General features: G+C 40.2%; 5 protein-coding genes across 7 annotated transcripts in view; 2 read left to right on the top strand and 3 right to left on the bottom strand.

Moving 5' to 3' along the window:
• Positions 1–15,859, bottom strand: part of LOC120807583 (metabotropic glutamate receptor 4-like) — a 137,053-nt gene extending 121,194 nt beyond the window's left edge. The window contains exons 1-2 of one of the 2 annotated variants that reach the window (XM_040159799.1): positions 15,493–15,859; positions 5,482–6,540 (exon numbers count right to left, since the gene is read on the bottom strand). In XM_040159799.1, the coding sequence (XP_040015733.1) occupies positions 5,482–6,051 (570 nt within the window). In that variant the 5' untranslated portion in view covers positions 6,052–6,540; positions 15,493–15,859. The remainder of the gene's footprint in view (positions 1–5,481; positions 6,541–15,492) is intronic. The other variant, XM_040159801.1, reaches the window with a different exon arrangement.
• A 31,687-nt stretch (positions 15,860–47,546) lies between these two features.
• nudt3b (nudix (nucleoside diphosphate linked moiety X)-type motif 3b) lies at positions 47,547–57,016 on the top strand. The gene is made up of 5 exons (XM_040115765.1): positions 47,547–47,906; positions 49,437–49,547; positions 52,273–52,317; positions 52,434–52,518; positions 52,848–57,016. Exons 1-5 carry the CDS (start codon positions 47,808–47,810, stop codon positions 53,042–53,044), a joined length of 537 nt encoding a protein of 178 aa, XP_039971699.1. The 5' UTR covers positions 47,547–47,807; the 3' UTR covers positions 53,045–57,016.
• Positions 57,017–59,865: 2,849 nt separating this feature from the next.
• Positions 59,866–63,776, bottom strand: rps10 (ribosomal protein S10). Its single transcript, XM_040158531.1, has 6 exons — positions 63,644–63,776; positions 63,053–63,202; positions 61,799–61,973; positions 61,015–61,092; positions 60,274–60,329; positions 59,866–59,953 (listed from the first exon to the last, which is right to left on the bottom strand). Exons 2-6 carry the CDS (start codon positions 63,200–63,202, stop codon positions 59,912–59,914), a joined length of 501 nt encoding a protein of 166 aa, XP_040014465.1. The 5' UTR covers positions 63,644–63,776; the 3' UTR covers positions 59,866–59,911.
• Positions 63,777–67,524: 3,748 nt separating this feature from the next.
• Positions 67,525–97,904, top strand: pacsin1b (protein kinase C and casein kinase substrate in neurons 1b). The gene is made up of 10 exons (XM_040115566.1): positions 67,525–67,623; positions 87,664–87,789; positions 91,892–92,048; positions 92,132–92,367; positions 94,259–94,414; positions 94,890–95,065; positions 95,151–95,271; positions 95,811–95,935; positions 96,345–96,541; positions 96,729–97,904. Exons 2-10 carry the CDS (start codon positions 87,730–87,732, stop codon positions 96,836–96,838), a joined length of 1,338 nt encoding a protein of 445 aa, XP_039971500.1. The 5' UTR covers positions 67,525–67,623; positions 87,664–87,729; the 3' UTR covers positions 96,839–97,904.
• A 5,555-nt stretch (positions 97,905–103,459) lies between these two features.
• On the bottom strand, positions 103,460–113,614 carry LOC120783072 (SAM pointed domain-containing Ets transcription factor). Of its 2 annotated transcripts, none has more exons than XM_040115773.1 (6): positions 113,249–113,614; positions 107,569–108,022; positions 106,670–106,867; positions 106,411–106,458; positions 105,998–106,132; positions 103,460–104,486 (listed from the first exon to the last, which is right to left on the bottom strand). In XM_040115773.1, the coding sequence occupies exons 2-6, from the start codon at positions 108,011–108,013 to the stop codon at positions 104,308–104,310; spliced, it is 1,005 nt and encodes a 334-aa protein (XP_039971707.1). In that variant the 5' UTR covers positions 108,014–108,022; positions 113,249–113,614; the 3' UTR covers positions 103,460–104,307. The 2 variants fall into 2 exon arrangements, with proteins under 2 accessions (XP_039971707.1, XP_039971709.1); XM_040115775.1 differs by lacking the exon at positions 113,249–113,614 and adding an exon at positions 108,323–108,412.
• Positions 113,615–114,973: the final 1,359 nt, after the last annotated feature.

The following is a 114,973-nucleotide window of genomic DNA, read 5'->3' as shown; positions in this document are numbered from 1 at the left end:
AAATCATTTTCTTCTACTTTTCTTCCTCTAAACGGATTTTTTTTTTTTACTCTTTTGTGGTCCCCGTATTACTGAAACTAGCCACTTCAGTGAATGCGAGATGGTCTGTCCAACCAGCAGTAAACTGTAATATCAGAACAAGGAGCCGGCAAAATGCTTTCCAATGAGCATTAAAGGCTAGAACACTTTGAGCTTCTTATTCCTGGGTCGCTGCCTCTCTATTGTGCTACTTATGCGCACCGCGGGATGAAACAAATGAATGAAACGAATTTGTAACAATACTTTTTCTGAACAAGAGCTAAACTTTTGCTACAGTTGAGGTGAAAAGGAAATCCCTGTGAGGACCTCCTGTTGAGATAAACACAAAATCGAGAGGGACAGACCTGATAGGAGACACTGTGTTGTGGGTGATGCGTGTCAACTTTTTGAGCGCATCTGCTACGCAAATGAATAATGTAATTGTCTGACATAATTTGTCTATGATCATGAATTACCTTTTCCCCAAATGCTTGTCACAGCAGCCCCCACTTCATGGTGAACTATACTAAAATGTTCTTGAGCTGCAGCTCCTGGTCCCTGTGTAACCGTTACATAAGGAGTAAAATATTCATCAAGCTGCTCCGGACCACATCTGTATGCAGCTGAGTGCTGAGGAAACACTTTTCTGTAAACCTGCTAACTGCAACGGGGAGGCTGTTGCTGCTGGGTTCGAAGCGGTTTGCGTGCAAATGTGCATGATTGCTTTTGTGTATGCTTATGTCAAATGTTTATATACATGTTATGTGTTTGAGTGGTGCGATTGTGTATATGGTGTGAGTGCATGTTTGTGGCCGTACAAGCATACAGTAATGTACACGTCTACCTGCCTAAGAATCTGCCCATCTTCATCAGTATGCTGAGTTGGTACGCGTGCGCATGCATTGCCTCCATTTAAAGCAAACATTTATGTCTAGCCACAGTGCTAGTACACCTGGTTATCCCCTCTGCTCTCTGCATGCCAGACCATGCAGCAAATGTCTTGCTGGTGCAGGGCTGTAAAGTTAAAACCCCTCTGGGCCATCAGCAGGTCCATCTGGACCAGGAGGACCAGCTGGAATCTGGCTGACCTGCGGATCCCTGGGAAGCCATAACTCAAATCCCCACCTAAATGACCACACACCTCTCTCCATTAAAGGTTTACTGTTTAATCTATCTAAATGACCAGACTGCTTTACATCATGTCAGGAGCTTACACTCTTTTTTGATTGTTGTAATGACTGTTTTTCAATTAGAGTGGATGTTGATTGATTGGTGACTGCCTTGGGAAGTGTTTGATTTTCAATAGTGCGACCCACAAGCTCAAGTGATAGTAGCTGAAGATAAACTGGCAAAATCTCCCTATGTTGATCTGCACACCTGCCGTCTGACTGGAGCTGCTTTCTCAACCACTGGCTGTCTGAATGTAAGAAGGCGGGGGGGCGCGCACTAATGTATACATTGAGGATAAAGAGGAAGGAGATCAGAGAAATCCAAATTAAATATGCAAGGACAAAGTTTACGTGCATTAATGAAGAAAGAATGAGCACTGTACTAATGACGAAAGATTTGAGGCTTCCATGTGAGAGTGGGATCAAGAACGTACTACTTGAGCTGCTCATTACTGTGGCCCACACCAACTCTTACCTGTGTGAGCATTCATATACACATATTTTATATGCGTTACACAGAAAGAAATATGGAGATCGTGCACAGGGCTTTGCATGCTCGATTATGTGTTTATCAGCGGGTATATGCAACGCACACCCATTCATAGACGCAAGCATTAACTAAAGAAAAGACTCACATACATACAGTATGTTAGACCACATCAATGATGCACAAAACTTAAGCATTTGTGTGCTCTGTCACACTGGGTTCACTCAGAATAACGCTGGGGGCCTCAACAAGCAGCATACATCCCATGTGGTTTGTAAGACTCTGGAATCAGGGAGATTATCAAATCACACATAGACTGCAGGCTGTTGTGGAATATTAAATTAACTAATGCACTAAAAAAAGAATGAAAAACCAAATAAAATCTCAGTAAAATCTAGGGTTGTATCCAAATCAAACTTTTCCCAATCGACTCACCAATTTGGGCTGACATTTTACTCTATTTAGTGAGATGTTTCCTGCTTTTTGTTATCTAATATTCAACAATCAGTATACCTTACCTAAAATTATGACTAATGCTATAATGGTCATGCCTCCACCCAATTACACTACAGTGCAGCACACGTACAGACCAGCCACCCCACACTAAACTCCTACAGTACAACAGCCTACATGTGAGGTGTCGCATTTTGCCTTGAGACTCACATTTTATTGGCTTTACCTACATCTAACACAAACATCATCTGTGATGTGAAAACACCAGAATTCCACAATGAAATAAAAAGTGCGTCCTAATCATGGCTCGGTAATAAAATCCTATTGCACTGGAGAGCGTCTCTCCTGCATGGCGCTGGCATAGGTGGCAAAGCGTTGATCACACTAAATGGCAATAGAGGAAGCAGTGCCAGAGGCCGGTCTGGTTCAGTAGCAGTTTAGCATTTGGCACCAGAGCTGAAAGCATCGGAGAGGGTGAGCAAAAACAAGGGTGAAAAATGCAGGGCATGCACGGCGCTGCTCTGCCTTCAATTTCCATGTCCTGTTTCTACAATTAACCATTATTTACATTAATTACTCAGCCATTCATTTTTTCAATTAATTTATAGTCTATAAAGTGTCAAAAATTGTAGTGGACTGATTAATCGTAATGATGTTAGTGCTCCCCCTTGTGTCAATTTCGCTTTTCTAAAATAAAGATGCTTAGAACTTGCCAGCAATAGAGTGACGTTAATAGCCAGCTAGCAGAACTATTCTCAAGTGGGCAAAGCTAACAGCACATGCTCTCAGCTGAGGCAGATCTGCTATCGTAAACGATTATTGGATAGTTAACAGATACCCAACGATAGTTACAGTCGGTTGCTAACGGGCTAGAGATCGCCTCGATTCAACAAATGGGCTTATGTTAACAGGAGTCCGAAAGCTAGTGTTAAGGTTATCAACTTGCCAGCAACGTTTTGGGAAACGAACGTTATGGGCTTCTAGTTAACATAACGTTTCGGCACTTGTGTATTGTGTGTGTGTGTGTGTGTGTGTGTGTATGTTACAGTTTTGGGAAGGCAGTGAGTTGGTTTCGAGCCCTGTACTATAACTCTCATGCACCCTCCTTTATTACCATCCGCGATGGTGTGGCTGGCCTTGTTTTCTCGTTGTAAGTGTGTGTGTGTGTGTGTGTGTGTGTGTGTGTGTGTGTGTGTGTGTGTGTGTCATCATGGCATAATGTGGAGACACTTACTGTAACAGGAACTACCACAGAGGCGGTACTGAGTGCTTTAGTAGGTATGTGTCTGTAGACAAATTTTGTCACTATAACAAGATCCCAACCATGCATGATTACAGTCACAAAACTTTACAGATCAAAATGAAGGCCGAGTTCGAAGATTGGTGTGGTCCAACCCATGAGAACTGAGTACTCATGTTTAAATTTTAATAAGAACTACAGCGTACTCGTGCAACTAGAGACCACCTTACGTTCTCACCAGCCGCGACGCCCGTCAACATGTTGGCGTTCTGACCCATGAATGCTCAGTACTGCCATCTTCAAAATGGGTGTAATCTTGCACAGTTGTGACGCTATCAAGGTGACAGAAATCTGTCCCCACACACACACACACACACACATACACACACACACACACAAAATGGATAGTTGGTGTGTCCAGGACCACATTTTGCTATGATGACACGCACAAATTCATGTCCAAATGCTGGAAGGCATCGCGGCTGCTGTGATCCCAAAATTTTGTTTTTTGATCACCTGAGAGAGAACGTCTCTCTCTCTGTGTTTATTTGCAGACTATGTGCAATTGTCAGTAGATCCTTCTCGCGATAGCAAATATGAACAGGTATGGGAGAGGTAGAGAGTGGGGAGATTGTCCACTAGTTAACCAACAGCGGATGGCGTCATTCTCTCGGACGGATAAAAAAATAAAAATAAAAAATGCTAAAAAATGGGTCATCAAATATAATTTAGCGGCCGTGATTGTCTATGTGCAGAAAACACTGGATAAGCTGTAATGTTTGGAAATTTTTTCTTGAAAAATGACTCTTAATTGAATATTTAAGTAGTCGGAGATTATATTTCTGTTGATCAAGTAAACGATTAATCAACCAACTCGTCTGTATTGCCATTATGTTTATGTTTACAGAATTTTGAGAACTTTGTAGCCTGCTACACCGTTTACCTGTGTTGCTCTGTGTATAATGATGTAGTGACAAAAATAAATAAATAAGGCAGAGGCTTTTACAAGATGAAGTTCTTATCTGCGGCTCCTCAGCTGAGGATTCGAATCATCAACGTTTAGTGGGCAGCCCTATCCAAATTCAGCCAGTAGTCTTTAAGCCCAGGATAATGACAGTAAACACCTGCCTTGGTGAGGAGAGACTGAACCAGCTGCAGGGATAGTTTTGTGACCCAGCCACAATCTCACCTCGCAGTACTTTTAAGCAAGCAGGAGGGAATATTGTTTGAATCAGACATGAATTTTCATGCGAGATCAAGGTGAAGGAAAACTTTGGAGTCCGGATTATAAACAGCTTTTTAACACAGAGGATTTGAAATACATTTTGAAGCTGGTTTTGAAGTCTGAGTGTTATCTGAGGAAGGCTCCGTCATTCTAATTACCAAAGTACTTGAAAAAAAAAAAAAAGCCACTACCTCACCAGGTCCCGCTGAAAGTGATTTGAGTTATATCTATGTTAAAATATGTAATTGCCCATGAAACAATTTCAAAAGTCAAAGAAAGGTGTATTATTTAGCAGTGAACCAAGCAGTAAATAGCAATCAAACTTCAATAATGTAGAAAGAGCTATTATGCGTGCCATGGGTAGAAAATAAAATGTGTGTTAAATAATTCATCAAATGTCTAAATATCCATGAACAGAACATATTTTTCCATAGTGTAAGCAGATGTAAACAGCACAGTGATTGGAAAAAAGGCTATGGGGTAAAAATGAAATCAAGCAGTATCCTATTAATCACATCTGTACTGTGACAGGCAATACCTCTCACTGCTTAGCAACCAACTCCTCCTGGGCAATAGTCAGAGTGATGAGATTTACCAAGGGATCTCCTTTCATAAAGTTATGAAAGTGTCCATAGTGTGGCAGCAGATATTTTACACATACCGTTCTCTCACACTGTTCAGCAGCTCATGTTGTGTATCAGCCGGTGTTATTAATTATTCAAACAAATGTATAAGAGGATCAATAAAGCAAAAATCCCAGCAAATCTTAGTTTTCATTTTCATACAGTATTCAAAAGCAAGCAAAGCTCCTGTTGTTTGTTCTGTGCATTTCGTATATTCTAAGAAGTGGAAAATCAAACCAAACAAGGTAACTGTGCCAATGCCTTACCTTAAACAGGCGTAGTATGTTGGCCACCATGATGGACACGGAGCTGGAGGATGCTCCAATGACCCCCACCACCCTTTCAGGTTTGGTGATGATAGGCGCTCCCCCGCCCAGACACTTGACATCTGTCCCATCCTTCTCGATCAGGGCCTGCACGAAGGTGAGTGACTGCTCCAAGGCGTGAGTGTCCCTGGAACAGGTGTCCAGGATACGTGCTCCCAGTGTGATGTTTGGGAGCAGATTATTGTCATTATTGATGCGGTCAAGGGCGAAGAGCATGGCCTCCAGTCTGTGTATGCCCTTCTCCTTCTTCAGCTCCCCACACGGCTTGCCATCGTGGCCCCTGGCATGTACTGGGAAGAGCCCACCTAAGGAGATATCCCCGTCTATGCGGATGGAGTTCAAATGTGTGTGTCCTGGCCCTTTGGGTTTGGCCGCCTGAGCGGCCTGGAGGGAGCTGTAGAGAAGCAGCAGCAGCAACAGCAGCAGCAGAAACAGGCTGTTTTGTTGACAGCCGGTCCGATCTGGTCTAAATGCCGGGGGTTGAAGCATGACCACGGCCTGAGCACACATGCAACACCGTACAACCAAACCCAGCGATCAGAAAACAGCAGGAGCCAGGTATTATTTTATGATGGCCAGAGGGTTAATTGCAATACCTCTTGAAGCAGTTGGCACAGAAAAGGCTTCCTCTCATGTCTCTCCTCTCTCCCAGGCATTCAAATAATGCAGAATATGAGCTTGGCTCTTTCACAGGATGTAATCCTGTTCTCTTCTCCTCTTTCACTCCCTCACTCCATCATCTGACTACAGTGGTGGGCAGATGCTCTTGTGTCTACTGTTATTTAGTGACTTGCCTATGGAGATTCTTCACTTGGGGCATTAGGAAGAACAAAGGTGAACGATAAGCTTTTTCTCTCTGTCTCTCCCTCCCTCTCTCTGTGTGTCTTCCCTCTCCACCTCAATCAGAAGTTTTTAATCTCCCCTGTTCCCCTGGGCAGGGATTTAGTGTATGTCAGAGTCCTCAGGCCTGCTTTGGTCCACAGGCTTCAGAGAGAATTCCTGAAAGATGAAAAAGAGAGGAGAAGTGAGACAGTGGACAGAAAACAGAAAAAAGGCAAATGGATTTGTATTGGTATGAGTATTGCAATAGCTCTTTTTTTTTTTTTTTTGCTTAACCTTTTTACTGCAGCATTATGTGGAATGAAGAGACAGTTCTGCTTCCAAACTAATTTCTCTCTCTTTCTATGTCTACCACTTTGAATTCAAAAGGTTTCTGTGGACTCTCAAGGCACAGTTACATCCCACGTGCTTCATTTTCACCTACCATCCTTGTCGGCGGACGCGCTAAGCCTCCATCACAATATTTCGACTATTACACATCCTATTTTTGCTGTTGATTTTTCGTCAAAACTGACCACTTGAAAAAATGCTGGCTGTTCCAGCAACAATACTGTGCTGGCGGCAATGGAGGTGGTAGTAGTTTGCTCTTCTGTCTGGTACTTTGCTACAAAATTATTATTTTCCAGAAAATGTATCACTGTTGGTGCCACATTACATACTTCTTCAAAGCCTGTCAAATCATTCGAAACATTAAGGGGTTTAAAGGGAAGTTCAAAAGGACTGAATGAGCTACTGATAAAGCTGATATCCATTTGTGCCACCTGGACCACTCCAACATTACCTGGGTATTTCTTCTTACTACAGGCAAAATCAATTACATGTATTATAATGGAATTCATATGTGGGTCTCAGTATCTTAGGCATGTCTAAGTCTGTGACTTGCAGCGTATAAAAGTACCACAAACCTTTGGGGGTAAGGTCTGAGAAATGAGTTTCGAAATTGTAATTATGCTATTACAGATGAAGAGCAGCTTTTATATCCAAAGTAGGCAAGAAGAAAAGTATCCACCTTAAGAAATCACTGCATTAAGCAAGCCGAAGCCTGATTCTAAGCAGCCATTAACACAGCAGGGGATACTGTACATTTTCGTACGTTTCATTTTTCAAACACGACTGAAATATCATCCAATCCCTGCTGCCTGTGATTTCACCCATGAAGGGACAGAAATATTTTATACATACTGAGCACGTATAGAAACAGAGCTTCAATACTTTGATAACCTAAAGTCTAAAACCTCATTTTCAGCTCCCTGATAGAAGTTGTACATAGGTTAATCTGTTTTGATGCGGTTCGGTTTATTGTTTCACTGTTGTGAGGGTTATTAGATGCAGGTTCTGTACAGATTGAAGTGTTGTAAACAAGCTCGCCAGGTACATAACGCAGATTTAAAGATGGATTTTGAGATTCTTAGCTCCATACTATGAAGCACATCAAAAACTCATCATTCCCACCATTCTCTTTTTTTTCCTTCCTCTGACGCACACGCAAGCACACGCACGCACACCTGCCAGATAGACTCACAAAATATGCCACTACAAACTATCTTGTATGTACATATCTACAACCTGATCATTCCTGAAGCTGTAATAGGCTCTGAAGGAACAATCTACCAGCACAGAGCCACAGAATAGGGCTGTAGACATTGGTTTTCCGGCGAACTGGGTTGAAGCCTTGGATCGGCAACAGCTGAGATTCATTGAGAGCATATTGAAAGTGACAAGGTCCTTTGAATACACCCAAGTATCTCCTACTCAGTGAGAAGTAATTTTTCAGAGTTGATTCACTGCAGGTCCGCTTTAACTGCTGCAGAGCAGATGACAACTGGAGAGCCAGCCAACTCACCTTACCCCCTGTAACCAAATACAGACCATGCGCGAGCATATCTAACATCAGGGCAAACGCTGAGGCGAAGGCGGTGGAGCTGCTGCTGCTAACATATCGTGGTATAGATAGGCAAAAGGAAAAAGGAAAAAAAAAAATAATACAGCTGTAAGCACTGAAGAGTTCAAATAAGAAACAGTTCTGAAAGACTGGAGATTTCAAGACAGATATTATCAAACTTTATGTTTGTACGAAGTAGAGCTTTTGGGGAGTGAAAAACAGCAAGCCAATCTGAATGAGTATCTTGCGTGCAACTGACAGAAAAACGATCTTACACCTCTCAAGATTACATCAAGCACTATCAAATTAATCATCTTGTTTTGTCTTGTTCCAGATGAATATCTTAAAGTGTTTTCTTCTTTGACCAGGATGTAGATAATTCCTTCTGTAATTTGAAAGATCTCAGTGCATTCAGGGTGGGCTGCCTATATCCTGTGAATAAATCATTTCAGAAACTACCATTACTCTGTTGAAACCTATGAATCCACTTTTAATCAAGCACCGGGGTTAGGGCACGCCACCTTTCAGAGTTCCATTCAACATGACATAATGATGTAGTAACTGAATCCAAAGTGCAGTATTAGCATACTCAGTGAAATCAGATTTTCACATTATCACTGTTTTCGGTGTATAGGTTATTTCCAGAACTCTGCTGTAAAATACTGTATGTAACAGATTCAATGCTGAGTCTCATTAAACAATTTTCAAGCCTGACACAATGTAGGTCTACAGCAGTTTTGGTTTGCTTTTGAATCACTGCGATGAACACAGTGCTCACAAAGAAAACAAGGGCACCAAATGAGAAGACAAAATGTTTGTGTATTTACAAATCAGCCTATGATGGCGTACCTCAATAAACATGTACAACAGAAACTTGAGAAAAGCAAAATGTCAGACAGCTGCAGTGATTACTGGAGATTTGTATCAGGAGAACAACCTTTACTCAGGTGCAAAGGCATATTTCAGAATACACTATGTGTTCATTTCTAAAGGCCACACAATAAACTTCAGGCAAATAAGTGGGTAGTTACATGGCCTTGCAAGCAACAGCAGCACTTGGATCTACAGGAAATCCTTAATTCACCAAAACCTGTTTACAATAATGTTTTTTAAACAATCTAAAGACATCCTGTGTTTACTTTCTGCACATTAAAGTTGTCTGTTTTGGTAACGTTATTAGATAAGAGTCAACTTAATGAGGGTTCTTGACTGAAATTCTATCAAATAAAATTATGATTATGAATGTGCACAGGAAGACCTAGCGTGGGTGTTGTTTTACATTGTACCCAGTTTCGCTTCGCCTACACATCTGTCACCATGACTTGTTTTCAAAATGCACAGACAATTTTGATATTTAGGAAGTATTGCAACAGTCTGTGGATAACTGAAGGGGGTCTACAGACGGTTTGTGCTTTAACAGAACATGAAGAGCAAAGTCATTGGGGAAGATGTGAACCAGAAAGATCTGCAAACAAAAATACTGCAGACTCAGGTTGCTTAGAGTAACAATGCTACAAACAGAAACTCTTTTCACTGAGAAATCTGCATCCCTTCCAATCACCTTAACTCGCCTGTCCTTACTAATGTACTTTCCTTGAAAAAAAACTTTAAATGTGTTTTCTTTGAAGCTGATGAATGCGTTCAGCAGACCGGCCGCTCCACCTTTAGACCTCCTCGTATGTTTTTAATCACTACAAATTAGAAATTTCACGGCTGTAGCCCAAGTATCAGTACTGCAATAGGAACATTATAATTACAAACAAGGATAAATCTGAAATATATGTATATTTATTTTCAGCAAATTATTCCCCTCTTCATGTTCTAAGACTTGAGCAGCTGCTGGATGGCGAAGCCAGCCAGGGAAACTTTTAGAGATGCTGTAGGTCTCCTCTCATAGATGGGCAGGACGAGCTCTCTAATTGACACTCCAGCATGTTGGTGCTGCACAGCAGATCAATAGGAAGGTAGAGGAAGACTGCCCTGAGGAACGTGAATTGAGAGAGCAGGGCTAAGCAGCATACGAGGACTGGAAAGCTTAGGAGGCCACCACTATGTTTCTACTGAAAGAATAAAATTAAGGAAATGAGCCCTAAAAAGGATGCATCAGTAAGGTCAATCAAACTTGCAATAATGCTCTCTGTTCACATTAGTGAGTGATCTGGCAGTAATACCTTACTTTTTGAGCAAAAAACCAGAACACTGGAATAAAACTTGCAATGCAAAAAAAACGTGCAATACACTAAACCGAGCTTGCCATCTGTCACTGATCTGCTTTTCATCCCCTCAACCCAACTCCCCCGATCCTGAACAAATCTGTCTCTGTTCTCATGGAGAACATTGGATGTTTAGTTTTACAAGCAGTTCTATTATATTGTTTCTGCTCTGCAATTTCAGTATCATATTGTGCAGCATTATGCTGCATTCCTGTACCAATCTCTAACCAGCCTCTACAGTTATAAACTACAGTTATAGTCTGGTATAAATAGTAAATTCTTAAGGGGTGAATGTTTATTTTCATTATCGATTAATCTGCTTTTTATTTCCTCTTTAATTAAATTAATGGTCTTGTGTATAAAATGTTAGAAAATAGGTCCAAAATAATGTCTTCAAATGTTTTGTTTTGCCTGCCGAACAGTCCAAAACCAATGGATGTTCAGTTTATCAGTGCAAGGACCATTATAATCATATCATATGCAAATTTCCACCACTGCACAGTTGCTACTCAAGTATGTGCATAACTTTGACAGAGTGAATCTTGAGGCCTTCATACGCCTCCATGCATCACTACAGAAAAGGTCTTGATGAATGGAGCCTTTTTTTTTGCCAACTGTCACACTACACATTTAAGACAAAGAGCTATCTTGATACCAGTCTGTGTTATATTTCACAACAGAAAGAAGCCTCCACTCACTGCGATCTGCGCAGCCTGAATGTGGGGTTTCTTCTCTCTTTATGCTCCAACGTTTTTTTAAAGCTGCAGCACCTCAGCCAACCCTTGCAGCCGCTGAGCGTAGTTTCTCTCCATTTTTGAATGCCCACAATAATAACTGACCACAGTTGTCAGAGTAAACAGCTGGGAAAGAGGAAACCACCTCTCAAAGCAGAGCTGGCTGAAGTGCACACTGTAATAAAGTGAACCAAATTATAGAAAATAACAGCTAAAGCTTTCAGGACAGTTATCGTATTAGCTGACCACATACTTTAGTTTGCTCCAATTATGACACTTGTTTGGTTCATTGCGCTTACATACTACAACCTTCAGCATTTTGCTAACTGGGAGGGGGTGTAAATGCTGTTCTGCGGTACAATTAATCACTATCAATTTCCACAGGACCTCTTCATACATCTTTTACTCAGTATGATCATCTGAGGGAAATCTGCAGGAATGAACATTTCTCCTGTTAATATTATTATAAATTCAATACAGATGAAAATTAATTATTTTTAGATTCTGAAATGAATTTACTAGTTAAGCTAGTAAACTGCAAGTGGTAATTGTGGTAAAGGTGTAACTTGTTACTTGTTTCTTTCCTAGTTCTATGTGTCTCGACATTCTGTACAACATATTTAAGGGGTGGAGAGTTGCCATTAATGATCATTTTCATTATTGATTCATCTGCTGCTGCTATTTTTCAAGTAATCGATGATTGTTTAGTCTATCAAATATCAGAAAACTGTGATGAACAATGTCAGAATTTTCCAGAAACCCCCGGTGACTCTTCAGATTGGTGGGTTTTTCCGACCAGCAGTCCAAACCCAAAGGTCTTCAATTTACAATGATTTAAAAACTGACAAAAAAAAGAAAATCTACATATTGGTGAAGCTGAAACCACAGAACGGTTGGAGTTTTTAACTGATAGGTGATACAAATCCATGCTGGCTAATTTTCTGTTGATCAACTAATCCATTAATCAACTAATCATTTCGGAGTGTGAAAAAGTAATTTAAGAAATAACTAAGTGATCATATGTGAATACTTCAAAAATATATTGATAAACAGTTTAATAACCGCGTTCATTCAAACTGACGGGATCATGTCCAGTATGATGTATGGATTTTGCACATCACTGCCAGAGGACTGAGATGGGAAAAACATTTTTACACAAAATAAATTGATTGAAATGATCCTAATCTCTTTCCCTTGACATCTAACTATTTTTATCACTGTTAGATACAAAGAGAGAGGGGAGCGAGGAGCTTGATTGTTGTTACTCTGGGGCACATTAATTACAGAAACAGCAAAAATGCAGTTGACAGTTGTGATTTATTCAGAACCCTGAGATATGTGGTAAATCTTGCTAAGACATGATATTATGCAATAGCTGACTGTGCCAGTTTGATTTCCCTGCCCTGAGAACCCTGAGGAAACACGGGTGCAATTTATCTCTTGACAACCACGGCAGAGAGCCGCTCCATTACTGTGCTAGCTAGGGAAATTTTAGGACATGCAAACAAGACTTATTAACACGCGGCCAGAGCTGTGCTTGTACAACACAGTGAATGGAATGTGTTGTTTTGAAGATACCGTAAGTGGTTTTGTTTACTTGCACTGGGGGCTTTGATTTGCTGGCTAATGGAGGGCTAAGATCACTGAGCGGCAGCTAGCAGGAGATAGATGGACTGAAATGTGAGAACGAGCCCTGATTCTTCTGCCCTGGGAGAGTGGAGAGAGGAATCTCATGCTGCTTAAAAAGGACGAGGAGGCTATGAGGGGAAACCAACGGGGAGTCAGAAGAGTATATTAAAAATTGTTGACTTCCCGTTCACTGACTGACTGATTCAATGACTATGATCTTGCTGTAACGATGAAAAACACACCCCCACATTCCTCAGTTCCTACCCTTCTTCTTTACAGAGTCAACCTACACTCTTGTTTAGGCTTTCCTTTTGGGGAAAAAAAAAAAGCACCAATACTACTTGGTATTCATCACTGCTACTAGGCTTCCTCCCTACAAAGCTTTCAATTTCTACCTATCATCACATGCACACCTTGGGGCCTGGACTGAATGTGACTCTGAGGGGAATCTTGAATCTACAGGTTAAAATGTATCCAAACGTCCCGGTCTCTCAAAGCCTCTGGCACTTAAGGCTGCGCTCTCTCTCCCTCTCTCACTCACTCTCGCCTGGTTAATGGTCCAGTGAAAAGATGGCATGAGGTGAACCATCTCCAGCCTCCTGTTGACTCTAAGTGGTGCCTTGTAATGATGCCTAGGATACTTCATCTTGTGAGTCAAATACACTTTTTTTTTTTTCTAAAACTCTTCTTTTTAGAATACAAACTTAAAACAGCTCAATATGTACATAGATGTAACGTGAAGACAGACTACATCACAGGCCATCACTGTGTAGCGTGTCCCAGAAAGTGTCTGTGTATAAGGGGGGGGGGTCCCACCGTTGCGCAGAAGGCTGCCACTTCTCAGACAGATTGATTGATTTACTGTGTCTGTTGAGCGAGACCTGCCTGCCTGTCAGGATTAAGGAATTTATGTCTTATCAAACCTGCGCCCCTGAGAGACCTATTTCCAACAAAATCACTTGGAGCTGCAACATATGGAAAACTAGGGCAGATCAGCAAGAACAAGTGGTTTTAGAAGTATAGTCTGTGTTTGTTAGATTGTTCAAGATAACGGGAACAACACCGTGTACAGTTGCGCAAACATCAAGTGCCTGAGTGAAAGCTGCGGTCCGAGGTCAAGTCTCTATCTTGCCTCAGATGTGCTTACTTAAGCTGAATCCTATCAAATCTCTTATCAAAACACTTCACATAAATTGTTGGAGGAAGAGAAAAGTGCAGGTCTTCTAAGACCGGAGACATCGCCTGCATCACCTTCACGAAACTGCACATACACTTTTAATTTCCTGCAACTAATACAAACAGGCATAAGACCCCCAAACTCTGGGAAGTAAATCCAGAACCAGAAGGCCTCCCTTCTGACTGAGTACAACTTTGTCAAAATCTTCATCCACAGGAAGGAACTTTTTTACTGCAGTGTATCTGAGAGAAGATACAGAATGTCCTGATTGTGTGAAAATTCAAGTGTCTGCACCTAACACTTTGAGAGACAACAGGGGACAAGCCAAAAAAAAAAAAACATCTCCTCATATTCCCACACACTTCTTTTAGAAAAAAATAAAATAAAGTAAAAACCAAAACAACAAGACAACAGACTTTCACTAGACTGTCATTCGGTAACACAGCAAAAAAAATTGGTATGTTGGAAAAAATAAAAAAAACTAAAATGTGTTAAAATCTAGCTTTAGTCCAACTTCAAGAGTGTACCTCCTTGGAAACCTCCTGGTTTTTAACCCAGGAGGACATTTAAATTTAGATTTAGATTTATGTTCAAGTCTGAGACCAACCTCCCCTTCACTTCAATGGGAAAGTGGTCTCAGACTTTTTGGACCCCACTGTGTACAGATACAAGACTTACTAGCTTCTCAAAACACAAAGCTATACAGCAGCCTGCCGTATATATCATCAGAATATAGGTCAAGAATAGAGCTGTGCAAACTAGTCAATTAATCAAGTAGGCAATTGATATGCAGCTATTTTGATAATTAGTAATTTAAGTCATTTTTAAGAAAATAAATGTCAAAAATACATCTGTCCAACCTTCTAAAATGTGAACATTTGTTAGTTCTTACAGAACTCTCTGTGATATTTAAATATCTGAGCATTGCACAAATGGCAGTTTTAATGTGTAAACTAAAATGTGAACATTTGTTAGTTCTTACAGAACTCTCTGTGATATTTAAATATCTGAGCATTGCACAAATGGCAGTTTTAATGTGTAAACTTGAAAATTAATCGGCAAATATTCTGATTATTGATGAATTGTTTCAGTCATTTTTTTAAGAAAAAAAAAGGTAAAACATTTGCTGGTTTAAGGTTCTTAAGTATGAAGATTTTATGCTTCTCTTTGTCATATATGATAGTAAACTGAATGTATTTGGGTTTTGGAAATTTGAAGATTTCCACCTGGGATGTGATAAATTATATACAATTTTACGTGTCTTAGACAAAACGATTGATGGACTAATCAAGAAAATAATCAACAGATTAATCAGTGATGAAAAATAATCGTTAATTCCAGCCCTGGTAAAATACAACAAACCACGCACAACATTCATTCACGGGTTTCATTTAGACGACGGTGCCATGGCGGGTTGTCCTGCTATCGATAAAGCCGACGAGCAAACGGAGAAGACAGATGAGCGGTTTCACTCACCTACTGTTTGAAGATGGAGACCGTTGTTCTTTGTAGCGGCAAAGTGTTTTGAATAGTCTCATACTTTCCCACTCACTGCACTTCAGTTCTTCTGAAACAGGGGACTCCATTAATACTTTAACTGATTTTGAGTGGCCAGGACCCTACTGTTCACCTGTTTGCTCCTCTTCTGCTGTTACCCCGTCGTCCCAGGTCCAGTTCCGGAGAGGAGATACGTCTCCCTTCAGGTGTAATTTTTTTGGTGAGTAGTAATTTTGGAAAGTATAATTTGATAAAAAAATAAAAATAACTAAATAAAAGTCTCCAGCTCTCTACCTACAGCTGCTGCCAGCTAACACACGGTGGCTAATAACCGATTTTAGCTAAAACTTCGGTTCGCTGTTGCCAGATTTGAGTGACAACACGTTGCCCAATCACAGCCTAGAACCCGCCCATTCTCCGCCATAGCAACAGATTTTTTTATTTATTTTTATTATTTTAAACGTACAAAAGTTTTTCGGACATTTAAACATTAAATGTCTTCACCGACACGAACGGTTTTAGCTCAACTTTTAGAAGAAATGTGGCGCATAATGTTGCCATGTATTCCTCGAGTTACATTGTATGACTTCAACTAACCTTAGCCTATAATTCACTGTGTTTAGGAAAATAAAAGTACGCCAATTAACGGTTCCTGATTGCTTTCTGACATTGGATGTACTGACAAACTACCAGTGAATTACTTTGAAACTGTAGAAAACGTAAAAACGTGATGATTCTCAGGCAGGTTCTGCAGTAAGACTTGTCTCTTTTTTTCTGGTTTCTGAGTGGGTTTCTGGCCTTTTATTCACAATAGACCTCATGGATAATGATACCCCTCGGAGAGTGTAAGTCACACTGAATCTAAAAATCTGTGTATAATGTCCGTGTGTTCAGATTTGACTAAGTTACGACACGATTTTTGTCACAAATTGCGGCAGTAGGGCGCTAAAGGTTTTAAGCGGCCTGCCTTAATTGCCTGCACGAGCTGTGTGTTTTCCACTGCCTTGCCAATTTTCCATTTGTTGGTTCAGATGACAATGAGGCTGGTTTAACTGTTTTTTGGCTTCCTTTCCCTCTGAATATAAAATTGACAGGCAATGAACACACTTTTCGTCTAGAAATCGCCGTTTCACCAGAAAGCAAAATTCAATGAAATTGGAGAAAGAGGATTACAATTTAATATATTTTAATGAAAATAATAGCTTGAATAACATCGCTTACAAAGTAGTTATATGCCTCTAGATAAATTCTGATTGTGATGCCCTTGATAATAGACAGTTAACTGGCGATTTAGCCAGCACTGGGAAAACACATCTTACACTTTATAAAACAGTCTTTTTGGAAAGTCAGTTTAATTGCAGTCAGGTTTTTTTTTAAAACCCACCATTTGACTTATCGTGCTTTCGGTTGGCTAGAACTGCTACTCCAAATGAATGCTAATGTTGATTTGTCCTATGTCTAGAGCTGAAGCAATTTGTCTGTGTATCGATTTGTTGACTGACGATTACCTCGTTTGATAATCGTTTCAGTCCCTTTTGCAGCAGAAAATGCTAAACATTCTCAGATTACATGTTTTCCCAATTTGAGGATTTACTGCTTGCATTAATTTACATCATTGTAGACTGAATGAATTTGGGTTTTAAAGTTTTAGTTGGATAAAACAAGGAATGTGAAAACATCACCTTGAATTCTAAGAAAGTACTAATGGTCATCGCTTACCATTTTCTGACATTTTATAGACATATAGACCATATCAGTTTATAAACTGATTAATCGACTCGTTGAAAAAATAATCAGCAGATTAATCACTAATGAAAATAATCGTTAGTTGCAGCCCTACTCATGATTGCTGGAAGTTGGAGTAACAATAACAACTTTATAAGCTTTTGAATGTGGTGGTGGCTGTGTATCTGTCAGCTTGTTTCGATGTATTTCATGTAAACGTTCTCTAGATGTAATGACTTTAGTGGTGAAATCACCCTGAAAAGACGATCCTGAATGTGCTGTTGCCACTGAACTGAAAACAAGTACTGATCAAGTCTGTAATGACGGTCTGTAATCCCACCAGAGAAATTTGGACAAACTTCAAAAAAGGATTTTAAAATTTCAACTATGACAGAAAAGAAATGAGGATAGTTCAATTTTTTTTTTTTTTTTTTTACACATGCTCCGACTAGAATTCATCACCACAGTCCCATTCATGCGAGGCGGCACCATCATCTGTATCAGACCATCTATTGACCAATACTTCATCCCTTTGCATTGCTGTATTTTTGAAATCAGATGCTCATTTTTAACCTGTAGTGACAGTGGAAATGTTTATATCTTTGTGTGTAGGACGGAGCATTTTCTTGCAACAGCCGGAGCTGGATCTATAGGCATGGATCTACAGAGGGACTTAATTTAATCATGCATGCGGGGAATCTTTATGAATAATTGACTAAATTATACTGCCCGCTCATGAGTGTGACCACCTGTTCCTCAACCTCTGCTCCAGTAAAAATTGTTTTTCATTGAGAAAATCGATGGGGATTTCATTTTTGTGTTTTTCAAGAACACAGGTCTCACTCTTCAAACTCTTGTGTGGATCAAAGACAAACACGGTCAGACGTCCAAGCTAGCGCTCTGTGACCCCAAGGTCCTTTGAGAGCTGCAGCAGATGTTGACAGCAGAAGGACTTTTTCCAAAGCTGCAGGTGGGCACGGGCACTCACCATGTAATGCAGGGCCAGCATGTAGCCTGGATAGCCGTCTGTTTACCAGCTTTGTCTCTCCACATGTGTAGCTAAATGGTTACTGGCAACAGAGTCTAAGTCACTGATGATGTCTTTGTTACAGGGAAACAGCGATGGGAGTCTCAGGCAGGGCTTGTCAATAAGGTCTTAGAAATTTTCTGATGAAATGTGACAGGAACTCACCCTGAGCTCAATTCTAGCGTAGTAAAAAATGGATTGTGAGAGTTGGGGGTTGCAGCAGAAAATCCTGCTTGAAAAAAAGACCCACAAAGGCCTCTAGTGCAGACCACTGATGTCAGACTATGACATAATGGGTTTTGCAAGGACAGGTGACTGGATAAGAGGATTGTTTTGGTTGAATGGGGCTTAACAAATCTTTGCCAGAGGGCCCTGGTACATTGTGCGATAACAGCAATCTTACAGGTTATTTGCATGTTGCACTGTTCGAGATGGATCTAATAGAACCTAGGTTGCAATTTCTGTCAGATTGTACAATATCAGTGCCTCTAACAGTTAATATATATATACATAAATACACGCCTGCGTGGTATCTACAGATACTTTATCTATGACCGCAGTCAGCAAATGTATTCAGTTTGATTTCATGCCCTATTCCAATCTGTTTTGTTAGTAGATTTGGGCCTTAGCAGCAGTCATGTTGTGAGACTTTGGTCCTAAGTTTCCAACACTGTCAGGATTTTTAGTCGCCAAAGCTCCAAAGTCGCCGACCCCACATGTCTCACAGTGTGATCCACGACCCCCACTTTGGATTGGCAACCACAGATTTCAACCCATTTCTCTTATAACAGTCAGTTTTCCTCTGTGACCATCCAAAAATTACACAGTACATATGGGTCTTAAGTTAGAATCTGTTCAAAAATGTAACCGGTTATCAGAACTCAACCCTGGTAAAACTGTACATAAGGGATAGAGTAATACTGTTGTGAGTATCGATGGAGATTATCCTGACAAACAGGACATTAGGAGGCCAACCTAACCTAACATTTGCATCTTCTGGGAGAAGAGACGGGGCCAAGAAAAAAACAAAAAAAAAACAAATACCAGAAATCCCCAACATATCAGCCTACAAGTGAGCATAACTCACATGTCTTTACTCCACAGCCCATCGCAGGTCTTCACAAGTGTGTAATTTCTATGTGACACTTTGGAAGACAGCACAACAATGCAATCTCAAATGAGATTATCTGAATGAAAAAGAAAGGGACATTGTTAGAGGAGAAAGATGTCTCTTCCAGAGAATAATACTGCCTCTCTGTCTGCATTCATGTCGCAATTCAAACATCATGCCATGCCTTCACAAGTTTCCCTGAACACTGTAACAAGTCTTCAGGGGCAGTAGACAAGGATGTCACTGACATTTTTATAGAGTTGGAACCTTGACTGCTAATGAGATTTTTTTTTTCTACCAGTAGCAAATGTAACAAGTCATTTCCTGTACAAAAATCACTTCTTCAAAAAAAAAAAAAAACAGCATGGTAGTATTTCTGATTAAGACTTGCTTTGTGTTCTTATTGTGCACAACTAAATGGACTGCCATTAATTCTCCATTTAGTCCTTTTTTTTTTTTATTATTATTATTTTTGTTTCTTGCAGTATTGTGGAACGTAGCTCATTTGTGACATTGTTTTGCTTTACATTGTGCAGCCTTTAGACTGCCCGTGTGAAACATTTCAAATCATGTCTCTTTTTACTTAAAACATCTTCGGTTAATGGGCATTCTTTTGATGGTGCTCACAGCCTCACACCACAGCAGTGTGTGGACACTGACCGCTTAATCAGGTACTAATTAACTGACACAACCTTAGAAACTAACTCATGATTACTTTTCTTTCCAAATTCATAGCCCATTATGTCTAACAGATATACATTCGGAAATCCATTTGGAAGATGGTACTATTTTTTCAGTAGCTGAGGTAATAACTAAGCAAAGAAATGACTGTCAAGAAATCAATTTAATTTTAAAAAGTTAATGGCACTTATTAAACTGCCATCCAATTTGCTGTGATGAGTGTAGGCGTTTAGCTATACAAGCACATCTACTCCAACCCCGCATCCACATGCAAAACAGTAATGCTCATTGTCATGACCAGCTCGTTCAGGCCACAACAACTAAAGGTGCTCCACACGGTGAGCCTTAATTAAGTAAAAATTTTAATTCAGTAAATTATAAGAAACTCAACTTTATAGGGTGTGAAGTTAGTTGTCAGTGTGTGGTGGCGGTGAGGGATGCATTGAGAGCCATGTGTGTGTGAAACTCGTGTTGTACGGTGCGAAAACAAAGGAAAAACAACTCAACCAAAACCACAGGGTGCCAGGTGACTGGCTGCAGAGGGAGAGAGAGAGAAACCCTGAGAAAATCTGGGGGCACATTCAATGACAAAACGGTGTGCACCGTTTTGCTATGGTTTCCAGGTTGAACAACGTTTCCTCGAAATGGTGTGAAACGGTGTGCAACGAGCTTTGTGGTGCGTTTTGTCTCGCTTGGTGGGTGTGTCATAGGCATTACCCAATCACCAGTGTACACAAACCCTACCTTATTTAAAAGGCCGCCATTAGTTCCAGGGCTTGCGTAACACAACAGGGTGTTCAACGCACCACCATTTCCGTTTGAATAAATGTCTTCCTACATTTTGTCATGTGTATACATATACACATACATATAAAATAGATAGATAGAGTATATACACCATTCAGACAAAAAATTAAAACCGGTCACTGGTTTTAATTGTTGTGACTCATCGATGTAAATAACAGTCTGGGCAGTGAGGTGGCTGACTCATTATATTTAGTCCACAGCAGGCCCGAGCCTATAGACAAAACATAAAACTTACCCCCAAGCTTCTTTGGTGGCTTTTTTTTTTTTTTTTTTTTTTTGGTCAACATCTTCTCCTTTTTAACTGATATTTATAAGCTGCTTGGCTCTTTCAACAGTCCCTGTAAATACACTTTACAATCAACTGAACACATCTGCCATCGTCTAAACTAGAGAAGGGCATATTTGATCCAAAATACAATGTAACCTTAAGTTGTTAACGTCTGTATGACAATATTAAATCTTAGTTTGAGCTGTACGAGTAAAGGTTTGTACGGGTAGTCGCATGGAACTTACATTGGAATGGAACATCTTCCATGATGAAAACAACACAGGTGGTACATGTAGTCAGTAAGTCCGCATGAATATAGACTCACTGTTAGAGGGTTTTATAACCCACTTCCACTCCCCACTAATTGGTTTGGGATGGCACTTAATGCGGTGGGCCCTCCACGTAAGCGCGCAAACGGAGTGGAAGTGGGTAGGGAGAGGTTGTAGGGGTTGGTTTTAAAAAAAAAAAAAAAGGGCCCCTATCATCACAGCAAATGGATGGGCACAGCATGTACAGAAAACAGAAGCCAAGTAGCCTCGGAAGAGCAGACGGCCACGGCAGTCACATCGTGAGTACGAGGTGCTTCTTATGCAATAAAGTGTAGCTGATGAGAAATGCATAAATTCATGAACAGGTGTAATGTGTTCTGTAAAAACTTGAAATGGCCTTTCAGCACAAAGTAAGAGTGACTGCAAATTATTTATGTGAATTTTTAAATACATGCAAACACAGTCACACTCAGAATAACACCTGTAATTATGGATTTCTGAAACCAGGGATGTTTTGTTTTTGTTTTTTAAATAAAAAATGAAAGTTAAGTTTGAATGACTTCATTAAGCCAGATATAATTTTGAGTGACTGTTTGGGAATCTAGGCTGATCACATTAACTTATAGAGAAACTTTAACCAAAGTAGGACAACACTTACAGCTCTCTAGTTCTCGCTATACCACCATAATAGAAAGTTCTGCTTCCCTAGAGCCCAGGCTGACTTAATAATGCGGCAGAACTGTGCAGTTGACACTATTGCTGTAGAATGCTGTATAATATATAAGGTAATTTATCTTATGCTATATACAGTAAATAAAAGAAGACTAAGAGTCTCCAGCCATACTTATGGCTCTATGAGGTTGTACTTGAACTAAATTCTAACTCCAACATGCCAACGTACCCACAGAGACAATGCTGAGATGCTGATGTTTAGCATGTACAATGTTTGCCATGTTCACCATTCTAGCACATTTAGCACTAAACACAGAGAACAGACGAGGCCGATGGGAATGTCATTAGTTTAGCACGTATTTGGGCATAAAACTAAAGCATTGGACAAATTAAATTTGACCTTGATGTGGTGCTACAGGAGACGTCAGGAGATGACCAAAGTGATTACAATTCATCCTGTGGGGGACAGGACTGTGTGTTCCAAATGTCATGCCAATCCATCGAACAGTTGTTCACATGTTTCAATCAAAACAAAACATTTCAGCCTCATGGTGCTTGTGAGGGGATCACCAAAGTCATGGACTCATACACAGGTCACCATGGATATTTGTAAAACATTTCATGGCAATCCATCCAGTAGTTGTTGACCTATTCCAGTCTGGACCAAAGTGGTGGGACCGACTAAAAGACATTGCCATCCATAGAGGTACACCGCTAGTGTGGTGAGAAATACTATCAAACTGTTTACATGAATACAATAACAATGATGAAAAATCTTGCTAATAGTCCAAGTAAAAGAACAGTTCAATTTAACTATTTATAATTATGATTGTGAGGCACAAATTAATAAATCTTCCCATTAAGACGTTATCATGTCTTGAATGGTCTGTTTTAATGCCAGAAAGAGCTGAAGGCTGCACATATGTTACTGAAACTATGCTTTCTCTACTGCTGAGAGTCTCATCATACTAACAAACACAGCACAATGTACATGAGTCGCACCTTACTCACATTACTGTCTAAATCACATTGCAACTGCCTTATCCATGTGCTGTTGGGCAACTCAGAGTTATATCTTCGAGGGATTACCAGGGTGCCATGAAAAGGGAAACAAAGATGTCATGTTTTTAATTTGACAACCATGTATTTTTGAATTTATTTTTAAAGTGTACAATTTTCTGAAACCACAGAAAAAATAAAGTTTTCCTTCCACTTAGGTTATAACATTAACATTTGGGATTTTAGGCTGTCACTAAACACCACTAAAATGTTAATTTGGTCATTTAAAATTCCTCCTATCCTGTTTTGTTATGTTTTTTAAATGATCTGATAATAAAACGATATAATAAAATGGAACAACAATCGTGCTCTTCCTCTTGCCTTCTCTTACACAGTGCACCTTCCAACCTTGAAACAAAGAAAGAAGAAAAAAAAATCAATGTAATTGAACACTGTGTGGTCACTGTGATAGTGAGTGTAGATACAATTCTCTAATGTTAAAAAAGGGGATCATGTGCAGCAGCAGCAGCGGCGTGCAGCACTTACACGTGCCAGTGACGGCACAGCTGAAACTGAACAAATTTCAAAGTCTGAAGTGCCAAAATATGATTATATAAAGTTTCAGGGAATTAAACAAATTTAAACAAAAAGGAAGTGCCAGTGGCAGATCACTCTTTTTCTGCAATTCCAGTTGTCATGAAGATGGTAGTAACTCATAGTAATGTCAGGGTTTGATGTTGCTCATTAGGGCCAGTAATGATTTGTGGAGAGATTGTAGGTGTGGGGGCTGTGTCTCATTTAAAGCCATAAGCCAGCAAACAGAGTACTTCAGACGCTAGTGTTTACTGAGAGATCTGAGCTATTTCATTGCTCTTAATGTCATAATTTACGTTCTGCTAGTGGACCTTAATGGATCCAGCGCTCCATATCTACTCTTTTTGTTCCGCTGAATCATCAATGGAAATGTACATTTCAATCTTTATGATTCTACAGCACACTGTAAATGTAATTATGATGCTATTACTCTCAGTAGAAATACCGGTATTAGTATTATTGCTATTATCATAAATATTATGTTAGTTTTGGATGTTTTGGACTCATGATGGAACATTTGTTGCAGGATGTTCATCATTTTTTGCCTGCGATGAACTGTGTTCTGCAAAATTCAGGAGGGGGATTTACTTTTGTGCCACACAGTATGACTCTTTAATTCCCTACCAGGTACTGAACATCTGTCAAAAATTCTCTGCAGTATGACAGTGAGATGGCAAAAGCAGTCAATATTTCAGCAACAGTATGCCGTATTTATTCACAATCTAATCTAACATTACATTTTGAAGCTGCAACAGGTAAGAATTTTATTTTAAAACACATTTATTTGTTTTATCAGTCAAAATCAGGCTGCAAACCATCAACCCATCCAATGTAACTTAGACTACACTGATTAACTGTGTTGTACCCAGATTAAATATGGTGTTGGGTACCCATAGAAGTGATAAATCAAAAGTGTGAGATAAAAACTTCCTCCTAATCAGCATCAAGCGAGTGCTCTGACTATCGACATCTGAACTCACCAATGTTTCTTTTGCCAGCCATGAGCTTTTGCCTCTCCTGTCCCTTTAAAGCAATCACAGACTGGCCAGTATTGCTGTTTGCAGTTTATTGACTTCTCATGCCATGATTTCTGGGTGCCAAACATTAAATTGTCAAAATAGTAACCTGTCACTGCCATTTGGAGCTGTCATCGCTGCCAGCTTTAAATGATATGATTCCACATATTTTATGTTTACTGCAGCATCTCAGATGTTGACAGCTTGTGACAAGACTCAAACAATTTTCACGGGAGTGCTCCAATCCAAGCAGGAGCGATCCCCTTCCTCTGCCTCTGAATGTAGGTCCTATGAATTTTTGAGTGTGCATCATGGTGACATACAGGAGATCTTTGCATATAAAATCATATAGAGTTTTATCCCTAAGGCGTCCTGTCCAAACCCCGGTCCTTTCCCTTTGACATTAAGACCAGAGCATGCTCTCTCTGAGAAACAGCCCAGCTTCTGCCTTTTAATGAAAGGTGTTCATCATCACCTTGTCAGCAACAGTGTGTGACTACGACAGGTTGACGCCACTTAGTCTCCCTAAGGGGAGCTTCTGCTGTCAAGCAGAATTTGCAGTCCTGCCATTTTACCTTGACAGATGAACCAACCTGGACAGGACAGGAGAGCGGGGCCACATAATGGGCCCTCCAGTTGTCTTCCCCTTCAAAAAAGGGGACCGGATGACATTTGTGTCTTATTTGAGTCTCAGCTGCATCTTGTTCTGCTGTGCTAGTCGTTCTGTGTTTACACCAACAAATGAATCAGAGCATTACTTTCACCATCATTCATCGCCCACACCATCACATCACGATCCTCGAAAGGCCCTCAAAGGTCAGTGTGGCGGAGATGACCGGTCTCCTCCTTGGCTGCTACAAGCGAGTGCCTTCGCTTTGCCACAGTTCCCCTGCATGGCTGAGCCCTGATCGCAGGCGTAAGGGGGGTTACTATAATGCTAGCTGACAACCTGAGAAGCTGTGATTGCTTAGAGGGCTTTGTGGGCAGGCTGGGTGGAGGGCGTGGGTGGCTGCGGAGGGATAGGGGCCGTGTCTCACAAGGACCTTTAACAGCCTTTTAAAAGCTCTGAGAGGGCCGGCCTGACGCCAGCCACTCACAGGAGAGAAATCGCTGACAGAGCTAAAGAGAGGAACGGCGACGGGGAAGAGGCGAGCAGGAGTGCGCGGCAGTTCCTGGAATGCCTTTAAGGTCATCACATAGTCCTGTTATCCCTGCGATGATCCAGACATGCCACAACCTAATCGCCCACTGTAGTCACTGTGTAATTACAACCATCTGGACTAAATAATTCACCAGAAGCAACCGCTGAAATAACATCCAGCACTCCAGGAACACACTTGTTCAAGCTTTTCCACTGCAGCCTATTACACCACTTTAGTCTCTGCTGGATCAGCCTGGCCACTGAGATAGAAACATCCTGCATTACAATCCTATGACCTGGTACCACTCAAAGCAAACTCACAGCGGCTGTGTTTGACCTATAAAGGTTTGACCAAATTGGCTAATACCATGCTCTGTGCTGCTGAATCCTCAGTTTCTGAGGACAATCACCCATCCCTGGAGAGAAAAAAAGACATTATCCAAAAAGAACACTAAGGTCCTGGGAAGCTTTATTACTCTCATTTCTTCAATATCTCCCTCAGACTTCCAGTTGAGCTCCATATTTCATCTCGGCACTGAAGAATGAGTTTTCTGACAGTGAACATGAGAAATGTAAGGGACTCAATGGGCACGGCTGGAGGGGGGCAGCCTACCCACAGAAGATCACAGCAGTGGCAATGAATGCATCAGAAAACACTGCTGTAGGCGAGCATAAGTCAACAGTGCCTAATGTGAGCCTTTGGTATGCATGATGTTAAATAGATTGTGAAAATGCTCTTTTCATGACTAAGATGGAGCTTTTCATTAATCCTGGAGCTGAACCTGCCTCCGCAAAACAACGAGCATCCCTCGCGGGAAAGACAAAACACCCACGGTGGGCTACAGGGATCTCAGAAGAGCTCTCATACAGCCCATGGACTCACTCTCTCTGCATCCGCCCCCTTAGCTGTGCGTGCGTTTGTCATTTGCATGTTTGTAGATATATGTAATACGTCATGTGTGTAGCGAGCTGTAATAAGTGTCTATCTCCCTGAACATGTATCATTTTCGGTGTGCGTCGGTGCCTTTCAACACCATGTACATATGCTTTTGTGCTCTGTGTGCAAAGTGTAGGTGGATGTGGTTGAGACAGATATTCACAGAACTTAAATCATATTCTGCCTTTTATGTGTGCATGCGCAGCAGTTGGTCAGGGGAGATAAAGGTTTTTTGATTTTATTTTCGGAAGCCCCTGTTAATGATACACATATGTAGAGGATTAAATCAATAGCACAGAGATTCAAAAAATATTCACATGTGTGAAAGCTGATAAGTCTACCCAAGCTACTTTTTTATTTGCTACGATATTAAAAAATGCTACAGGAATAACTAGCAGACCTCAATTTAGCACAATTCCCTCTCTACTTTTTCCCCTCTCTACCTTCCTTCCTTCCTTACTTGTGTCTTCCATAAATTAAGAAGAGTGTGTGTGCAAAGACATTTGTACACATACACCTCAATTTGAAACCTAAATAGTAGCGTTGGAGGTGCAATTGAGGACGATTATCACAGAAGTTTGTCTTTGTGTGCCTGCATGTACTTGTGCACCAGTGATTGCAAGTTTCACTTCAATATTCCAATGCCACTAGTAGCTGTAAACGGTGCAACGCAGATTCAAAATGAAACAGGTTTCACTGCCAAACTCTCATCCTGTCATGCTTCGTTAAAAAGAAGTTAGAGACAGTTTAATCAGCTGTTGCAAAGTTAAATTAATCAACACAGGACACCAAATTTCACTTTGGTGCCCATAGACGCTAATTCGAGGGCACATCAGCCATGTAGCGGTAACAAAGCCCTCTTCGTGTTCTGTCATTTCTCCAGAACCTGCACCACACTAATCTCATCATACCAAGCCTAGCAATCTATTTCTGAGCAGAGCCATTTTTTGAATCAAGCACCTTCCTGCCAGCCAGCGAGCGTGACTGCGAGAACCGGAGCAGTCCCCAGGTAACGGCCCAGGCATCCATTTGTAATGCTGATGTCTGGGCTGATGTCTAAGCAGCCCCTTTATCAGCATCTGTGTTGATAGGTGATGGCTGCGCAGAATTTTTGTGTGCTACAGAGAGAACCATTGTAGAAACCAGGATAAAACCGGGATCTACTGCCATTAAAACTGCAAATTTTCTCATGCTGTCCCAGTTGGTAATGAAGCAACGGAGCAGCAGGACAGCTAAAACTAGTGCACCTGCAAGGCTTCATTATAAATTGCTGTAACCATCTGACCTTAAATCCACTTAACAAGCATGTCAGCCTAAGTGTGTTGAATGGATAGTTTCAAGCAAGGTTCAAAAAGACGAATATATAATTCAGACTTGGCCCATTAGACAGGAAAACATTTGAGGAGATATTTTATTGCACCATACAGCAGGGCATCCTGACATCTGTGTGTGCACCAATCTTTGGGGGTGTTATTCTCACTAGAATGGATCCTATTGTGCCCCCGACTGCAATAACTAGAACAAAAGCAGCATTTTAGAGTAAAAAAGAAGCATTTAAATCATATGGATTTGCAAAAAGTGCTAATCTGGTGGTACAGTTTGAAATACATTTGGGTGACAAATTAAAGGAAAAAGAGAAGGGAAAAATGTTTTAGTGAAGTTCAGTTAGCCACCAGTGTATTTTCGATTCTCCTTGACGTACAAATTCTCCAATTCTCTGAAAGTCTATTGCATGGGTGAATTCTTCCACAAGATATTCCCTCGCGGTGTTTAAACGATGACGCTGAAAAAGGGGCGTCTCACATCCAAAATCTCCTGTTGCAACCCTGTCTTGTAGAAATTATGTTTCTGTTCTACAAGTGTAATTTGCAGACACATTTTGAGAGAAATGTATTAATTTTTTCTATCAACATAATGAGGAAACATCAATTAACAATATTTGCCATGTTGCAAAACGTTCATATTGAACCAAACAGCAAAATATATTGAATTTGTTTTCTCCACCATATCTGCTCGTAGCAACTAAAGCATTAAACTTTTTTTGGCTGAACCACAACAGCAGGGCCAGCCCTATAGATGCGAATGTCCTTGATTGACTGACTGACATTCAGTGACAAGTCATTTTTTTGATGCCAAAAGTCACCACAGCCGAGACTGAGATTACAAACCCAGGGCACTGGTGTCAAAGTCCTGCACTCATACGCTCCCCATCCGACCCGACCACAACAGCAGTGCATAATCCTTCACTCGGAGAATGTTGCAACAGGAGGCGATCACGTTTCCTAAAACAGCATAACTGGCGAAGCAAATTAGTTTCTAGGAGACGGCCCACAGGTGTCTTACTGGGTTAAGATCTAAGAAGGTCATGATCCACAGCTCTTTCATATTCATCAAGCCATTCAGTGAAAAGACTTTTGGGAGTATCAGCTTTTGAGCAGCCGCTTTTGTCCCTCATTTGCTTGTTTGTAAATCCATTCGTTATCTTCTAATAGCAGATATTGGGATTTTAGTTAAGCACCGAGGCATGTAGTGTAGTTGGTGACTTCAGCCATACCCCAGTGGTTGGGAGCCATGCATCCCCTTTGTAGGCTGTGGTGGTTGATCTCAACAGGAGACAAACCAGTTTGTTGTTTTCAGTTCAGTGTGTTGGAGAATGAAGTCTTGAGAGCATTTCTTTGATTCCTGGAGAGTGGCCAGTTTTCTGCTTAGTTCATAAGTACCTTCACATCAATGTTTGTACAAAGAAGACTAGGGTTGAGTCTAGAGTTGATGCAATTGTCTCCTGCTGTGATTGTCTCCTGCTATCTTTGATCTCACCATTGTACATGTTGTGCATCAGATGTCAAAGTCTTCGTGTCTTTAGTGATATTGTCACCTCTGCAGGGGCCCTCTGCATTTCTTAAGCCTTTTATATGTTACTCCACACATTCATTCATGCTTTTTCTTTAATTTGTCATTCAAACGGCTATATTTCAATTATTTTATATTAACAATGGAATCAAATGACTTTCTGCAATATGAAATAAGTCGATCACGAGGACGAACCCACAGAGAATTGTCACCTGTCTCTGCAGTTCTTCTCGGCTCTACAGAGCTCTATATCATCTTTCAGCACAGAACCAAACAGCAGACAGACAAATTTAGCGACAAGCATTTAGCAACTAAAGAGCTGGCAATTTCCCTCAGGAATTGGTGGAGTGCAAAACAGCTAAAAGGAGACTGAATAATGGACACAAACAAGACTCCAATTTAATGCTCATAATGCTCCATGTCTGCTGGAGGTTTAAATAAGGCAGTGTTTGCTACCATGTGCAGCTTAAAATCTTGTTTTTGCTCACCTCATGTGGTTTAACTTCTCACCCTGCTGCAGTGATGTAGAAGCGTACTCCAGGGTGTGTCAGTACACTGTGACAGCACTGTTGGGCGTGGTTACAGGTGCAAGAGTGCACACAGAGCAGGAAAACACTGCTTTTCAGCCTGATGTAAATTACTCTTTAACTTGCTACTTGCAAGTACTTGCTACTTTGGCAGGAAACAGTGGAATAATATTGCCTTTTAAGTGGATATGTTGAACGTGTTAGCAAACACTTGCTTATTTACACATACATTAATTCATTTGGATTCATGTTTCTAGTAACCTGCCTGTCCAAAAGTCCAATATCTATAATTTATATATATATATATATATATATATATGATATTAGCTCGTTTTTGATCTCTACCAACTCCTGAAGGAAATATCTGACTCTTTAGCTGCTAATTGCTCCAGTACGTTCACCAGTCGCTAAGTGTGTATGTCTGCTGTTTGGTGCTGAGCGGGTAATTTACAATGGGCTTTTAGAGCTTTTTAACTGAAAGCAGCTGCCTGCTGTGACTGAAAACGATGAAGATGCAGGCCAGACGGCTAAACAATGGGTTGAAACCCACTATCAAGCTTTGTGAAGTCGAGGGGAGCTGCGGATTCAGGTGATAATTCTCTGTGGGGTCATAATGATGAGTGACCCCTTTCACATTGTTTTCACATTGTCAATTGAGAGGAGGTTTCAGGGAAAAGTGAGCACAAATGGAATATATAGAGTGCAGTGCAGCGTGATCACAGTGGACTCTTGCCTCTGTCCGGTTACACCCACATTCAGAGGTGGAAAGAATATCCAGGCAGGAGCGTTGCTATATTAAATTTTACTCAAGGCTCAACTAAAACAGCTCAGAAAGTATTGAGCTACATGACAAGTTTATTGAATCCTATCTATCTATCTATCTATCTATCTATCTATCTATCTATCTATCTATCTATCTATCTATCTGTTTCGTTATATGGTGTTATGAAGGTGGGAGGAGAGATAAAGTACGGGTGGTTATGGTTTCTTAATAGCTAGTACGTGACAGCAGCTTCTTTTATCTATTGTTTCATTATGCAGGTGCAGGACAGTAAGAGCCCTGATATCAGCAAACATTATACAACTGTCCGTAAATGACAGGAAAAAGAAATCAAAGGCAGGATTTTGGAAAATGGGGGGCAACATCTTACTGGTAACATTAGTGCTGTCACAGTTCTCATTCTCAGCCCAGGCTCTCAAATCTGGCATCACTGCAACTGTCACTCTTTGGGTTGAAATGAAGGGTGAAATCAGCTCAACGCAAGAGCCTGCAACTCTCCTTTATGGCAGCCATGATTTAATGTCAAGAAAAGAATGCATTCAGGTGCTGTCTGCCTAATATATAATGTCTTGGAACTGCTCTGTCTATATGTTAATGCAGTTCCTTAATGGTGGTGGTTTGGAGGCTGGCATGGTGGGAGCTTGAGTGGAGCCGAGGGCTACGGGACGTAGGGAAGGGCACACCAGCAGTGAATTTACTTGGTGTGTTGTACGTTGAAGGGCTCACTCCTGACATGTTTGTTTTCCCACATGTTGGTTTAGTGAACTCGTTTTTAGCAGCTAAAGAGTCCCTCAGGAGTAGGTAGAGACCCAAAACAGAGCCAGAGGAGAGTGACTATTGAACTTACATTCACCGGGTGGCCAGAAGCACGACTCCAAATCAATGCTCTTGTTACTCTCTATCTCCTAGATTATAAAATGAGCAACTGTTCGTTTTAAAACCCCTGAAAACCTTGTTTCACATCTGCTAAACGTTGACAGATTCATGGGAGTGCGTGACATCACCTTTTCCCAACCGAGCCTTGTCCACTTCAAACGGGTGATAAGAGCGCAAACAAAACCAAAAAATACAGAAAACCTCTCGTCTGAAATAACCAAAGTTGTTTGAGCTCTGGCAGAAAATCTTTTTGACCAAGAAGGCCCCCTTCCCTCATAGTGAGAACCCGGGTGAGAAAATATGTTTTCAGAACGTTCAGATGGATTTAATTAACAAATGGTGCTATTTACTTTGGAGCACCCACCACCTGCCTCATCTACCTCTGCCACGGTTAGTGTTTCCCTGCGGTTGTGGTTTCCCAGAAGGCCTTTTGACAAACTCCAGAGAGGAAGGGTGACTATGCTACAGTAATTTCCAGCAATTATGGACCTGTGGGCACATTAATAGAACTGGCCCTCCAACTAGTTTTGTGTGGCCGTATCTGTGATCTTGGCTGTCCCTTTTAACTCAAAACGCAGTATTTTTCCCCGCTGCATTTTGGCGTGTTGAGGCCACTTGTGGTGTAGAAAGTAAAATTGAAAGGTAAAGACTGATACCTCTTTTCTCCTATGATGTAGGCCCAGTGCTCCCTGTTCAGTTGTTGAACACTGGTGCATTAAGAACTGCTCGCCTGTTATACTGAAGGACACAGAAACTCAGAGGGTTTTCCCATATTTTGTATAGCTCAACTTTTTAGCTTTTCTTTTAATTTTTTTTATTACAATACATTATTTTTTTTATCTTTACACAAAAAAAGTCTTTATTAAGTATCATTACATTGTTGTACAGCAGTGATAGGCAAATAGCAACTCCTCCCGGGTGTGCAGTATACTGTTTTGTTACATTAAGATGATGAACAAAAAAAAAAAAAAACCTGATAATTGATATTAGGATCCTAAGATGTTCAATTGTAGTTGTGCTGCAAATCTTGATTGTCATTATGTCTTCTGTGTTTGACCAGTTATCCAAATCAATATGAAAAATACACCACAACCAACTAAATTGAAGAGCAAAATAAAGAGCAGAGGCAAAATTAAGAAGCTTGAAAGTGAGTTTAGGTGCTGTGCGGGGCTCCAAGTAAGTTAAGGTAAACCCTAAGAGTTATTGATGGTATTATTTCCTACAGGTCTGGAACTGCAGGCATGGATTGATTGAACAAACGGACTAGAGCATGTGGGGAACATTAAATGGACTTGCGTTAAGGTGAATGTAACTTGATGACAGATTCACAGGCGAGAGGCAAGATGCTCTCGAACCCTGGTGTAAGATAATATGTATAATCCACTGCAGGGATGTTAAGTGCACTCATTTCACACTCCATTTCACACAGTGCTGCCCTAGGAAGAATCTGTGTGTGTGATGATTCAGAAAATGCACAGTATCACTCTTCTGGATCTTCCTGTTGTTGTTGTGTCCCTACATTGTTAATAATTTGGAATCCAGTTGTTTTTCCACGCTATTTCCCCTCCAATGATATGTCAGGAATATAATAAGGGCCGAATCCATGTTATGTGTGAAATTCATACTAGTCAGAATTTGGTTGCAAATTACTTTAAAAGCTGTATTACCAACATTAAAATGCAATTTGAAAGTCTAATTTCTACGTGTTGCTTTATTCTCAATTTACAACCTAATGCACAAAATTTAAATAGTATAACCTCAAAGGATAATAGTGTCTGTTTTCATGTGATATCCTCTTACAAGGACAAACATTTGATTCCCAACTATCAGCCTAAGAATAGAAAATCTTCTCAGTGAGTGTCAATGGTCCATTATAGGCTAGTACAGAATAAATGGTCATTCTGAACTCCTCCTGATGTAATTTATCCATACCGCGCATCCATTAGCTTAAATATCATGGACTCCAATCTATTCAAAAACATCTTTATACAACATAAACACTTATAGCACGAGGCTTTTCTCCTCAGAGGGGAGACAAATGCAGTCCCCTAATTGTGGGATGATTTCCTGACAATCTGACAAATTATCAACGTAAGAGAGTCATGAATGTTTCTGAATGCAGTGAAAGGGAATATTGTCTACATCCATGTGTGTGCATATGCATGTGTGTGTACATGCTTAAATACATAAATGCATGAACTACAGGGATTTTTATTTAGTCGCGTATTTATTTAGGTATTTTCCCGTTTTTCAGATTAAGAGAACCGTTTTTTTCATTTTACAGAAAAAAATAACTGAGCATGCTGTGTTTGTAATTTGGCCATGTTTCTCATTTCCCCCATCTTTAATATGGAATTGTTTGGAAAACCTCCCCAGTGACCAGATGGCGTCTGCCGGGAGGAGAATGAAGCTGGAACCTGGGCTCTACACGCCGTGCATACACTTCCCCATTTCCAACACGAGCCTTTGTAAAAGGGAACAACAGAGGTCTGTCGGGAATTTGAGCATGGGTCTGTTCTGGGAAACAGTGCACACGTTTGTTCATTGCAGTCTTGCTCTTGGATCCATGCAGCGGCTACACCAAAAGATGTGGATGAGAGTCTCTCTGCACGCTAGGAGAACAGGATCAAGCCCCCCACCCCTCCCGAAATGATTTCAATCGCTTTGATCACTGTGTTCATTATATGACCCCTTCGCCGACGGACTGAAATGTGAAGACGCATTTGTATTCTCTTGGCAAGCTAATAAAGTAATCTACAGTATGCTGGTGTGTCCTTGTGTATTATTAAGCAGAGAATGAGGCAGTGCTACAGTATGTCCTCATCGCCGCTTACACTCTGGCCCATGACATATTAAAGAGAACTTAGCAGCAGGCAAACCAGGGGTCTGGTGCTGAGTCTGCACTTAATAAACTAACTCGGAGGACAAGATAAGCCAGCAAAAGCTTGGGAAAGTAAATCTAAGGCTGTTTGAATAAGCCCTGCACCTCTCTGCCAGCCACAATCTACACAGAGTATTTCTCCCGATCTCTCTGTGGGGGACATTTTCCTAAGCCTGCTTTGTAGCTAGATCCAGGTAGGCTATCAGTCACTGCAGTTGCGAAGAACATGCCAACAAGAAGAACCCAACGTAAGACATCAAATCTATCTTGTGGGAGCTCAGAGGCTGATTGAAACTGAATTAAAATCTCTCTTTTGCTGAGACAGACTCTTTAGATAATTACCCACCGATATGAGGAACATTACCCCTCATGGCTGTAAGTTCAGAGGGAATGCATACAATGGCCTATGTGGCTGTAATCATAGCAGCCCTCCCCCCCCTCCATGAATTGAAGCTATGAGAGTCAGATAGCACAGAGCTAATCTCTGGCCCCACAAGGAGGCCTGAGGGAGCAGCCCGAATTGGAAGCAGTATTAATAGTCTGCTATGGTTTCTCTGTGAGTCAGGTATCTTTGCTTGTCTTATGAGCCTTGACCACCACCTCCAACCTTGTTTTATATGCCAACAGACAGTGCGCATACAGTACATGTTAAGCAAACCATACATCCCCGCCAGCAAAAATAATGGCCTTGAGGTAACAACCATGCATGCCTAAGTAGCCTGTGAAAGTTTGCCCTCGGGTCCACAGCAGCAGTCCCGCGTCAGCAGTTCTTACACCGCCTCCGAGCTGGCCGCCACTGCCAGGAGGCTGCACATCTGCACAGCACGGTGCCTGACAATCGATGGTTCTCATAATGTTTACCCCCCCTCTCTTTTTTTACCCATCCACCACCGACACACACACACTCGCAAAACACCACCCAGCCAGGGTGCTCCCCGACGTGACTCAACTTGTTTCGGGGCTGAGAGGGAGACACGAAGGCAGACGTGGGGATGAGTTAAATCTGGGGGAGCTGGGACCGGAGAAGTGGCTGCTTGCATCCTGTTGTTGCTATTCAGAACTGGCTGGGCTGGTGCCGAAGAAAAGATTTTTTTTTTTTTTTTTCCCTCCCCTTGGCTTTGTCCAGCGTGTTCCTTCAAAGCAGTGGCTATAATTACATTTGAACCCTGTAGCTCCAGAGTCATTCTCTTACCATATTTCGTGAGACTTCAGGGGTTCTCTGCAGCCCGCCAAGGCACAGAGCTCCGCACAATACGCTGCGCCGTAACGCGTAAAAAACAAAATCAATGCAACCACAGTTCTGGGCGTTGCGCTCCTTCCTACAGGCAACATACATATCTACTTTTAGAAACTGTCATAAAATTGTGAATCATTGGCTGATTGAAGTATTAAGAGCATGGGAACATGCAAGTTGCGAGAAAAAAATGTTTTTTGTGCACCCTCAGATTTGTATCATGGATCCTAGTTGTCAGTATCTTTTCAGTATTCCGTCTTAAGAATTAAATACATTTATGTCACGACGAGGGTTGTTTTTTTTTAACATCTGATCGCCGTGGATGACCCATTTTTGCAGCTTGGGTGGCTCTACTTACCCCTTTCTCCTGCCCACGAAGAATCCTTTTATAAGAAGTGACCCATATCCAAACCAAAATCGTATCTTGCTGGGTGCTTCGAAAGGGGGGGGGGGTGAGGGTTGGGGGGTGGTGGTGGTGGTGGGGGGGGGGGTTTCCTCAGCAAATTCTGGCGCTTTTTTAAATCGACATGTGAACAGTGTTTCTGAATAGTATCCGGCAGGAATCCACACGCGTTTCGAGGCTGCGTCGGTCCCCCGGAATCATTGCGAGCGCTGTCCACGGGAGAGAAGAAAAAAAAAAAAAAAGAAAAAAAAGAAAAGAAAAGAAAAAAAAAAAAAAGTGGCACTGAAAGTCTCAAGTCCCAACTTTAGGCTGTGTGTGCGAGCGGATGGGGAGCAAATGGCACGTCCAGCGGAGCCGGTCACTAGCACAGCTCCCGCGGAGAGAGGCTCAGATTTCTACGGGATCATACGGCGGGCAGGCACGCATCCCACACCCGAGGCGAGAGCGCTTTCCGGCTGGTAGGACGGAGGACCGGTGTGTGCGCCCCGTGCGCTGGGTGTGATTGATGTGAAATGCATCGCAGCACACCGCCTCTGTCAGGGAAGAAATGCACCATCAATGAATGGGGTTGGGTGTGTGTGTCTGGGGGGGGGGGGGGGGGTAAGGGGTGTGAATGCCAGATTACAGCATGTAATACCACCAGCGCTATGCCAGTGGTTGCATACAGTCAAAGTGTGACACGCAGCCTTCGCTTCCGTTTGTTCCATCTTAACGTCGGCTCGGCCGCACGCCGACTCGCCTCTCCGCTCAGACTTCAGCCTCGCGCTTTTCTACGTTGATTTTGCATCTGTGAAGTGACACATAATCACAGGAATCAACCCTGCCCGTCTTCACTGTCTGATTCAACTCATGTTTTCCTTTCCTTTTTAATCTCTCCCCATTTAGGGCAGTTGAGGACTCTTATTCCCCAGGACACATTTTCTGTCCACCAGATCCTTCAGGTTGACAAGACGCCACCATTTGTTTTTTATTTTGTACCCGTTTTAACACTGTGATATTCTGTGACTGCGAAATCGTCTGCAATCTGATGGCGCGCAATCAATTCAATTTCCACGGTGACAACGGGAAGATTATTTCCAATACGACGCTTCTGGCGGCGGCACACACGTTACAGGTGCTGCAGCCTATGCAGCATGTGGAGTCTCACGGCGCTTTGCCGCGCTCTGCCTAGACCATGACGAATAGCCTTCACTGAGTGCGAAAAACTCAATCTAGATCCTGGGTTTATTTGGTGGGTGTGTGTGTGTGTGTGTGCGTGTGTTTCACTGACTGACAGCAGCCACACTCTGCAGCAGAGTTATATGAGATCATGTGTCATGGGGCATTCCTATAGACGTCCAACATTATCCATCAGAAAGGGGAGAAATTAGTTTTAAACCAAGCATAGAATGTTATTATTGGAGACTGCAATGCGAATGATGGACCCATCTTTCGGCTGTTAACCTTCCAAAAGTTGTAAGTGGGTTGTAGAGAGACAAAGAACCCCGTCATCGATCAGTTCAACTGTGGCATAGGTGCAACCTGCAGTCCCGGGAGAAGGGGGTTGATTAATTTTCCATGATGTCTCCTGGAAGGCTCGTGGCGATAATTCAGCCTTTGCTTCCTGCATCGGCGCAGCTGCTCTTTCTGCCTTCCTGATCACAGGGCCGAGTGGTGTGTGGAGGCTTTCACAGGTCTGAGTGGGTCACACCTGTGGAGTGCTGGACCGACTCCACCACATCAAGGGAAGGTGGAGGGGTGTGTGTGTGTGTGTGTGTGTGGAGAGATGAGGAATGTAGGGCGGCGGTGGGTGTGTGTGTGTGTGTGTGTGTGTGTGTGGGGGGGGGGTCCTTGGAGGGGTGTGCGTCAGGTCTCTGTGGGCCTTGGAGGCAGCTGAGCCTCTGAATATTCATCCCCACCTCTGCTGGAGCAAATTCCAGCTACACAACTAGACTGACTGACAGTCTTGTGGGCTGTCAGGGGACCGCATAAGTCATGCAAAAAAAAAAAAAAAATTTTAGAAATCTGAGCTAACTTGTGCACATTATGAACAGAGTGTTTTACATCTCTTTATTACCCAACAAAGCATCAGCGTTCTCCCATCTGTCAGCTCCTCAGATCAGTGTTCTATTTCTGTTTAGCATAGTTAGCATAATAAGTGAACTGAGAATGGATGCAAAAGTTATTTCCTCCAGGAGACCCAGTCCTGCTTAGCTTTCTGCTGCAGTGCACTGGGAGACAGTGTTGTTGAACGTGTCTGCTCGGAGGATAACACGTTACGCCGCTGAGTCCTCCCCGTCCCCCTGTGCAAGGCAAACTCTGGAGATTACTTGTTTCAATTAGCTATGGGGCGGAGAGAATTTAAGCCATGTTAATTCCAGCCACTAAGGAAAATCCCGAAAAAACTAGGCGCTGAAGCATAATCACCTGCCCCCAGACGTCTCTCATTTCATGGATACATTATGGGCATTATTCAAAATGTAAATTCTGAGGTCACAAGATTGACTGTTTATTGATGGGATTCACTTAAAAGGCCAAAACTGCTGCAGCATTTATGCGATTTAGAGTGACCTCTGCTCGTGACAACCCTGCACTGGCCTCTTTTTCCCGAGACGTTACTGTAAAAGATAATCTGGTCTTAAATAACTTGAATCCGTAGGTGTCGAATTAAACTGACTGAGGAGGAGCTGCTTTAAAAGTTCTCACACAAAGAATAACAACGATGATCAGAAGAAGAAGAAGAAGAAGAAGAAGAATGAGGAGGAGGAGGAGGAGGAGGAGGAGGAGGACTACAAGACATGCAAGTCCCTCAGTATCACATAAATGATCTAATAGTTGGAACTAAATATGATGTTTGTGTCTCGCATCTTTTCATCAGCGTCTGTGTCATCTAATATTGAACTCTGGGCGCATAAGGACTATCTGTTGACATTTGATTACATGAAATTGAGTTTCTGACTGGCTAACACACCCACAGGTTGGAAATGAGTCAGTTTGTCACTGTCTGTTTGAAGCAATATTTCACAAAGATGAAACGGGCCAGCCAGGGCGGACAGATTGACCATATGCTCCATGTGTGAGTGATATAAATTTTTGAGATGCTGACTGGCTGACAGTTGTCACAGGTGCATCCTTTAAACGCTGAAAGCTTTTTTTAAAAATATATATATATATAAAAGAACTGGCTACAGCGTAAATTACATCTATGCTACAGAGTGTGAACAAGGAAAAACAGTAGGCTTTATTTCATCTAAAGAATAACCCCAAATGCTGAGACAAACTGTATTACATTGCTGTCTGCTCCTGAGATAGGAAGTCGCCGTGCAAACAGCAGAAAAATGCTAGTTCACTAATAAGAGCGATGTCATTACCTCTACAAAGCTGTAGGATCATGTGACCGAGTGAGGTTCAGGGTAGAAAATGAGGAACAAGGATGCACTCACACAAACCATTCAAAAAAACCTTGAGAAATCTCTAAATTTTAGATCAATAGTGTACTGAGGTTTTCTGACGTTACTGTCTCCCTAACGTGAAAATGGTTCTTTATTTCTTTGTAGAACAAGCTGCCTAATTTTGTATTCGTATCAAAGTTCATCTTATTTTAAATGCCATTAGGTCTAGAGCTCCAACAGCTGACTAACTGATTAGGGTAATTGACCGCAAATTAACTATTTTGGTAATCAATTATTACTTGTTTAAGTCATTTACCCCACGAAAAACGCCAAAAATGTTATAGTTCTTGGTTCTCGGTTTTGAGAATTTGCACCGTTTCTTGGTCTTAAATTGAAGTAATTTGAATATTTTTTGGTTTTGGACTGTTGGTCGGACAAAACAAGACATCAATAAAATCAATTTGGGCTGTAGGATTTTGCGATATTGCTTTTTTTCCCCTAATGTTTTACCCCCAACATAGGCATTACAATTGCTGCTGATATTGAGGACCAATTACAAAATACAGCACTAAGAGTGGGTTATTTATGACAGATATCAACCACACAAGTCTTTGTAAATAAACTGTGTACTATAACTGTGAAGGATAGTATTATGTCGCAGTTGGCATTCAGATGTGTGCTTCTACTGGCATGCAAAAAATCACAAAAATGAACAATAAAGTACAGTATATGGATGTTATATGTACCTTTGATCTAAAATTATCCATTTTCTGTGGGTGTCTCCTTGGCAGAGTGGAAGCATACTCATTCCACTTTTTCCCACTAAAACCTTATGTGTGCCTTTTGAGTTTCTGGTCAATGTTGCAGGACGTTTTGCCATCATATTTTAAAATGACCCTTAAATGAAAGCACGAAAAATGTAATTGTCCAAGGTGCAGTTACCTGCTTTATGCCTGTACAGTTACAAGCCTGATACTGGTGTTGTCCATGAGGCACAGGCGTTGTAAGAACACAAAATATACGGTCTTTTGCTCCTGTTAACAACTTTATCACCATATATCACTAACTATGGCATCATTTGTTTTCATATTTCACTCATTTCATAATCCATGATTATACTGTATAGCCTACGCGAGCTCTTATTTAATTAATCAATTGTTGTAGGATTTTTGAATGTCATTAGAAATAGGAGTTTGGGCCAGTTGTAACTGGCATGACAGCAGCCCCTGGTGGTTATGACGTTTAATATCCTTAAATACCTTGAATGGTTTACCATGTGAGAACTGCAACATACATAAATAGATAAATGTATTCAGTGTCTATTATTAAATATAACATAGCATATAAAAATGATGAGGCATAAATTGATTGATAAAATATTGATATCCTAAATTAAAGTACAAAAAGGGTGACGTGTGTTTGATAATTATACATCTAAGTAGATTTTCCAATTGACAAGAAGATCGCTATTACTCATTCAGGCATTAAATGCTTTTTATCACAACATTCAATAAAATTTATATTTGAACAATATTTGATATTAGAAACTAAAGATTTTGGATTATGTCAGATTGCTGGTACCTTTTAGGAAAGAATATCATGTAGAGAAAGGGCAATGTCACTTTAAGACCAGAAAATCACAACACAGTAAATTGCTTCTCGTATGCGTGAAGCCAGGCACAATCTGGCCTTGGGCAGAACAACACAATCTCCTGCTTATTTAGTCATTAACGTGCATATTTACCTGGAGAAAAAAGGTGCCTGAAAGGTTAATGTTGCCAATATCTTTGCAGTCTTCGATTAAACAAACCTCAACTGCTGCATAGCCTTTGGTTTTGTGTCATACATCTTTACAGGGATTGCCATATTAAGAGATATAGCACTTAAGCTGAGATTTCCCTGCTCTTTACTTTTGCCACAGTCGAACTATAGTTGTGACTGCTCGGTTTATCTGCTTCTGACATGTAACACGACTGCAAGCAAGATAGTGTGTTACAATCACACTGTTGATTTGAACTAAGAACAGAATATACCTGACCAACACACACTCACACACACACATATATATACATATACATATATATATACATATGTGCATATGTATATGTATATATACATATACATATACATATACACACATATACATACACACATATATATACATATACATATATATATATATACATATACATATATATACATACACATATACATATATATACATACACATATACACATATATATACATACACATATATATATATATATATATATACATATATATATACATATATACACATATATATACATATATATATACATACATATATATACATATACATATATATATACATATATATATACATATATATATATATATATATATATATATATATATATATATATATATATATATATATATATATATATATATATATACACACATACATATACATACATATACATATATACATATACATATATACATATACACATATACACATATACACATATACATATATATGTGTATATGTAACATTTAATAATGTTTTGTACTGGGAGATATGTAGGATAACTGAAATGCATTTTATCACGCAACAGTAAATGACAATGGATGCAAAAACGATTTCTTATGTAGAGATTAGTTGTTTCTCTGTATTTACACCTAGTTACCAGCCAGGTGCAGTTGTTGTGCAACCAAATTGACAAAGCTAACGTTATCTTGAAAAATTTGATAAATTCTGTTTAATAATGATGGAAGTCTTGAAGATTTTAAACGAAACCTATATGTCAACCATATTCCATACTACTGATTTTACTCCTACCGCTGAACTTTTCATCTATTAGGAAGATAACGTAATTTCTGTCCGTTAATTACGTTAGAGTAGTTACAACATTAGTGATTACTAACTGGAGGTTTGCACCAGGTGGAACTGTTTCTAAGTTTGAACTTAAAAAGACCTGGCGGACCTCACTCATGCTCACCAAATCCAGCTAGCAGTGGCATCAAATAATTAGTAGGACAGAAAGATAACAAATATATAACTTAAACATAACAGTGCTCTTGTAGACCCCTGTGTTCCGTGCCACTCAATGCGATACAGAGATTTTCTGGTTCAGGACTAATAAGGCTATTTTAAAGTGATTTGGATTTCATGTTGTATAACTTGAGCCCCAGCTCAAGCGGCTAAGACGGTAAATTGTTGCTTACACATTGATGCATCAATAGCCTATTGATAATGTAATTTATTATATCAGTAAGACTTTGAATGCAGGATTTTTAATTCTAACTGAGTGTTGAGTGGTACTTTCACACAAGTAAAGGATCTGAGTACTTCTGCCACTACTGCCACTAAGTCGCAACATCTCTGGTGTCGGAAACCTTTCAATGCATGAATCATGTCCTTTGACTTGTCTTACCAAAGAAGAGAACATGGTTTTGATATGAAGTGGAGTTGAGGCTAGTCTGCCATGACCCTTTTTACCTGCACACACACACACACACACACACACACACACACACACACACACACACACACACACACACACACACACACACACACACACACACACAAACACTGCTGTCTGAAGCAAGCAAACATTGTTTTTACATTTGAGATAGCCAACATCACCAAGCACGTTTGCCGGTGATCAGGTTTCATACGGCAATCAGTGAGATCACTGAAGATTTTGGATGTCATGGCAAGTCAAGTTAGTTTTATTTGTATACCCCAAAAAAAAAAAAAAATCACTAATTTTCTTCACAAACCTGAATTATATCCTACCTCCAGAAACAGGGATGTTTGAATTGAGAAAAAAAAAGGAGAATCTCAGGAAGACAACCTCTTCCCAGACGGACAGACATACAATGGGTGTTGTGTATACAGAGAAGACAGTCTGTCTAAATGAAATAGGGAGTTCCTTATGACCAAATAATCACTGGGTCAATGTTGTTGTTTTTTTTAAATAATTCACAGTTGCACTCTTTTTCAAAAACTGGTGTGTGTTTATTGAAAGAAGTGAGCGCCCTCTTTTGGACATGACAGGAACTGTATCTCTGCTCCTGTGTTCACCAGAGACTTGCAAAGAGAACAAGTTGCCGTAGCAACTGCAGATAGCATAAGTGCAACCTCTCGAGTATGTACCGTGTACAGATATGTTTAATTGTGTAGAGCCTGCTCTGCTCTTCCTTATAGAGGAAAGATTGTGGAAGCACTGGAGGAGACAGAAGAGGGGATTTGTTCTTCTGGCTGTGTTAACATTTAGATGATGAATTTTAGAGTTTGCCTTTGCAACGCGTGTCTTGGAAATAAAACACGAAAACTTACAAATACATTTAATAAGGTTTATTTTTGATTGGGTTGATACTTGGGATGGATTAAATGTTTCTTTATTTAGAAAATCTTGAAGTTATCCATATTGGCTAAGCATCAATAATCCTTCGCCCACAAACATTTGGAGAAAGTGAAATTATTAGAGTTGAAACAATTAGTTGAATAATTAATTAGCTCACTGACAGATAATTAAACTGCAACTATTTTGACAATTGACTAATTGTTGTAGTTATTTTAAGTAATGTGAGGATTCTGTTTTATATCATTGTAAACTGAATGTCATTGGGGTTTGGGCTGTTGGCATTTTACACTATTTTCTGACATTTTATGGACCAAATAAATAATCCATTAATCAAGAAAACAACTGACAAGAAGTGAGGTTGATAAATAATAAAAATAATCGTTAGTTGCAGCCAAATAAATCATTTACTTTCATGACCTTGCTTTTGGAAAGTAGTTTTATATGAGACCAACTTTAGGAGTTGGGGTTTGATATGTACAGTTCATACTTCTGCAGAACAAAAAGTTTGTGTGCGTGTTTTGTATGGTTATCATCATATTGCACCTCTGTATTACTTTTTCACTGGTTGTACTCCATCAGTGGTCAACATTATGACTGTGGTAGTGCTGCATGTGTGTAATTACAGAAAATTAAACCGTTTCTCTTTCTTCAACTGAGAATATGTTGATTTGACCCCTGGATCCTGCTTGAAAATCATTACCGTTGTTACTCAGGTTTATATTTTACAGCTGCATATTTACTGACTACAGGCCTACAGCTGACATTTTTCTTTACTGCATCTTGTAAAGTTTGTAATAAATAATCAGTCAACTAAACAACACACACGGGGAGGTGGACACAATGTCATGGGCACCTGCTGGTTGTAATGCTGTCCAGTACAACAGCTGTGCAATTAGTTATTCAATTTCTCGGGACTTGCTCAATCTAATCTAAAACTATGTTAGCAGGGACCAAACGTCAGCTACATTTTGCTGATATTATCCAAAAATGCAGTCAAATGCAACACCACAAACTCCAAACGAAGACATTACAGCCCTTTACAGTGTTAACTAAAATCATACATTATAAACTTTACAAAGAGTAGGATTTAGTGCAGAGTTACTGTATTAGATTGCAGTTATATTGCATGTGCTTGTAATATTATGCTAACCTCCTGCATAGCCATGTTTATACCTGTAAAGGGCATCTTTGTCAAATGTTACATATTTATAAAAAGAATAATAAAAAACATTAATTGAAGTAAAAAATAAACCTGACTATTTTTTAAATAAATATTTAAAGATTTGTGGACACCATATTGCCTGTGCAATACCATTTTGTTTTATGTTTTTTTTTAAAATTTTGTGGTATGAAACAGTAAGTAAAAAAATTTTGGATAGAAAAAGCAGAGATTTTTATTTAGTGGAGAGTCGTTTCCGTCTTCAAATGTCAACATCTAAGGGGAGAAACTTGAGAGAGAATATAAGGAAATGAGATAAGATGAAATTCTATTGATCCCTGGTGGGAAATTGGATTCTTGCAGCAGTAAAAGCATTGGGAATTAAACAGAAAAACTACAAAACAAGATATAAAGATAAAAATTGAATATGAACAAAGTAATAAGATTAAACGAATAATATGAACAAGCAGTTGAATAGGATAAACAGTTATTGTATCATGTAAGAAATTATTAAGCTGACAATTTGTAGTAAGTGTAAATTGGCCTGTAAGCTTGAGAAATAAGTGAAGAGGTAATCGTAGAATAAATTAAACTTTTCTAAGTATTTTTAATTTGTTTAATTTTATTGCATCACCACTTTGCAGCAGTAGCTTTTCCTGTTATGCCATTCAGCTTAAATTGTATAATGTGAAATATTCTTGCTGGTCATTAAAAAAAAAAAAAATAGATCTCTAATGATAGTCCCACAAAAAAAAAAAAAAAAAACATTTTGATCAACACTAAACGGTTTTGATCCACATCTACATGTCTGCTCTGTCATTACTAAGTAGTGGGTCGAGGGGAAGTTCTGTGTGAATCAACAGACTTGTGTCTGAGCTCTCTTTAGTGGCTGAGTAAAGTCTGAGTAAAGTCAAATTGTTTTTGTCAGTGGTGTATCGTCATATTGCACTTCTGTACAGTTGTGTATTTGTGTGTTAGCCACGATTTCCAGAGCATCAAAACATCAAAACACTATTTTTTATATATATATTTTTTATATATATATATATATATATATATATATTATTTTTTTTTTTAAATATTTGTGTTTGTGAGTGGCAGCAGCTCCAGACTCTCCCTCTATCTCTCTGTAGTCACTTCTACTACTAAAACTACGTGCTATTAGTCAGTGCATATTGTTTGTAGTTTGTGAGCGAGTAGACGTTTTGATTTAGTTCAAAATGAGTTTTACAATTAAGGCCCACCACTACTGAGGCAGACACAAGTTATTTTGGGAATGATGTGAAGTTAGCGTAGGTGTGGCAGAGACACTGCTTATCCATCTATCATTATGCAAATACGTCTTCAAACTTTGAAGACATTAAAATAATTGAAAAAATTTTAAAATGTTTGAAAAAAAAACAATCTCTTGTTTTTTTCTGTTGGCAGAGGTCACAATTTCTGAATCAATCAAATCTTCAGCGTAGCCCATATGGCAGCTGTTAGTATAATCAAATATTATATAACAATGTTATTTAATAACCTAATTCACTAAAAAAATAACCAGCTGAACTTGATAAGGAACAATTGTACCATTTCCTGGTATAATCTTGGGAGAAGGGGTGACACGACGGGGCAGTGCAGTTGCCACCGTCGCCTCAGCAAGAAGGTCCTGCCTGTGATGGACCGGTGACCTGTTCAGGGTGTACCCACATCATCATGGCGGATTTTGGCCCTGGTATTATTTAGTGTCGGATCTAGAGATGAAACTATTAGTCAATTAATCCATTGCTTGAAGGATGGTAAATTAATTGGCAATAATTTTGATTATCAATTAATCCTTTTGTGAATTGTTTAGTCTATAAAATGTCAGAAAAACAGTAAAAAAAAAATGTCTTGCGTTGAAATCGCTTGTTTTATCTTACTAAGATTACAAGACGTTAAGTTACTCTCGTAGCCTAGATGTCAAAGAAAACTATCGAATTGTCACATTTAAGAAACTGAAACCAGCAGATGATTGGCACTCCCATGATTGGCACATATGGCACCGGTGAACTCCTACGTGAGACCGGCCTACCATTTTATTTCACGTTTTTTGGATCGGTTTTGAGGATCATGCCGGCGCTGTCCATTACCTGCGGTGCTGAACCTGACGAACCCACCCCGCCACCCATTCCGCAATTTTTGACAGCACGCTGCGGGGGTTTACGCCACGTTTTAATTCTCCGTAAGTAAGGTGGTGCAAGTTATAATTATCCCAGCCTCAAACAAGTGGCCGAGGCAAGCTAGTTGGAGCCAAGAGTGCCAGTTTCCTTCGCCGGCTCGCTCCAGTCGCAGCGTGGTGTTGCGTTTTCCCCCACCGATCCGTTGTCCCAATTCTTCAACGCCCGATAGGTAGTTTTCTTACGCTCCCCGAGCTGTTAAAGGTTAAATTACGTCGTGGGCGTAACGGCTCCTTGTAATGGCGACCGTGCCGTAGATGTGCCTAGGTTTGTGAAAATGAAGCGAAGAAGAAGTTATTTCTTTTAAGTAAAACGCCGAGGTTCCCCGGTGGAGGACTTTGCGTCTATAGCCAGCGTCTTTATAAGCGGTATACTTAGCTGTACTTTTGAACTTTTTGTGCCCCCGAAATGATGAAGCTCAAGTCAAACCAAACCCGGACGTACGACGGGGACGGCTACAAGAAGCGGGCCGCCTGTCTGTGCTTCAGGAGCGAGACCGAGGAGGAGGTGAGGCCGGTGATGTTGCTGTCCGGTGGGCCAAGCTAACATTAGCTGCCGTAGCTGCTTTGAGTGTTTTGTCTGTCTTTAAATCGATATATTTATCAACACAGCTGTGGTTTTGTCCCAGCTGGAAACGATGACTCACCCTTTTCTTAGCATCCCTTGTTGTCCTCTGAGGCTGTGAATTAGACGTTAGTTTTCAGCTTGAACTCAGTGTTATGTAAGCTTCTTTTAGCTGTGCAGGTAGTAGCCTCTGGTTTTTATACCCAGCGTTATACATGGAGCCAACCTGCTAACTGCATGCTAACGCCAACGTTAGCTTGCTAACTAGCCATGTAGTTGCTGTGGGCAGCCGGCTCTCGGCCAGCGACCACAGCCCATAGATCAGACTGTGGCGTGTGGTGACTTCATCATTAGCAGCGGTCGGAGGGATAAAAAGCATTGTTTAGTTTTTTTTAAAGTGGCAGGCTATGACATGTATCTGCTCGTAAGATTGATAATTTGGCGAGCTAAGTTACCTTTAGTGTTAACTGTGTTAGCGTTAATGCAACTGGTACTGCTAGCCAAACACTGGGCTGATATAAAGTGATTAGCAATGTTAGCTTTACCCAGAAGATAACCGTGGTAATGATACCCGGTTAGCTTACAACACTATGTATTTTGCATTGTTTACTTTATGACTTGAAATTCGCGATACTAAGATTTAGAGCTTTAACGCGGATTAATGTCGAGCTCTAAACTTTCTCTCGTTGTGTGCACATTTTCACCACGTAACATATCTGTTAATGAGCCATAGTGGCTACCTTCGTGCGCTCTTCTATGAAAGCCGCTCAAACTAGCCTGCAAAGGGTTATTTGAAATCAGAAGCGATTTGGAAAGCTGATGTCCAGTCAACAACACAACACAAAGATGTCTTTGTAGTGGAAACATTTTACCAGGGGAGGAGACGAATTGAGACTAAACTAATTCCTCATTCTGGTGAAAGTAGAGGCCAGATTGTGAACAACATGGGCTGTTGATTACAGGAAACACATCAGTATGACCGGCACGTAGCTAGAAACTTTTACCAGAGATTTTAGTCTACCAGATCGGCACTCTGGCGAGCTTCAGCCTTTCCCCAACAGATTGTTGACATCGTGAACTCACCATAGTTGTTTGGAAAGAAGGTGACTCATACCCTAGCTATTGGAAAGAAATGCATGATCTGCCTGCAACTTTACAGCGAGTTAACTGCATTAACACAATATCCAGCTCGATATCTTAGCTCCAGGGCACATAGGTGATAGCTAGACGGGAAATTAATCTGAATCTTAGTCTTCATTGTTTTCAGTGTGGTAGTTTTCAGGTAGCTGTTGTGTCACATTTTGGGGTTTGGCTGTTCTTGCATTTATTACTAACACAGAGAACTGAACTTTGATTACAGATCAGTGAATAACTTGCACATGGGGCAACACTTGTCCAATGTGAACACATACAAATAACAGACATTGAGTAAGACTTCAGTGCTTAACCAGTCTTTCATGGGATGTGTTGCAGGTGCTGCTGGTGAGCAGTAGTAGACATCCTGACAAATGGATAGTTCCTGGAGGGGGAATGGAGCCGGAGGAAGAACCCAATGTTGCTGCAGCTCGGGAAGTGTGTGAAGAGGTTGGTTCTTTAACAGTTTTTCATAATTATTATAATCCAATTCAAGTCTATATTGTGGGTCCTTTCTTCTTTTTTTGTTTGTACCTGACGTTTTCAGATAAGCATTCCTATGTATCCTTTATCCTGTGTACTGGCAAACTACTTGACCCTTGTATTCGAAACATGAATGTGAAACATGCCTCTCTAGACTTAGTTCATAGCCAAGAACATTGTTCAGAGAAAGGATTTCCATTTACAGCATGACAAATTAGTTTGAGTATAGCCTCATAAGATGTGTTGTATTTCATTTCTATTAAATCATGTCTGTATTTATCACTGGGCCTAATACCTTGCTCTCAAAGCCCATTTTGTCAGTGCAGTCATCCTGTTTGCATGGACAGAAAGAGAGAGAGCCTAGCAACATGTAAGCTGTATCATAGCATCATGTTACAGAGCAGTGTTTAAGTGTCAAATGAGGTCACACTGAGATTGAACACTGGCTACCCAGCGGTTCCACTGCAGTACTATCCAATCCCACAAGTATGGCAAATGTAGGAAAACAATCGACTTTCATTGTTAATACATTTCAGACGGATAATTTTTTACAACAGCAGCCTTGTTACAGAGGCATTTTGAACGACAAACATGGCTTTTTTTGTTTATCTGTGTTGGAGAGGATATGTAGCAAGGAGTAAACAGTTTTGAGCTCATGGGAAATCAATATCCTGCTTATACTGCCTACGTCCGTGCCTTAAATCAGGTATCCCTTCAGTGTACACGTTGTTCATTGCTTGGGCATTTTGATCAAAATGGCGACAGGGCACTGAAGACACCGAATCTCACCCGGCTGTCAGTTCTTGGTGGGTCACTGACCATATAAAGCCTATTCTCTGTGTGTGATCCATCACAATGATGTATGCTGATATCATCTCTTATCCTGGCTCCTGCTGTTTGGTGGCTTTTGCGGTTCCAGGATGCCGGGGCTTGCCAACACATTTCAACAGGGTCAAAAGCAATGTCGCATCACTGCCGTAGTTTGTTAAAAGTACTAAAAGGCCGCATTCAGAAACTTTGTGATGACTTCGAGAGGTGCTCAATGCATCACCATGTACTGTCGCTTTCTGAGCCTCTTAATGTACGGTGGTGTAACAGGACATATCCTAATCCTCTCAAGCTTATTCTGATGACCATATGAGCGGTGAGCGATTGCTTATGCTTATTGGTTTGGGGTCTGGCCAGGGCTCCCGGTGGAAACACAGAACTCAGGAGCAGGCGAAACGTTATAGAGGGTTCTTTTGTCTGACTTTTCACAACCTCTGTTTATCCTTGATGATAAAACACCCCTGCCTTGCATTGTGAAGACACAGGACAGCATTGCATAATTTGTAATGCAGCCCCAATGTTGCACATCCTCTTCCAAGAAGATGATGCTCAGTGGTCTTCAGTTACACCAATGCCTGAGCTGGGAGACATTTGCTATCTCAAAAAAACATACAGGTTGACTTTTGGCCTATTACTTAATCCCTGGCACGTCTTTGGGGTTTCTAGGGGTGGGCATGTTCTTTTCCATATGATCTAGCTGAAGGCCTAAAGATTACAACACTGCGTCCATGGTACAGTGTGTGTGGAGTCAACAGTTATTTATAGACTGAAACTGGAACCTGAAGAAGAAGCTGCAAAGATGTCAGCAAGTGGCCTGGCTCTGTATCTAAATCTGATCTACTATTCACCTCTGGGAGTTAATATCTACCGTGGAGATTATTTTTGTTATTAAGATATGTTTAAAGGTAACAGGCAGTGAGAAGTCTTCAAGGTGTCCTCTCTGAAAAAAATCGTTGTGACATTTGGATTGTGTGGCTTAGGCTTTATGATCATGGAAAGCATAATGGCAACTGACAGCAAAGGGCATATTCTGTTTTTTGTTTCTGACCTTTTTATGTGATCTTTCTTGATACTCAAAGCATCTTGTAGAGAAGTCATCAGTATGTGACAGTAAGTGATATCCTAACAGCTGTGTTTACATGTGTTTTGCAGCTGTATAATTTAGAACTGCAAGGATGTAATTGACTGGTTAATTGACATAAAATGCTTCTGCATCTATGTTGATAATCAGTTAATTGTTCCCTACCAACATTTGCTGGTTTCAGCTTGTCAAATGCAAGGATTTACTTCTTTTCGTTATTTAATATACAATTATATAGAACATCTAAAAGTTTCAAGATGTTACCATGGCCTCTGGAAAATTGTGATGGGCACGATACTGTAATTATACCTGTAGTTTGAGTTGTGATTGGTCATGAAAATTTAAAACCTGTTTTTCAGGTAACTTTGTGAATGTAAATGTCTGCATTTAGATTTTCAAACAAATATCATCTTGCTTTTGGCTAAATTAGACCTCATTGCCCTAAAATGAGACAAGAATGAAGAAAGAATCAGTAAATGCAGCATATGACTGTTATTTTGAGGATTCAGCAGATGCCCAGGAATAGGATGGAATGAATTGCAGGGGATAAAAACAATTTTATGATGTAATGTAACCCATAGCAACACAAATTACAGCCTTAAGAAATACCTTTTTGAATAAAGTTCAATCGACAACTCTGACACCATCTCAACTGGGCTATCAGATTGCAATAATATTCTGTGGGTCATATGATTATTTTGGATTAAATCCCAATATTTAATATTTAGAAGCATAAATCTTCTTACCATTTTTACCATTTGCTTATCTTTTTTTATTTCACAGGCCGGTGTGAAGGGGACTTTAGGCCGCTTAATCGGAGTATTTGAGGTGAGCTGTTTGCTGTAGACTTTTTGTTTTTGTTTTTGTTTTTTTCTTCAAATGTTAACTTCCTGTGCAGAATGTTTGTGAACTAGAAGTGAAAATATAAAATTTTTTTCCCACAGAACCAAGAGAGGAAACACAGAACCTACGTCTATGTTCTTATTGTAACAGAGGTGCTGGAGGACTGGGAGGACTCGGTCAACATTGGTAAAGCACTGCATTTGTTTACTTGTCAAGATGGGATCATATGGACAAAGTTCTCAGGCAATCACATGCTGTCAGTAGTTTTATTTCCTTTCCTAGGCCGAAGTGATATTACATTTCAGGGATTTTATTGAATGTTTGTTGGGGGAGATTATAGCACCAGCTTTGTTCCTGCCCTTGTGATTTTCGTTTCAATTCTGTGTATAGCACTGATAATTTTTCAAAATCTATTATTCGCACTGCTTTTTTTTTTTTTTTTTTTTTTTTTTCTTCCCTCATGTTGTCTCTCACGTCTTAACTTGCTCCACAATGGTGTGTTGTTCTGTCAACAGGGAGAAAAAGGGAATGGTTTAAAATAGACGATGCCATACAAGTGTTGCAGTGTCACAAGCCTGTGCAGGCCACCTACTTTGAGGCTCTCCAGGAGAGTTGCCTGACCAGTAACGGAACACCTTTGGTGACCACGATAGGTGGAGACCTCTCACCTACCTACAGCATCAATCAGAGCTCCGTTTCGGGTATCAGATAACTAAAAGCGTAACTCTGACACCCCCAGGAGCTTTCGCCACCACTTGCGCTCTTACTTGTGTCATTTCTCTTCTTTTCTTTTCTTCTCTTCTCTTCTTCTCTTCTTTTTTTTGTCTCAATAACATGGTTTGCCTTGCCAACCCCTTTGTGCCAGAACTGTGGCACAGACTTGATGACAAGTGTTGGGTGAATTGTCTGAAACACTTTGTACATGTAAATGTAATTTTGAACCCCTCTTCTTTTTTTTTTCTTTTTTTTCTTATTACTGACAACTGCATGAAATGTCCCCTTGCTCCTTTCATTCTCTTTCCTTAATGCGCCCTTAGCGTGGTGTTTATTGAATGCAAGAACTACTTTTTACTGTTGTAATGTAAAAGTGTATACGTAGTGCTTAAGCTGAAGGCTTTTGGTGGTCTTTTTAATGTCTCCTCCATTTTTTTTTTTGTTATTTTTCTGTGAATGAATGTGCCCATTAGTGTAGTCCCTCCCCTGTTTATAAGGATAGGAAATGTTGTCTGTATCTGAATGAACAGAATTGTGAGAAGTGACTTGTCTTGCATGAGCACTGTTATGTTGTGTCACAATCGCTCAAGTGACCTGATGCTGACTGTGCAACAGACTTGTGGTAAGGTCTTTGGATTCTCTTCATTTTGCTCCCTATCGTGGTTGTTGATGTCTCTTTTTTATCAGAAGGATATGGCCCCTCAGTAGTCATCCAATTTCAAGTGTAAAGTGTGATCTCTCTTATTTGGGAACCTAGCCAAGCACTACAGGTTTCACTCTAAAACAGAGCATATATACTGTACAGGGAGTGAAGGAATGTCAACATACAATGTAAAATGAAGCACCCTTCTCCTTAGTGTCTTTACCTCCTTTTAATCCCTTTTTGTTTTTCTTTTTTAAAATGCTTTCTTGTGACTGACTACAAAGTCTTCCTCCATATACTGAGAGGGTAGAAGTAGTAGATTTCAAAATCATGGACTTGTAATTTCAAAATGCAACACATATCACTTAAGTTATTAAAACCCATTTCCTTATTTTACTCCTCACATTCAGTTTGGTTAAAAGCAATTGTTTACATTGTGTTCGTAACATAGCACAGGTGACTTTAGTGGGCACTTTTTCATTATCGTCTTTTTTTTTTTTTTTTTAAACCCTTCTTTCTTTAGTATTTAATCTGCATCCCCAAAAACACTCAAAACACCTGCTTGACATTGAAAGTAATTGAATCTATAATGCTGTCTTTGGCAAGATGCAGAACAAACAAGCCTTGTACAGTTTGAGACCTCGTTTTTAACATGTAAAATGCTTTTGGATACTAGTTTTTGGGGTTTTTTTTGTTTGTTTTGTTTTGTTCTTCTCTCTAACGTCTGGCAAAAGTCTCTTTAGCCGAGCTGCATCACTTGGCCTCTGTGGCGTGAGGCAGCTGGCTCAATACTGTGAAACTGGAGGCGCTGTAGATAGCATGTAAGAGGTTTTTATTGTAAATTGTTTATTTCTGTATAGATCAAAGGTGAGAGTACAAATGACAAAACACATCTTACACATCTGTGAGTGCTACACATCATTTCAACTGAGGCTGGAAGAACTGATTGAACTTATGGAGTTGGTTTTGGAGCTGTCTGGAACTTTCTCTTGAGATAGTACAGAGTACATCTGAGGCTAAAGAACAAGGAGTGTGTCTGTGATTGTGGGTGAGAGCAAAGAGCCTATTTATAATCGAATATTCTCAGAATCCTTCATCTTTTTTTAAGACCAAAACAAATTTGTACCAGTAAGGGACTTCTGTTTTTTTGTTTTGTTTTCCCCTTATCTTTGGCCAAGCTATAAAATGAAGTACAACTGAAGTCTGAATTTCCAAACCGCTATTTAGTTTAGCCTAAAGTCTTTTTCAAGCTAGAAGCTGGTCCACCATTTTCAGTGTCTTTCCCTTTAGAGAGTTTCTTTCAGTGGTCTTCCTTAAAAGCTCAAATGTCATACTATGAGTTTCTGCCTATTGTTAAACATGCAAAAACTGGTCTCCACCAAACCCTGAGGGAAATATCTGGCTCTTTTTAGCTGCTAAATGCTCCACTGTGTTCACCAGCTAATCACAATTTCTTTTCTAACATTTCATGCTAGGAAGGTAGCATACAATTGGTTTGTGTAGCTTTTTCACTGAAAACAGCTGCCCGCTGTGAGAGAGCAGTGCTAGTGAAACAAAACAATAAAAATTGGCGTGTAAAATCATAACAGTGAGTGATAATTCTCAATGCATTCATCAATACAAACAACCCCTTTCATATTCAGGTAGTCATATGAACCAGTGCTAAGTGATGGTAAACTTTGAGCACCTGATCATTTTGATAAAGAGAAAACTAGTTCCGATGAGGTTTTGATCATGTGTTTTTGGCTAATATTCATGGGAGTTGTCACTTTTGATTGCAAACAAAATAAAAATAATTTTATCTCGGTAAAAATGAAGAGGTGCTCAAGGTTTACCGTCCAGTAAAGTTCTACCTGCCTACTTAACCTTGAATATGGGCAGAAAACTCCAGTATCATGATTTAAAAACTGATGAAAATACCCTTCATGGTAAATTACACTGAGACCTGAAAGCTAGTGAAACAAACGCTAACCTAGAAAAAAGGTGGGAAGGCTCTTTAGTGAAAGCAGTGGCTATCACTTGGTGGTGACTTGTCTTTCTTTCTCTCTTCTCCCATTCGCCATCAAAGGGGATTTCACTGTCCCAGCAACCTGAGCTTTACACAACCTCCTCATAGTGGCCTGTGATAATCCAGGAATTCAAACGTCTATACTGAATGACAGAATAGGTGAAAGGAGTCGAAAGTCTCCTCCACAACAATTTGAGACTTTGAACTGGTTTTACTGCTGTGTATCAGAAAGATGTGGTGGCCAAAGTCTTGCTTTATGATGCCCTACCTGGCACTTCCTGAGAGATTCTGTGTTAACTAGAGCTTTTAGTCTTCATCTAAATGTGCAATTAGACGGTAAAGGGATTAAGCTGTATATGGCGGAAAAACAAAACTCGACCCTGGGTACTTGGCAATGATTTAATTCACTCTACATGGTTTGATGTGGTTGACCGATACTGTCAAAATGAATGTGAGGAGGATTTCCAAAAGTAACAGCCAGTGACTTAATAATTAACGACCACTTGTTCTTTATCCATATTTTGTTCTGTTTTTTCTTTAATCAGTTAAGATAATGTCTTGCATATAGCTAACAAAGCACCCTTACAGCCAGAGGACGCACTTTGGCTTTGGTCAATAAGGATCAGTGTTTTTTTTTTTTTTTTTTTTAATAACTCCCTTGTAACTCAAAATCCAGGCTCTGTCTTCGATTGGGTAATTTAGACTGAAGTTCAGGTGGGAATTTATGAAATAAATATCTCCACATAAATGGAGTTCTCTCTTTCTTCCTAGAGATTTCTGCTGTTGTAATTGGCTCTTTTGTACCAGGTTTAAGCTTCCGAACTTGGGCAAAACGGGGGATTTATTAGTGAAAGTACAACTGGAGCTTCAGATAAAGTCCCTTCTTTTAATTTACCAAAGCTGATGGTTTAAATAGGTATTGCCATGTGAATTAGCTGGCCCCATCTAGTGGCCAAAGCAAGAAATATCAAGAGCACATCACTTAACAGCTGAGGATTGTAACATTCAGTTTCCTTTAGCATGATGGTCAGGCCATTTTATCAAATGAATGACTTTAAAATATATATATAAATTGACTTAAAAGGATTGCCCCCAAAATACTTAGATTGATTAACAAAACTAAACACATGTGCACTTGTTGCCATTGACCTCAGCCTTGAAGTTACATACTCGTAACTGTATTCTCCCAAGGTGTACGTGTCACTGGAATTTTCCTTTTCCTCTCTTTTGTCATTTGGGAGTGTGGAATAAAACCAGTGCGAGAAGACTGAAGATTGTAATATAAATGTGCCAACAAATAAACACCAGTATTTCACATTCAGGCCAGTGTCCGTGTTTGTGTTCACGTCCGTAACAATTTGCACTGTTTGCACAGGCAATCAGTTCTCCTTTGTCACACAAATACATAAAACTCTTTGATGTAGAGAGGAGGATTGATTTGAAGATTACATGTTGATTTTTGTAAACTAGACTGGTTGACCCTGGGTTTAACCGTTTTCCCTTTTCGTATACCAAGTTTTAAATGTTATAAATCAGTGGCCAGAGTCATTCTTACCTTCAGGCAACTGCTGTGTCTCAGTTGCAAACTACACACATACACAGTATCTGCTGTAGGGTTTCAGCAGATTAAAATTAATTAATTAAACAATTAATCTGCAGATGATTTTCTCAATGGATTGGATGGTCTGTCTACAAAATGTCAAAAAATGGTTTAAGATGCCTGCTATAATTTACCAAATCCAAAGATAGTGTATTCAAATTCCTTGTTTAACAGTCCAAAAACACAAAAATCAAATATGAGGAAAGTACCAAATTATCACACCTGAGAAGCTTTAACCAGAGATTGTTTGAAACAATTATCAAAACAGTCGCCGATTAATTTTCAGTCCATCGATTAATGGACCAATCATCGCAGCTCTAATCTGCTTAACATAAACCTTTACATTATACTGGTTTTGCACCCTGTATACGAGATATGAACGTACTCACTGTTTTATACTGACGGGAAATTATCCAATATGTCAAACATGTATCACGCTGCTACGTCACAATGCCGCTGAAAATAAAGGTCGCAAAGACAAAGCCAAATTTGTTTTATTGTCTAAGGTCATTCTGGAGCTGATTTTTCCACCATTTTGCCAGTAACAATTTAAAAAAAAAAAAAAAAAAGGTTTTCAAGCTGTGGATAATGCCTCCAACTTTGTCCCGAAGCAATACTACATTCATAATGTGTTCTCTAAGGAAAAGTGAAACAAAATGAACTATACTTAACGCAGTCTGTATGCACACTAAAATCCTGTGATTTTTGAGCGTGCTGCCGATGCACACGGTTCTTCCAACGACGCAGTGCACAAAGGAAATGGAGGAACTGCTCACAGCTGGCAAAAATTAAAATTAATTGTGGACGGCGTTGGAAGAGCTCCAGAAACACGCCAGACAACAAAATAATACAACAGTTATGCCGTCTCTTTGTGCAGTGGCGGCGGAATGCTAAAGAGGCCGTGTGATGGAACAAGTATCATTTCATGTTAGTACGAAACAGTTGAGCAAGTTTATTTCTTTTATAGTAACAGGACAGACTGTGTACTGTCAGGATGAGCGTACAGTATGTAGTCTATACCTCAGGTATGTTGTATGGATTTGGAATACTGCATCCATTTCCTTTGTGAATTGCAATGAGGGACAACGGCATACGTCACCGGCAATCTCTGAAGTTTGGCTCTTCGTATGCATACGGGCTTTTTGGATCAGACTTCATTTTGTGCCCCCCCCCAGTGGCAACACACTACATATTCGAAACCTGTTTAGAATTGGTGTATAGTATGGAATCGGGACGCCACTAATGGGTATTATTTCACACTAAAGAGCAGTCATAAAAATGACATCTTCATTTCTTGTGAACTGTGCATAATAGGGCACATTCATTCCCCTCAAGCAAAAGTTGTTCCTTGTACTGCCAAGGCAAGCTTCACGTCAATTTACACCATCTAAAAATCTTTTTTTTTTTTTTTTTATATACATTTCTTCTTAAGATGCAGCTGGCCCAGTGGATCTTTGCTCGGCAAAGTTTACAGTCCAGGTACACCCACACAGGTGTTTTCACTTTATCTGCTTGATTGAACCTCCGCTCATGTGGAAGTGAGGCGGTCACCAGAGACGATATACTAATAGGAATGATGAAAGTGAGGGAGATGTCAGAGAAGCACAGTCGGTACAAACCCCCATGCTCCTGATATGGTTGAGGTGAAAAGACCTTTGGGGAAGGGGAACCAAGGGACTGTGGGACCTTTAAGTGGCCCTAGTCTAACCTTATCAGATCCACCCCCTTCCCGACCTATCATGATCACAACCTGGGCCAAAATCAATGAGCCATAGTCCTTTTTTTTTTTCCCCCCTTCTTTTTACAGGAGGACATTCTGACATGTGGCAGTAGGAAAAGCAAGGTTGTTAATAATATAACTAGTCATGTCTTGGCTTTGGATTCAGAGTCCTGGTGTTTTGCATGCTGTCATGGCTTTCAGAGCCATCAATGTTTTTAGTAACTCCTGTGCTTTTCCTACTTTGGCTTCCTGCCAAATCACAAATACATGCAGCGAGTTTCGAGTGACTCGCTAGATCCTGCGTCCAATCTGACAGGAACCTAAATGCTTGTGACCACGGGTACTTTCTCACTCTCTACTAAATTCACCTAATTACAGTATTAAATATAATTATATCACTTATTTACCAGCAGTATAACAATAATCCCTATTCATATAATTGCCACCTGGACCCAGATAAGTAGCATAAAATGGATGGATTAACCAGCACAGCTAGCATATAAAGAAACATTTTATAACACTACTACCTATGGCAGGAAAGACAATATAGATAAGACTTTTGTAGATTAAATTTAAGACTTTAATAGCTTCTAAAAGGTGTTTTTTTTAAATGTAGAAACTGAATTCAATGCTTTACGACTTAAACTGACAAACTTGAGATAAACTACAAAACAAAACAAGTTTGTCTTGTAGTTCATATCTGGTCAATTTCATCTCAACATATTGAGGTGTGATCATTCTTCTAAATCTCAAACTGCTGACTAACTTACTCAGCATGAAAACAAGATCAATGCTAAAAATACACTACCAACCACAATCGCCATTAACAAAATACTGAGATGTACAAGTTGTGTTTTGTTGTTTTCTTTATTGTACACAAAGAAATAGTGAAATTTACTGAGGCTGCTGTCCTCTGCCGCGTCCGAAGCCACCCCTCTGCAACAGGGAAAAGTTTAACATCAGTCAACCTGAGTTCAACAGCAAGTTTTACTGTCCCACTCTAAAAAACTAAATTTAGCTTCCTGACATTCCTTTTTGAAACTAGTTTAAAACCGCACCCATAATCTAACCTTGTTTCAGGCAGCAATGTGTAGCATTTCTGTGGATAATTGCTCTAGAAAACATCCCATATATTTGCCATAAGAGGGAAAAAAAAAACAAAAAAACATTCAAGATCAAAACATGCTTGTTGTCAATACTACATTTTGCAAAAATACCTGCATATAAAAAGGAAAACAAAAAGGGAAAGCACTTACAAACTGGAACTCTGTGGCAGCTCCAGCACCGGCCTCTGCTTTCTTGTCAGCACCAGCTGATGGAGAAGTTATGAATGAACAAAGTCAGCTAATAAATTTCATAAATTTAAACTTCAAAAAATACATTAATCACCAGTCAATTCAACAACTTACTATATTAAAACTAGGCCTAAAACTAAGCTATTTTCTTTATTGATTAATCTGCAGATTGACTTATCATTTGGTCGATGGAATGTCAATGACAATCGCACCTTCCCAGAGCCCAAAGTGACATATTCAAATGTCTTGTTTCGTTTGACTACAAGTCCAAAATCCAAAAGATATTCAGTTTATTATTGTATTTGACAAAAAGGCAGCAAATCTTGCAATTTGAGAAGCAGGAACCTGAGAATGTGCTCCATTTTTTCACCATTGTTGCTTGAATAATTACTGAAAGAACCAATTATCAAAATTGTTGATTATTGTTCTGTAATTGACTAAACGATTAACTGACCCATCCTTTAAGCTCTAATTAAAACTTTAGTTTACACTTTTGAATATCTGTTAAAATATACACCTGTATTACTAACATGACTTCTTGACACTGGGAGAATTTCTTGTTGGTAAATTTATCATTACATCTTAAAAATGTACGTACCATGCCACCTGCCTCATTTTAAGGACTTAATACAACTCATTAAACTTATCACAGCACAAGACCACATAAGCAAGGTGTGGTAAGTATTATTGAAATATACGTACGGGGTGCAGCAGATCGCCTGTATGCATCTCTGTCTGCCTCCCCACGGTTAAGGCGGGCGGGCCTCTCTCCTTCCACTCCTGCAGAAAAAGAAAAGACAATTTAAAAAAAAACAAAGATAAAAACTAAACCGTTCAAGTTCCACTATGGTCAGGGGTTATTTTGATGCACAAAATGATAGAATAAAGGAGGAAATTCCCTATACGTTTAAGTGAGTTCTTGAATTTTAATGCCAAGGATTCTCACTAAATACATGCAAGATAGGAAAAAATCAAAATTTGGTAAACAGACATGAATTAACAAGGGAGGATCATTGTCTGGTTTTTGTCATTTTCCTTTAAGTACCAGGCCTTTCTTCTAAATTATCTCACAGGTGGTTACGATTCGCAGTTTAAATTTTTTATCTCGAGCTGACACACGACTGGAAACTATCAACAATCAGAGTTGCTGAACTCAACACTGAGCCGTGGCCGCAGCCTTTTTCCTCTCTCGATGATGTTAAGCTCTTTGGTATGCTTCCACTCAGCAGGTTTAAAATCAACAGCTAGTGACTCGCGGTTTAGTCAGTCATATTTCAAATTTATAAAAATTAGTCTACAATTAATTTGATGTCCTCTGAACGCTAAAAACAGACACCATAATACGTTAGTATACTAATGGCTTCCGCTGATACTAGTTTTAAAACTTGTGGTACTGGCTTCTGAGAGAAACAGCACGTTCCACTGAAAAACTAAAAGCAAGCAACATTCAACCAAAACCACATTATGTGTATATCAAAGAGCCTACCCTTGGGCCTGGGCCTTGCGGTCTCAGGGCGGGTCTGGCGGCGCAGGGTGGCGGGGACGATCTCAGGGGGAAGGTGGAGGAAGTCTCTCAGGTACTGGATACCCTCATTGGTGAGATACCAGTAAAAATGACGCCAGGCAAATTGCTCCTTGACATACCCACAGGACTTCAAGGACTGGAAGAAAAACAGACATATTGCACAGTTATCACATCATATAGACTACCACCCAAACAAATCATGATAGAATCCTCTTGATACTATTTATTAAGTGTCTTAAGGCTTTGGTTCCCCAACACTTGTCCTGCCCTGCTGAACCTGGGGGGGGGGGATCTTGCCCCAACCCCACCTCCTACTCCCTGATCTGAAAATAAAGTCTATTTAATCTTTATCAACTGGTAACAATATTGGTGAAAATGGTCACAAAACGTAGTCCAGTTGAATTTTATTAAAACTTTATCATCATGATCAGCTTCATTTCGGTCCTGCCAGGCAAATGAAAAATGTAAGTTAAACTGTCAAGGCTCTCCCTACACATCGACTGTGACTTTGAGAGCAAGACCTGTTTCTCAATATTTAAGATTTGACCACTGTTTGCTTGGAAGAGCGTCAGCCGTTTCTCATTTATTCCGTGTCAAAAAATCCCTTCTGCGCAACATGTTTTGCTTTCCTGATGAATACTGACAACCTACATTTTGACTGCGTTGCTACCATCAGAACATCTGCGTGCCTTTTGTTCTGAATCGAATCAGATCAGATCAAGAATTACAAGTCTATCATTACGGAGCTTGCAGGAAAAAAAAAAAAAAAAAAAAAAAAACAGTCCCTGTTGTAATCGTGACTTGGACGTCGTCGCGTGCCTTACGACACGAACACAGCGTTAACAACCGAGTTAGGAAGCAGCGCTTTAAAAGCAGTAGAATGGAGTAACTTTCTACTACGACTGTGTAGAACTGAAGCATTTTAGATATGACCATCTACTTCACACATTACATTCCTATGGTCCTAAACGCTGTGTTACAGGTAAGAGTTTCCTGAATCTTATGACTATGCCAACAGGTGAATGGACAATGACTTCCCATCACAAATTATTAACCACCCACAAATCATATTACATTACCATATACTACAGGTGCCACTTACAGATGAGACACTTAATGTCTGTAGAGCTCGGTCTGTTTTACCCACGTGAGAAATACACACTTTTACAATGTCAGTGCTCATCTTTCATCCCCACCACCACCTCAGTTTCTCACCTGCATCGCTTTCATCACATGAAGGTTGGGCACATTCTTGTCAGCAAGCTCGGGATGCTTGGCCAGGTGGACATCTTTCTTGGCCACCATGACTCCCTCCTTGAAGAGGAGCTCATAGATAGCAATGCGGTTCTTCTTGGGCATCAGCATCTGTGTTAAGTGACGAGCTGTGCATTAATTTCAACGCGCACAGAGACCCTGCAGCGGCTAGCTAACAGGCTAGCCAGCTTAGCTACGTCCACTGATGAAAATCTAAGCAGCGGGGAGTCTACCAAATAACTCTTAAATAAAAACACTAGAAAATGTTTCTTTAGGTGTTCACACCACTAGCTTCCCACTTTTATAAACATTAAAGTCGACGAAGGCGGCCTGCGTTAAGCGACAAATATGGCAGCCGTTCGTGAACATCAGAACCAGGGTTTGCTTCCCAGCTTCTAAGTTTGATATCCACTGTTATAAAACGTTTACGCCCGAAATACTTTCACGTATTCCACGGCTGCACAAAGACCAATCGAACATCAAACATTGTTGCTTTACAGATCGGGAGATGTTGAAGATTTATTGAGATTGAGACGCCGGGTCTGACTTTACCTTTCCACTTGTTAAGGGACCGGAGCCGGAAGGAACGACTGTCGTCGACCGGGATGGTTTATCCCCTCGGCCCGCAGCCAGCCGGGGCGGTTCCGCCCCCTGCCGGTGTGGAGGGAAAACCGGGTCGCTAATTCTACATGGAGGAAATCGGTCTCGCCGTGGGGAGCAGGCTTTGTTTGCCCCGGTAACGTGCGGACGCTTGGGGCAAATTACATATTTTGTTGATTTTTGAGGTAAACACAGTCCCAGAGATGAATTCTTCGCATGTTAATTGCACTATTGGGGTACTTTTTAATTTCATGGACTTACACTCACCAAGCAGTTTATCAGGAACACCAGTACACCTGCTTGGTCACGTAACTATCCAATCAGCCAATCATGTGGCAGCAGTCCAATGCGTAAAACCGTGCGGCTACAGGTCAGGAGTTTCAGTTTCAGTTCGCATCAAACATCAGATGTGGGGGGAAAAATGTGATCTCAGTGACTTTGACTGTAGCATGATTGCCGGTGCCAGGCGGGCTGGCTTGAGTATTTCTGAAACTGCTGGTCTCCAGGGATTTTCATGCACAACAGCCTCTACAGTTTACCCAGAATCGGTCATGGTCGATTTACGGGCTGCACTGTTTGGTAAAATGTCCTGAATTTCTGATGAGTTCCTCAGCAATGTTTCAGGAGCGGAAAAATTTTTGTGGCAGGTTTTATTTGTTGAGTCGGGGACATAGATCTTTGTTTACAATGTAATGTAAAAAGTTATTTTATCACCACTGCAACAGTATTTTGTTTGGTGTCTTATAAATACCTGTCGGCTGGGCACTTATATGAGTATGACACACTAACTAACTAACTAACAAACTATAGTACTATAGTTAAGTGTACCATAGACTACATTTACTTAGCCGGTGGTGGAGGAAATATTCAGATCCCTTACTTAAGTAGAAGTACTAATACCACACTGTAAAAATACTCTTTTTAAAGTAAAATCTCGGCATTCAAAATCCTGTTTAAGTATGTAAGTATAATCAGGAAAATGTTCTTAAAGTATAGAAAGTAGAAGTACTCAATACAGAAAAATTGCCGGTTTAACTGTTATATAATTTTGTATTACATCATTAGATTATTCTTTCATTAATGTGTAAAAAGTATTTTACTGTTGCAGCTGGTTGAGGTGGAGCCTTTAACTGTTTTATGTACAGTAAGGCTGCAACTAATAACTACCTTTATTATGGATTAATTTGCTGATTATTTTCTCGTTTAATCGATTGATTGTTTAGTTTGTAAAAATCAGCCAGAAATGCGCACCACAATTACCCAGAGCCCAAAGCAACACCTTCAAACGTAGTGTTTTCTCAACCAGTGGTTTTATAACAATAATCAGGGCTGCTAATAACAATTACTTTCATTATCAGTTAGTCTACTGATTATTTTTGAGATCTGATTCACCAAGGTGACGTCTTCAAATGTTTTGTTTTGTCACAACAGTGGTCCAAAATCCAAAGGTATTCAGTTTACCGTCATGTATCACAAAATAGCATCAAACTCTCACATTTGAGAGGCTAAGACAGCAAATATGTGACACTTTTTCATTAAAAATGACAAAAACAATAATTTAATCATCAAAATAGTTGCAGATTTGGTTCTGTTGACTGACTAACTAGTTAATCAACCAATCATTACAGCTCCAATTGTAATTATTAAAATGATTACATGGAAAACAAAGTAAATCCTCATGTTCGAGAAGCTGGAACCAGGAAATGTTTGGGGGTTTTTTTGCATGAAAAATTACTCAAACAGTAGCAGATGAATTTTCTGTCAGTTGAAAAATCTACTAATCTGCTGATAAATTCAGTTCTACTTGTACTACTGTAACAAAGCATCATATTCTATCATGTTGTCCCTGCAAAAATCTTAATTTGTAAAGTAACTAGTAACCATAGCTTTCAAATAGATTGTAGTAGAGTAAAAGGAAAAACAATTCCATCTAAAATGGAGGGTAAGTACAGTATAAAATGGCCTGTAAAGAAAAATACTCAAAGTACCTCATATTTGTACAGTAGTTGAGTAAATGTACTTCCACTGTGTTTAGATGTACAAAAAACAACACTTTTAAATTGTTATGAGTTTATAAAAACTATTTTAAATACTGTCTTCAATTATTATGTCTACTTGTGTCATGTCAACCCCCATCAAATACCCCGGTGTGGCGAATGTCAAGAAAATAAAACTATGTATGAGTTAATGTAGCTCTACAAGGTCATCAATATCAAAACATTGGATGAAATTTGAAATTACCAGTGGTGGAATGCAACTAAGTACATTTACTCAAGTATTGTATTTAAGTACAAATTTGAGGTTCTTGTACTTTAAGTAATTCCATTAGATTCTATTTTATATGTCTACTCCAGTGCAATTAAGAGGCAATTATTGCCCATTTTACTCCACTATATTTATTTGACAGGTTTAGTTAATAGGCTTTTTACAGATTTAGACTGTACACACAAAACACATCATCATCTTCTGAAATATGATGCACTCCTATTGATTAAAGAGCATATAAAATGATTAAAATCTGCTCCACCTCCACAAACTACAACAGTAAAATGTTACCCTGCACACATTAATCGACAGTAACAATAATCCAAAAATATGGTACATATTAGTATGACACCGGCAGGGGCCATTCTTTCTGCAAAATACCCACATACTTTTACTTGTGTAACATTTTCAATGACCGTTAAAGACTTTTACTTTTGATTTTTTATATTTTTATATACAAGTAAAGGATCTGAATACTACCTCCACCACTGGGGTTAATTAACAATAATGGTGCATGGTAACTTGATTGAAAAGCCAAGACACCAAATATGATCAAATGATAAGTTTTAGTTTGAGCAATCTGTCTGCTGGGGCTTGGGTTTGTTTTTGTTTTTTTTAAATAATCAATTGTTTAGTCCACAGTATTGTGAAAAATGCTCATCACAATTTAGTGCCAGAGATGATATCTTCAAATTGCATGTTTTGTCCAACCAACAGTATAAAACAGAATTCAATTTTCAGTGGTAGAAAAGCATCAAATACTCACATGTTGATACCAGCATTTTTGCTTGATAACTGACTTAAACATCCACAACAACTTATTTCTTAATCAATAAATCGTTTCAGTTCAACAGATTTTCTTTATGTGAATAATGCATATTGTATGTAGTATCTGTCTGGGTGTGCAGCTGATTCTGGTTATGAACTAACTGATTAATTAAACAATTGTTTAAGTACATTTAAACCTTATTTTTAAGTTATTAGACTATGGCTTTCTTTATATTGGGTACAGTGATTATAACATACATGCCTGTAGCTGCGACTATACTGTCACTTCAATTTCTTTTTCATTTTCATATGTTTGCCTTTAATGAATCTTAACCATTTTATTAATTAATTTCATTAATTTCATATTTTTTAAGAATTCTGTTTAACTTAGTTTAGTTTTTCTCTTTTACATTTAATTGCCTGATACTGCTTGTGTCATTGTTACGGATCCTGAAATGTTTAATACTTGATGTACCCATGTGCAAGAGTTTGTAACTTTGTTTTGAAGGATGCCGTTTCAAGAACATTCATTTTCATTATTTTTATTATTATTATTATTATTATTATTATTATTATTAGTGGTGGTAGTAGTAGTACTATTGGTATAATCCAACAAAAGATAAAATACATGTTTTCTCTTTATTTGGTACATTAAACGCTCCAGGGACACGTTTTTCTCAGAGGCATCGTTCGCCCATACCGCGTTTATTTTGAAAGCGCTTCCCGGAAGTCGCGCTGTCCGTTATGGCTAGCTTGACACCAACCCTCGGACCATCCCCCATCTGGCGGCTCCTTTCAGCGGCATTTACCGGCGATACGGCGGAGCCAGTCCCTGCCGACGAAGACAATGATGAGGTTTTAAAGCATACACGCAGAAGCTGGATTACAATTTCACCTCGGTACGTCAGTCTTGTTATTTTCTGCCCATTTCTGCTTTGTCGTTGATACGGTAGGTTAACTCGTAGCTAATATTGCTGAACCGTTACATCTGCCGTCGGTGAGAGCAGGCATTTGTCTCAGCCAGTGATGGTGTAGGTGAGGTTAAATTAAACTCCGCAATATTAGAAGTGAACTGTTTTGAGGGGGGGGGGAGTCCACTAATGATTCGCCCTATTCTTTGCGCGATAAAACCTGCGGTTTGCGGTGAAGTGCGGGAGATGTAACTTGAACCGCTGCCAGCCTGCACCCTGGAAGCTTCATGACACTCATTGCCAATCAAAAAGAAACCGGGACGTCTTATATGTGGCACGTTTGCAGTTTTGTCTCAGGAAAATGCATTCGACAGCGTCTCAGAGAGTTGCTGCGCGGGACGTGCGCGGTGAGGAGCAGAGACCAGGGCTGCAGCGCAGGACGGGGAGGGATGTCTGCAAAGTAACAAAGCTCGTCTCTGGGGAAAAGCCCTCGCTTCCTCCAGACCGGCGCATTTTCTTTGAATCGTCGTTGGAGAGCAGCCGGTGGTAGGATCAGGTCGGATCCGCTGTGCGGTGCAGACCCTCCATCCGGACACAGACACTCACCTCTGACTCCCGAGCGAGCTCTGTCCACGGTTCTGAACTCTCGTCCGATCGCCGACGGACTGTTGCACCTCACGCACAGTGCAGCAGGCGGCTGGCCCCATGTGCGGCTCTCATGCACGGGTGGGGGCCCAGGGGGCCCGAGAGGTGAGAGGGTCCCTGGTCCGGAGCCTCTGTTCGAGATGACTGTTAACGTTTCTTGCTGGAAAGGCAGAAAAAGATCACAATGAGATGGAAAACGACTGCAAAGAGGCAAAAGAACCACAAAGTGCCTGCGAAGACACGCCAAAGGGCTACAAAGTGACACAAAACAGCCATGAAGAGATCTACCACAAAGAGACACAAAGTGACTACAAAGAGAAGCAAAACTACTCCACAACTATCAGAATACGGCCACGTCTTTTGTAGCCATTGTCCCATTCAATCTCTGAGTCTTGTTTCTGTGTAGAAGTAGTGGGGGGGCTTTTAGATATGTGTGCCCATGGGCCCGATGTCTCATAATCAGTCTATGCCGTGATACACTCTGAAGCTTGTATAGCATAAGTTTGATTTATGCCTTGTACACAAATCAGTTTATCTGCAAAGCATCAGTGGTTGAAGGCCACTCCACTACAGTTCAGAGGCAAATATGTGGGGCTGCAACTAACCATTATTTTCATTACTGATTCATCACTGCAGCTGACGATTATTTTCTTGATTAATCAATGAATTTTTTGGTCTATAAAATGTCAGCAGCTTGAACAATCAAACGTTCTGGCATTTTTGCTCAAAAAATGACTTAAACGATTAATCAATTATCAAAATAGCTGATGATTAATTTTCTGTCAGTCGACCAAGCAACTAATTGTTGCAGCCGCTGCTCGGGCTGCGACAAACAGATCGATAATGTCTTCAGTGGCTGCGGTGGGGCTTTGGATGTTGAGCTTGAGAAAACATCTGCTCGGACTTGGAGACGACACCTTTTAAAATGGAAATAAGTGTGTCACAAGTTGGAGGTGTGGAGTTTCAAAGACACGGACATTTATCAGGCAGGGAAAGTCTGGCAAAAGGTGCTGGTGAGCTGCCTTATGGGAAGTGTCCGATCCGGCGTTTTTGGAGCTTGGTCTATACTAGGGACTAAAGGTCAGGATATCTTGGCTCCTGCTGCTTTTGATTTTTTCTTTTATTTTCTTCTTCTGTCATTTCTCTCACAAATCTCTCAACGGGGTGGAAGTGCAGTGATAACTTGCTGGAGTACTCCTTCAAAGTCACTGTATTTGTCTGTAGAAAACAGCTTGTCAGCCTGATTAGGTACTTTTCTTGTCATTCTCACTGGTGCTGAAATAACCAGTCGATAAACCACAAATTAATAACATTAATTAGTGTTAATAATTGATTAATCGCTTAGGTCATTTATCAAGCAAACATTTCATATAATTGCTGATTCAAGCCTCTCAAACGTCAAGATTTTATGTTTAATAATCATTGTGAATTGTGTATTTGGGTTCTACACTGTTAGCTTAACAGTACAAGTACAAGTACTCATTTTGAGCTCTTTTCGCCTTTTTTCTGACATATATTGACTAAACGATTAATTATTCCAAAAAATTATAAACATAATGGTTAAATAACGGTTATTGTCACTCAGTGTTTTTGCAGATTGAGTAGAAATCCCCCCGCCCCCTACGCTGTTTGTTATGAGGAAATCATCTCGTCTGATTTCCGATCAGCAAACCCAACAACCTGCCATAACAAGGCTTAAACAAACAGAGCTCTGCTCTATAAAGGGGTTCATTTGAATACAGGGAATGGTTACTGAGGAATACACTTGGAGCAACTGAACTGTTTTTATCAGGAAACACAGGGAGAATATGAAATATTTCTTTTTTTTAAAAATCAAATACATCGTGACGTTAAATAGATTAATGTGGTTTATTTCATGGAAATATCATAGATCAGGGTCGTTTAGAGAGAGGCATGAGTGGATCTGTGTGTCTCTGCTTTTATTTGAGTGAGTGCCTAATTGGATTAATTCATGTGACAAATTAGGAACACTCATTTGATTTGCAGCGCCCAGTTGAGCTCTTCTATTTTTTTGTAGGATGAAGGACAGATGAGGTTACATTGCTAATGTAATTAATTAGAGTAAACCCCTAAATTGTCTTTTTTTCTTTCTCTGTATAAATAATTATAGATTTGACCATTCCCCGAGGGCAAAGACGCACCAGTTTGCTCTCAATTTCCATATGTACTTACAAGCCCGGCATGTCACATCTGGTGCCCACAATCCCTTGCCTAACATTAGATTATTGAAAGAAAGCAGTTATTCTTCTCTAGTAGTCCCTTTAGCCTTTTGTAAACTAGGATATGACTTCAGAGATCCAAAGCTTTTACATCTATGTCTAGGTTTGGATCAATGGAAATAAAATTTCCATTTTATCTCAGTTCCTCTGAGAATTACCACAACACTAAATAGGTTATAAGTGTTTCAAAGTTACATAGTGCTGTCCTACGAGGTCTGTTAGCATGTAGGATGGGTGGATTTTGAGATTTTTTTTCAAAACTACACCGTAGTATACAATTTATTGTTTCAACTTTAAAATATGAGTGAAGAGGCAGCCTTAAAATTTTAGGTGTCAGAAAATACAATTGGTATTTGAACGGCTTATGTAGAACATCTCATGTTTACAAGTTCTACAGTGGTCTTAAGTTGAATTAATGTGAAATGAACAAAACTTTTATGCAGTTGGGTGCAAAAATTTTAATTTTGCCTCTGTACACCACCAGAATGGATTTGAAACCAAGCCATCAAGATGTGATTGAAGTGTAGACTTTCAGCTTAATTCAAGGGGTTTAACAAAAATGTCGCAATAACCATTTAGGAATGAAAGCCCTTTTAATACATAGTCCCTCATATTCAGAGTCTCAAAATAATTGTACAATTGACATTCAGTCAGTTTCATGGCCAAGTATGGCCCGTTCCCTCATTACTTCATGACAAATTAAGCAAATAAAAGGTCTGGAGTTGATTCAAAGTGTTGACTCTGCATTTGGTAGCTGTTCATGGGAACTCTCAATATACGGTCCAAAGAGGCATCGATGCAAATGAAAGAGGACGTCATTAAGCTGAAAAAAACAAAACAAACCTATTAGACAGATAGCAGAAACTTAAGGAGTGGCCGAATCAACAATTTTGTACATTCTTAAAAAGAAGAAATGCACTGGTGAGCTCAGCAATGCACTGGTGAGCCGGGAAGACCACAGAAGACAACTGAAGTGGATGATCGCAGAACTTTACAGCACCTCTTTACAGCATCTAGCCAAGTCAAGAACATTCTCCAAGAGGTAGGCGTATTATTGTCAAAGTCTACAAGCAAGAGACACCTTCATGAATGTAAATACAGAGGGTTTACCACAAGATGCAAACCACTGGTAACACTCAAGATAAGAAAGGCCAGATTAATCTTTGCCAGAAAACATCTTAAAATACCTGTCCAGGTCTGGAACAAGGTTCTTTGGACAGATGACACCAAGATTTACTTGAACCAGAATGATGGGAAGAGGAGTGTATTGGGGAAGGAAAGGAACGGCTCATGATCCAAAGCATACCAGATCATCTGTCAAACATGGTGCAGGCTGTGTTATGGGATCGGCATGTATGGCTGCCAGTGGAACTGGGTCACTGGTGTTTATTGAACTATAGAAATAGTAGAAGTAGCAGGATGAATTCTGAAGTTAATAAGGTTATAGCATCTGCTCAGATTCAGCCAAATGCTGCAAAACTGATAGGATGGTGCTTCACAGTATAGATTGATAATAACCCAAAACATACTGCGAAAGCAACCCAAGAGCTTCTTAAGGCAAAGAAATGGAATATTCTTCAATGGCCAAGTCAGTCACCTGACCTGAACCCAATTGAGCATGTTTTATACTTACTGAAGACAAACTGAGGGTACAGAGGGCCATAAACAAGCAGCAGCTGAAGGCAGCTGCAGTAAAGACCTGGCAAAGCATCTCAAGCGAGGAAACTCAGCATTGGGTGATATCCATGATCTCGAGACTTCAGGCAGTCATCGACTGCAAAGGACTTTCACCCAAGTATTAAAAATAATCCTTTTATTTGTTACTATGTTGGTTTGGCCAAGTACTTTTGAGCCTCTGAAAATGAAGGAATATGTATTAAAATGGCTGTCCTAAATGGTTATGCAACATTTCTGCTAAACCCCAAGAATTAAAGCTGAAAGTCTGCACTTAAATCACGTCCTGATGGCTTTGTTTCAAATCCATTGTGGTGGTGTACAGAGGCAAAATTATGATAGTTGTGTCACTGTCCAAATACTTGTGTACCTAACTGTATTTATATTCAGTTAATGAGGAAAAATTATTTGATTCCACCAAATTCCTGTATGATCTTTTGCAGTCTACTGTATGTAATATCTATGGACAAACACCGAAGCTGATAATTTATACTGCTCGCCCTTCATACAGACTTACAGGCTGAATGGTTAGAGAGCAGGGCTTTGGCTTAGGCATAAACTGTAAGGCAACTGGAACCTGAGATAGGATCCTCACAAGGGATCATGGGAAAAAGGCAGGGTTGCATTTCCTTAAAGGCCCAGGGGTCTGCATCCCATCGTCCTTTCTTTCCAGCTGATGCCACACATGAAAAGATTCAGGGGTTTTGACTTGTGAGGGTGCGTGGTGTGATGGAGTAGGAAACGGGCCAGAGCTGTGATTACGTGCCAAGGCATACTGTGTTGACAACTGTTGAACTACGGAGTGGCAGTGCACTATGAGGTAACAGTCGCATAAAAAAGCAATAATGTTACTTGCAAAATGGTTCGGACCAAACAAAATGATGATAATTAAGTGAAATAATCCCTTTTTTGTGCTATGTCCTGCCTTTGCAGAGAAAAATGTGATTGATTGCTTTCCGTCTCAAATACCTGAAGCAACCATTGATGGAAAAGGAAAAGACATATCAAGAAGAACAGGGGTTTGAGTTTTATGCAAGATGGCAGGCAGCTCTGAGCTGTAGATATTTGAAGACATCACATTTGGCTCTGCAAAGTTGTGATGAGCATTTTTTGACATTTCGTACACTAATCAATTAATGGATTCATTGAAAAAAATCATCATCAGATTAACCGATAATGAAAATAATCATTAGCTGTAGCCCTGTATTTATCTGTGTGATTTTCTAGCATAGAAAATTGGCCTTTTTTTGTAATGACTTCAAGATTGTATAAACACCCATGTTTTTGGATCTATAAATAATACTACCTGGATAGACAGCATCGGTCTGGGTGTGTGTCTAGATAGGTGGTAGAAGTTTTCAAAATCCAAAAGACGTTCCCAGTTTTCGGCCAAAGATGATTCAGCAAATCAGTCATGAAAGACAAAGCTACTGTATTTAGGTATTGTATTATGTATGAGTTGTTTTAGAAACATCTTCCCAGACACTGATTAGACATCCCCCCCTCTTGTCTACACTGTATGACTCTGCTGCGTCGTGCTTACAGATCCTGAATCAGCAGAATCTAACCAGCAGGCTTCACAGTGCAGATCAGCAGCAAACGGCTTCATGCCAAGACACTCTGCATTCAGCTCTTATAGCTGAAACTGAACAGGACTTCCTATAGGTGCATCCAGGCCCCTGCCTGATGCTAAAATTATATTTAGACAGCATCGGTTAAGGCCTTCCCTAACATTTATACACTGTTTTCACTTTAAAAGCCTCTGACTCTGCCAGCATTTCTAAAGCACAGATGGTTCTGTTGCCAAACTTGTAACATAGTAAATGACTCATAATGTCATTTACTTTCATGCCAGCTCTCAGTCAGCCAGAGTGGGCGGAAGTGTTTTTTTTTTTTTTTTTTAATAAAATCTTGGATATTTCTTAAACTCTTCAACTGCTCTTTTATGGTCATAAAAATCAGAGCTGATGCTATTACTTGACAGAAAACTAATAGATAATTTGTTGATGAAATGATAATCAAATAATAATTTAAGTCAATTTTTTAAGCAAAAAGGCCCAAAAATTTAATTTTTCCAGGTTCCAAAAATGTCAAGATTTGCTGGTTTTCTTGGTCTTATAGTAAACTGAATATTCTTTGGTTTTGGACTGTTGGACATTTGATGAGGTCACCCAGGGCTCTAGGTGATGGGCATTTTTCACAGTTTTTCTAATGGTTTATAGACCAAATGATTGATCGATTACTAGAGAAAATAATCTGATTAATCAATTAATTGAGAAAGTAATCATTAGTTGCAGCTCTAGATGAATCAATTTATAAAGAAAAAAATGGCAGATTAATCAATAATGAAAATAATCAGTTGCAAATTACTCTCAGGTTCCCAGCCTGAGAGTAATTAGCCAACTAGTGCAAAGGTAAATCTAAGGGGTTTAAATGTATCTCAGCCTTGTGTGATTGCTGGTTAGGTTTTCAGTGAGCAAAGTGCCGTGGGATAAGTTGTTGTGAATCTACATCACGTGATGTGCATGTTTCCACTTTGCAGAGCATGATAAATCAGTCTGTGTATCCGGGGCATCTCTGCAGTAGATGGAAGCCATCTCACAGCTCAAGAGGAACAAGGAGAGGCTATTAGAGGTTGTTGGCTGCGGGTTTGCTTTCCTCCTCTGGGGCTCCGGTGTGTCAGATTTATAGTGTCAGTGAAGTGCTTCACAGCCAAATGAGGAGGAAGGAAGAGGGCTTGATGTTGCCATGGCGACTGGGTGTATTAAAGAGGGTGTGTGTGCAGGAGTTTCAATGAGTGTGTATGTGCATTGCCAAGTAGGATGGCAATTTAAGATTATTTTCATTATCTGTTAATATGCAAAAATTTTCTCAATTAAAAGATTAGTAATTGGGCCTCTAAAATGTCAGATAATAGCGGAAAATACAGTAAAATATTTAAAATGGCTTAAATGATAAATTTTCTATTGATTGACTAATTGATTGACTCTAGTTTGAAGTTGTACTTTAATGTGTGTATGGATTACAGCTGCGCCCATTTATTATTTCCATCATTGACATCAGTTGTTTTCTGATTGATTTAATAATTAAGTACACAATGTCAAAATGGTGAAAAACTCTGAGACTTTGTTTTGGATTTTCTTAAAATAAAAAAACAGATATTCCTGATCATCAGGTGGAGTTTGCCCGGTTTTCATGGAATCGGTGATTTTCAAATTCCCATCTTTCCTAAGCACCTTTGCTCTTCCACAGTGTCCTAAAAGTTGAGTGTCAGATTTCATTCATGGCAACTGGGAATCATTTAACGAAGATCATGTGATATTATCAAAAGCTCTAGAAAAGCTAATAAATGAAGTTGAAGCTGAGAGTTTTTGATTAGCCGCTGTCTCCAAGGCCAAAAAGGAATTTTTGAACTCAAGTTATTAAAGTTTTCAATTTTTTTTTTAACTGCTTCAAATGATTATTTTCTCAATCAGTCAATTGAACATTTTGTGAATAAAATGGTGAAACTGGCCTATTTTAATTTCCCAGAGCCCAAGGGGTCTTCTGACAATCACTCCAAAAAACAAATATATTCATTTTACTATCAAATACGACAAAGAACAGCATCAAATCCTCACAACTGAGAAGCTTCAATCCGGGCAATATGTGGCATTTTTTTAGGCATCGTTTCAGCACAGATTATGATATATTTTTGTGTGTTTATTAGGAGGTGTTGCTTGCTTATGCAACAAAGAAAGCAGTATTTATATATGAAAAAGCTGTTCTGTGCATCATACTGCATTTTAGGCCTTTGCGCTTTGTACATTCAGTCGCTGCCTGCATCACTGATGTTGTGTCCTCTGAGTGGATCTCACTTCTAACAGCCAGTTTTCATTCATGAGAACAACAACAGAGGCTTTGTGTGTGTGTGTGTGTGTGTGGGGGGGCTTGTGTGTGCAGCTCTCATAGCTTTTAGCAGCTGCGCTGTCTTTGAATGAGTCACTCCATTTTGCCCACTGAGATTCCTGCCCAGTATTAGCTTCCCTCTGTCCAGGGCTCAGAGTGTGTGCACACTTTGACTCCAGCAGCTGAACCAGGAGCTTCAATAAAGGCCCTGTCCACACTGCTGCTCGGCACTGGGTGTTTGAAAAAAAAAGTTATTGATTACAAAACAAACTGGGATGGAGAGCATAGAGGCCCTCTGCAGTTGCCCTGGAATATTGATTGAATTCTTTTAACCTTGGAGTTTGAAAAATTGGCTCTATGCAGAATACTAGATGGCGTTCCAAAACCAAACGTGCATACAAATTCACAGCCAAGTCTTCACTAGATGTGAGAGAAGGGATGGTAATATATAGGGCTGCAGTTAACAATAATTTTCATTATCGAGTAATCTGTCGGTAATTTTTTTAGATTAATTGATTAATCACTTCATCGATAAAATGTCAGAAAATAGTGAAAAAAAAGCCTTTTATTATTTCCAACAGTCCAAGATGAGATCTTCAAATATCTTGTTTGTCTGACCAACAGTCCAAAATCCAAAGACATTGAGTTTACTGTCATATGTGATGGGGGGAAAAAAAGCATCAAATCCTCACATTTAAGAAGCTGGAACCAAATATTTGGCATCTTTGCTTAAAAAAAAATTGTAAAAGGATTATTTAATTATCAAAATAGTTGCAGAGTAATTTTCTGTCCATCAACTAATCAGTTAATGAACTTATCGTTGCTCTAGTTATATATCAATAATATATAATAATATTTGTGTTTGGGATTTATTCCCTCCCCGTTCACTCAATTTTAAATGTGAAGTTAAACTAAAACACTATCTGTAAGTCTATGTTTAAGAGCACTGACCTATTGGATATATTTGATTCGATTTCCTTTGAAATACCATATTTCCATCAAGCGGAATACACCATCAGCCTACATGCCACATGTTAACATGTCTCCTCCTATTGTTTGCACGTTCCTCCCTTAAATGCAGGAGAGAGGCGCACCTTGGAAACATTTGCACGAATGGCACACAAGCTGCGATTCAAACCAGGTGTGTCTGCTTGATAAATACAGCAGGTGTTTGGGGCAGAATGTGTCACATCTGCGCTGAGTGAATCTTTAGTTCTTCTACTTTGTAACCTCCGCACACCAGGCCAATCCTCAGCGCCATTGTCAGATCGTCGGTTTTGGGTGCATTCCCCCTCCATTTCCAGCCTTGAGAAATGTGCGTGGAGATCGCTGGGTTTCAGATGCTGTTCGACGATCCGACAGACACTTTTTTGATCGGAGCATTGACCTCACTCAGTCACGCATATTCATGCCTGGAGGCTGCACAGTGCAAACCACCAAGTCTGATCTGTTGGCCACTGAGCAGCTCCACTGGAGCAGTTGAGGATTACATGCTTTGCTCAAGGGCACTACATCAGTAATAAGGAGCAAGTACTGCTTGTTCAATTTTCCCACCTAGATATGTCCTGTTTGTCCAAGAATGGAAACATGGTGATCAAATACACTACTGTGCAAAAGTTTTAGGCACTTTAGATGTCTTATCCATCACAGAATACCATCAGGGAGGCGTCTGACTGGACCCAGAATTATTCTGCAGCATGAGACAATGAGCCCAAACATACAGCCAGAGTCATAGAGAACTATCTCTATGACTCGGTCCTGGAGTCGGTCCTGGATTATAAAAAGAGACAGAAGACATTGAGACAGCCTAAATTCACAGAAAAACTGGCAAGTTCCCCAAGATGCCTTGAACAACCTACCTGCCAAGTACCTCAAAAAACTGTGCACAAGTGTACTGAGGAGGACTGTTGCTGGTTTATAGGCAAAGGGGGGGTCACACCAAATAGTGATTTAGTTGTAGTTATATCTGTTTACTGCACTATTAATTAAAAAGTGTTCATGGCATTATTTTTGAAAACATCCTCACTTTACTTTTAGTACCTAAAATATGTGTTGAATTCTGAATTTCATACTGTACTTTGACTGTATCTCCATCATGGCACCAGACGTGGTTTTTAGGAGATTTACGACACAAAAGCGAACAACGAAATGACAGAAATTAAATTGAAACAACCCCCATCCCCCAAATAGCAATCTCTCAATGAAATGCCCCACAACAACAATAAAAAGGATGTTGTCAAACCACAGCAGGAAAAATGGCTCAATTATAAGACTGTGCTTTCTATATGAGGACCAGACCTGTAGCCCTTTCAGTTCCACTTTTGCCTGCGCAGTGGTCATAAATTACTCTCTGCAATAATGGGATATAACACCGGGGTCAAATGGAGTGAGCCCCGCGGGGAGAAACATGATTAGATGACACACAGATGGCACATACTGGGGGGACGAGCGTCTGGCTTCAGGGATTGCAGGCAATAGGCCAGATCAGCGTAGAAGCTGGTTTTTATCCTCTGCTGTGTTTGGCTCGTACTATACGATGAATGGAAAAAAGTTTCTGTAATCAGAGGACAACATACAAACCTGCCTGCTCTGATTCCTTTTACCCACAGCATTACAGTAAATAATACAAGATAAGATAACAACATAATTTCATAAGTGGTTTGTGTATTTGTGCGTTATGGGTCTTCATAATACTTTAATTTCTGTGAAAAGAAATTGTGTCCTTCTAAGGTAACTGTTGCTTTGAGGATTGCTGGTATTCTTTTATTCATTTATTCATTCATAATTTTCAAAATAGCTGAAAGACAAAAAGACTATTCAGACTTTTCCTCCACACATAGAATCCATTGTACATCAGCAAATCTGTTTTGGTTGAGTGGATGCACCACGGCTGACCAGATAGTCGTGATGTTGACTCATCCCTGTCTGTCCTCCACAAAAAGCCTTTATCTAACCACCTGTGTGACTGTATCCTCTCTCTGTCCCTCCTGTCTGCCTTTATCTTGGTGATGAGCAGCTTTCTGTCTCATTCTTTCTTCTTTCTATCATTCTATCAGTCTGTCTTTCCCATTTTCTGTACCACTTCTGCCTGGCTACAAGGAATGTGTGTGACAAGGGAGAGCCCTCAGTCTCCACCCTGCCTTGCAGCCAGGTAATTATTAATGGCCTGACGTGACTTTTCAGGGATATGTCAAAGTTCAGTCTCACAGTGTGCATCTGTGTGTGTGTGCGTGTGTGTGTGTGGGTGTGTGGAAAAGGTGTGCTACACTGCAGGATGTGTCACGGTTGCAGGTGAGCAGAGACACTCTTTGACTCAGGTGTCACTTCTCCTTAAGGCTGTCAGAAATTACTTGGAGTGACTCTGTCGAGGACTGAGCGGCCGCACAGAGGACAGACCAGGTTCAGTAAAGTTCTCTGATCTGTAATGACATGTCTGGATTAGACCGCTACAGTTGTATTTAAATTAGCAGTTGTGAGCTTCTTCCAACTGTTTTCTCATTGTTTTTGCGTTGGCTGACATTTAACAGACTGCAGTTATGCGTTGATGTAGCCAAGTGTTATTATAGCCGAGAAAGTCATCTTACGTTAAGTACATGCATACCTTGATCTGTGTCTTTCCTAAGTGAAGGTAAGGACTTAAAGTATCCACAATGGCATCTCAGTTGTGTGACTTCGGACACCCTCTGAATATTTCTTAAGTGGTAGATACACGGATTAAAATGAATAAGGTGCATCCAGCTACTGTTTGACTTGTGCCTTCTTTTATTTATTTTCTAGCTCTGTTGAGGCTCCATTTCCCATATTGATAATAGGCCTCCAAGTTAGCCATCACCTTTTGCACTTGCTGATCAATTAGACATTGATTATACTGTATAAAGGCTGGAGCTGATAAAAAAAAGGACCACTGTTCACCTATATAAGTCTGCTTGTGCCCAGCACTTGTATTATTGATGATACATGAATATTATAGAGAAACAGGGATGAGTTTCAGCTACTCCACCGTCTGGCTGCCTTCGATTTGAAAAATCGTTTTCAGCTGCTTGAAATTTTTTTGCAGGACTTTTAAATATATTCTCCTGTTGGACTTTTTTAAAATTTGTTTGCATACAGCACCAACACCTTTTTTTTTGCGTGTGTCTGATGCGAGCACTTTTCCTCTTCTTTTCCATTCATACAGTTACTCACCAGGCAATTGCAAAATGACCGCAATCTTCCACTGCTGCCTATTGAGCAACACGATCAGAGCAGCTGAGGGATAAGTGCCTTTCATCGGGTCTTCCTCATTGATAATCAAACAGCTGTTGAGGGAGTCGAGACCAGTACAGATTGTCTGCCTTCAATCACGTTTGCAGCCGAGACGTCAGTTGCAAACATGAATGTTACAGTTATAAATCAATTGTGTTGAAAGTGACACGGGATTACATCAAACCTGAAAGAGTTTCTCCGTGTGAGTCAGGTTGGTCATCTCGTCTATCTGTTTACACAGCAGTGTGAATTATTGATGAGTTTGGCTCTATATATAGGACCTGAATCTGATGAGGGCGGCAAGCAGTAACACAGTTTGTCCTGGGGGAAAGAAAAAAGTGCTGCATTTGAATAATGTGGCCAAGATCCCACGGTGCAGGAGGTGGTTGTGCGTGGAGGGCAGCACCACTGAGAGATGAGAGGGTGGGTGTGTGTATTTGTGTTTTATGGTTATGTGTTTGTGGGTATATGAGGATGTTGTAGATAGTGGAAATTACTCTGTCCAATGACTTTTCAAAGTACACAAAAAAACTACTGTGCGACTGTCAGGACGTGCAAGGGGCAACCTATTTGTTTGCTTGCTTTTCCTTGAAGTGTCACCTCATTTTGTCACCTCTTAACTATTTTGGAAGATGTCAGCAGCCTTTCTTATGTGTGTTGTTCCTCCTGCCATGCCTGTCTTTTATCTAAGATTCACTATGCTGGATGAACTGAAGAAGAGTGCAGCGTTGTTTCACTTTCGTTATTTTATAGCTCTTTCATCCAAGTTTTTATGGCTTTTATATTCAGGTCTTACATGTTTCCCTTATTATGGGAGGTTACAATGACCAAAACAAATGACATGTTTGGTCATAAAAAAAAAATCTGACCAAGCATTGAGTGCCTGTTTTCAGTACTGCATGCTACAGACATATTTCAGTATAAATATTGAGGTGTAATACCCAGCCTTAGTGCTGCTTCAACTTTGGAAGGTGATAACAATGATCACACATAGATCAAATGCTGAAACTGAAAAATATTGAGTCATTGATTGAGAAATGTCTGCCTGGCATTGCTGTAGCACTGAGCAGACTGGTTGCGTCCATCCTCGATTGGAAAATACATGCGGTGTAGATTCTTATCATAAAGCAGGTCAGTTGTGATCAGTGGACAATATCTGGTAGCAGACATTTTTTGTTTTTAAGTTATCTCTAGAGTTTAAATCCAAATATTGGTTTAATCAGTTTGTCTTGTCCCACCTGCTGAGATTTTATACTTCCTTGAACAAGCCCATAAATTTATTGACCTAGCTGAACAGCTTTTGAAGAACAAGTGAGACTTACTATGTTTGAGAGAATATATTCATTAATCAGCAACTGATTTCTGCTGTAATATGTGCCAAATTTCTGTTTTTAATAAGATGTTGGAATACCAAGCAACACAGGTAGGGGCTGAATAGTTTAGAATATTACAAATATGGTATTGAAGTTCAATTTATAGTTTTTTCTATGTGACGTTGATGTGGAAAATAATCTTAAGGTGTCACAAAATAGGAATTCTTTGAAATAATTAAAGCCCAGCCATAGGGGCTTGGCATGTGACCCGTCATGCTAACTTGACACATGTAAACTTTATACCTGCTAAACATCGGCATGTTAGCATTGTCATTGGCAGCGTGTTAGCATGCTGGCGTTAGCATTTAGCATTTATTGTCTTCGTGGTCCTCGTCCTCAGGTCACCAGCCACAACAGTGACCAGTCTGTCCTCCATCTCACCCGTTATGAACTCTGACACACAGTCGTCGTCTCTAGTCTCTGTGGTCTTGTCTCATCGTGACATTCGGCTTGGCAGGGTGATCGGGTTGCAGCTAAGACTGTGACAGAGGTCTTCCTCTAATGTTCCCCTGGTTTCTGGAAAGCACAGTATGTGATGGATAATGACTGTGCTTTAAATAATGCTGTGAAGGAGAAGGCTCATGCAAATTCATACATTTATGAATTTATTCATAACTTTATGATTGTATTTGTCTTGGTATTTTACCTCTACATCCAGTATAGTTGCATAGCTTCCTTTTGTTCTGAACTTTATGAAAAGTGGAATAATTATTAATCACTTTATGGCTGCCATGTCATCAGCACAGACCTGGTCTCTGGCCTTTTATGCAAATTCTGAGCAGCTTACGTTTAACTATCGCAGACTCACCGCCACCCTTCATATGCTCAGCTTGATATGTGTTAATCTCTCGATACTTAGTCCCCACTCTGCATGTCTTTTACCGGAGCCTGCTGAAGGAATATGTGGTGTATTGAAATGGAGCCTCTTTTTATACCTGGTTCACTGGACCAAAATCTTGAAACTTCCTCTCATTCCACCTTCGACAGCTTTTTTCCTCTGGTCTTCCCTTCCTCCTTCTTAGAGTATGTCCACACTCAGGTGAAATAAGTGAGCTTTTGGAAAAACGTTTCCAGAGTCTGTAAATCTAAAAACTCCAGCTGCACTTTTTATAAAACTGGGCTCTTGTAAAACAACATGGTAAGATTAGGGCTTGCGTGGCAGGTAAATTTACAACGTTGGAGTTAGAGTACAATGTTGTGTGGCCTCTACAGCCGATCTCACAGTAGATGACTGATATCTCATCACAGCAGCTCAGAAGTAGCAATATGACCTGTGATCAAAAACACAGAGAGTAGGACGAAGTATAACCAGCTGAAACTCAGCAGACCAACCAGTCTGCATCAGTTGCATGTCTAACCTGATGCACATGAGCCTCTGATGCATAATTCTGTGAACCAAAAAAGGAGATTTAGACTTTACTTTTATCTAGGTCTGAGCATTTCATTTTCACAGCATTTCCAAAAGTAGCCATCTTAGTTAGTTACTTAACCTTTATTAATTCAGGAAATTGCACTGAGAACAGGATCTCTTTGAGACCTGAGAACAAATTACACATGTGTATGTATATATATAGTATATATAGTAAAGCTTTAAAGTCGGTCAGAGTAATGTGTGTCTCTAACATGAAGCTGTATCGCAGTTCATTCATTAGTAAGGTGCATAGTACCAGGAACCTTTATAAATGAATACACAGGTATGCTACATGCTACTAGATCTCCATTTGGAGCATGGACAGGATTGGGAACATCAATGGTTTGTGCTCTTGTCTAATGCACGCATTTTGTCTGAACTTGTGGCCATACACTAATATCAGACTCTACAATATCCAAGAGTAATAACTTCAATAAAAATACCTAGCGTGTGCTGCTTTTGTAGAGGCATTCAAATGTATCCCGTCTGTTATGACTGACCATTCATATTCTTGTCCTGCTCCAACAAAGTCTGGTAATCGAACGCCTCACACATCCACACTACAGCATCTCCAGCGCTGCTCATAAACAGTAGCCCACCCGCCTGCCCTATTCCCCCCTTTTCTCCCTCTCTCCCTCCTCACTGTCTCTCTGGCCTACAGCTCTGTCTGAGCCTTTCAACCAAAACACCACAGGATTATCCCTCACTCATTGAGAAACACACACACACACACACACACACACACACACACGCAGTCGTTTCCTGCACAGTGCTACGTGCAGGAAGATCTCAGATCACAGATTAAAGTGACCGCCTCCTCTTCTTCTGCTCTGCACGCTGATGCTCGGTCGCTCAGTCAGGCAGAGAGGACGGTGGGCAGCGCTGAGCAAAAATAAACGAACAGGAGGGGAGGCCAGGAGGAGGAGAGGGGCTGTGCTGCTGGAGGAGCCCACGTGTCTCTTTTCTCCTAGCTGTAGCCTTAGCCGCTGTAAATGGAGGACTGGGGGTAAGCCTTTGTTGCTTTTGCAGGGGGCTGTGTTCAACATCTCTCTGGGTGTGTTGATGGCCTTTGTCTTGGGGTTTGATGCTCTTGACGTGCTGATGCTACTGGCTCGCCCTGCTGCGAGTCATGGTGCTTTTTGATGCCTGTGCACTTGCTTCAGAGGAATGGGGATTCCCGATGCTCTTGCTTGTTTGTGAGGATGTGGATCTTTCAGTGTTGAGACTGCAGGTTGTACTGAGGAAGAAGAGGAGTCAGTAAAGAATGAATCAAAGCAATGTGATGGTGACTAAACCACAGATGCTGCTGCCAATTTGTAGGTTTTTTTGTGTGTGTGTGGGTACGTATTGTTTGTCTCTCTACAATTAATAACTACCTAGATGGTGCACTCTAAATTAGAACCACAGTCAGACTTGTGTCAAAATTTCTGTCTCACTTGTTGGCTTTAATAAAAAGTGGAAGACACCCGTCAGTGGTTGTTTTCCTACACTGCGATCTGCCTTTATAAGAGCCAAGCAAAGGGCTATCCTGAACAAAAGCCCCTCTCTACATGTTGCTAATGGATTAACCAAGCATGATAAACATCCACTTCTCTACCCCACGCTGCATCCGGTTTTTCCCAAAGCTGTTGGGTTAAACCACTGTGGAAATTTCCCTCGATTAACTGGATTTTGGATTTTTTTTCAGCCTCCTCACTTCCCTCTCTAATTTAATCTCTGCCCTTCATTGTGAAAAGTGTTGCTCCATCCATTGGTCCATGGCTGACCCAAATACCCATGCAGATCCCACCCCTCCCCCCCGATCTCCTATCAAAACACATCACTGCTCCTTCTCTCTCTATTGTTTCATATCTGTCTCTTCTGCATCAAAACCTTCTTCATCAACGGCTTTCGCTTTGTCAGGGTTTTTGTTAATAATGATATAATAATCTCACCGTCAATTTCTAATCAGCTAGTGGTTTCAGTTAGAATTTGCCGTACAAAGAAACATAAATATGCACTACATACAGTATATGCTGCTGAGCTGGAACAATCTCTCAATGTTTCATTAACTTTTGTCACAAATCAAATTGTGCTTTTTATGTTGACTTCGAGCAGGAATCCACTTTATTTGCAGCAAAATTATTCTCTGTTTTCAATGTGTGAGGTACAGGCACAAAATCAGTGTGCTGGAGAAATAGTTTGACAGGAGTCTTTCCAGAGCTGGCTGCCCAGCCAAACAAAGCAATCGGGGAGAAGGACGAAGAGCTAAGCTCCAGAGATCCTGTGTGGAGATGGGAGAAACTTCCAGAAGGACAAGCAATACAAATGAAGCCAAATGGTTCAAACTCGATTCTATCAGACCAGAAAACCTTGTTTCTCACAGTCTAAGAGTCCTTTAGGTGCTTTTTTTGCAAACTCCAAGCTGCTTTTCATGTGTCTTTCACTGACGAGATGGCTTCCATCTGGCCACTCTGTCTTAAAACCCAGATCAGTGGAGTGTTGCAGTGATGGTTGTCCTTCTGGAAGTTTCTTCCATCTCCACACCGGATCTCTGGAGCCCAGCAAGAGTGACCATCGGGTTCTTGGTCACCTCTCATACCAAGGCCCTTCTCCCCCGATTGCTCAGTTTGGCCGAACGACCAGCTCTAGGAAGAGTCCTGATTGTTCCAAACTTCTTCCAGTGAAGAATTATGGAGGCCGCTATGCTCTTGGGAACCTTCAATACAGCAGAAAGATTTTTTGTAGCCTTCCCCAGATCTGTGCCTCAACACAATCCTGCCTCTGAGCTCTGCAGGCAGTTCCTTTGACCTCATGGCTTGGTTTTTGCTCTGATATGCATTGTCAGCTGTGAGACCTTATATAGACAGGTGTTTACCTTTCCAAATCCTGTCCGATCAATTGAATTTACCACTGGTGGACTCCAATCAAGGCATAGAAATATCTCAAAGATGATCAAGAGAAATGCACCTGAGCTAAATTTCAAGTGTCATAGAAAAGGGCTTGAATAATTACTGTATGTCTACGGGTATTTCACTTTTTCCTTTTTAATAAATTTGCAAAAATTATAAAATTCTTTTCTAGCTTTGTCATTATGGGGTCTTGAATGTAGATTGATGAGGGGGAAAAATGACCTTGAAAGATTTTAGCATAAGGCTGCAACATAACAAAATGTGAAAAAAGTGAAGGGGTCTGAATACTTTCTGTATGCACTATAGATCACTGCCTTTTTGTGGGGATTTTGTTTTAATGATTCGTCCCTGTGGAGACATGTAAAAGGCCCCCCACCCCTCCTACATAGCAACAATACCCACAGATTGCCTTCAAAATTATCTTTGTGGTCATCTTGCGTCTCTTTATGGTTGTTTTACATCTATTTGTGGTAGTTATGTGTTTAATTGTAATCATTTTATGTCTCTTTGTGGTCATTTTGCATCTCTTCTTAGTCGTTTGATTGACTTTCCAACAAGAAGTATTAATAGTCTCTGCGAACAGAGGCCCCTTGACCCCTTGGGCTCCTGGGCCTGTTCAGAAATCCATTCAAGGATAGGAAGGTAGGTAAGTAGGTAGTTTATGCAGGCAGGTGGACAGATAGATAGTTTTAATTTTCACTGTCTCTCCTCTCACTTTGGAAGTCATTTTGTGCCCTAATTTCTGCAAGTGTCATAATTAGCAATCATGTCGAAGTTCGTAATTTCTGCAGCAGCATGAGGTGTTCCAGCGAGGCCTTTGGATAATGTTAGTTGACTAGAAATGAGGGAAGATTATTCTGCAATTAGGCGGCAGTGTTCTGACAGAGGCTGGGTGCGGCGATGCCACTGAAAATTAATAGCCAGTCATTACATCTATGGAAAAAGTCATCTCAGGGGAGTAGAGAGCAAATAGCCAGGAGCACTCAGGTTATGAGGGTGACTGCGGTTTTGTAAGTGCCTGAGCCCACTTGACATCAGTGTATGGATAGTACTGAGTAAAGTACAACTCTGATAGTGAACTTTCACATTCCGCTGGCGGTAATCACTGAACACGTCACCTTTAGTATGGCCTTTGTACAAATGTGTATTAGCTCATTCAGTGGTATCACCTTACATACTATCTGTTTGCAAAGTTGTGACGATTAAAGGAAGATTATGGTAGTGCTTATGTCCAGAACTGTAATTTATCAATTTATCAAGTAAAAACGTTATACATACACATACAATGCTCTTTAAAGCGCAGCTTTACTTGTCTTAAGTCGGTGTGGTTCATTGTTTCTAAGCATCTTGTATAAATGTTTCATGTGCACTGCCTTTTTCTGGTTATATAATTATTTGGCCTCCACTTTGAAATCTGTGACACTGAGTCTGAACAAAGAATTAAGATTAAGACTATGATGTTGTGATCATATGAGCTGTAGGAATAAGTACTTAGTCTACAAGTGATGGAACGAAACCAAAAAATGTGTATGCTTGTTTTATCACAGCAGCCTATAACCAGATTTATGAGTTCAGAGGGTGTTTATGCATCTCACGTATCCCTCTGTTCACGATGCACAAAGTCTTTGTTTACCCTCCTCCGTGCTCTTCTTCTCTTACAGTGCATGAGGAGCGTTACTCTGCTGCAGACCGACACAGCCTGAAGCCATCCTGCCAGATCTGGGACCATGTCTGGAGCCTACGACGAGTCCGCCAGCCAGGAGGAGACTACAGACAGTTTCTGGGAGGTGAGATGCCAGGGAGCAGTTTTTGACAGATTAGACCTAACTGGGGGCTGACGCTGCCAGGTGATAAACTCCTGCTGAACCTGCTTTGTCAGGGAGGTGAGAAGATAGATCCGGGGCCTCGTTTATCTGCTGCATGCCGGCACAGATTTGAACGTAAATCAGGCATGTGCTCATCGGTATGCATACTGTGGCAACAGCTTCACCGGCAGCATTCGATCACATACACAGATATTTTAATGGCATCCATATTTAATCACTCAGCATTTTTGTACAGTATTGTTTTGGTACCACTATTTTTGAGTGAGTTGTCTAAGCCAGCTAAATCTTTTGCCACGCAAGTGCTAAAATAACTGCAATAATCAAAAACAATTTTTTTACTACTTTGACTCTCAGTGTAAACATGAGGGGACTTCTAACAAATGATTGCAACAATTTTGTCATCTATTGAGAACACTGCAGTGCTACTCTGAATCCTCTTGTGACTCTGATGTCTCTTTAATGACCTGTTACTTTAAGGTCATTTTTTCTTCACGTCCACTACAGCTCTTATTACTGGTGACACCGCTCATAGCATACATCGACTGCCCTCATGGTGTCTTTTCTGTTTTTAGATAAGCCACCCCTGAATTTGCTAAATTACTAATTTTAGTTTAGCAGAACCTAATTTTCAGTCCATCAACCTCCTGGTCCATGAAGTTTGTCTTGCTTTTCTGTCTCACTTGCTCCATTTTTCAATTAAAAATAGTCCCACGTTTTGGGTGTAGCCACGAAGCCTTGGTTATTGTTGAAGGGCCTGATCGTGGAACAGGTGGGATTTTTATTCATCATTGTGCACAGATGTAGATTCATAAAAGACAGACAGATAGATGATACCTGACTTTCACGCTGACTCCTCAAACTTCTGTCTCCTTTTTAAAGATGGGAACGACAGAGGGACCTGCATCAAATAAATGTTGCAAACTGAAGCCATCTATCTTTGTCAAGCAGCAGTCGCTTGTTGCAGCAGACAAATCCACATCATGTGACTAAAATAGTAATAAACTGATTTATCATGGTTGTCCTGTGATTGCTAAAAAATATGGGGCACCAACTGTATTCTGACACCTAAATATTATTATTTAAAAAAGCAAGAATTTGCTAATGGTACCTGATGACAGGTTAATGGATGGATGACAGTAGGGTTGCAACTAACAATGACTTTAATTATTTATGAATCTGATGTTTATTTTTTCCCAATTAGTCGATTAATTGCTTAGATTATGTATAATTATTATAATTACATCATTTTTTTCTACGTTATTGTTGCCTGTCGGGAAATATTATACAGTACATCTGTAAACTACAAGTGAGAAAGGTGTGGCAGTGGATTAAGCATGCGGGAGGCTTTCTGATAGTTTTGTTATCATTATTATTATTATTATTATTATTATTAGTAGTAGTAGTATTATTATTATTATTATTATTATTGCTTGCCATAGTAACAAGGTGGTCAGGTTTAGCAACAAAACAACAAACAAACAAACAAAAAACCCAAACAAACTTAAATTATTTTTTAAATTTCATAATCACTTATCTGGGTCCAGGTCACGTTAAATGATTACTTATATTACTAAGAACTAGTGTCATATACAGCTGGGAAATACTGTCAGAAATGGCATATAAACGTCAATAAGATCTAGTACTTCATAAAAAAATTCTTGGTCTTATTGTCCCTACTGGTTTTCTGACAGTTAACAAGGCCTTAAAGTTGAACCTGGTGAACCTTGCTCGGACAATGCCCTCATTTTGCTTGTTTTGTCTGACCAACAGTCCAAAACCCCAAAATGTTCAGCGTCCTGTCACATAAGGCAAAGGAAAGCAGAAAAGCCTTACAAATGAGGCGCTGGATTTAGGGAATATTTGGCATTCTTGCTTGAAAAATGACTTAACCGTTAGTCGTCCATAAAAATAGTGGCATTGTTTTTTCGAATGAATAACTGATTATTTGTTTTAGCTCTAGATGGCAGTATGTTGCATTGGGTTTTTCCCAGAAGATTATGTCACCAACAGCCTTTTCTGAGCGCAAATGGTTTGATGTAATTTGAGCACCAAGTACCCAGAAGTCCATTCATTATACACAGTATGAGAGCCCGTGGCTGCTCACAGTGTACAAAGCAGGAAAAAGTTCACCACCTCTTGGGCTACAGATAATACTGACTATCATGTAGCTGTATGTTTAGACACAGTATGTACTGTATGATGGATTGACTCAGCAGTTATTCTAGACAGAGAAGACGTATTGTCACTTCATATCTTCAGGTTTTGTAATCCATTTCCCCCCAGACTCGGCTGCGTTTTATCCTCATCGCGTCTCTTCAGCCAGGCGGTGTGTTCAGGAATCAGCTGGCGCAGCAAAGGTGTCTGCCTCCAGCACACGGTCTCTACATCACAGTCACTCACTGCATTACAGTAGAGCTGCTGCAGTGCCGCCTGCCGATCGCTGACTCGGCTGGCCTAAGCACAGGGCTGGTGTGGAATACAATCGTTTGTCCACAGCTGCTTTCATTTAGTCCACATCTGAGATTTGTTGAGTGAGGCACAGGTAAACATCTATCACATATCCAGCAGAGAGGCAGCCCCTTTCTCTCTGTAACAGAGGTGTGAAATGAACACAGTAAGCTGAGATTCGCTCTGTCTCTGGGCAAAGCTAACAGTTCTCTGGGAGGTTCTCTGCTCCTGCGACCATAGAGAGTTGTAAATTATATGACATTAACCCACCCCCCCTGCCTTCATTGCATAACACCACACACACACACACACGGCAGCAGCGGTCTCTTCCCTTCTGTTCCCTCCGGTCTGTTCAGTGCATCACCTGCAGGCTGAGGGGAGAGTTGCTTTTAAAGGCTACACCTCATACAACGAACCCAACAACAGCAGTACAGTATGCAGCATTTTTCTCAGTAACATAAAACAAAATCTGTCTTGTCACATCATGCCAACTTCATCCATGACAACCAACAAATGAGATAATGACACTTTTTTGCTATAATTAGCAGATAATTTATACCAGCGAGAAACAAGGGGACACTGGAAAATATCTACATCACCTCTTAATTTTCAAATTAGCAGAATGATTTTTAAAAATGAGCATAAATCACAAAGAACAGCTCCTAATAGCAAATTGCATCCCATCCACATTAATCAATCCTTAAAGATTATCTTTGCACTCCTGAAGTGGAGTTGATTAATTCATTTGTTGATCGAAAGACAATTAATTGGCAACTACTTTAAAAATGTTTAAGACAATTTTAAAGGAAAAATGTCAAATATTTGATTCCTCCAGGAGCTCAAATGTAAGAATTTGCTGCTTTTCTTGGTCTTACATTATTATTACTTTGTGGTCTAGGACTAATTTATGGTGGGCATTTTTTAGTGTTTTCTGATGCTTTATTGAAAAAATGAATAGAGATTAATTAATCGATGACAGATTAATCGATGATGAAATTAATCATCAGTTGCAGCTCTCGCCTAAGTAAATTAAGAGCACGTACTATTCTCCAAGGAGGAAGTAAGCACGAATAGTTTGCCGCTTTTTTGCTTTTTTGATGGGAGTTAGATGAGAAGATTGATTCCACTCTCATGCTGGGACAGTAATTATGAAGCTAGAGCCTGCAGCCAGTTAGCTTAGCTCAAAAACCCACCTTTCAGCACCCCTGAAGCTCATAAATTTACATCCAGGTTTTGTTAACTCTTTTCACAGCCAGGCTAGTCTTTATGCTAAGCTAAGCTAAGCTCCGAACTGAACACACAGATATGAATTGTATGTCGATCCTCTCATCTAACTCTTGGCAAGAAAGCATCTAAATGTTGACCTGTTCCTTTAATACATTACATTTGAGGAGTGGTGTACAGTAAATCAACACCGGACCCCAGATTCGTTACCGAGGCTGAATCAGAGGCTAAAACAGTGCAGTTTTCAAAGAGAACACCAAAGAATAAATAAAAAATGTCAGGAAAAAGTGACAGTAAAAACGAAAGGGATTATATAAATTGTATTCTAAATTACTTTTTTCCAGTCAACTAAAATTACAGAAAGTAACTTGAGACATTGTTTTTATGTCAGGTTGCGAACTACAAACGTACAGTGAAGCGGATTGACGATGGTCACCGGCTCTGCAACGACCTGATGAACTGTATCCAGGAGCGTGCCAAAATCGAGAAAGCCTACGCACAGCAGCTGACCGAGTGGTCCAAGAGATGGAGACAGCTGGTGGAGAAAGGTAAGAGGTGTTTGTGAAGTCTGATGTTTTTTGCTCTGATTTTGACGCCTCCATGTTTTACTCGCCCTTCATTCCTTCGCCAGGGCCTCAGTACGGCACAGTTGAGCGAGCCTGGGTGGCAGTGATGATGGAGGCGGAGAAAGTGAGCGAGCTTCACCAGGAGGTGAAAAACAACCTGATCAACGAGGACTTTGAGAAGGTGAAGAACTGGCAGAAAGACTCCTACCACAAGCAGATGATGGGAGGATTCAAGGAAACCAAAGAGGCAGACGAGGGCTTTAAGAAGGCCCAGAAACCATGGGCCAAAAAGCTAAAAGAGGTGAGGGCCCGGTTTTTTTTATTTTGTGTTTGTTTTTTGTTTTTTTAATGATCTATTCCTGAGTATCAGATTTAGTTGACAGCTTTGAAAAATTACATTTGAAAAACTCAACAGTAACTGGTACATTGTTTCTGAGAAGATGAGTTGCTGTTGAGTTTCTCAAATATGATATTTCAGTTTTTACATCTGCTTACTCACATTTCTCAATACTGACTTCCCCTTTTTCAAAACTCTTCAAACATTCAGCACAGTGGCAGTCGACTGTGGAGTAAAGTGGATCACTTTTCATAGGCTTTGAAACAAAATGCACTCAATAGCCACATCTTTCAATATTCATGAACTTTTTTCCCCAGTCAAAGTCAATTCACAATCTATTTATATAGCACATTTAAAACAACCACAGTTGACCAAAGCGCTGAACAGGCTTAAAAACTCAGCCACCACCAAAACCCTGTGTATTTACACTCCATTTTACAAGTTTACGTACGATTTTTAAAAAAATTTACATTCAAAGCCTGACATAGCACGAAATTACTGCAAATTAGACTATAATGTGCAACATTCTGCTACATCTAAATCTAAAAAGAACTAAAAAATAAAAAAGCAAGAACTCCTAATAGGGAAATACAACACTGTGGGCCCACCTCTATGAAAAACTAGTGCCAGGTGGGGAAGGGGGGACAGGTGAGGCTGAATCCAGAACGATTCGTCCCTCTTGGACACAGTGATGTTGGATGTCTGGACGTGTCTGCGGAATATTGTCAGGGATGGATCAGGCTGCAAAATGATTCTTTCCCAGGTTTACAGAAGACAGGACATGAGGTGTGATATGGATGACAAGACAGGGTTGATTAATGCTGTTGCATTGCTACACCTGTAGCTATTCTACACACGCACTATATGTGTAATGTTTATTTATAGTTTTATATTGCATTACTGGAGTTACTTTAGTTTCATTCTGTGCACTTGGAATTTCTCTATGCAAAAAAGGCACACAAAAAAAAAAATCGCCTATTGAAGAATTTTCCAGTTAATTTCTCTGACATATACTGTATGGTAGCAAAACCCATGCAATAACATAAATAAATAAAGCTACTTCAAAGACAAAAGAGATCCATATTTTAATGCCACCTGATGTTAGTGTTCTTTAGGTCAGTGTGTAATGAGTGATAAAGTGTGAAGACTATTGCAAAAGTGAACCCAGTAAAGAGAAATGTGAGAAAAAACTATAAATTCTCTTCACCTCAGTCTGAACTGAGGTGGCAGCAGATATGGAGGGAAAACATATTTCTTTGTAATTTGGGAAAACTGACTTTTTTATGTCTTTTATGTTCTGCATCTGTGGAAAATGACAAATGTCAATGCATTTTTCAATGTAACTAGTAAAAGACCTGGTTATCACGTCCTGCTGCAGTCACGACTTCATGTAACAATTTTCTAAAAAGAATAAAACGTTAATTGTTTTAGAATATGATATCCCGTAGGCTTTATTTTAGAGCTGAAACAATTTAAGTAAAAGGTCCAGTAATCAATTAGTCAATCAATAGAAAAATAACCAGCAACTAAAGTCATTTCTCAGGCAAATATATCAAATATACCCTTGTTTTACTTTTTAATTATGAGGATTTTCTGCTTTTCTTTCTCTTATGTGATAGTAAATTGAATATCTTTGATTTTTAGACTGATGGTCAGACAAACATTTTAATGACCAAACAATTATTAAACAAGAAAATAATTGTTAGTCGCAGCCCCACTTCATTTATGCGAACTTTTTTACTGATTACGTTTGTGTGTATTTGTCATATGTGCAGATTTACTCAGCGTTAATCATTAGTACTAAAATGGTTTTCCTCCACAAGTTGAATTTGATTATTTCATCTTTCCGCCGTAGCTCGAGGCTGCCAAGAAGTCGTACCACATGGCCTGCAAAGAGGAGAAGCTGGCGTCCACCAGGGAGGCCAACAGTAAGGGAGAGGCCTCTGTGACAGCTGACCAGCAGAAGAAACTCCACGAGAAAGTGGACAAGTGCAAACAGGATTCACAGAAAGTGAGGGCATCAGCTGCTGCAGCTCCAACAGGCCTGTGGGATCATCGTTATGCAAAAACTATTTTCCTCAATCGAGTGAAAGCAAATCAGCTCACTGGCTATTTTAAGACGAAGAGCTGGTTTCTCTGGGCCGAGTGTTATAAAGGCAGCATAGCTGGAGTCAGTGTAGCATTGTTAATGTGTGACTGAACACCACACCTCCCCCTCTACAGTATATCTCTCCCTCACTACTTCAACACGAGCTGTTCTGTGGTAAAGTGGACTCTGAATTCTCTGACTGCCTTGACCTTCACACCCTTGAACCATGATTCTTTCTTTTGCTTCAAGGCACATTTATTGTCCGTTCAAGTTTGATAAGATTCACTTTTGACCACAGAAGACTCATCATTCCCACGTCATTGAAATGCTGGATAACATTTTCACATTTATTTGTTGCTGCTAAGAGTTTGTTGCCTGTCTTTGTGTCACAACCTAGGCGAGGGAGAAGTATGAGAAGGCTCTGGATGAGCTGAGTAAGTGCACCCCTCAGTACATGGAAAACATGGAGCAGGTGTTCGACCAGTGCCAGCAGTTTGAAGAGAAGAGGCTGAGCTTCCTCAGGGAGGTGCTGCTGGATGTCAAGCGCCACCTCAACCTCACAGAGAACCAAAGGTTTGAGACGTTTAAAAATGGCTAACACAACGAGATCAGCTGATCGCTACGCGGATCCCTAAATCGCTTTGCTGTTTTTTCGCAGTTATGCTACAGTGTACAGAGAACTCGAGCGCACCATCACGTCAGCCAGCCCGCAGGAAGATCTGAAGTGGTTCAGCAACAGCCATGGCCCCGGCATGCATATGAACTGGCCACAGTTTGAGGTACAGAAATACCATCTTAAGTTGCATCAAACATCCATAAATACAAATTGAAGACAATATATTGTCACTGGAGACATAATTGCCGTCCAATTTTCACATCACATTTTCCATCTTCCCTGTTTGACTGGAGAAATAATGACAAAGATGAAAGAGAAATACACTCAGCTGTCAGTTTGTGGTGATGTTGAATTGTATCACATTATACAGAGAAGGTGTTTGTATCATTTTGTCAAACCCATTTCTATGAGTGAGGGTAGGCTAAATAAACGAAACGTTTCAACAGCACCACAAACTGCATCCTCCAAAGTGATCAGAGTTTTAGCTGAGGGTATAATTACTTTTGATGAGACCAAATGGAGAGCCCAACTTTTTGCGAATTGAAAGTGCAAAAAAGGTGGTTATAGAACACTAAGGCAGCGTCCAGCTCAAAATGAGTGCAACTCAAACGCAACATACTGAGTGATACCTGGGACTGAACGACAGTTTCTGTGCAGGGCAGAAAATCCAAAACTTAACACGTCTTGTCTCGTGTTTTGCAGGAGTACAACTCAGACCTTAGCCATAGCATCTCCAAGAAAGAAAAGTCAAAGAAAAGCAGCGATGGAGTCATGCTGACTAACATCACGACAGCAGTAGACCACGCTCAAGCTGGAGACCGGGGAAGGTAGAATCTGATAAACTTAATATTTTTAATTTAAGCTCTGGAGATACTCTGGTTCAGATCACCTTATAAATGTCAGCTGTAACATCTCTGACGCCCAAAACTAAGTGCCAGTGTCTGTTGCAGATTTAATATTTGGTTTCTTAAAGGAATTTTGAATAATGTGATTTAGTTTTATTTGCAAGTGTTTTATAAATGAGTAACTAGCATCATATTTTATCACAGATACAACCATATAAGTACAATTGCTAATGGTTGCGAAAGTACTGTAGTACTATTTATAGTATTATGATTGTAGCTGTATAAGAACGAGATACATATCAAACTACACACTGACAAGGAACAAATCATACACAGTGGAAGTAATATACTTAATAATGGTTAATGTTCTGCTGAAATGTGTTGCGTTCAGTGTCAGCAGCTATGAGAAGAACCAGGCATACACAGCCTCCACAGAGTGGTCGGATGAGGACCAGACGGCCCCGAACTCAGGCAACGACACCAACGGAGGGACGAACCCCTTCGACGAAGATGTGGGCAAAGGCGTGAGAGTGAGAGCGCTGTACGACTATGAAGGCCAAGAGCAGGACGAGCTCAGCTTCAGGGCAGGTGAGCGTCACACCTGGTGGCTCCTGCCCTACTGAAAACATGGGTTTTTGGTGGGGTATTCCTTTAACGTTCTTGTCAACTGCTATAAGATCCCTGTTAGAACCTAGCTGCAGTAAATTACATCAAGTCAAATTGTTTGATATAATCTCACCCTGCTGCACATTTCTGTCGCTGTTCACTGTTAAAGGGGACGAGCTGACGAAGCTGGAGGAGGAGGACGAACAGGGCTGGTGTAAAGGTCGCCTAGACAACGGCCAGCTGGGCCTCTACCCGGCCAATTACGTGGAGCCAATCTAACTGCTCCAGCTGAGGACGCTTGTCTCGTCGGAGGGCAAAACCCAGACTGAACCGTCCAGTCATAACTGCACATTGCCAGAGACTTCAAAGCAAAGCTTCCTTGTCCTGTCGGGCACAGTGAGCTGTCTTCATCTCAGCACTCATCGCAGACAAGACTTCACTGAAACAAAACCAACCCCCAGATACTGCAACTGCAGCAAAATATTTTAGTCTCTTTTGTGTGTAGCTGTGTTTGATTGCGGTAGTGATGCTAACATGCCATACAGTATGTTGTCTGATCATAATATTGATATGGTATCGTCAGTTGTGCCTGGATAGCGAGAATGAGCCATGCATTGTGCATTTCATGTGTAAAAAGTTTTTTGTTTTTTTTTGTTTTTTTTTACAGTCTGGATCCTTGTACAGTTTTATTCTTATTGATTACGGTGTTTTCTTCCTTTGTGAAATATTTACATGTTTAGTCTCATAGGAATACATTGGCATTTCTGGGAAATGGGCTTATTCACTTTCTTCTTGAGAGTTAGATGGGAAGATCGACACCCCTGTCATGTCTGTATGATAAATACGAAGCTAGAGCCAGGACCAGGTTAGCTTAGCTTAGCACAAAGATCGGAAACGGGGAAACAGCTAGCTAGTTAACAGAATCATTTTACCGGCGCTTCTAAAGATCACAGATTAACGTATTACGTCTCCGCTGTTTAATCCAGAGAGAAAGACACTGCTGGATTTACTTGGACTGGCTCAAGCGACATCGCAGCATCAGTAAAATGCGCTTTGTAAAGTCAGGAAAAGCCATTGTGAAAACATTTACATAGACATTTATTCAGGTACGGTCTAAGATATAGGAAAGACACTAACAGTAAAGTGTTATTTATTTTTGTTATTGTTATTATAAGATCCTCAGGCAGAGGGTTTTTTTCTGTCCCAGAGGCCCAGCTGAAAATTAAAGGGTCGGGGCCTCAACATTCTGGATTTTATTTGTCTTTTTATCTTTTTATCATTTCTTTTACACCACAGCTTATTGGTTTTATCTTTTTATCTTATGAGTTTGAGTTTATTTTGCTGCCCTGTTTGAAGCACTTTGTAACTTGAGTTTTGGAAAGTGCTCTACAAAACATTTTTATTATTATTATAATTATTGTTATTATTATTAGTGAGAGGGGATGGGTGGGTGTCTCAATTTTGTCTTGGGGGGGGGGGCTCACAGTGTTAGACTTTTAAAACCACCTGGTTTAATCCGTACAAAATTGAAGTGGAAAAACTACACTGCCTATTGGACAGGAAGTAGTCGAAGCTCAGCCGCTGCTGCTGGCTCTAGCTGCCATCAGTCTTCTCATCTAAGTCTCAGCAAGAGAGCGAATAAGCATATTTCTCAAAATGTCAAACTATTCCTTTAACGGATTTAGTTGTTTTCCTGCTCCACTCCACAGCATGTCACTGAATTAGCATTTTGAAACAGGATAAAAGACAGTTCGTCATCAATTAAAAAAAATAAATGAATAAAAAGATGCAGTCTCTCTCAGCAGAGCTTCTCTTTGAAATGGAAATAGGTATTCTACCAAACACTGCAAGGATTGTTTACATTAACCTCCACTGTCCCACCCATCTACAATAACGTGCCTGTTATAACAATGACCTCTCATTCAGTTCCTCCTCCTGTTTTGTCTCTACGTGTTAATAATGCAGACGCCACGAACAAAACCTGCCCGGAAATGTAAACTCGCAGCTGTTTTGTATGGAGATTAGCTTCTTTTTACAACCAAGGTGTTAATTTTTTTTTTTTTTTTTTCTAATTCCTGCAGTTAATCAGACTTGTTTATTATGAGTGAATGTCAGTGACTCTGTATTATCAGCTTCCAGCTCTTATCTGTGTGATTATGTGCATGCTGATGCTCCCACACACTGTTTACCGCTCTGATCTGAGCTGATCCAGTGCATGATCTCAATTTGTTTCCACCAAATTATTGAAAGATTCTTGATTGAATTAAACCTCTGATCAGGATGATGATGATGATGATGATGATGATGATGATGATGATGATGAGAATAATGCTATTGATGTGAATTGCATAACACCATGAACCTATTTCACTGTGTACCAAATGCAGGCTGTATTAAAGATAGGCTATACACGTCTTTAAGTATTTAGTTTTAATCAGAAAAATTCAATCGAACCTTATACAAAGCAAGATAAGGAGCGCATGTGGCGGTGCAGTACATGTTATATGAGTATATGTTACACCTGGTAACCGCAGGTGTTGGTGGATGCAACACCCTCCCCGATGAGGCAGACTGGTGTTGTCTTACTGATGCAGACAGAGAAAGCTGCAACGGGAAAAGCAGAAAGTGGATCTGTCTCTGAAATATTGATGATAGAATGGCCTTTTCTGCTGCAAGAGAGAAGGAGGGAAATGTCGCTTGTTTTGGTGTTTATGCTTCTGTACGCCTTTTAAAAGGTGTCGCGCCGGGTTCTGGCTAAGCCCCGGGTTCGGAGTGGTGAAATGAATGAAATTGCCTTACCGAAATCTGCCACCCTGCCACTCCAAAGACTCTCACACAGTCACGTTCGACGAAGTGAAAGAGAGCTCGCTTCCGCAGAATCCGACTCCAGGTTATCCAGCTCAGTTTACACTGAAACGGCACACAGGCCCTCTTTGTCTGATTGAGGAAAGACCTCAGCGTCCTAACTGTCTCAACGTATCTTTAACTGTATTTGAAACACAATGGGACTGTTTACAAGAGTACTTTAAAAGTGTGCAGAAGCAGACATGTGCAGCTACAACTGCAGCATCCACTGTGAAAATCCTGTGATACACTGAAGGATGTTAAATCATATTTTAAAAACAAATGCTCAAATGCTCCTTTTCTTTTCTGTCCTTTGCCCATGCTGGAAACACTGATCTGCAATGTTGACGGAAAACTTTGTAGAAGACTAGAGGACTTTCTCTTTTTTTTTTTAAGCATAGTGCTGTAAGTTCCAAACTGTAGTGCCTGTTTCATCTGCGTAAGCGAAAAATAAAAGATGTCATCAGAAAACTCAGAGGGTCACACATGAGCGTCTGTGAACCTGAGATGAAAACACGGAGTGTGATTAAACGATGTGTCGAGTGACACTACAGTAAAACTCGTCTTTGAACCACACAGAGTTGCGACTGCAGCACACAATAATTTATAATGTGGTGTAATCTCGTCAAAAACAGTCGTGTATGAAATATTCAGATGCTTGTGAAAAAGTAGCCACACCAAACAGTAAAAATATTCCATTACAAGTAAAAGTCCTGCAGTGAAAATGTTACTTGAGTTAAAAAGAAAAGTATTATAAGCAAAATGTACTTAAAGTATCAAGAGTAAGTGGGTAAGTTCTAACAATGTAGAGTATCTTATTATTAAATACTATATTATTATTATTAGTGATGCATTTATGGGTAAGCAGCATTTTACTGTTGTAGTTGGTGGAGCTAATTAAACTATTATATACTGGTGGGCAGTTAAATGTATTCAGCAATTTATATTTTATAAGCTCATCAGAGGTTTTGTACGTAAGAGTCTTCATTTGTAAGGTAACTTGTAACTGCAGTAGTCATATAAATGTAAACGAGTTAAGAAGCATTTCCCTCAGAAACCGGATGGAGTTGAAGTTTAAAGTAGCATAGAATGAAATTACTCGGATAAAGAACATGTAACCTTAAAATTTGTACGTAGGGGCAGTACTTGAGTAAATGCACTTAGTTACCGCCTCACTTTTAATGCAGTCCGAGAAAGAGTTAAGTTGAGCTTTAATGCTGCGTCCTCCCGGGTTCAAACTTCGGACTTAATAACAGTTTGTGGCACTAGAGGTCAGCAGTAACCGCATGCAGCTCCCTGCGAGGCAGCCTCACACACACACGTGTCACATAAAACCACCAGATCGTGAGTCAGATTCCCCTCGGACAAACACAGTCCCTCGATATCTTCCCGTTCAATCAACACACCTGCTACCAGTTATTGGACGTCAGCCCCACGCCAGCAGAGTTCCCACAGTGCCAAAGTTCAGGACCGCTTCTTCAACAGGTACACAACACTCTTAGACCTGTGGACGTCATTTAAAAGACAGTGCCACATTTCTTTGTGTTGTAACAACTGAATCAACATTTGCCAACTCATGCAGTTTGCAGGAAATTAAATTTGTTTTAGCTATCCGTTGATATTTTCGTGTTCTGTTTCACGCATGACTTACAAGAAAAGTCAACCCTAAAAAAACTGTTACAAAACAGCTATTTGCTTTTCTAATTACATTTTGTGGTTGGGTGGTGTTTATTTTTTCTTATTCCACTTGTCAGTGGGCCAAACACAGACACGAGGACATCTTGGTGGCAGAGCTACTACAAATATCTCAAATTCCCACTTCATTTATTATTATCATTTATTTCCTTATTTTTTTAACTTCTGTTTCGTAATAAATGTTGGCGCTTGGAGTCGGTGTGCTGGCATTCCTACACTCACTGATGCTGCTTTTTAAATAGCCTCAAACCAGCTTGATGTGTGTTAAATTGCACCCTTTCAGTTTCTTTTGTTTATAAATTTCTAAAGCGTTTAATGTCTCTCAGAACCGAAGTGCAAAAGTTTCTTTCTCGAGTCATCATTTTGTGATATGTTGGGCGAAGATTCACTGTCGAAAAAATGCAGAAATAACAGTTTCTCCAGCTAGAGTTGCATCGCACTACTAGTCAGAAGGTTTGATTAATGCAGCACCTGGACAGTTCAATGCAACGCAACGGTCATCAAAAGGAACTTTGGGAAAATTGGGAATTCATTCAGATGTAGACAGGGATAGGAGAACGCAGGGGAAAAGGGATAAGAAGATGGTAAAAAATGCAGGTTTATGAATAGACGCCTTTCTTGAATTGAATTTTAAACAGCCCCTCACTACAGAGAGCGTTCATCGGGATGTGTGTTGGCTCCGTCTTCGCAGGGCGGATGTTGAACTAAAACGGTTGTTTATGTTGTCCTTAGCAGTGGTGAAGCAGTGGTCGAGGCCTGCAAATAAGGTGCAGAAGTAACTCTGTCTGTGCTCAACAGGCCTTTCATTGCTGTAATTCTCTGAGGCTTTACACATCTGTCGGTGTATTATCACGTCAGCGTGGTATTAATGACTAAAGTAACCATGTAGATATTGCGGACTCATATTTTTCACAGTCTTACCTCCACTTGATCCTTTTTAATTCAAGTTTCCCTCAGTGAGATTTGAAACCATAGAGACATGATGAAGGGAAAAGTTTACCTGTCTTACAAGATCGAACAGCTCAGAACAGCCCAAGGCGCCGGCCCTTGGCTGATATTCACCCTTTGGTTTACATAATAGAAAAAGTAATTATGACAAATCTTCAAACCTGTTGGGCAATATGGAAGAAAGAACAGTTAGTGGTGAGAAAAAGGATTAAGTTATTTATTGATGATTGAGCCTTCCGACAGCTGTTAAGGTGAGTTTAACTTTGCTTTCCACACACGCTACTTAAGTTTTATTAGTTAGAGACACGACAGAGGTCCGTTAAAAAATTGAGCCCCGTTTGAGGCTCGGATACCGTATCCTTGCTCAGGCAGACGTTTTAATCGCGGGGTGAAAATAGTAAGCACTACGGGAAGGAACCAAATGAGTGTAAAATTACAGACACCCAAAGTCTTGGAAATTAAATAACTAATTGAAACATGAAAAAAATACTCATAAGATTAAATTCAGATTAAATATATAACTATGTAACTGTGAAATAACCCAATAAGTTTGGAAATTAAATGTCATCCTGCTTCTTTTCAATATAAAAGTTAATTGCATGTAATTTTTCAGTCTTGTTTTTTCTGTGAATTGTTTTTTAAATGTCTGGGTTTTTTTCTCCCCAATTACCAGTTTATTTCACTACATCTTCGTCTTTCAGTCAAGACGAAGCTGTCCAACTGGACAGCCACAGCAGTCTGTGTCCCGTTTGTCTGGCTTGACAGACAGATTGACTTTGTAAAACATAAAAAACTATTAGAATAAAATAGCTAGACTATGAGTCTATAGACAATCGGCTCTGCGAGCACGTGCTTGAGCCCCGGGGATGTCGTGAGCTAAGTGCTAACGTCAGCTCGCAACACAATCGCAGAGTTAGTACTGGCCTGTTCATGTTAAGCAGGCAATATTTCGCGTGTTCACCAATCTTAGTCTAGTGTGTTAGCATGCATGAACATTGGCTTATTAGCGCTAAAGCACAAAGGGTAGCTGAGGCTGGTGGGAATGTCGTTAGATTTGGAGGTATTTGGTCGTAAACCAAAGAAATGGACAAGCTTAAATTTTGAGCTGATGATGGCGCTAGAGCAAAAAGTAAGAGATCATCAAAGTTATTACGGTTCATCCTGAAGGGGATATGAATGTATGGACCAAATTTCATGGCAAACTATCCAATAATTGTCTTGATATTTCAGTCTGGCCCAAGGTAGTTTGCCGACTGACTAAAATTGATGCTAGGATGGTGAAAACATTTATTTCATTATTTTATATTTTCATGGTTGTGTGATATGTTTTGTCTGTATGTATGTATTCGATTAATTATTTCATTTTCCATTTATTTTATTTTGAACACTTAGGGTCATAATAAAATGCCCACAACATAAGATGCAGTATACAGCATTATAAACCAGGATTGAAAACATAATATATAAAGCAGGGCTCCTCAGCAGTAAAACAATAATTAGGAAATGCATCACTCTTTACCAAGTTACACCATTATAAACAGAGTCACAGCAAGGTATTAAGGCTCGTCCAAAGGTTTTCACCTTTGAATCAGATAAGAAAAAAAAAAAAGAAAAAAAAAGAGTGCCTGTCTTGTAGTTGTAGTTGGTTACGGGAGCTGACTGACTGATTGTGTGTATAACATGACCAAACCCACAAAAGAAGCAAAACAATCCTACCCACATGATCAACTGTGGCAGAAAAACTGGCTCTAACTCAAACAGAGATCACGGTCAAGATGAGCAGAACAAAAAAGGCAAAGCAAATTCAGCTGTGGCCAATGGGCGTTTTCCTGAAGCTTGTGAGTAAGAAGTATCAGTTCTAACTGTTTGTTGTAATGAATGAAGAATGAGTGAGAGTCACATTATGGATAAAATAAACAGGCAGATCATGCAAATTAAAGGCAGTTCACCTCATTTTTTCTCTTTTTTTTCCTTTTTTTTTTTTAAATCTGTGGTTGTCTCATTCTGCAGCTGGAAAAAGCCTCAGCGGCCACATTGTTTTGTCTCTTCCTCTTGGCCCGTGCACAGATAAACCTTCCTGCAGCAGCTGCCAGCTGTTACTTCAGTTTTGGCAGTGGAAGTGTGTACCATCGGGGTTGGTCAGTGCACGTGTTCTCGCCTTTTCATCTCGGGTTTAGGTGTTCAAGTGCATGGTGAGATAACGTGTCCTTTATTTTAATTTTGTAGGTTTCCACCTCCTCCTCCCACATTCTGCTGCAGCCTCATACTGGGTGAACAAACTGGTACACCAGTCTCTGAGACACGTCGGGCTTGCGGATGATGCCCTTCTTGTAGTACTGACGTATGGAGCGGCTCAGTTTGTCATAGTTCATAGCAGGTCGATTCTTCCTGAGTCCCCACAGTCTCGCGACGTGAGCCGAGTCTTCGATTTTGAAAATACCTGGTGGGAACCACAAGAGATTTGAGATTTGTAAAAACATGCCACAAAAAGAGTCAGTGCTTACATTTTATGTATGCTCATATAGAGAGTAACTTGGAGATTAGTCGCCTACTTGCATGCATACTTTTTTCATTTCAGTCCTTTTATTCAAACCAGAAGTGACGTTGAGAATAAACACCAACAAGGCCAAGAGGACTTATTTTTTTAACAAAATGCTTTTAGAGACAAAATTATTTTGGCATTTATGGTTCTATTGTAACAAAAATATACCATAAAATGTACTACAATATTGTACTTTTGAATTTATTTTACATTCATTGTTATATTGTTCTATATATATTCATTTATTGTAGTATTGTACTATTTATAAATTTAGAATGTATTGTTCTATTGTGAAATAAAAAGCTATATTTTTTGAGGGAAAATGTCTCACTGCTGAAACAATGTTAACGACTTAAAATGTTTTAAAGCATTAATGCTTGTGATTTAGAGTTGAAATCGCATCACTTAAGGAGTTGAAGTGTACACACTGAAAGTAGCTGAACTGTGAGTTGAGGACAAACAGATAAAATAAAAGCAGTTGAATTTGAAACTGAGGCACTTGAGGAAGTTGAAGCTTCGGCTGAAGCACCAAAAGGGTTTGAAGTCTCTGTTCAAGTGAAAGCACTGAAAAGAGCTCAGGCCTCAGTAGAAGCGTACGTTGATATGGTGAACTTGTCAGCAAACGGTTGCTTATTTTCACATCCAGCAGTTACAGAGTAACATGATCATTCATTTGGAGTCGTGTTTCTGGCCACCTGGCAAACTGCACTTCATTTTCACTATTCCCTGTCTTTTTGCTCTGTTTTTGATCTCCACCACCTGAAGGAAATATCTGGCTCTTTAGCCGATAATTGCTCCAGTGTACAGTGGGGTTTTTTAGAGCTTTTTGGTTTTTTATAAAAACAGCTGTCTGCTGTCGAGAGCAGTGAGGGTGAACCAAAATAGTAAAGTTGTGGGCCTGACAGCTAAACAACGAACTGAAACTCACAATAAAGCTCCGTAAACCCAAACAGAGCTACTGCTTCTCTGTAGGTTCATCACTACGAGTGATCCTTTTCACACTGTCACATTGTTTTATCGTAGTCATTTGACACATTGTTTTTTTACATATCAGTTGTAACTTCTTAAGCCTCCTCTAAAGCGTAAGAGATGAGAGCAGCTGAAATGTCAGTTGACGTGTAGTAAGTAAAGGCAGATGAAGAGCCAGCTACAGTCGAAGTGATCAAAGCGTTTAAAATTTCAATTGAACCGCAAACTCTGAAAGCATATGAACTGAAACGATAAAGAAATATTTTATTTTTAGTTGCATGTTGTTTTTCCCTTTCACTGCAACATGTATGCTTTAGAATAAAGCAATAAAATTCCCATTTCCAGGAATATGCAGTGAACAGATGGATGTTTATGACAGTCTGAATTAAAATGACTGGAGAAGGAGCATGTATGCACATGATGTTAAAATTTGAAAGAACCTTTTTCTTTATTGAGCCAGCGGATGCAGCGTCCATAGTTGTGAGGTTTTAGCAGGAGCTCTCTGAGGAACTGCCACAGATGAATAGGCTGACCCGAACAGGACGAATCGGCTTCAGACCAAAGCTCCTCGCCGCCTGCACAACAAAACAACAACCTTTGGTCTTGAAGGCCATTGTGTTGTGATTCACTGAGAAAAGACACATGCTGTTCTCTTGGGCACAAAAAGATTACCGAGCCCGTGAGGTTTAATCAGGACACAGAAAATACACAATGCAAAAGCTTGATTTGACAGTCCAGTGTCTGGTGGTTTATGGTGGTTTAGTGGGAAAAAGGACAACAGTGCAAATTGTGCACCTTACATTTATTAGAGTTTGTTAATGAAATGGCAGGCGTACAAGAAAAACAAACCTACCTGTAGCTTTGGTATCTCCAGTTGAACACCTCTCTTTCATCCAGGCAGCTGGACAGAAAAGCGAGACAAATATTTGACTTAAGAATAAGCTCTTTTTTAAATGATTTAATGCTTATACCTCTTACCCCCACCTAAACTTACTTTAACACACTAACATACACATGCACACACACTAAAGTTCAAAACAGCAGCTACTACAGCTATTGTAGGGGGTGCAGCAGCCTGTGATGAACTTGTCAAATAAATCTTACACCCTTACCTGACTTCCATATGTCCAGGTGCGCGTGCAGCGTGTCTCCACACTGTGGCGAACGCTGGCGAAACTCCTCCTCGCTCATGGCACAAAGGTCCTTTCCTGTCAGCTCCTGGAAAGACTTTCCAGCGTGGGGCAACCTGTACAGGTGTTCGGTCCACAGCAGCCACTTCTGCACATTTCCCATGTTCCACTCTATAGGGTCTTAGAAAACAAAGAAAAGATGTGAAAACGGTGCGAAAACTCTCAGCTGACGCTACAATAAATGACCTGGTTTGGGGCCATTCCTCCACTGAGATTATTGTCATATTGAGTCAAGTTAATCAGTTAAATTCCCAATCTTTTTTATAGTGTGTATTATGTTCGGGAACGTGTACGTATAACAAATTTACTGTTTCCACAAGTTTATTGTGCTTTTATGGCACTATAATTCTAATCAGTAGAACAGACGACCCGGGATCGCATTGGTTTATGACAGCCAGCAGCCTTACAATGCCTAATGCTTCCTGTGTTTACTTTGCGAGCATGAGAGACCTCGCCCTTAAGACTGTGTACACGTCTACTGGCAGGAAAGAACCATCACTGTCACTACCCAAGAAAACTTATTTCAAGATCAGGATTAAACAGATCCTGGAGCAAGTAAACAAGGCTTTGCATCAGTAAGGATATAATTCAAGAGATCTGTCATCTTGCCTGAGCTATTCATACAAATATGCTTAACCCATGCTTAAGCATCTCTGAATCAATATTCCTTTACCTGCAAATAACGGGCAACATTTAGTTACTTTGTTTGTTTTTTTTTGTCATGAAAAACGCTTCGTTAACTTTAAAGAATGTTTTCTTTGTCGGCGATATGACTTGTAGATGACAAATTGTAGCAGCAGATGTGGTGGAAGTCAGCCTACCTGGGGTGATATTGAGCAGTTTGCAGGCTGTTTCGATGTCCTTCAGCACCTCTCCCACCACCATGCTCTGCACCTGCTCCAGAGACCGCTCCTCCTCCTGGCCCTCCATCCCTGGAGAGAGTCCCTGTTCCTGGCTATCAATGATGGGGCACTGCTCTGGTTCTTCGCAGGGCTCCATGTGAGTCATGGGTGCGGCCAGCGTTGGGGAAGCCTCCGAGACTTTCACTAGCCACGTTGCATCTTCAGTGAGAAGCATGTCGAAACAGGAGAGGAAGATGCCTGGCATGCCACGCTCCAGAGTTTCCACGTTTGGTTTGGTCTCCCCCATGTCCCAGGCCTCTCCAGAGCCCCTGTTTCGCTCCAGAATGGCGAGGGAGTCCTCCGTCATCCCACTCCGGGGCTCATAAACTGTGCCTTCGGATAAACTGCCCACTGAGTTTGACATAACTGGTACCTGAAGATAAAGGAAACAAAAGAAGCCAAATTAAACTTTTTCTAACCTGTGACATGCACATGAAGTGCAAGCTATATAAACTTTTTAAAGTATCCCTCCAGCATCAGAAAGAATCAACAGTTCTGCCTGTAACTTAGCACTGTAACATAAGCAAAGATGTCTTGAAGGTAAATACATGGTTCCTCTCTGCAGCGGACAAGAGTTCAGAAATGATAAGCCCGTCTGACAAAGTCTCGTTCAAGCAGTTCGACGCCACTTTGATTAGAACTATTTCACGATTTAAGTCAAAAAAGATAATACCTTTACCAACAGTTCCTTCCTTACAATTCTTTGGCTGCTAAACCAGCATTTGTTTTAGCTTCTCCATCAGAGCGGCTGCCAGCAAGAATCCCTTTTCGTAACGTGTTAAGAGCAGAACTGTGGCGAGGCCGTGCTGGTCGTCGCTCTATAAGAACCCCAAGCCCTAATGGAGGTACCAGGAAAATTACCCTCAAGAGAGTTAAAACACACACAGCGCTGACAGGCATGGGGCAAAATGGATTTGACTGAGTCTCTTATTTGTGGGTCAGTGGCCCAGAATGGCTGATGTCTTGGGGGTAGGTGACTCGCATTGAGACCTGAAACAGCTCCGCCGCCTGCCTCCGCTTTCAAGGTGCCGTCTCTGCAGCCCTCTGTCTCCACTGTCAGCTGGAGATTTTAATCAAATGGAAGTTAGATAATGTGGAGCAGAGCGTGCACTAAAAATGATGCCTGTTTTATGGCTACTAGACCGATAGGGGCGACAGCGTTTTCTTAACAGGAAATTGCCATCATAACATTTATTGATGTCGGCGGTAACGCATTTGTTGTAATCTCAGGGTGAATCCGCATATGGCACGCAGAATGTGCACCTGTCACAGCTGGCATATGGGAAGGCACACTGCTGTCACACACACCAGGTTATCAGTGGTTGGAGCTGATGCCTCAGTAAAGGAAGTGTGCTCCCACAGAGCACATGTTGAAGCAGAGTCATGGCTTTATTTGTCAAGAAACAAAGAAATTAGAGTCTCGTAAAATTTGCCAAATGATAGACTACACCCATCAGCTAAAATCATCTGTCCGGGAGTGTCCGGGCAATTTTTTTTTTTTTCCCTACGAGATGGCACTGTTAACTTTAGCATCACACACCTGACACGACGTCTTGAAAAGCCTGGATTTAAGAGCACAAGCTCTTTCACAGTTGTTGATCTCAAACCTTTCACATGTTTCTTGTTTCTTTTTTTTTTTTCTCAAAGGCACATTAATTGTAAGGCTGCTAAAAACTGTCGTGAAATGACTTTTTTTCTCTCACCAAACTTCCCCAAAGACAAATTAAGTTATCTTCCCTGCCCCCCAAAAAAAGATTCCCCTTCTAGTCTTTGGTCCTCAACCCCCCACTGTAAAACCTCCTCCCAAGTTTTCCTTTTATCTCCAAATTTCTCGTAAACTATAACCCACTCTCCCTTTCACTCCATCAGGAGTCAGATTAAAAGCCACTGGTATCCCAGCCTGGCTGCTGCGTGTTAACTCTGCTCTGTAACAGCTTGCGCTAAGCCCATTAGCAAAGCAAATTTAGCCATATTACCTTCTTCCAAAAGGAAGAGGGGGCACAAGAAAAAGACACAAACACACACCCCCAGGGAGAGGGATTAAGACCCTGACTGATCTCTAAATGAGTTTGGTCAAGACGCTGATATTCATTTCAGGAGCATTAGAGCTTGCTCCATTTACCCAGCAAGGTCAGCCTTTGACACCCAAAGGAAAAGGACTCAGGACTGCAGGGATCCACGCTGGGAACCGTATTTTTCCTACATGCTCGGTCTCATTTAACATGAAGACGGTGATTATTTGAGGTGAGGTTCCTGTTACCGCCTTGGATTTTAAACGATTGAAGCGGTGTTATCACTTTTTTTTTTTCATTGTTGTTTTTGTGTTTTTCTGCAACAAATCTAAATCAAACCAACGAAGAATGACCTATGTATTGTTTTGATGCCTGAGATATCACAAAAAGTCCTCACTTCCAAATCCTCTGTACAAATAAAAGTACTAGTAAAGTTGCAGTCTAGTTTAAAATTAACCTGCTACCCCATTAATCACTGTTGCTGAAACAGTTTTGTGACAGAAGTAAGCCAAGTGTTCAGATTAAAGTTAATGAGTAGTGATTAAAACAACCAAAAGTGTTCTCTTTCGAAAAGTGTGTTTAAACTGGATGATTCAATCCGAGCTGAAAAAAGAAAAAACCTCATATGTAGAGAGGATTTCAAACATCTATCTAAAAGTGACGAAAATGTTTGAGCGCTTTGCTCATCACAAAAAAAAAAAAAAGAAGGTCCGTATTGTTTGAGTCTGGCGTTAAAGGAGTGTGTACAGCCAGGCGTGACTATTTGCCATGTGAGCGTTAAAGGGGAGATTTTTTTTTTTTTTTTTCCCTTGTTATTGTTTCTCATGGGAAACTTGGACCAACTAGGGAAGTCATTGTGCCGAGAGCAAGGAAAAAAGGAGTTCCATCGTTGTGTCGAGTTACTTGCTCGGTGTGAGGAATTATGGGAAGAAAGTCTGCAGGTTGGGGAAAATGATCTGAATCTTGTTTCATGGCAGCAGTGACATGTGCAGGTGTTCTGTTCACATTATAAATTAGGTCTTTTTTTTTGTGTGCCAGTTTTATGAATTGATTCTGTGTCAGTGTCTTGTATTTTTATTGTTATTTACAATATCTGTATTTTACATACCACTACACATCCCCATTTCATATCTTTTATACTCCATTCCACCCCTGGGCAGATTGTAATAACTGCCAATGGGAGAATTAGGTGCGACTGGGTGATTCATTTCTGCTGTTAGTCAGGTGCACTGGCATTAGCCCAGAATCCTAGGAAGCAGAAAATCATTTCAAATGCTTTTGCTGTCGGTCCAAATTCATTTTGACAGAGGGCTCCGAGTACAGTCAATGATGGCAGAGAAATCGCAGGGGTAGTGAAGATATGGAGACTCTCACTATGGCGCCGAAGGCATGTGCCGGTGCTGCTGGGTTTAAAGTGCTGATTGTTAGAAGATCAGAAATAAACAGGTTTTTAATAGTAGTTTAAAAAGTTACACAAAAAATGTCTGCAATCAGCAGTGCTTTTGGAAAGAGCCGGGTCGGCCTAATGAACTAAAAGTGCATGCTGACAAACATAAAGTCCATTTTTTAATCCGTCTGCTCTCCACATTTTCAAAACAACCCTGTCTCCTAGAAGCTTAATTGCCAACAGCCTACACATTTTGAAGGAAACATAATGCAGACCAGATTACGTTTCCTATCAACATACTCCAACCAGCTGTTTCAGTGCAGGAAATAAATGTAGCACATCATTCATTCACAAAAAAACGTTGCCCCTAAACGTAATCTATCCACCGACTATGTTTGCCATCACAATGTAATTGGAAAAACAGTTTAATAATGTATATTTTCTTGTGCATTTAATAAAGACTTGAGTTGCAACGCTGTGGCTAAGGTCGAAAAGCTGGTGTATCCATAATAAAATAAAATAAAAAAATAAAATGCCACAAAGTGCATTGGAAACAGATTTAGTGAATAAATCACGACTTACATGAAGCATGCGACCTTAACGTCCATTGAAACTTTCGCTCAACTGAAGAGACTGAACATGGTGACACATGAAATCACCAGATCTGTGGGGACCAGAGAGGAGGCTGTAACCTTCCTCATCGGGGTATTGTAATTTTTAAATTGGTAGAGCAGGGGAAGGTCTGTTATGTATTTCTCCCCCCTTCTTATTTCCATCTTCCCTTGATATAAAAATAGTTACTTAAAAAAGATGACTGTCATGTGCGCCGTGGATCATAAATGTGTTTTCCCATATGCTCTGTACTTTAATACTGTCATCATTTTGAGATGTTAATGGGGAGAGTGCAGCTTTTTTCTAAGTCAAGAGGAGAAATATGAATTACTCTGGGGAGGGTTTTTGGCTTTTTAACTTTAAGTAAAACATAAAGTTGAGACTCCTTCCATGGAAAATATCATTCCAAATTGGACTTTTTTACGTACACATTAGAGTCCTGATGTAGATTACTTTGACCCGATTGTTATGAATGAGAGGAGTAAAAAAGCACCTGCACCTTCAGGGATAACAGAGCGGCTATCGATGATATTTCTGTTTGTAACTTATTCCTATTACAGTCTCGGTGAGCAGCTGTTGTATTTAATTTCCACCTTTAATAAAAATCATAATCAAATCCACCGTCTTATCTTGGACATCAGTGACAAATTGATTGTGTCAGCTTATCATTGTGGTTTTTGCCAATATGCAATTTCACATACACAGAAAGAAGGAAAAAAAGGCAAGTGTAACTAAGAGACAGAGCAAACGCAAAGAAAACAAAAGAAAAATAAAGGGAAAGTTAATAAGGTAACGGCTTTTCATCCAACTCTCATTCTCTTCCCCTCTCTGCCATCTTAGGCTTTTTCAAGATTTCCAGATGTTCAAGCCTTTTCTGTATGACACAACAACTTCATTCACCCTGAAATGGTTTTGTTTTCAATTCATGGTTGTCAACTTACCAATGACATTAAACCCAGATTTCTTTTTTATTGTTGTGACCAAGCAAAACATGCAACACTAAGCAATTCAACTTAACATTTTTGTCTTCTCAAACTTGCATCCAGCCCTTCTCTGTACTTTTTTAGATCATGATGTTTGACGATTTTGTCTTCTCGATGTCTGTTCTAACAATTGTTTTATGTTGTTTTTAATACTCTGTGGTGAAGCCACGAAGTTCCTAACTTTGTGAAACTGACAAAACTTTAAGCCTCCATACAAGTTACTTAATAATACATACAGAAAATATGAATAAATAAACAAATAAAGGACAAAAATTCTGCAGATACTGTTAATCCTATATCAGATAAGTTGCACAGAAGACACCTTTTAATTTCTCTGAAAGATGAGATGATGATAATGTTATTAACATCGGTAACAGACAGGTGCAAGTTGGACATCTCTGCTATTTAAATATTCACAGCTTGTTTGTGTGTATATGAAAAGTAGAAAAATCTGATTTAAAAGAATTGAAGTGTCACACAAAAGTTCCTCCTTCAAATAATAATAATAATAATAATAATCCTGTGAAAAAGAAACTAAACACTGTATTTCTTCTAGAGTCACACATCACATATTTAAGACATTGTGTAAGTCAGTGTCTTCTTACCGAGGCAAAGATGCTCTGATGGCCCGATGCAAAGACTTGACTGGATGATGGTAGATGCAGCGCAGCTCTGTTTCTGTTCAGGATGAAAAACGGCCTTTTATCCCGTTTCTGACTGATGCTCGCGTCAGCCTGGACGCCCGGCCGCTACCTGAGGACAGAGGTGCAGCAGGCAGAGGGCACCCTTCAATCTGTCTCAGCCCCCCGATTACTGTCGCAGAGACCCCAGCCCGAGGCCTCGGAACCCTCCCAGGCCTTTTGGCAGAATCACACTTAACCTGAAAGTCACAGCGCAAAGCACAACTGCAAACTAAGCTTCAAGTGAAAGCACCTGCTGGGGGTGTGTACAAAGTGAGAAGGAGCCAGGGCAAGTGGCTGAGTGAGTGAGTGCAAAGGAATTCCAGCACCATTGACTGCAATTTATATTTATAGGGTAGTTGTGTTTACTTATGCACCGAACCCAGTGTGTGTGTGTGTGTGTGTGTGTGTGTGTGTGTGTGTGTGTGAGAGAGAGAGTGATTGTGCCATGTGTCCTGCAGATTAGCTCAGACCTCCTCAAACACTACTAGCTGACCTCAGTGCTGAGGCGACAATTCAAAGCAATAAGAGACAAAAATATTTTACCACTTTGACAAAAAACTTTATGAGAAAATAAAAAGTTTCCTAATTAATTCTCTTGCTTCACGGCTTTGTGGTTTGAGTTGCAGTGGTGGAAAAAGTAACTGAGTACATTTTAGTCAAGGACCGGAGTAAAATTTTGATTAACTCATAAAACTACATGATTAAATATTTAACCAGTAGTTCCCAACCTTTTTGGCTTAAGTTCCTCTACATTGCACTCAGAAAGTATTCAGACCCCTTCACTTTTTTCACATTTGGTTATGTTGCAGCCTTATGCTAAAATCATTTTAAGTCATTTTTTTCCCTCATCAATCTACATTCAAGACCCCATAATGACAAAGCTAAAACAGAATTTTAGATTTTTTGCAAATGTTTTAAAAAGGAAAAAACTGAAATATCCCATTGACATAAGTATTCAGACCCTTTGCTACAACACTTGAAATTTAGCTCAGGTGTCTCCCATTTCTCTTGATCTTCTTTGAGACGTTTCTACACCTTGACTGGAGTCCACCTGCGGTAGATTCAACTGCTTGCACATCATCTGGAAAGTCACACGCCTGTCTATATAAGGTCTCGCAGCTGATGATTGATATCAGAGCGAAGAACCAAGGCATGCCTGCAGGGCTCAGGGATAGGCTCGTGTTGGGGAGAGCTGCGGCATTAACGGTTCCCGAGAGCACGGGGAGCTTCTTCCATGGTAGAAGTTCATTAGAAGTTGACCATGACTTGCCCTGGAACTAACTGCCTGGCCAGACTGAACAATCAGGGGAGATGGGCGTTGGTAAGAGAGGTGACCAAGAACCCGATGGTCAATTTGGCCGAGCTCCAGAGACTGTGTGGAGTTGGGAGAAACTTCCCGTTACATAGAATACTCACATGCCCATATGTACATTGCAAAAACTCTTTGTAATTCTTTTTGCTGACTGCAAAGTGATGCATTGTAATTACAAAAAACAGTTTCCTCTTGAGGGCCGCTTTGTGTTTAATTTAAGCCTGTTTGAACAATGGGGCTCTGTCAAAAGCATGGAAATAACAGGTGTTTGTGAAAAGGCTTTGAAAGAAAATTAGCAAAACAGTGGTTGCCTACAAGAATAAGAGTACCCTAAG

Source organism: Xiphias gladius, chromosome 21 (assembly GCF_016859285.1).
Source record: "Xiphias gladius isolate SHS-SW01 ecotype Sanya breed wild chromosome 21, ASM1685928v1, whole genome shotgun sequence".
Lineage (NCBI taxonomy): Eukaryota > Metazoa > Chordata > Actinopteri > Istiophoriformes > Xiphiidae > Xiphias > Xiphias gladius.
The sequence above is the reverse complement of the archived record's forward strand: the minus strand, read 5'-3'. Positions and strand labels throughout refer to the sequence as shown.

What these genes read in the sequence shown, in the direction of transcription:
- rps10 (XM_040158531.1), bottom strand. Translation starts at nt 63,202, where the DNA reads ATGCTGATGCCCAAGAAGAACCGCATTGCTATCTATGAGCTCCTCTTC. An exon ending in CAGGCGATCTGCTGCACCCC is followed by an intron (nt 60,330 to 61,014) that starts GTACGTATATTT and finishes CTTCTCCATCAG; the next exon opens with CTGGTGCTGACAAGAAAGCA. An exon ending in CTGCCACAGAGTTCCAGTTT is followed by an intron (nt 59,954 to 60,273) that starts GTAAGTGCTTTC and finishes TCCCTGTTGCAG; the next exon opens with AGGGGTGGCTTCGGACGCGG.
- LOC120783072 (XM_040115773.1), bottom strand. Translation starts at nt 108,013, where the DNA reads ATGTCAAACTCAGTGGGCAGTTTATCCGAAGGCACAGTTTATGAGCCC. An exon ending in CCTGGACATATGGAAGTCAG is followed by an intron (nt 106,459 to 106,669) that starts GTAAGGGTGTAA and finishes TTTTCTGTCCAG; the next exon opens with CTGCCTGGATGAAAGAGAGG. An exon ending in CTGGCTCAATAAAGAAAAAG is followed by an intron (nt 104,487 to 105,997) that starts GTTCTTTCAAAT and finishes GGTTCCCACCAG; the next exon opens with GTATTTTCAAAATCGAAGAC.
- nudt3b (XM_040115765.1), top strand. Translation starts at nt 47,808, where the DNA reads ATGATGAAGCTCAAGTCAAACCAAACCCGGACGTACGACGGGGACGGC. An exon ending in GGAGCGAGACCGAGGAGGAG is followed by an intron (nt 47,907 to 49,436) that starts GTGAGGCCGGTG and finishes GATGTGTTGCAG; the next exon opens with GTGCTGCTGGTGAGCAGTAG. An exon ending in CTCGGGAAGTGTGTGAAGAG is followed by an intron (nt 49,548 to 52,272) that starts GTTGGTTCTTTA and finishes TTTATTTCACAG; the next exon opens with GCCGGTGTGAAGGGGACTTT.
- pacsin1b (XM_040115566.1), top strand. Translation starts at nt 87,730, where the DNA reads ATGTCTGGAGCCTACGACGAGTCCGCCAGCCAGGAGGAGACTACAGAC. An exon ending in GAGACAGCTGGTGGAGAAAG is followed by an intron (nt 92,049 to 92,131) that starts GTAAGAGGTGTT and finishes TTCCTTCGCCAG; the next exon opens with GGCCTCAGTACGGCACAGTT. An exon ending in AACCTCACAGAGAACCAAAG is followed by an intron (nt 95,066 to 95,150) that starts GTTTGAGACGTT and finishes GTTTTTTCGCAG; the next exon opens with TTATGCTACAGTGTACAGAG.